The 118690-nt window shown below is 48.5% G+C and overlaps 2 protein-coding genes across 2 annotated transcripts; one reads left to right on the forward strand and one right to left on the reverse strand.

The window, feature by feature from the left end:
* Positions 1-1673: 1673 nt before the first annotated feature.
* On the reverse strand, positions 1674-38369 carry CAPN14 (calpain 14). The gene is made up of 22 exons (XM_066266838.1): positions 38219-38369; positions 31254-31530; positions 29976-30045; positions 29031-29149; positions 28759-28895; positions 27915-28089; positions 27275-27340; positions 24733-24818; positions 21514-21588; positions 20153-20316; positions 18962-19131; positions 18437-18445; positions 16311-16516; positions 15325-15361; positions 14809-14865; positions 13131-13188; positions 9767-9831; positions 8126-8194; positions 7384-7462; positions 6514-6630; positions 6116-6171; positions 1674-3460 (listed from the first exon to the last, which is right to left on the reverse strand). Exons 2-22 carry the CDS (start codon positions 31476-31478, stop codon positions 3434-3436), a joined length of 2067 nt encoding a protein of 688 aa, XP_066122935.1. The 5' UTR covers positions 31479-31530; positions 38219-38369; the 3' UTR covers positions 1674-3433.
* A 19402-nt stretch (positions 38370-57771) lies between these two features.
* EHD3 (EH domain containing 3) lies at positions 57772-86910 on the forward strand. Its single transcript, XM_066266839.1, has 6 exons — positions 57772-58663; positions 69731-69907; positions 72874-72971; positions 81183-81595; positions 82278-82442; positions 84728-86910. The coding sequence occupies exons 1-6, from the start codon at positions 58437-58439 to the stop codon at positions 85253-85255; spliced, it is 1608 nt and encodes a 535-aa protein (XP_066122936.1). The 5' UTR covers positions 57772-58436; the 3' UTR covers positions 85256-86910.
* Positions 86911-118690: the final 31780 nt, after the last annotated feature.

Consider the following 118690-nt stretch of genomic DNA (forward strand, 5'->3'; position numbering starts at 1 on the left):
AACCATCTGGGGCTCTGAGGAGTAAACCTTCTGCTCCAACTGAGGTTCAAGGTGAGCAGAGGGCAGGGTCCCTTGTCTGTTTGACTTCAGTGGGGCTTTAATAACAGGATGGCCAGTTTTTCAGAGGTCCCTGGAACTGGGTCCCTGACACTGAAGACTGAGACAGCCCTGCTGAGGTCACACTTCAAGGAGTGGCTTGATTCGTTCAGAAGGGAAAGGTGGAGGAAGAAGAGAGTAAAAATGGAGGATGGAAACTTGCATGTTCCAGAAGAGCAGTCAATGTGAGGGACTGTGTTCTTTAAACAAAAATAAGGATAAATAAGAGTTGCTAAAAATACTATGCTGCCCAAAGGAAGAAAGAGGAGCTTCATTTATGAGTGCCTACAGCGTGCGGGCATTGTTTCATCTTCACGATGACCCAGTGATATAGACATTTTGGGCTCCATTTTACAAATGAGTAAACTGAGGTTCAATGCCACACTGCTAGAATGTTCCTTCTCAACCTCTCCTCGCTCTCAGTCCCATTGAATTTTGTGCCCCCTCCGTCCTCAGGACCCTAGAAAAGAGGTGGTAACTCGGGCCTGGGGCCTGTGAGCCCAGAGGGCCATTTCCCGGAGCTGGGCTCACAGGCTGCCCTCCTCAGAGCCAGGCAGAGCTGGCCCGTGTTTACGTACCCATAAGTCATAAAACTCATTTCCTCCTTTTTCCATTATAAATATAAACACATCTATTTCACTGGGGAAACATCGGCTTGGAAATCCTGGAGGCTACAATCATTTCTCTAACCCAGCGTGATAACAGCAGGAAAGCAGTGCTGTTTACAGTCGGCTGCTGCCGCCCTGCCCGGCCCCACCTAGGATCTGGAAGGCTCTCTTTGGTGTCTGAATTTTTTATACAGAACATGGAAGAAAGAAAAATTTTAAACAGGGCTGAAGAAAGGGCATTTTAGCCCCTCATGTCCTGTCCTTTTCTTTCACCACTTAGAGTTATTTTTTTTTCCCCTAAGATTTTTGAAAGCCTAGGACAATATTCACCCTGATGTATGCCCTACGTGCTTGGGCTGGACTATGGTGGTCAACCCAACCCTCTGGGCTCCATGACCTCACCTGTCTCGGCACTTGAGGACTGGCTCCTCAGACCTCCTTCACTGGACTTCTGGAGTGCTCACTTCCCACTAGTCTTGCTCATGATCAGCTTTGGCTTTCAACTTCTGGGAATTGCTGATGTCCACCACCCAGACCTTCAGCATGACTTCATCCTGACCCTTTCCCATTCTATCCGGTCCCAGATATTTACTTGCCTGGCTCCCTACTCCCCATGCCCTGAAGTGACAAAATATGGGAAAGGTATATTTGGGTGAGGAGATGGCTTTGCCCCTGATCCCCAGTACTCAGCTGTGGGCAGTGGTGGAGGGAATCATGGGGTGCTGGTCTGCAGGGCACAGGACATCTCTGAGTTGCCATAGCGATACATAAACTTGGGGGTGAGAGCAACACGTGAATGGCATAAAAGGGCAGTTTGGACCGCCAAGAAGTCATATTTAATTTGGATACAGATCCCATCTGCACCAAGCAAAACCATCATACTGTAGTCCAAGTAGCATGAATGAACTAATGGTACCGCCTTCCCAATACCCCCCCCCAAAAAAAATCCAAAAGTCTCTTTATGGACCAAAGTAGTAACTATTTAATTAAAACAACTATTAAACAGAGATATTCATAAATGAAGACATAAAAATCTTTTTTTTTTTTTTTTTTTGTATTTTTCCGAAGCTGGAAACAGGGAGAGACAGTTAGACACCCGCATTCGCCCGACCGAGATCCACCCGGCACGCCCACAGGGGGCGACGCTCTGCCCACCAGGGGGCGATGCTCTGCCCCTCCAGGGCATCGCTCTGTTGCGACCAGAGTCACTCTAGCGCCTGGGGCAGAGGCCAAGGAGCCATCCCCAGCGCCCAGGCCATCTTTGCTCCAATGGAGCCTTGGCTGCGGGAGGGGAAGAGAGAGATAGAGAGGAAGGAGAGGGGGAGGGGTGGAGAAGCAGATGGGCGCTTCTCCTGTGTGCCCTGGCCGGGAATCAAACCCGGGACTTCTGCACACCATGCCGACGCTCTACCACTGAGCCAAACGGCCAGGGCCAACATAAAAATCTTTTAAAGACTATAAATACATGATTATCATTTATAAAAATCAGTAATACTTAATCAGTAATATCTGGCACTTTATGGCAGATCACTTTACCTTTTACCATTTGGAGGAAGTACAGATTTCTCTAAATAAAGTACTATTCTACTTCCGAAGGCTACGCTTCGAAAGTGCTCCCTCCTTCTCTGACAGTAGCCATCGATCAGGCTGTGAAATTTCCTTTGGTTCTGCCAATGGACATACTTTTATCCCATTATTCAGCCTTCTCCTGTAGTCTGCTAAGGACTTGGAAACCAGATAGCCATGTGTGTGAGAACAGTTTGTAAATTAAGAAAATGGAATGCTAATGAACAGCCGGGAAGTGCTAACCTCTGGGTACAGTGCATGGGCTTTGGGAAACGGCCCTTGTCCTGGATTCCCACCGGGGTTCTGGACTGGTAGGCACACCGTGAATGTGAGGTGTGGCTTAGTTCCAAAATCAGATATACTGGCCATCTGCTGACTGACTCTGTGATGGAGCATGGGTTTATTGTTACTCTTTGAAGTAGGGACACAGAGCGTTTTTGGACTGATTTGAAATGAATCTGAGAGTCCATAGATCAAGTAAACAGACTGACACCTGTCCATACAGAAAGACCTTTAAGAACTCCCCTATACCACCAGCACCAATCATCTAGAGTTAATGTCAGAAGACCACCCAGTGACCTAGATGCCAGAGCCAGCCCATCCCACCTGGATCCTGCCAATTCTATTGTGTTATTTTCCATGTTCTTAAAGATCTCAACATATCCCCACCCTGTACTCAAACAGTTGGAACACAGCCTGTGCCTCCACCAGTTTATAGAGGCTGCCGCCATCTAAGGACATAGCATTTCCTCTTCAAAGCCTGAAGCCTAGACCATCACTCCAAATGTGATGACACTTGGCATGCCTTAAGTCTTTTAAATTGGACAGTGAGGAGACCATTGCTGTATGGAGGCTAAGACACCAATTCTGGAGTCACATTGCTTAGGCCATGTCAGGTACCATCTCTGTTTGCAACAAGGTCGTGGCCACAGGGACACAAGAGCTGGACTTTACAAGTCCAAGGCAATCTTTGCTACCTCCCTTCCCTTTCTGTACACTGGCCATCCAAAAAGGTGATCTACAGAAGAGAAGTCTTCCCAACTGGAGACGTGGTCCTGAAGAACAAACAGTAAGTGAGTTGAGCATAGGTTTTTGTTCCAGGTAATGGCTACTGTGGGCCCCCCGGAGAGTCCTCAGGGAGGGAAGACGGCGCTCCAGACTTCTCAGGAGTACAGAGTCATCATCAGCCACTGGACATAGGAGGGAAGCAAGTTATGGTCAGTTCAGCCCAACTTCTGACATTCTGTTAAGGCTGCTCTAATTTTCAGTCACCGAGTCCCAGAGCCTGGCATGGGACTTGGGGCTTCCCCCCGTCCCACACTCCTGCAAAGCCACGGAGTCAGGACATTAATGGATAGGTTAGCCAGAGGGACCCTGCCATCTGGTAGTAAGTATAAATCAACCTGAAATATAATCAACCTTGACTTCTCACGGTGCCTGTGAATGATGATAGCCCAGATACAGGCTGATGCTGCATTCAATTCTCAGAGCCCTTCGTCTCCACAAACTCAATTTGGCACGCTCGTGACAGCTGCATGTGCAGGTGTATGGACCGACTGGGTAACAGGAATCCATTAGAGCATATTCTACATGTTTACATTTATAGCCCCATTTGTCTGACAGCTTTATGTGGGTGTGATGAATGGTCCCTCTAATTCAAATCGAGGGGACATCTGGAGAAACCACTCCCCAGGCTAATTACACCCAAATGATCATGCTGCTGATGGTGATGATTAAGATGACATTGGTGAAGTAAGTTACCAATGCTGTCACAGAAAACTCCAGAGGGAAATTTCAGTAGGTTGGTTGCCATACCCTGCAGAGCTCCTTGGTTGGCCTGAGGACCTCCTCCTCGTGAAACCGGAAATGGTCAGAGCTGGCGAGGAGCCCCTGGCCCAGCCCACTCCTTACTCACACAGGGAGGTGAGGCCTGGAGTTTTAACATGACTTATTAGTGACAAGAGTGCTGTGGGGTCAGCCAGATCTCAGGCCAAGCATCCTCCCATCACCACACCTTGCACTGCCAGCCTACCCAGGCTGTGAGCTGTCCTGTTTCAGCTGCACACCATGTTGTCCTGCTCTCCCAGTTCTTTGACAGAGACAGAGAGAGGGACAGATAAGGACAGACAGACAGGAACGAAGAGAGATGAGAAGCATCAGTTCTTTGTTGTGGCACCTCAGCTGTTCATTGATTGCTTTCTCATACGTGCCTTGACCGGGGAACTACAGTAGAGTGAGTGACCCCTGGCTCAAGCCAGCGACCTTGGGTCCAAGCTGGTGAGCTTTGCTCAAACCAGATGAGCCCGCGCTCTAGCTGGCAACCTCAGAGTTTTGAACCTGGGTCCTCTGCGTCCCAGTTTGATGCTCTATCCACTGCGCCACCGCCTGGTCAGGTCCTGCTCTCCCAGTTCTGAGTCTACACTATGGAAGGACTGCTTGGGATCAGGAGGTGACCCTGGGGATCTTAGGTGGGGATGTGCTCAGAAGAGTCTAACCATTGCCTCTTCTGCTGAATCCCACCTTCACCTTTAAACATGGGAGTGCTTGAGGAGAGACACAAGCTGAGGGTCCCTATGTCTTAGACAGACACTCCATAAAATGGACATTTGAGGTCAAAGAAGAAACCCCAGCTTTTAGTAGGCCCTGCTAAGCAGCCCAAACAGAGGATGTATTTTAGAAAGCAAGAACAGGCTCCAGACTCCATGTCTTTGCAGCGAACACCACCTAGCAGCACATCTGTCACAAAGCAGGTACATGACAATCCCATGCAGGTTGGAAGATTGGGGAAGACAACTGGTGTCAGGCACAGATTGGTCTTCTCCTTAGCATATCACCTCATTCATCAGCAAACATGAGCCAAGCACCTGCTACATGAGATTCAAGATAAGGGCAGAGAGACTGGGTTAGAATCCCTTTCCATGTGGCAAAGGCTAAGCCAGCTCTGGAAATGAGGTTTATTTCTGATCTGTCTGCATTAATCTTGTGAGACTCTGAGCCACTTCGCTCATTCCTGTACTCTAGCCAGGGCTATCCTTACTGTTCCCTCTGGCCTGGGCCTTTCCCGCTCTCCACTCTGCTTACCTGGCTCCCTCTTATTTTTGAGGTTTCAGCATTCATGTTACCTCCTCCAGAAAGGCCTTTGTGGAGCATGCTACCTAGACCAGACCTCCTATGACTGTCGGTGCTCAAGTTCATTGCTGGCCCAGGTCTTCACCCTCTCTGCGTCCAAGCCCTCTGTAAGTGACTCTGAAGCTCTTCCCATGACAGAGAAGGCCAGTTGCCCATATATTGGAAATGGGCTTAGCCATGTGACTTGCTTCGGATAACAGAATGAGTTGCAAGGTGTGTCGTCCTCAGAGTTGGAGACCTTGCATGTTTCAGCTCACTCCTCTTTGCTCCTGCCGGTGTCCTGAGAAGGACAAACCTGGCCAGAGCTTCCTCATTTGAAGGTGCCAGAAAAGTCCCAGACTCCCCCATAATCACTAGTCAGCCAGCTGAGACCTGCTGACTCCCAGCATGTGACTGGGGAGTCAAATAAGTGCTGTTGTCACCTCTGAAGTTGTGTGGGTTCATCACATGGCATTATAGTGGTCAGAGCCATTGGGTACACTGAGTCAGTCTACTGTTCCCTTCCCACGTGACTCGCACAGATTGGGTGCTAGGTAAATATCTAGTGAGTGAATGAATGAATGAATGAATGAGAGAATGAATATATGAAGTGAATTCAGTACCACATTATGAGCTCAGCAGAATGAAGGGCCCAAACCTTTCTTCACAGGAGCCTGGACCTGCAGTACCCCCTCTACCTTAGATGACGTGATGCGTCCCCATAGAGACAGTTTTACCTCTGGCTTCTGGAGGTATATCCCTTTGCCATCTTGGGTTAAGTTTTGAAAGACACCTGTGAAAATGCAGAACAAATAAATGTAGCTAATGTGTTTTGAAAATATTATGAACTAATTCCTTCCATAGGTCCCCTCACCTGGGAACCCAATTGTGGAAGCAGTTCACACTTATGGTAGTGAGCTACCTCAAACCATTGCCTCTGGACAAGGCAGGGTGTGAATTGGTTTGGGCAGGTGCCACCAGGTGTCACAGGCAGATAGCCAGAGCTCCCCGTTGCTCCCTGGCCAGTCCTTTCTGCACTGGTGCCTGCTCTCCCTCCTGTTTGAACTGGGGACACGTGGGCAATCCAGGAGCCTGCAGAGGAAGCCCTTCCCCTCCCTCCTTCCCGCCAGCTCACTCTCCATCTTCTCTGCACGCAGCATCAAGTGGACGAAGCTGACAAAGTCCATCTGGAGTTTGGGGCCGCCGTAGCGGATAAGCATCAGCAGGCAGACGTCATCGTTGAGCACGAGTCCTGCATTGAATGGATTCCTGCCATGGGTGCTGGGGACGGGACCTCATACCCAGCTCCCGTCCCATTTGTGACCCCTTAAATTGTCCTTCCTTTTCTGGGACCTGACTCCTAAAAACATGGGGATCTTCTTTTACGAGCTTCCTTGTGAGTTGCTTAATTATTTAGTCCATTCATTTTATTTTATCTCTATTCCTTGCTCCTGCCCCCTTGGGCAACCAGCATGAGGATCTTTTTATCAAGCGGGTTACTGGCCTTGAAGGCCAGAAGCAGCAGTCTATTAGGGGTCAAGAGCATGTGCTCTGGAGCCTTGTGGTACTGAATTTAAATCCCAGGCAAATTACCTAGCTTCCCTGAGCTTCAATTTCTTCCTCTGTAAAGTGGGATTAGCACAGGGCATGGCTGGAGATTAAATGAGAGTACAGATGTGCCAATCCTCAACAATTGTCAGCAATGATTGTAGTGATAATAATAAATGTTTCTGTTATTTGTGGACCCATGTGTTTGGATCTCTGAACTCAGGGAGGAACTTTGTGCATTAGAATTACTCCAGAATGTCTACGGCCATACCACCCTGAACGCACCCGATCTCGTCTGATCTCGGAAGCTAAGCAGGGTCGGGCCTGGTTAGTACTTGGATGGGAGAATTACTCCAGACTGTCATGCAACACCGCCCCTCCCCCATTCATGCGCTGCAGCACCAGACCACCCTACCCCCCTCGTTCATAAACTACAGTACCAGCCCCTCCCACGCACCTGCGTCTTTCATGGCAGCCCGCAGCTGGGCCCAGTTCAGGCATCCTGACGCATTATTGTCTTGCTTGTGGAAAACCGCCTATGAAGAGCCAAACGTTAAGGAAGCCAGGCATTTCCAAGCACCACCTGAGAGCCCCTCGGTGCCCAGAGTCAATGATGCAGAGGAAGGACCGCTGGAGACTAGAGGTCCCATCGGCAAGTCCTGCTACCCGCAGAGGAGCACGGCAGAGGGTGGATCCGACCACCTCTCCCATTTCCTCTTAAGGCTTCTGAGAAAGGGATCACCAGTCTTTCGGTCGCAGGGGATACAGTCTGGGTTTACATAAATATGCCTAATATAAGTACATTAACCAACTTTAAAAGGGCTTCCAACTTTATGACTCAGGAGACAAGGGGGAGAGTTGTGAGTTATGATTGGAAAAGTAGAAAGAAGCCAATTTATGAAGGACTATCACGCTAAGGAGTATGGACTTCCTCTGAAGGCCATGGGGAGTCTCACGAAGCTTTCGGTAAGGATGTGATTTGATCAGATGGAGCTTTTAAAATTCAGGAGATTAGTGTAATAGGCTCTCTGAGTTTGTGAGGGGGAGAGGAGGTCTCACTGGAGGGAGAGTGGAGAAGATTGGTGAGTAGTTGGGTATATAAAGGGTTAAAAATGAGAGAAGTTAAGTACCTTACATCCTTTGCAGAATTGCAATGTCTGCAGCATCCTGTGAGGAGATTGGTCAGAACTTGTTCTTACCTGATAGAGCATCAGCTGCTTCCACAGGTCCCTGAATTCCTGGATGCTCACGGTACCTGATGCATTAAGCTGGTAGCAGGATTAAGGTCAAAGCCGTCAGGGGAGTGTCATCTATGCCTCTGGAGGCAGCGACTGGAGCTCCAGACAGCAGTGTGCAATTTGTATACAGCCCCATTCAACGTCAGAGGTCCCTAGTGGCCTCTCCTGGGTGGAGAGTCCGGCCCGGGGCTCCCTGGCACTTGCTAGGAAAGGACAGAGTAAGCGGGACCACAGCAGCGCGGGGAGAAGTGCTGATGGTGGCAGCGGTGGGGCAATGACCACAGCTACCATTTAGTGAAGCGGGATCTTTTCATGTGGCACATTTGATGTGATTTAAATAAAAAACAGTAACTTCATTATTGTTAAAAAGCAACTTATGGATGAAGTCAGGTGGCTAAGGATGCTTCTTATATTCAGTCATTTTATGAAAAGTTAAAAGCTTAGGCCCTGGCTGTGTTGTTCAGTGGACAGAACATCGTCCTGGGGCACTGAGGTCTTGGGTTCTGTCCCCAGTCAGGGTATATATAAGAAGCGATCAATGAGTACACAACTAATGGAACAACTAAATGAAACAAGGAGTTGATGCTTCTCCCTCCCTCTCTTTCTCTCTCTCTTTCTTCCTCCTGCTTCTCTCTCTCTTCCTCTTTCTCTTTCAATCAATAGAAAATTTTTTTCTAAAAGCTTAATGATTAGCCTCATAGATCACGTCCCAACACTCTTGCATTAGAGAGACTGGGTCCACAAACCACCATTAGAATGGGTCTAGCTCTGAGTTACTCGCTTCATCTGTGTTACTTCCTTTCCCCCGGTAGGTGAGTTAACTTGCCCGTTATGGATGATGAAATGAGGGCTCAGAGAGTCCGATCACGTCCAAGCTCTTGCAGCTGCTGACAAGTCTGGGCCCTCTCCAATGCCTGTACACCGGACCACCATCCCATGCTGTCCGTGTCCTCTGCAAAGTTTCTGCAAAGGCTGTGTTTTGTATTAATATTTGCAACCCCTCCCCACTGCCACACACACAAACTATCCGTTCTACATGCCTATCTGTTGTATGACAACCAAACTTTGATTACAGTGTCCACTTAGATAGGCAGAAGGTTTGCTAGAAAAATCACAGGGCTGAGAACCAGGAGAGCTGAGTTCATGGCAAACTGTTGAACTTCCCGAGTTCCGGTTTCCTGACCTGCAGATGGGGGCAGCCACTGCCTGCTTACCAGACAGACACTTAGGGCCCTGATGCTCTTGTTCAAGTTTCCTGTCCGTCTGGAGGTTGTTGCTGACCCCCGCTCTGCAGCTGCCTCCCCCGCACTGTCAGGCCGTTGTCATTCATAGCAAATATTGGTCACTTTTCCCAGGACGGCTGGGCCCTAAACACTGTATTTAGCTTATTCCATTTGCATTCTCACACCAGTCCTACCGAGGAGGTTTGAATGCCACCTCCGTGCTGCAGGCGAGGACCTGGAGGCACTGTGAGGCTAAGTGACTTGCCTGAGTTGATCCAACTAGTAAGCACTGTGGTCGGCATTCAAACCCAGACAGCCTGGCTACAGGACAAAGCTCCCGACCAGAGGTGTGTGTCCTTCCACAGACCAGAAAGGATACGTCCAGTAGGGCCAGGATCCCCTGGCAGGCATCAAGACTGAAGAGGGGCTGTGTGCTGCCCAGACCTGCAGAGGGACAGAAAAGGTACATGGGGGCTGTCCCAGGATGGCACAGCATGGCCCTTTTCTGAACGGGACAAGACAGCACTGCCCCAGCCAGCCAGTTTCCAATCACTTATGTGGGAAGGGAAGAGATGAAGAGCCGTGGACAGAGAGGGAAGGCTTGGTGGCGATCTCTGCACCCAACTTGCACAGTAAATCCCTGTGGAGAGCTCCAGTCATTGGAGCTGGCATTGTTTACAGAGTAGGACGGAAGAACATGGCCCTATGTACCCAGCACGGGCCAGGATCAGAGGATTGCAGGCTCTATGAGAGAGATCTGGGAGATCCACTTGTTCAAGCTCCCACCTAAATTAGGAAATGCTTTCCTCAGAGGTCTTGGTGGTGGTCGGTTGGTTATGGGTGCTCACATGGGTGGCTAGCTCCAATCAGGAAAGACTTCCCATGTTAATTCCAGCTGAAGATCTTGTAAAATCCACTCACTAGTCCTGCTGCCTCCAGGAAAGCATAAGTGGTATTTGTTCCTTCTCAACATTTCTCTATTTCCCAGATGAGAGGGTTTCTAAACCTTCATCGCCCTCTTCCAGACCGGTACTTTGCCAGAACCTCTCTGAAATATGGTACCAAGCCTGACACACACTCCTTCAGATGCAACTTGATTAAGTTGTAGAGTGATTAAGGGTATAATGAGTCTATCTCTTGCAAACCTTTCAGTCTGCATTTTCCAAATTATGATCCAAGGAAGATGTTCTGCAGAGAAAGGGTTTTGAGTTCAAACAAATTTGAAATACATTATATCTACAGATGCTCTTCTCCATCGATCAGGCACCTTAGTATGTGATAGGTAATTAGGGGCCAACAGGAAAATTTTACTTAACGCAGAATTTCTCAAGCGCAGTTGACCACAGAACCCAATCCCTTCTATTTCATGGAACACATACTAAAACTTCTTGGTTTCTAATGTTTCTTGGAACACAATTTAAAAAACACAAATCTAAATGTTCCCATGAGATGCAGCCTGGATCAGAATTTGCTTATTTAATAGCAGCAATTTAAAACTATTAGCTCATGTTAAGCTTGGGGTCACCTAACTTAACCAGATACTGTTCAGATCAATTGCCACAAAAAAAAATGAGGTCTCTTCTGTTAGGAACTTGTGCAACCAATTTTTAAAAAATAACAGAGTGATAGTTTGGACTCGTTATCATCCTGACTCATTTCATCTTTTTGGTTTGGGCAGAGCTTGCAGTGAACATTCTAAATTTCAATTCTGCCGTTGGTGGTAACGATTCCTCCCCGTGATGTGCCATCTGCACATCTGGTCAGCCCACCTTCCGTGTCCTCTTCTGAGCTATTGATAAAAGCTGAGGAGAGGAAGGGGGAACCAAGGGCAGAATCCAAAGACTTTCATCCAAACATCTGAACACTCAGCTATAACACAGAATTATCCCTCTGGTTTTATATTTATATACCTTTTGCAAAGTGATCATCTCATATTGTTACTTTCCAACCCATACTTCATCAGTTATCATGGAAGACTTTACCAAATATTTCACCAAAATCCACTGTAGCTCCCTGATCTATCAACCCAGAACCCTTCTTGGAGGAACTAAATGGAAGCAATTTCTCCATATATTCCTTAGAAAACCATATTGCATACTTGTGATCAAGGCATTTAAAAATTGTTTTAATGTGCAATTCTAGGTAATTACCCTGGGATTTGTTTTCCCCAAGTGGGGCAGAGAAAGGATTCTTACAGTCTGTCATTTCTAGAGTCCCTTCTTCTGGCTCTTTTACCCAAGTTAGGCTTTGAGAAACCATCTGGAAATTATTTTAAGCCCTGAATTATACAATACCCTGGACTTGTTTGGGTTTGAAGTCTTGTTTTCATACAAAGAAGAAGACATCACATATGTTAGGTAGAAAATACCCTTTAGTTTTGGGGGGGGCTTATTTTTTTCATTTTGAAGTTTATTTTCCTCCATGGAGAAATAATGTTTTTCTCGCTCACAATATACTTATAAAATATTCTTATATAAACTTTAAGTTTCCTTAGTAATGTATCCCAGGCTTTACTGAAGATATCCACACCACCATTTGTAGCCTTCTAGGGACATGCTCTGTCCTTCCAGATTTTTGTAGGTTGATCAATTTAAATAAGAACTCATCAGAGAGCTCTGTGGTAAGCTAGTCAATATTTTAAGATTTATTTGTCCTGTTGAGGAAATAAGTACAGTTTTTCTTTTCTCTCTCTCTTTTTTTTTTTTTTTTTTTTTTTTTTTTTTTTTTGTATTTTTCCAAAGTGAGAAGCAGGGAGGTAGAGAGACAGACTCCTGCATGTACCCGACCAGGATCCACCTGGCATGCCCACTAGGGGGTGATGCTCTGCCCATCTGGGCTGTTGCTCAGTTGCAACTGGAGCCATTCTAGTGCCTGAGGTGGAGGCCATAAAGCCATCCTTAGCACCCAGGCCAACTTTGCTCCAATGGAGCCCTTGGCTGCGAAAGGGGAAGAAAGAGATAGAGCGGAAGAAGGGGGAAGGGGGAAGAAGCAGATGGGTGCTTCTCCTGTGTGCCCTGGCTGGGAATTGAACCTGAAACATCCACACACCAGGCCGATGCTTTACCACTGAGCCAACCGGCCAGGGCCAGGTACAGTTTTTCCACATGGAATTTATATGCCAAGAAAGAAGCACACAGCTATTCTGAGAAGGAAAAATAGCCGAAATCTTCATTGTCACTGCCGTATGTTTCCACACTCAAACTAAGCAAAAAAAGAACTATTTTCCAAGCTGCACCCGACCGGGATCCACCCGGCACGCCCACCAGGGGGCGATGCTCTGCCCACCAGGGGGCAATGCTCTGCCCCTCTGGGGTGTCACTCTGTTGTGACCAGAGCCACTCTAGCACCTGAGGCAGAGGCCAAGGAGCCATCCCCAGCGCCCGGGCCATCTTTGCTCCAATGGAGCCTCGGCTGCGGGAGGGGAAGAGAGAGACAGAGAGGAAGGAGAGGGGGAGGGGTGGAGAAGCAGATGGGTGCTTCTCCTATGTGCCCTGGCCGAGAATCGAACCCGGGACTTCTGCACACCAGGCCGACGCTCTACCACTGAGCCAACCGGCCAGGGCTGCATACATTCTTTTACTGCTTTGTCAGACCACCTGACCCACCCTGGTGTAAGACCTAGCTGTTCAGGGGACTAGCACACAATAGTTCACACATCCCGCTGGGGGACAGAGAAACAGACCCAGAGCTCAGCACAGTGTGTGCTCCGAGTCCTGCAGGGCAGACGGCTCTGGACTACTCACCTGACCAGGTCAGGTGGTTCAGGATCCGCTGCAGTTGAGCTGCATTTATTTCTGGAGTCTGGAGTGAAAGCAGAGGGACAGGAGGAAATCGTCATTATAGGAGGCTCGTTAGAGGCAGAGGGGCCACAGCTAAGGGAAGCTAGGACATCCTCTCCAGCTTCTGCTCAGCATGGCACAGATGCCATTTCCGGGCAGAATAAGTGACACCATTATGTGTCATTTATGCAATGTGACTAGTCATGTAATTAAATCTGGAACTTCATAAGAACTCTTATAATAGTGTTTAACTGGGTGCCAAGACCAGAGCACCCCAGCGGGGCAGGGCTCTTAGGAAATAGACTAAAAGAGTGTAGAGGCTTTCAAACTGGGTGCTAGAGACAGGCTTTGGATTGAGTAAACAATTTGGTTTAAATTTTACTCCTAATAAAATATCTACAGCCAAGATTCCAGATTTTAATGTTAATTCATCGGAAGCAACTCTTCACATTAACATTTAACTTTAAAATATGTTAATGAAATACAAGGGTCACAAGTTTGAACTTATAGAACAGATACATATTTATAATAGACTATTTTTATCTGTTTCATCTATATTGAGATTCTCTGTGAGATTTCATTAGATAAAAGGATGGCAGCAGAAAATGTTTGGAGACCCCTGGTGTGGAGAAAAACTTTCATAAGCAATGCATGTAAGATTCTGACATATCCTCTCTGGCTACATTAAGCAAAGCACCAGGGGTGATACGAGAGAAGACGGGAGAGCAGGCCAGCTGCAAACTGCATCCAGAGTGTTACTAACACGAGGAACTTGTGCTCTTCGCTCAGACATCAAGGCCCAGATTTCCCGTGTATTTCCTGCCCTATTTCCAAGCAGATTTACTGTCCAGCAGGTTGGGGACAGAGTGGCCTCCAGAGCCCTACACCCACCCTGCTGGCTTCCTGATCGGTGTCAGCCCAAGGAAAGGACTCATGGGGACCAGGTGTGTGGTCTAGGACTCTCTGCTTTCCCGAGGTCCTCCTTCTTTCCAGCCCACCTCTTCTCCAGGAAACCACCCAAGAGGTCTTTCTCGCTGGGCTTCCCGAACTGGCCCTCCTCTGACCCCCAGGGCTTGCTATTACCATGCCCCGCCCCGCTCCCAATGCTGATTTCTGACTCTATTCCATTTTCTTCTACAACTAATCAATATAGTTTCCAAGAACAGATAGGCATTTTACAGGAGCCTTCTGGAAACCACAGTTCCATTCATTTGTCTAAAAACTTGAGGACTCGCCTGACCTGTGGTGGCGCAGTGGATAAAAGCCTCGACCTGGAAATGCTGAGGTCGCTGGTTCAAAACCCTGGGCTTGCCTGGTCAAGGCACACATGGGAGTTGATGCTTCCTGCTCCTCCCTCCCCCTTCTCTCTCTCTCTCTCTCTCTCTCTCTCTCTCTCTCTCTCTCTCTCTCTCCCCTCTCTAAAAATTAATAAAAGTAAAAAAATAAAAATAAAAAAATAAAAAATAAATAAATTTAAAAACTTGAGGACTCAAATAGAAAGTGGCAGTTTGGGGAACAGGTAACCTTAAACCACAGTCTGTGCACAGGGTCAGGCAGATGCAAGCACGTAGTCCGGGGAGCTATGTGCTCCACTTTGTCCCCTGCTCTGCTCACCTCTGGCTACCACTTCTCTTCAACTCACCTTTTCAAAGAGTCTGGTGAAGATTTCATCATGCCCCTCAGTTTGGTCTACTATTTCCTATAGAAACAGACACATAGAGAGACTTAGTTATTCACCTGGACACGTGAACTCTCATACACAAACTCATGTTTCATGGCTCCCAGGCTTCTGGAATCCAGAAGTTTGACCTTGAGCCCTGTCTTAAGCATTCACACAGCCCTCGGTTCCCCTATTCTCGCTGCGTTTGGGGAAGTAGCAAACAGTAAGACAGACAAAAGAAATACCAGGTGGCGAGAAACAGAAGGTAAAGATATAATTCATGCACCCGGGGTTCCAGGCCCTGGATGAGAAGGACCTGACCAGAAGGGCAATTCTCTTGGTGCAGAAGCAGCGGACCTGAGTGACCTCAGGACACAATAGATAATATAGCATGCGTGCCACGGAGCAGGGGCTGCAGGGTCTGAGCGTGAGGGAGGAACCCACCAGCCTGACTTTGGAAACAGTCTCAGCCACGTGGTACGCCACCTGACTGCTTACCTTAGAGAAGACAACTCTGGAATTGCTGCCAATTTCACTGAGGAAAAACGGAAGACAGAATTTTTGGCGGGAGGGATCCTCCTGGGAACTTTTTGGCCTGTCTTCCCTGTCCCCCAGGGGACTCCTCCCAGTTCCTCAGCTGATGGCCCTCCCACTTCTCCCTGAAGTGTAAGTCCAGCCACACAGCACAGCACACTGCTTATACCGCCCCGCGCGGTCAGTGCCATTTCTCCTCTCGTGACTTTGCTTGTGCCAAGCTCTCTGCCTGGCACACCCGTTGTCCCTTTCTCCCCACATCTAACTATTTCTGCTCGTTTTAAGATGCAGCAATATGACAGGGCAGTGATGCTTGAGATTAAGTCAAACCATTGATGGCAAAAACATGCATAGAAAAAAAAAAACTAGATGTTAAGCACTGAAGGATTGTCATGTCAAAACAATCATGGGCCAAAAAGTGTGTATATATTGATTCACTTGCACACACTAGCACCATCCGAGCCTGCTGGCTAATGAAGCCTCCCCTCATCTCAACCACCCCTGTGCACCCCTGAGAATCACCACCCTGGGAGCCACCCCTGCGTCCCCCAGGACTGGGGGAGGTTAGCTGATTCTCCTCCTTGATGCTCTTCTATCACCCTATGCAGAGAAAGGCTGCCACTGAACACAGGATGACAAAAACAGCTGCCCACTGCCATGTCCTTTCTGGACCTTGAGCTTCGAGAGGGCAAGGGCCATGCCTGAGCCTATTCTATCCTTGTCTCTGCAATGTCTGTCAGAGTAGACATCTGTTAGTAGAAGAGAGGGGAAGGAAGAAGGGAAGGATGTTCTCCATACAGAGAGCTGCCCTGCTCTCCTGATCTCTCTCCTGTATGGGCCTCAGAGACCCTATCCGCTGCCTTTTCTGTCTCGTGCTCCTTATGGTCCCCGGCCCGAGCAGCTCTAAGTCCGAGTGGGGCCCAGCCCCCAGGAGAGGCCTGTGCCCTTACTAGCAGACGTGCTTCCTGGAGAAGACCCTGAGGACAAACTCCGACTCCTGGCAGGCCTCCGCCGTGCAGGGCACGATGAGGTACGTCCCGGGCTCCAGCCACAGCTCCCGGCTCACTTCTTTCTCCGGGAGAAACACCTCAGGGAAACTTAGGGGATTATTCTGCAAGAAGAACTCCTGGGGCAGTTTCCTCTGGTCATCATAGAACTGTGGGTGGAAGACAGAAGGGCACCCATTAAGGTGATAACCCAAGGCTTGTAGCCAGACGGGGCCCCTTGGCCAAGAGCCAGGAGTAAGGTGACCTCTTATTTGCCAAATCCAACCTGCCCCAGGGGAAGATGGGATAAAGAAGTGAGGAGTCAAGAAATTAAAACAGAACGTGTCAGGAGTGGGCACCTTTGCTGGAACCCTATGTAGGGCTGCGTAAACACTTATCAGTTGATTTGCCATTATATTTAAAACAACATCATATACAAAATGATGTGAGGAACATCACTGTGCCTGCACTTTTCAAGTTAGGTCCTCTGCACAATGTCACCCAGCTGGTAAGAGTCCTGGCCAGGACTGGAATTCAGGGCAACTGAGCTCCAATGTCCGTGTTCTTTACACTTCCTGAAACTGTATTCATGCATGTGATACAATTTCAAGGTTGATTATGACCTGATTATGGTCACAGACACAGATGGACCACCAACTATTTCCCAACCAATATCGTAACAGCTACATACAGATAAACTGGACATTCCACGTTCTGTTAGTGAAAACAGTCTCGTAAAGGGGAAAGACTCTGGACAAGAGCTCAGAAGACCTGAGTCAGGGCCCTGGTTCTTACATGAGGACGTGTGTTTTACTTTATCTTATATTCATATTCTCTCTCTTTCTCTCTTCATTTCTACCTGCCTTATTTCTCCCCTTTTCTCTGTGTTTCTTTCTTGTTCCCTCTCCCCTTTGCTCTCCCTTAGGGCTGTAGAAGAAGAGGAGGTCCCTGTGAAGGCTTCTTTCTCAGTGAATATACAGCTATTCACAAAGACACTCCCCATCCACACAGAGACGTGTCTTACAGATTCCACTCAGGATTGGGGAAACAAAATGTAGCTCCTGATGATGTCTGCTTGCTTTTCTCAGACAAGGAGAACTACAAAATCATCCTGTTGCCATCTTTGCCCTGGCTGCTAGGAATCTCAAAACTAAATTTTATAACCAGTCATGCTGGCTGTCCTACATTTAGTTTTCCTGGTAGAATGAATAGCTTACTTATTTTTACTCATTTATTTATTACTTTTTTTCTTGCCTTTTAAGTTTCTAACTGGCTTGTGAATTTTTTCTGTTTACAATTTTATTGTAGGTTGACCTAAATTCTGTTTAGAAATAGTCCTGATATAAATAACTTTTTTCTTTTTAAATTGATAGGCAACTTTGGGGTCACTCAGTATTCCCACAGGAGGAAAAAAAAAAAAACAAAAACAGAAACTGACCCCAGACACCCAATTCAAATGGTTCTTTTATAAAAACCCTCTTGCATTGTTTAGTCCAAGCTGAAAAAATTAAGTTTTTCACTGATGTTTTCTTTGGAAATAAAACAACAGCGGCCACCCTGCAGAGGCCAGGATGCCTCCTGCCTTCTTAACTGATCCCTCAGGCGGCCACGGCACCTGAAATACAGAGTTGTCCTCTGCCCAGGTTTCTGCCCCATTTTCCCATCCTTTATCCTGTGTCCCCATGGAGGTGGGCTGCATGGTCTCCTCATGTCTCATGTGTTACAGATCTATTTTATTATGGGTTTCATAACTCCGGCAAGGCTGTGATTTATCAGCCTCCCCACTCTGTGACAGTCTTCGATATTAGCCCTCGGTATTTATGTAGAGATTTAATAAATTCTGAGATTTCCTGGCTCGATACAGGGCTCAGAGACCTCCCTGTAGAGGCAGAAGGCTTTCCTGGGGTCCTTGGATTGAAAAATAACAGCAGAAGCTCTCTCTTTCCACACCCGTAAGCAGTTGACATTATCGTCAGACATTACTGGAGCTCCTTGTAAAAGATTGCTATGATCAAACCGAACCTCACAGTGGCTTGGCCACACATGACATCACACCAAACCGGGGCCAGCTGGTCAAGTGTGGAACTCACCTTGCTCACCTAAAACAGAAACAAACAAAGAAGAGACCTCATTAGTCAATGAACCCTGCTCTTTCACAAGCACAAATTCTAATGGAGGCTGATACACAAGAAGACTCCACCCAGAGACCTCTTTCCCTCCCACAAGGCCTTCTGTTCCAGTCAGTGACATTTTAATTCACCATTGGGAATTCTGGAAATGGGTGAGGAAAGGCAACCATGATATTTCTGGAGAGGAAAAGGAAACCAGTATTGATTGTAAACTATGTGCCAGACACAGTGAGAAGCACTGCCACGTGACCTTTTATTTTGCTCTTTGTATAAATATCACTGTCCCCATTTTACAGATAAAGAAACCGATGCTCAAAGTGGAAGGAGATGACTTGTTCCAGATCACCTATTCCTAAGGGACAGAGCCAGGATTTGCACCCCGTTTGCGGGTAGACAGACATGGATGGTAAAGAGGACAGGAAACAGGAAGAAAGGACAACAGCTGGAGACCCCACGCAAGGCCGTGTGCCCCAGCATCCCACCTACCCTGAAGATGAAGAGGCCAATGGCGAGGTGGCGCTTCCGGTTGCGGTGCCGGTGCCGAGGCTTCTGGAGCAGGGAGACCATCACGCTGCAGGGCATCAGGAATGTCTTGCCCTCCTGGGGCCTCCAGACGGACAGCAGGAACTGCGGGTTCTTCCAAAATGTGTCTCGGGCTGAAAACAAGCAAGGTGAGACAGGTCCTAGGCTCCCCTGGCATGTTGCTCCCCAAGACACTGAGAGGTACACAGACCCAGGGCACTTGCCCCAGGTTTCCCAGCCAGAGGTTCATCTGGACAGAGTTGGGGTCTCTTCAACCCTGGCTCTATCTACCCCCACCAACTCACCTCTACCACCCAGGCTCTTCCACAGACATATGGACAGAGAGCTACTCTCCCCCCATCACACCTTTGCCCAGCATGAGACAGACTTAATGTCCCATAAATCTTTGTGCCTGTATTAACCAACTGAGAAGACTGTGCCCGTGATCCCAAGGGAGTCTGCATCTGAAGGGGACAAAGCCTCAGCTTGACGGCAGCTTCAGCTTTCGAAGAACAGGCTGGTGGGAGGGGACAGCAGAGCTCAGGCCGCCCCGGCCTGCTGAGGTCATGCCCTACAGGTCATTCCTTTCAAAGGGATCATTCACTACCTTTGCTGTAGAGAAAGGGACGCAGTCACCAAATCTCCCATTTTGAGAATGTAGATGTGTAGGACTCCTGTAATTCATGACCTGAGAATTCTTGATCCCTACCAAACTCTAGGTAAGGAGGAACTGATATATATGATACAATTACTGTTTCAGTCCTGCTTGGTAAGGGGTGGTTACTTCAACTTCAATCACCTTGTCCTAAGACCAAAGCAAGATGCCACCCACCCTTCTCCCATGCCTGCGTGCCTGTGGCTGCCCCGTGCTAACTGGGAAAAGGCACCCTCCGAAAAGATGCAGCCCAACAGGCTGGCGGCTTGACTGCAATGTCCACACCTTTGTGCAGATTGGGACCAAAGGTGCCCCATCGTCCTGACGGACACAGCCCAAGGCCAGAGCAGTTAGTGTGGCCAGCAGGATGCCCCCCCCCACCCCAGCCAGATGCCCTCAGAAGGATGTCGGCTGCCCAGCCATCCACGTGTGCCCATAACCCACGCTGTCCTGGACAAGCTGCCACTTCAGAACCCTGGCTGCTGTGCATATATGCTCACCTTGTTGCAACTTTATGGGGCCACCAGCTGTGGTCCCCTTCTCCCATCTCCCCTCCTGCATGGTGTATGACCACTTCTGGCCCACCTCATGAGTCAGTAGGCCTGGGGTCAGTTTGCAGATGACCAGGAGCTTGAAATGTGCTTTGAAGTCCTTAATTGTCATCCTGGAGAGAAAGGGGAAGCAGTACAATGATAAGTGAGAGGATATCTCGTGATCAGGACCAAAGGGAAGGCTGGAACAAAGCAGCAGGCCCGCATCCCCAGCCCTCTCCCGGTCCCAGGCCCCCATCCCCAGCCCTCTCCCGGTCCCAGGCCCCCATCCCCAGCCCTCTCCCGGTCCCAGGCCCGCATCCCCAGCCCTCTCCCGGTCCCAGGCCCCCATCCCCAGCCCACGTGCAGAGCTGAGCAGGCCCTGGACGTGAAAGTGGGGCTGGCTCGACCAGTGTGAGGCTCCATCACAGGTCGGTGGAGCTACGGAGCAACCCCCTTCTGTGGCTGGAGGCAGCCTCGTCCGTCCGGCGGCTGCCTGAGCCAAATGTTCCCGTTTTGCCGGTTGCACTGACAAAGCTGAATTGCGGCATTTATAACCAGTCAGTTAATTTATGTATTCACCAATCTGTTCTCAATCATTACCTGATACAAATCTGTGCTCATGCTTGCTAACTTCACAGTCAAGGCATGCTATATGAGCTGACTGGGGTTCAGTTTACTTATCTGGAGCGTGGAAAGAAGGGGATTTGCAGAGACCTTGAGTTCAGTGACTGCCTCAAGACAGAGGGCCACAGCAGTCTGAAAGGATAGGTAACAGGGAAAAGGAATCATGGGAACAGGGGGAAAGGTAATAGGAAGGGTAAAAAGCAAAGGGAAAGGGGAAGAGATAGGTCTCATGTCAGACACTCAGAAACAGCATCCATACAGGGTGTTTGAGTGACCTTTCATAACAAGAGCCCTGTGGCTTTGGAGTCAGTGGGAGTAGTGCTATTTTGATCCGGAGGACATAGGTGAGATGGCTTATGGTTTGGCAAGACTTTGCAGCCTTTTCTTTCCTCATCTCTTGTTTGGGCCAGGAAAGGCACGGCCTTGGGCTGGAGTGTACCGAGTGACAGGAGAGCACAGTGGAAGCTGGGGAGGAGGGGGCCACCCCCACTGTCTGCTCTGAGCGCTCGCTGAGCTCCATGCTGGTGCTCACTGCTCCTGTCACAGAGACTGTGACTGTTTGTTTGCAGGGGCTGTTTGTCCTGCTAGACTTGCTCTCTTTATAAGAGATGCCGGCATACATGAGGCATCCCATAAATATTTGCTGGAAAGAGGACCAAATAAATGTAAGCCAAGGCAGTTGGCCTGACTCTTGAGTCAAATACCAAAATTCTCCATCATCCTTTTTCTTCAGCAGCACAATCTTCTCTTTGGGGCTCAGTAGCTCCCATGTTCTTGAGCTAAAAACAGAAAAGAAATGTTTCCATGGGGGAATGAAAGGTTGTGGAGGACGTGTGAGAAACTCTTCAGTAAATGCTCTATAGTGTTGTTTGTTCTTATCTGCATGAAGCCTTTGCAGACAACTAAATCTCACACCCCATACTGTAAAAGCAATGTGTAATTGATTCGTCATTCATTATGAGCCAAGTGCTGGGCTCGGCTCTTGATGTGTTCTATTCCATTCAAGGATAACAGCCTTGCAAAGTAGGAATTTTTATTGCCATTTTAGAGATGACAAAACTGAGGTTAAAAGAGATGAAGTCACGCCCTGGCCGGTTGGCTCAGCGGCAGAGCGTCGGCCTGGCGTGCGGGGGACCCAGGTTCGATTCCCGGCCAGGGCACACAGGAGAAGCGCCCATTTGCTTCTCCACCCCCCCTCCTTCCTCTCTGTCTCTCTCTTCCCCTCCCACAGCCAAGGCTCCATTGGAGCAAGGATGGCCCGGGCGCTGGGGATGGCTCCTTGGCCTCTGCCCCAGGCGCTAGAGTGGCTCTGGTCGTGGCAGAGCGATGCCCCAGAGGGGCAGAGCATCGCCCCCTGGTGGGCAGAGCGTCGCCCCTGGTGGGCGTGCCAGGTGGATCCCGGTCGGGCGCATGCGGGAGTCTGTCTGACTGTCTCTTCCCGTTTCCAGCTTCAAGAAGAAAAAGAAAAAATAAAAATAATAAAATAAAAAAAGAGATGAAGTCACTTGCTTGAAGTCACAAAGCTATTCAAAGTCAGAACTAGCATTTGAATCTATATTGGAAGTACTTCTTTTCAACACCCAGCCTTTTGGACTTCTCTTTCTAGCTATGAAGGATAAGACTTTCCTGTATCATTTACACAACGTAAACAACTAGACAAAATGTAACAAAAAACTGTTTTTCATACATTAGAGAGCAGGCAGAACAAAATTGTGACCCCCAAGAGAAGGAGGACAAATGAGGTGAGCCCTAACTTTAGCTAGACTTCTGCCTGAAATGAATTCCCTGGACAGGGATGCAGAACAGTGGAACCCAGAGAAACCCTAGCAGTCTCGCTGAGTGCAGGAGACCAAGCCTGGTATTCAGGGAGGCCAAGACAGCTAGAATCTGCTGGGCAGAGTGCCTGTGAGAAGGGGATACATAAAGAAGGAGCTCCAGGGAACTTCACTGGTGTTCCCTTGAAATCATGCCTGCATAAAGTAAAACCCCACAGGACTGGACTAGACACACAAAAAATTCCAGAGCTGACACATGGCTGGGGATCATGTGAATTCCCACCAGCCAGAGTTGAAAGACCTTGTTGACTACATAGAGTTTTTACTACAGATTCCAGTACGTGAGGTTAAGTTATCCATAAAATAAAGGTTTCTCTAGCTCTGCTAACTTCAAAGTATCAAAAATTATTCCTAAGCAATTTAACTACCTGCCAGAGAAAGTCCAACATTCTTCAAATGAATGCAACAAAACTCAGGACCTTAAGTTTATAATGTCCAGCATCCAATAAAAAATTACTAGGCAGCCTGACCAGGCAGTGGCACAGTGGATAGAGTATCAGACTGGGATGCCGAGGATCCAGGTTCAAGACCCCGAGGTCGCCAGCTTGAGTGCGGGCTCATCTGGTTTGAGCAAAAGCTCACCAGCTTGGACCCAAGGTCACTGGCTCGAGCAAGGGGTTACTCGGTCTGCTGAAGGCCCGTGGTCAAGGCACATATGAGAAAGCAATCAATGAACAACTAAGGTGTCGCAATGCGCAACGAAAAACTAATGATTGATGCTTTTCATCTCTCCGTTCCTGTCTGTCTGTCCCTGTCTGTTCCTCTTCCTGACTCTCTCTCTCTCTGTCTCTGTAAAAAAAAAAAAAAAGGTAGAAAATGTGATCCATGACAAGAAATAAAAACAGGAGAAATAGATCTAGAAAGGTGAGAGATGATAGGATTAGCAAATAAAGACATTAAAACAGTTGTTATTAACACATTCCGTATCTTCAAAGAAGTATGACCATAATGAGGAGAGAAGTAGAGGATATTCTCAAATGAAATCTTTAGAATTAGCAAATGCAATATCTAAGATGAAAATATACACTGGATGGAATTAATAGCAGATTAGACTGTATGGAATAAAAACATATCATTTTATTTAATCTTCATCACACCTCTGGATCAAAGACATGAAAGCATTTCCCAAGGCCATACAACTAACAAAACTAACTTAATTCATTGCCTATCTTTGAGGTAAGTGCTTGTTCTTCCCTGAAACAAACTAAAACCAATATCATGATGCTACATTTTGGTAATACTTTAAAATTGATGTATATCTTTGGATGTCATTTTCCACATTGACCCATTTCCTCTGCAAATTCTCCTCATTCCTATATAACAAATCTAGTGCAGCACTCGAGGAGTGAAATTCAACTTATCATTCCCTTCGTTTATAAAAATGATTAAGTGATAATGAATAGGTGGACATATTTCTGTACTTTAAAGTGTCATACAGAGTCAAGTATTATAAATCTTCATAGCGAGAAGGCAAAGGACTTTGTCACTGGTCTCCCTTTCTGCCTGTGCCCTACGGCCAGGCTATAATCTGTAAAGCCCATGTCCCTGTAAGGTTGTCTTGAGGCAGAAACAACCTAAGATCACTAAATAGAACCTAAGGTAGGGGCCAATTTGGCTCTGCCTACCTCTGACTCACCAAGCCCAAGAGTGCCCTGAGCCGTGCCAGGGCAAGAACACTGGATCAGATCGTGAAGACCTGGGTTGAATCATGCTGAAACCTTAAGTAATTCACTTAGTCTAAGCATCAGTTCCTTAATCACTGAACTGGGGATAAAACTACCTGCTATATAATAGCTTTAGTTGAGATAAAAATGAGATAAAAATTCAAAGGACTTAGCACAATGCTGGCAAGCTCTTAATAAACACTTTACTATATATAATATAATGAATGAGAAATCAATCTCTATATCATTAAACATTTTATAAGTGTGAGAGATTGACCTTCACAATCTGAAAACTTTCCTGACCCAGCCCGAGACCAAAGGAAGAACAACCGTGAATTTGTGTGGGGGTGGCAACCTCCTTTGCAGGCTTTGCCTACCCCTCCCTCACCCCCCACCCCCACCCCAGCCAGTCTCAGCAGTTCACCTGTCACTCCAGTCTCCTTTCCACTCCACCTTCCCCCAGGGGTTCCGCAGCTTGACTAGATATTCAGGAGCATGCTTGCAGGTCACCTGCACAAAGTGAGAAGCAGATTAGGTGGCCGGGCTAAGTGCCAGCTGCAGGAGCAAGAGATATCTGGGTGGGATTCATGCCTGCAGATGAGACTTTGAAACAGAAAATCAAAGACCCTGAGAGTTGGTAGAGGAGAAAACGGTTCTGCTATTACTAGCTGTGAGACCGAGGGCGAGTTGCTTAACCTCTCCATGACTGTCTCCTGATCTGTAAAATGAAACTAATAGTCACATCTGCTATAAAGGACTGAATGGTGGTGCTCCAAAAGATATGTGTACCCAGAACCTGTCAATATGATCTTATTTGTATACACCAGGGGTCTCAAACTCAACTCAGCATGTGGGCCGCAGAGCAAGATCATAGCCGTTCCGCGGGCCGCACTAGGTCTACAAAAGGCAACTGTTACGCAGCACTTTTCTCACTGCAGTTGAAAACAAAAAAAAATCAGTACAACAAGCACAATCGTACATGCAGTTTACTCAGTGTCACAAAACGACCAGAAACTGTAGTTCGCATCACAACTGCTGTTAACTAAGCTAATATCTAGCTAGGATGCTAGAGAAATGAAAAATACAAGTAGGCCCTTCAGCTTACTTAATTTTATCCAAAATATTTTGAACTTCGTGGATTAGTCTGCGGGCCGCACAAAATTGTTCGGCGGGCCGCGAGTTTGAGACCCCTGGTATAAAGGGTCTTTGCAGATGTAATTAAGAATCTTGATATGAAATCATCCTGGATTCAGGTGGGTCCTAAATCCAATGACAGGAGAAAAGGGGAGAAGACCCAGAGCAGAAGGCCGTGTGAAGGTGGGCGCAAACAATGAACTATGCTTCCCAAGCGAAGGAATGCTGGGAGCCACCACTAACTAACAGACAAGGAAGAATTCTCCCCCAGAGCTTTTGGAGGGAGTGGCATCTGGATTTCAGACCCTGGCTTGCAAAGCTGTGAAAGGATACATTTATGTTGTTTTAAGACACCTAGTTTATGGTCATTTGTTACAGCAGCCCTGGGACAGGAATATGCCTACTCACAGGGTTGTTATTGTGAAGATCAAGTGAACTGACATTTGTAAGGCAATTGGGACACTATCTAGCACACAGTAAGTCCTAAATTTTGTCAAATAGTGTTAAATAAGTATAAAACAATATAGAACTATAAACATATAAATATTAGTAAAATATGAATTTTGTAAAATATAAAAATCAATGTAAAGTTCTTGGTACACACAGAGAAATGAATAGAGATTAGGAGGAAGGAGAATTCAGATGTGGGTTGAGTTCAAGAAATGTGACACAGAGTGAAAGGGAATCGGAGGACTTTTGGTAAGTGAGGCTTTCTGGAGACTATCAGAGGTTCTTTAAGATTGAACCTATTGATTCTTTCTCTCCACATTTTGCATATGCTGTTCCCTCAGCCAGGAATGCCCTCTTCTCCTCATACAAATCTACCATCTTTCAGAGACCAACTCAATGCCACCTCCTCTAGAAAGCCTTTTATGACTTCCCTCCCACCCAACCAGGTGATTGTCTTCCCTCCCATCTCTGAAACCCTAGCCATTCACCTCTGCTTTCTTCTCTGTTTCTACTTTTTTCCTATCCATTCTCAGATATTATATGTTTCCATACAAGACTGTAAGCTCTGTGTAGGCAGGATCCCCACCTGTTTCCTCTTTCTCTCAAGGCTTAGCAGAGCTCAAAGGGGAACAGCGACGGAAGGAGAGTGGGAGACTGTTGGAAAGGAGCAAGTGAGAGAGAAGCGAGCATTTGGGAGGGAAGACCCAACTACTGAGGCTATCCCGGGCGGCCCGGAGCTCAGCAAAGCTCACAGACGGTGTGAGGCACAGCAGGGACAGACGGCCAAATGGCTGGGGTTTCCCTGTGCAGAGAGGGGTTGGGATGGTATAGTGATGGCAGCAAAGACTGGACCCACCACTGCACCCCAGAAAACAGGAACAGAGCTACGGGGAGCCCCATCAGCTTTGGCAGGCCCTGGAGGACCCACCAGAGAATTAACCCCTGGGTTTAGATCAGGGGTCCCCAAACTTTTTACACAGGGGGCCAGTTCACTGTCTCTCAGACCGTTGGAGGGCCGGACTATAAAAAAAACTATGAACAAATTCCTATGCACACTGCACATATCTTATTTTAAAGTACAAAAACAAAACGGGAACAAATACAATATTTAAAATAAAGAGCAAGTAAATTTAAATCAACAAACTGACCAATATTTCAATGGGAACTATGCTCCTCTCACTGACCACCAATGAAAGAGGTGCCCCTTCCAGAAGTGCCACGGGGGCCGGATAAACGGCCTCAGGGGGCTGCATGTGGCCCGCAGGCCGTAGTTTGGGGACCCCTGGTTTAGATACCGATAATGACATTCACCAGACTTTAGCAACAAACCCTAGGAGAGAAGGGAAGGCTGAAAGGAAACAGAGAGGCATGGTTCCACCTACCTTCCTGATTCCTATGACAGTGTAGGCATGGCCGTCCACCAGCCCGTTCTCCATCACCCTCTCGTTCTGGAGAGAAAAGAGAGCACCCATCAGTCCTGCTGGGTACAGCTTATCCAGGAGCAGGGGGTTGTGAGGACGGGGTGGGAGAGACCCACACTGCACATTGTGTTACCTTTCAATTTTCATAGCTCTTTAGCACCCACAGTCTCATTCAATCCTTTAAGTCAGGGTGCCACTCTGCAGTGACTGCAACCATTTTACAGGGTACAAACTCAGATTCAGATCCACTAAGTTGTGTAAGGTGACACAAGGGTCGGTAATGGAGGCACAGGTGAACCCAGGGCTCCCTCCTCCAGTTCCATGTTCTTGGTTGCTATTAAATTAGGCAGTAGGGACTAGCTGTGCTAGTTAAGTACCTTGCATGTGGTTGACACTTAACTGTCAGCTCCCTTCTCTGCACACTATCTGCATTCTAGGGTGGCCTCGCCCGCCCTGCGGCGGCTCTGGTTGGACATCAGGACCGTAGGTGCAGGGATGAGTGGAAGTCTTGGGGCTCGCACTGGGGTGCAAACAGCAACTAGAGGACAGAGAGGACAGCAGCAGGGAAGGAGGGTGTCCTGCCGGCACAGCCCAGTCTCACCCCTGTGTGGGTCTGACAGCCGATGAGGGTTCTGCCAAAGGTGGCTTGGGTCAGGATGTCCCAGAGGTTTCCAGGGGCCTCTGCCAGTTTGATGGTCATTGTCACCCCACCAGTGAAGTCCAAAAGGGCCTCAGACACCTGTCCATTCTGCAAATCTTCATAGGAGCCAGAGAGTCTGCCCGGGGAAGGAGTAAACATAAGAGAAAGGAAGGGGTATTTATACTGCAGCCTGGGGTGGTCCACATTAGCCTCCCTTGCTTACTCCCTGGACATGTGTCTGCTACCCCTTCCTTCCGCCCCAGGACAAAGGAGAAAATGGATGCTCAGCATGCTTCTCTCTGTTAACAGCTTCATCCATTAGAGAAGGCAAAATTCCTGAACACTTGTTTAGATGGGGTGCCCGCCACATAAGACTCAGGCTATGTCACTTGCATATTCACTGAGTCATGCCTCAGTATCTCACTTTTTAAACTTTACCTGCCCCCTCTTGCCCTTCTTTAACATTGATGAGAGAGACAGAGATAGGGAGGGGGAAGGGAGGAGAAGGGAAGGGGAGGGAAGGGGAAGGAAGGGAAGGGGAGGGGAGGGGAGGGGAGGGGAAGGAAGGGAAGGGGAGGGGAGGGGAGGGGAGGGGAGGTGAGGGAAGAGGAGGGGAGGGGAGGGGAGGGGAGGGGAGGGGAGGGGAGGGGAGGGGAGGGGAGGGGAGGGAAGAGGAGGGGAGGGGAGGGGAGGGGAGGGGAGGGGAGGGAAGAGGAGGGGAGGGGAGGGGAGGGGAGGGGAGGGGAGAGGAGAGAAGGGGAGGGGAGGGGAGGGGAAGGGAAACAATTTCTCGTGGTTGTCTTACTTTGCATAGGCCTTTTCCAGAAGAGCTCCCCAGAACAAGTTCTTGTAGGTGGAAGAGACAAAGACCAGCTGGCCAGCTTCATTCACGGGCAGTCGGTCATCTATCACCACAGGAACCCACTTCCCAAAGTGCCAGAACTGGAAGGAGAGAGTGCCCACTGGTGAGTGCAGGTTATCCTGGAACATGGTCAGCCCAGGAGGCAAAGACATGACTCTTCCAAGAACCTTCTTTCCTATGTCCCACCTCAGACTGGGCACCAGAAGGACACTCACCCAGAACTGGAAGATGCCAGCATAGTTCTCAGTGAAACTCTGATTCAGGGGAACAACCCGGCTCAGGATGTCCTCTTGTAAAGTCAGAGCTTGCAAAGCAGCCAAGAACCAGCAGTCGCCTAAATCAGACAGCACACAGTGTCTGCATGGATGTACTCCACATGCATGCACATTCTACAGGTGTCTGCATGGATGTATTGAGGGTTTATTGCATGCAGAAAATGCTTGGTCCCAACTGCTATCCATTCTGGGCTTGTGGCCTCGTTGAGGAGAAGGGAATTCTATAATGGGGAGTAAGAGGGTGAGTGAGAAAAGTGTGGTATAAGGGGGTCATTGATTGGAATCCAGACTTGAAAATAAGAATTGAGCCATATTCCAGCACCAGATTTTAGTGTTTCAAATGCTCCATCCTGGGGAACTTGGGCCCAAACACAACCAAATTTCTCTAATTCTTGTCTCTGTAACTGAATTATGTTCTTCTGGGAAAGCTTCAATCCTCTGGACTCTATCCCTATGTGTAAAATGGATATCACTACACATGTGCCTTACCTCGTGGCCAATGGTTGTTTCTATTAGTCTAAAAAGAAAGTTGGGTTGAGAATAGGCCTTCTTGGCCTCTATCCTGGGGGCATCTGGTGATAGGTATACCAAGAAAGATTCATCACAGGAACTAAAGCAGAGTGAGCACATTTTCCCAAGACAAGACTCAGAACTGTAAACTCATAATGAAGATTATTATCATTAGGCAAGTTTTGGCATTCCCATGCATCCTGACAGGACCAGATGTCATCTTCTCCCAGTAAAGGACACAGTATGTCAAAGTAGAGTTTGGGTGGCCATTCTCCCATGGGAATCTCTTGACTCGCCTCTTTCCCGCCCCTGCTGCTTGGGCCAGGCCAGCCTCGCTGCCGCCAGGTGGGCTCTCAAAGGGCTGTGCAGACTCACCTACCAGTCCCTGGCACAGATCCAGCCTGTTGGCAGTGGCAGAATAGAAGATGGGGTTGCTGTGCAGTTCCTGCAGAGACAGACAAAATTGTCCTTCTGACCAAGACAAAACTCCTGGAGCTACAGTGACCATTGGGTCCCATACTCCCAAACTGGACTTATAGGGACATTGATACAGAATATATGAATCTAGATGTAAAATTGGGGCTGTCCCAGAAAATCTGGCAGACAGATCCTGCCCACTGTGCTTCTCATTCTTTCTTAAAGATCGTGTAAGTCGTATCCTAGAGGACTCCGTGCAGATAGTGAGAGATAGCACTTGAAACCAAAAAATGCCTTTTCCTGGAGTAGCTATTAAAAAGGGAAGTACCTCTTATAGGGAGTAGTCTCAGTTTTTCTAGAGTTCTTCCCATTTATTCCCCTCACGATCGCTCCTTCCTGCCCCTAATTCCCAATTGAATGGTATCTTTGGCTTTCTGTGCTGACATGTGGGCGGGGGTCTCCGCTCCAGGGCATGCACTAAATCCCTCAGTCTTTGCACGGGCACGGGGCACAGGGCGCTCAAGGTCAGGTGTGCAACAACAAGCTGTGTCAGCAGTTCCCAAGGTTTTCTGTGAGAAGTACAACCATGACTGTCTTTTTTCGTTTAGGATACACACTTGGGAATCTCACACAGAGTAGGGTCTTCATGAGTCTGACTTTGACAGTGACAGCTGATTAGGGGACAGAAAAGGGGAGAATTTATAGCAGAGGTTGACTTCACTTACTATGTTCTGGAATCTTGCACGTAAGTCAAGTTTGGGGGAGATGAGTTACTTTTGAACACACTGAAAAGTTGTCTTTTAAAGGAACCGTTGATGCATTTATAAAGTGAAGAATACTTTTGTAAAGTGATGAATAGCCTCTTAATTTATGTGTGTCAGGAGCCTGATTTGGGGAGGGTGGAGTGAGCAGTGTTAAAATTTGTCTCCCCGGCAGATGGCACTGGCTGTGACTCAGGAAGCCTCGCCGTCTCAGATGAAGCCACAGAACCTTCTAGGTTTCTGGCTGCAGATGCTCTGTGTATTTCTGGCCTGAGGGGGAGCTACATCTTAGACCCCTCGCTGGATCACCCCGGTTTCTTTCCTGGTAAATAGGGAAGTGGGGACTTACCCAGCTCCCTTCTCATGGGGATCAATGACAGTGAGACCAGGTATCTGAAAGCCCTGAGCCCCAGAAGGAAGGTCTGGGCTGGCACATTGTGCGTGTGCTGTTTCGAACCCCTTCCCAGCTCACTACCTGGGGCCTCCTCCACTGTAGGCTGGCCGGCAGCTTCTGTAGCAGCGGCCCACGGCCCACGGAGCTCAGCGTGGCCGGGAAGCTGCTGTCTTCAAAGAGGCAGCCATCCCTCAGGCACCTTTCCCGCAGGGCCTTATAGTCCTGCTGGGGGAGCTGTGGAGAGCATTCCATCGAGTCCTTCTGCCCTGGCTTCCATAGGCCTCGGAAAGATGGCCACAGAGACATAGCGAGGTATGGATACAAGCCTAAGGGTCTGCCTGGAGGGTCCCTGTTACTCCTGAAATGAAAAGCAGATGTTCAGTTCACTCACTTCCTGTTAATGCTTTATCATTCCCCCTGAGCGAAGGAGGAAGATGGAGAGACTGTGAGAGAGAAATTATCCCAATAGGAAGGAACAAAACGTGTGTGCACTGGAAGCAGCCTGCAAACGTGTCTGTACCAAGACGTACTCCTGTACACTGTAAGGTGATCCGAGGGTCCTCTCCATTCGTCAAGATCTTGCCTGTCCTCCAAAGTATAACTTGAACCCCTCCTCCAGGAAGCCTTCCTTGGGTGCCTATTGAGTTCCCCTAATCCTTACTGTCTATTGACTCATCACTTACCCCACAGAACACCCTACTACCATCTAAGGAGCTCCTCAAATTATTACTAGTGAAGGGCTGTTGTCTTTTATTTCCAATTTGTCACAGAAATTTAATGAAATAAATTAATTGAAAAATAAACTGGAAAAGAGATATACAAAATGCCCTCCTTTTTAAAAAAATAAAATGCAGATTCAACAGAAGTATAATTATTGGTCAATTGCTATAAAACACTCTAAACACTTAGCCTTAGTTTTGTACTTAGCTCATCAGCACTGCTAGTGCCCAGTTTGTGGAGTGGCCCTGTCCTCCAAGCCCACTGTGGGCTCTGCTCTGAGTACATCACATACTAAAGGTCCTCTGTCTAATACCAGGGGGTTTTCCCCACGGGACTAACACTGGTGGAATGTTGTGTGTCTCACACCCTTACTTCTCTCTGATGTTAGTTAGATCATCTGATTCCAACTGTTCTTAGTTGTCACAGGTACAAACACACTTCCTGGGGGGAGACTCAGCACTCCCCTGACCCGGGTTATAGGAATCCAAAGGCTGTTTACCCCAGTCTGTGTTCCCCCCCCCCCCAAGATTTTCTTCCTAATATAGACTATCAGGCAAAGTTTCCTCCTGCCTAATCCTACTTCTTTCCCAACAAGTTTCTTCTACACAATTAACATTTGTTAGCAAAGACGAGGTCTCATAAAAGCAAGGTTTTACTTTTTTGTCCCTGCAAGCCTGAGCAGCAACTGTTCACTGCTTGCGACATGACATGCTCTAGCAGGTTCCCTGGCTTCAGAACTCTGACCCAGGCTCCTGCCCTCCTTCCCAAGTGCTGGGTTGCACCCACATTCTCCTCTGAGCCTGAAAATGTTACATTGCATCTCATGACAAGTGTTGGTGCCTCGTGGGGATCAAAAGACAAAATGCCCATCACAAGATCAAATTTCAGAATGAGGCCACATATAAATATTTTCTTTTTGTAAGTGTTCCTAAGTCACCTGAAGGAGAGTCTAGACCCGCATGCAGACAGCTGACAGTTCTTGCAAGTCTCTAACACGTTACAAGCTGGGAGTGAAATTGTCTCACTCCCAGATTGCCACAGCTCTCTGCAAAGGGCCAGATGGCTCTTGGTCATATTTGGAAATTCATTTTAACTGCTATAAGTGAACTGTGTTAGAGAAGGCCCATAAAATAAGACCATATAAATGAACAGGGGAAGCCACCTGGGGCACAAGGTGTTCGAGTGCGCAGCCTGGAGGCACGCTGCCTGTACCTGAGTGTTCTTTCCTCGGCCCCAGTGGATTTTCAGACCCCGCAGTCATATTCTTCATGTCAGGACTCATTTGCACTCAGCAAAGTGAGGGACAGAACTTTAGTCTTCACTTTTTCCACATTGGCTGTGCTTGCCTTGTCTACAATGCTAGGTGCTAGGGAGAGCGTTGAGATGGTGAGACATGAGAGGTATCCTGGTGATCATGATCCCAAGGAGGCCTCTGAGTGCTAACTGGCTGGGGAACACTGAGCAGCTCCACCAGGTGAGACACCTGAGTCTATTTCGTGCATTGAGTCCCCGCCCTGAGGTTCGGTTAATTCAGATGTTTACTGAGCACCTACTATGTACCCATGCTAGACACACCTGGCCCTTGGTCCATCTAATGAGGGTACAGTAGGGGCTCTGTAAAGGAAACAAAAGATATAAGCACCATGTCCTCGCTCACAGGTGCTATGAACCTATAGCACCCTCCTAGGGATGACTGATTTCCAGAGAACTCTGGCATCTTGCCACAAACACTAAGCTGTCCAAGGTAAAATTGGAATAGAAACCTAGGCTCCCGGCACAATGGCTTGCGCTGTCTGCATGATAAAGTGCACCAGATTGAAAAAGTGATCAATTCCATGTTCTTGACAGTTGAAACAAAAGAACAAGACTAACTGCGGATCCTGCTTGATTTATCTTGGGAAGGGACTGTACTTCGGTGTAATAGATGGCGTACAGTGGCTATGGAGCACAAGACTGAGAACCAGCAAACCCAGGAGGTGGCCAGGTTCGCCACCTCTTACCCGTGTGGCTACAGGCAGACCCCTTACCCTCTCTAAGCTGGTTTCCTTACCTGTAAAATGGAGATGACACATACTGCGACAACTCTCAGGACTCCAAAGAGATAACAATGGGAAGTGACTTGGAAACACTCTAAAGCAGGGGTTGGAAGACTATGGCCCCCTGGGCCAAATCTGGCCCACCACTGGACTTTATAAATAGAATTCTATTGAACCACAGCCACAGATACCTGTTCATGTACTGCCTGTGACTGCTTTTGCAACATATAGCAGCAGAGTCGGGGAGTGGCAACAGAGATCGTCGCCCACAGCCTAAATATTTATTGGCTGGCCCTTTACGGACAAGTTTGCTTAAAGCATTGTCTAACTCAAGTGGATTGTTGTTGCACAGTGCTAGGCACAGGCCTAAGCTCCAAGGAGGAATGCATAGAATAATATGTGGTTAATTGCATCCATCATTCAGAATTCATCTTAACCCAACAGAATTTTATCTTTAATTGATTCACTGTATCTTTTTTTTTTACAGATGCTTAACATTCACAGGTTACTTTAGTGTCTCAAAATATCTTGAAGATGTGGCCTGCCATTTCTCTCTGCTTCTCTCTTCTCTAATTCATTTACTAGACGCGATGACAGCAGACATTGCTGGGCAGCTGTTTGGTGGTTTTGTGGATACTGATTTTGAATAGGAAAACCCACATCTCTAAGTACATACTATGACCTGTTCATAAAAGAGGTAATGATTTTTCCAAATTAATGGTTTAAAAAGATCTTGAAAGTTTTTGCTATTTAAATGTTTGTCTACATTTAGATTTAGTGTGTAACAGAAGACCCAAAGCACTTGTTTTCATTTGTTAGAGCAGGCTTTGCCTCTCAGGAAACAATGAAGAATGTAGTTCAACTATGAGCTACCGAAGGCAAGAATGGTAGATACTTTTTTCCGGATTCTCAGAGCCCAGTATTATATTATAAATAAATAGATGCCTGATAAATGTTTGCTGACTGGCTGCCTGAACAAACAAATAGATGAGTGTTTCTTCCTTTAAGAAAAATACAAAGAATGAAAAAGCCCACCCTCCCCATCCCTCCTGGTGTGAAGCTGAAACAATATAAAGGATGTGAAAACTTTTTGAGTACCATCAACCACATGGCTGCTCTTGTGCTGTTCTGATTGCATCCCTGAGCACTGGGTGAGGTGCAGGCTTGCTTTCAGAGACTCCCTTAACAGCCCCCATCTTGATCTAGACTTGTTTAGAGGATTGCTTCTATGGGTAGAGGTTTTGTGGGATACAGGGCAAAGGGCCTGGAGGAACAAAGTAAAATCAATGTCAGCCTTCAAGGAGGGAGCCTCCGAAGGGAATGTGCGCCTTAGGAGTAGCCGAGGAAGAGAAGAGGCGGGAGGCCCCTGCCTCAACTGGTGATGCTGGGGGATCCTCTGGGCTGATCACCTGCCTCCTGTAGATGTAAAACTTGGCTGGTGGAGCTCCTGCCCACTCTCAACGCCCCATCTTTCATCTGACCCTGCGAGTCACCACGCAGCCACAAATCTTTGTAGAAGTGCAGACACCCTGATACTCCCAGAGTGTGAGTGTGCACCATGAATTGTCACATTGTGGAGACAGCTTTCCCTGGGCTTAGACACTTTCACTTGGTCAGTGTGGAAGACAGTCCTTGATGTCACTCCTTGCAGATAAACCTACTATCCGGCTAACTGGAGCTTGGTGGTCATTCCATTCCCTGCCCCTCTGCGCAGATGAGCCCTCTGAGCAGCCCCACTGGGCTCCCAGCTGGCTCAGCATGCCCAGGGTGAGCCCTGGCATCCTCACTATGGCATAGCCTCTTTTCTTTCTTATCGGCTCCTCAAGCATACCTCAATGGGGTCACTCTAGTCCCCTCAAGCCCACCTCTGGGCTTACCATCCCCACCCAGGAGACACCAGGGCCCTAGTATTAGGTCATTTCCTACCTTTATTTCTCTGGACCTTCCACACTTTTGAAGGACCAACCTTTTCACTGTTCTCTTTTCTGAACATTTCAAAATCCATTTGAATAGAAAAGAGCCTTAAAACAAATGTAGATTTGTTCCTCTTGTTTTTCAGGAGTATTTGCCTCTTAAAGGGTCAGACATTGAGCTGCATTATTAGCTGCATTACTAGTCAGATTGAGGTAGCTTTTCTTCCCCCTGTTCCTGAAGTCACTGTCTGACTGGCCATGTCACATCACTCCCCTCAGAGTCCATGTTCATGGCCTCAAACCCAGACAGTCAGGGTCTCAGTGTTCCGGCCCCTTTCCGTATAAACAACCTGCAGCTCTACCCCAATGTCCCTATTCCTGCACACGTAAGACATGCTGCTTGCCCTCTGGTTTGAACTGCACTCTTCAGGGCTTAGTGTGTTTCCTCTCCTTCCCAGATGCTCCAGCCCACGTGATCTTCTCCTCACAGCCGAGCGATCTCCCGGATACACAGAAGTCTGCACCTCAGGAAAGGTATTCTAAGGACCTCTGAGCTGTGTGACAGTTGGGAGACTGAATGGAGCTGCCATGAAAGAACACTCCTGAATCACTTAGACTAAGCACTTGCCCTTTTGTTCAAGCGTGTAAACCAGGGAGAAGGGTGTTGGATGGCGTTGCATCTTAAGCTATGATTTACACTACTCTAGAATGTCAACTTATGCAGTTAGAAACCCAGGCCGGACTTTAGAAAAAGTTAAATCAAAAACATCTTTTAGGAAAACGACTTGGCAGTAAATACTAAAGCTAAACATATATATATATATATATATATATATATATATATATATATATATATGATACAATTAATTCCATTCCTGGGTATCACCTCATAGAAATACTTAAATATGAACCAAAAGACATGTACAAGAATATTTATAATAGCATTATTAAAAATAGCTCCACACTGAGTACTACTCACAGGCCCATGACCATGGACTAGACATTGGTGCACATTCACACAACAGAATACTATACAGCCTTCAGAATGAACAGATAAGAACTACAGGCTAAATTTGGGTGGAATTCAAAAACATAGTGCTGAGTGATAGTCTAGACACAGAAACTCTATGATTCTCTTTACATAATTTCCAAAGGGCAAAACCAATCGTGTTAGAAATCAGCTCAGTGGTTACCCTTGGAGTGGAGAGATTTATCACAAAACCAATTATACCCCTAATAGTTAAATCAATTCTGTTCTTTTCTATTGATTGTTCTGATGGTCATGAGAGAAATTTAGAAGGGAATTTGAAAAGTGATAGATCCAATTCATTTAAACAAGACTGTATTGAGTCCTTCCCCACGGACCAGGTATTGTCCTAGATGGTACACAAATAACTAGAATTCTGCCCCAAGAAGTCTAATGGCTGGGCCCTCACTCTGGAGAGAGCCCTCTTCTCTTCACTGCAAGGTGCTTGCTCTCTTTCATGCTTAGTTCCATCCAAGAATCCTTTCTAGACTTTTTTAGAATGGACTAGAGAGTCAAAGATACTCTCTCACCCTGTTGAGTCTGGGAGATCTCCCTAGACCCCAAAACCCAGGTCTACCCCACTGGCTCAAACTAGGATCACAGTTCCAGCCCTGAGCTCCTGTATCTGATTATATTTGACATTTCTGGAACAAAAATGTTTAACCTATATCCAGGCTGATTCCCATCTACACAAAACATATCTCCCTCTGTCTCCAAAGGAGAGGACTGATTATAAGCTGAGTGGACTGCTCTCCTCCAGAGTCACCTAGAGCCTCAATTAGTGAGTTCAGATGCAGAGACCAGCAAACTGCTCAAAGCAGGGTGAGTTCTAGATTTCTCATCTTCGTAGAGAAACTCAAACAAGCCTCGCTGCCCATTAACACCCAAAGAACAGCCTTTCTCTTGGAATATTAGAATCCTACATAGCCCCAGGCCACCACCAGACCCCTTCCACAATTGAGGAGGCTCAGAAGACCCCTGTAAGGGTTTGAGCCCTGGGAAATGACAATACTTAACAGTATCAGTAATGCTACCAAATGACCATTTAATAGAAATCAGAGCTTACAGGACCTCTGGCATCACTCAGGCCAAAACACTCCCTTATTTAATGAGAAACCTGAGGCCAAAGGGCTGAAGTTTACTCCTTAAGATCACACTGGTAAGCAACAGCAAAGCTGAGAACAGAATTCACATCTCCAGGCTCCAGGGCTCTTTCCAGAAATACTCTGACCTGCAAACTTCAAACCAGGAACAGCAATGACCCTTCTCTCACCTGCTGAACCCAGACCCCGCAGAGGCCTAGGGGCTTTGAGCTAAATTTAACCCATCTTTGGAGCTAAAGAAATGTACCTGCACTGGAGATCTTGCTTCTTTAAGCAACCGGATGGGTTCTGTTTCCAACGCGGTCAAAGCCGGCTGCCCCAGACCACCCTTATATATATGGCCCTTTCTACGCACAGGGGTTTGGCCGAGAGCCTGAGCTCCCGCCTCTAAAGCTTTGGTCCCTTCCCATTGTGTGTTCTCTGGAAGGGAGGGGAGCCCCAGGCTTTGTGATGGTATCATACAAGTCCGATCATTTTCTTAGAACAGCAAAACAGAGCTTGTTCCAGTAATGTTTTGACAAAAGAGTTAGTCATATTCAGCTTTCTGTTATGACATTCTATGACTCTGTTTGGGACCTGCCTTGAACAAACATTTAAAGGTCAAGTTTGACTGACTTCTTGACCCTCTTCCGTGACAAGCGCCCCACTTCCTGGTCCTGTTGTCCCAGTGCCCTGCCCGTAACCCGAGGTGCGCTCTCTAAGACCTCTTTTCCTCCGATCACAACTCTCATTCTCAGGCCACTGGAAAGCAGTTTGATTGAACTATTTCTCAAGAACATATGATTTCATGACTTGCTCACAAATCATTAACCTGAGCATGGGTATTTGCACTTCTTAAAATAAAAGATTCACCCAAATGAATCCTCGATTATTGAAATTTCAGGCAGTGAAATAATAAGTAAAAAAGTTCAATCAAGGAATAATAGTTAGGTATCAAGTATATTAAATAATAACTGCTCACCATTGTTCATTCACACTCACATGAGTCCTTTGTGTTATTTAATTAAACTCACAATAAAGAACAAGTGAAACTGTTACATGTCCAACAGAACTATAAATGGGAAAAACTACTGAAATACTTATGGGTAAGTGCTAAACACTATGCGTTGATTCCATGTTTTGCAGGTGTAAGATTGAAACAAGAAAATCATGAGAGATTATAGCTCTGGTGAGGGTTACTGCTGGCAGCTCTATAGACAGGGATTTGTAGTCCTCATGGCTATGGCACCAAAGCTTCATAAAATTAATTGACAGGTTCTACTTACTGTTCTCTGATGGTTTTTCCCACTTGATTTTTTTTCAGTTGGCTATATGTTTGCAAAACTAGGATCCAGCAAGGTAAAGAGAAGGGATTTGATTTGTGAGTGGGAGGGAGGATAATACCAAATTCAACAGAATGAAAGGAAAAAAAATTGGTGGTTTCATATATAACTTCCAAGCATTAAAAATTTACCCCCAAACCAAGATAATAAAAAGAGGCTTTATGGGCTTAGCTCATAACAAAGTCATCTCCAAGGTTCCAAAGTAAATTCTAAGACCTAAGTTGTTAATTCCTCCATGTTCAAAATATTTTCAGTGTCATAAGAAAATATTCCTTAAGAAATTCACCATGAAGTTTGGAAATAAAAACAGAGAAGCTATTTTTTCTTCTCCACAGGAGGGTGTTTTCCAAAGTGATCAGAGAGCTAATTAATATTTAAAGGACATTTATTTCTAACCTACAACCCAAGTGAACTCAAACTGACAAGGTATGTTCTATCTGAGAAGGACCTGGGGACGCGCTGAAAGCCACGCAGATTGGGGAGGCAGGGCCGGCATGGGGACATGGTGGCCTGGAGTGGAGGAATGTGAAAGAAACAGAAACGCACTAAGATTCTTCTGGCAGGCAGGCAGCCAGGCAGCATCAGAGAGGGTCTAAAACAGCAATGGTGACCTGGCCTCGGAGCATGTCTGGATTCCTGGAGAAGTGGCAGAGGTAAGGCTGACCTCAGTCTTATGGGAAAGGGGGTCCCAGACAAGGAGCCCTCTAAGTGCTTTCAGGATACAAGACAATTGCTTGATCATAGAAAACCAAACAAGAATAAACTTATTGAAATAGACTTCAAGGGCTCATAAAATACTTACATTGGGTCCTAAATATTTCCCCAGAATTTGTCACTACATCTTGGTTGGAGGAAGTTAAATGGAAGTATTAGAAACAGGGGTCTCTCCATCACTCTCCCTTCTGGTTACTGTCTCCTCTGCTCTACCTTCTCTGGTCTAATATCGGTCCAGGGGAGCAGGTTTGAATAGCCCTTAGAGTCATGATGGGGCAATTCTTGGGACACACTTACACGTGACAGGCACATGACATGTCAATTAGATGAGTAGCACATTTTGGCATTTCTCTAGCAGGTTCATGAAATGTCCATTAATCTGTCACTCTCACTTCTTTTTGTTTTTAACATGTTTTCTCCCACGATTATTGGAAAGAATCTGATCACCTAATCATATATGGAAAATTAACATTAGTTTAATTGTCAAATGCCATTGCTTCAAGTATGAAACATAGACCTTGAACCCCAGGGTGGGGAGGGGGAGATCCTTTTGGCATGATGAGCCTTCCTGGTACACCCACAAATCTCAATTATGAAGTTGTGGGCTATTCCCTAAAATAAAGACTGTCCAAAGAGAGAGAAAAAAAGGTCTATAGTATAGTTTTTTTGTTTGTTTGTTTCATTTTTAGCTCCCAGTCTGGTTCCCTGACAGATAAAAATGCTGTCTAGACTTTTTCTCTCTAAGACTAATAGTATACATCTCTTGTTTTGTGCCTCTATTCTTAATTGTGTTCTTGGCATTGTTAAACTTGTCCAACTCTATATATATGACTACAGCCTTGGTGGGATAAGTCAGTTGGTTAGAGCATTGTCATGAAGTGTAGAAGTTGCTGGTTCCATCCCTGGTCAGGGCACATCCAGGAATAGATTGATGTTCCCGTCTCCTCCTCCTCTCTCTCTATCTCCCTTCCTCTCTCGCTAAAATCAATAAATAAGAATTATATATATATATGACTATAAAATATATCTCTAATCATTCTTCTTCCTGACCCTGACTTGGTTCCTAACATCATTTTCCCCTAAGTGTCTTACAGTTTTACCTCTACTTAGCTATCTGTTTGGCTTGTTGATTTGTTTGTTTATTTGCCTTTTGACTTGTGACCTGGCCTGTGTTTCTTGGCAGAAAGTTTGCCATCATGATGTTTGTGACGGAAAAGTGACTGCTGGGGAAAACAGCATGATTTCCATATTTCCTTCCAAGAGGTGAGGTGGTGGCAAATTTCTGTTAGGAGAGAAGTCCCAATAACAACAACAACAAAAAAAAAAAAAAAAGAAAGAAAGAAAGAGAGAGAGATAGAAAGAAAGAAAGGGAAAGAGAAAGAAAGAAAGAAAGAAAGAAAGAAAGAAAGAAAGAAAGAACCAAAGAAAGAACCAAAGAAAGAACCAAAGAAAGAAGACAAAAAGAAACCAAAGTGGAAGAAAACCCTAAAAAATGAAGGAAAAAAACAGATTTAAAAAAAGGAAAGAGCCCTGGCCGGTTGGCTCAGCGGTAGAGCGTCGGCCTAGCGTGCGGAGGACCCGAGTTCGATTCCCGGCCAGGGCACACAGGAGAAGCGCCCATTTGCTTCTCCACCCCTCCGCCGCGCTTTCCTCTCTGTCTCTCTCTTCCCCTCCCGCAGCCAAGGCTCCATTGGAGCAAAGATGGCCCAGGCGCTGGGGATGGCTCTGTGGCCTCTGCCCCAGGCGCTAGAGTGGCTCTGGTCGCAACATGGCGATGCCCAGGATGGGCAGATTATCGCCCCCTGGTGGGCAGAGCGTCGCCCCTGGTGGGCGTACCGGGTGGATCCCGGTCGGGCGCATGCGGGAGTCTGTCTGACTGTCTCTCCCTGTTTCCAGCTTCAGAAAAAATGAAAAAAAAAAAAAAAAAAAAAAAAAGGAAAGAAGTCCTGGTGGTAAATAAACAATGACTAACCCTGATCTCAGGGGTACAAAAATGAGGAAGACATGGTGCCTCATGCCCCAAAGATCCCCCAAAGGACCTGAATAGCACCTAAGTCAGCTGCATCCCAGCTAGGGTGATGACTCCAGGAGTTGCCGAGATAGTAGCTCCAGTTCTTGAGGGTTGGCTCATGCAAAACCAACTAAAATGATGTCTTTGTTAAGGAGGCCTCAGGGTCATAAAGGAATTCCCCACATTAACAATTATCTATACTCACCTTGCATTCTCCTCCAATAAGGCATTTCTCTATGTGCAGAAAATAACATGCTTTTACAGAGAGGTTGTGTGAGCTTAAGTTTTCAACAGGAACATGACACATTTGTGTTGAAATATGTTTTCCTGCTACAGTTCCATGGAAGGGCTGTGTGTGCCTTTCAAAACATGAAAGATCAAAGATCCCTTTAACTGAAAAGCACAATCTCTGATAAACTGTTGAGTCTAGGCTTTTGGGAATGAGGGATCAGCTCTGAAAACATTAGTCACCGAGAGGGCCATTATACCTGGGCATCCCCAACTCATGGCAGGGTTTACCTTGATCTACCCTTTCTGGAATTGTATAAGTTTGGGTTCTAGCAAGAGTTTACCTTTGGAGCCAGAAACACCTGGGGTTTGAACCCAACTTTACCACATATTAGTTGGAAAGCCTTAAGTCATTAACGTACCTCTGAAGGCCTCATTTTTGACATCTACAAAACAGAAATAATAACTATGGCATAAGATTAGTGGAGCTGGCCTGACCTGTGGGGGCGCAGTGGATAAAGCGTCGACCTGGAAATGCTGAGGTCGCCAGTTTGAAACCCTGGGCTTGCCTGGTCAAGGCACATATGGGAGTTGATGCTTCCAGCTCCTCCCCACCTTCTCTCTCTCTCCCTCTCTGTCTCTCTCTCTCCCTTTCTCTCTCCTCTCTAAAATGAATTAAAAAAAATTAAAAAAAAAAGATTAGTGGAGCAATTTAACTATTCACATTGTAATGAATGCAAAACATTTAGTCCATTGGCTGGTACATAATGAGCACTCAATAAATTTTGTTAAAATAATAATTATGACTATTTCATAATGATTAGATTTCATGCTTGTAAAAACTTTTTCAAACTTTTTTGTAATGATATATACACTAATTTTTAAAAATGAGATTATTTTTCACTTCCCAAATTCATGAATAGTTTTAAACAATAACACACAGTGCTAGAGGGGAAAAAAACAAACTTATAGAACTTTGATATCATTTGTGATAGAGATATAAACTGTGTTTCTCTTTTGGAAAGCAATATCTCGGTAAGTATCAAAAGCATTAATAATATTTCCAATAACTCCATTTATTTTTTTATATTTTTTTACAGAGACAGAGAGAGAGTCAGAGAGAGGGATAGATAAGGTCAGACAGACAGGAACGGAGAGAGATGAGAAGCATCAATCATTAGTTTTTTGTTGCGACACCTTAGTTGTTCATTGATTGCTTTCTCATATGTGCCTTGACAGTGGGGCTACAGCAGACTGAGTAACCCCTTGCTCTAGCCAGAGACCTTGGGTCCAAGCTGGTGATCTTTGCTCAGACCAGATGAGCCTGCGCTCAAGCTGGCGACCTCAAGGTCTCGAACCTCGGTCTTCCGCATCCCAGTCTGACACTCTATCCACTGTGCTACCTCCTGGTCAGGCCCAATAACTCCATTTATAAAATATATATTAAGTAAATAAAACCACAGAGATTTATGTATACACATGATCACTGAAACAGAATAAATAACTCTGAAATAGAGCTTTTATTATTGTTGACAATAATTCTGCAAATGACTTATATGTCTTTTATTTAGCATGGTTAAATTACAGAATTTTTATCTAGTTAAATATTAACATTTAAGCCTGACCAGGTGGTGGCGCAGTGGATAGAGCGTCGGACTGGGATGCGGAAGGACCCAGGTTCGAGACCCCGAGGTCGCCAGCTTGAGCACGGGCTCATCTGGCTTGAGCAAAGAGCTCACCAGCTTAGACCCAAGGTCCCTGGCTCCAGCAGGGGGTTACTCGGTCTGCTGAAGGCCCGCGGTCAAGGCACATGTGAGAAAGCAATCAATGAACAACTAAGAAGTTGCAACGCGCAACGAGAAACTGATGATTGATGCTTCTCATCTCTCTCCGTTCCTGTCTATCTCTGTCTCTGTAAAAAAACAAATTAATTAATTAATTAATTAAAAAATATATTAACATTTAATTATTTGAATAGTTTTCCAGGATATGGGAAACACTCACGGTGTGATGTTGATGGGGGAAGAAAGCAGATGGTAAGTAAATATATATATGTACTGAAATAAGGCTGACGCTAAATTACCACTAAGTTTTCATAATTACTCTCAATTAGAAGAAACAAAAGATTGAGAGAGAGAAAGAGAAGTGGAGGAGGAGGACCAGGAGGAGAGGGAAGTGGAGGGGAACAGGGGACAAAGACAATGAGGACAGGAAGAAAGCGAGAACATCAGAGAAATTTTAAATCCATTTTAGTAAGGGAGGGTGAATAGTCATACCAGATATTAAAATTTATCATAAGGTTACAGTAATTTAAATGGAATGTTACTAAAAATAGACAATTAACTCACTGAAACAGAATAGATAATTCTGAAATAGGTCTTATATTATCCAATCATTTATATTAATTTATCTTTAAGAAGGTAAGTTAAAAGAGAATAGAAATTGATTTAACAATGAACTGTTAAAGAATCCAGAAATTATTTTGAATACATAACCATTCCATAACTTTCTACCAAGAAAAAAAAATGATGATGATGAATTAAAAAGTTACATATAAAAATTTTAAACTGCAGAACAATGGTTTAATTCTCTGAACAAAGGTTTTTTATAAAAGTTTACATCGTTATTATTATGATTGTATTTAATTCTATATTGTTTGGAGCTAAAGTATTTGAATTGAAATGTTAATTGGAATATATATATCAGTTGTATTTGGAACGTCTCCATTTGTTATGTCCTCCCTCATCTTTTGTGGGAAATTGAACTCAACACTTCTATTTTTGAACAATCTGAATTGGAGAGGAGAAAAACATTATTCCAATCAGAACAACCACAATAAACAAACTGACATTAAAAAACAACAAAAGCCCTGGCCGGTTGGCTCAGCGGTAGAGCATCAGCCTGGCATGCAGGAGTCCCGGGTTTGATTCCCGGCCAGGGCACACAGGAGAAGCACCCATCTGCTTCTCCACCCCTCCCCCTCTCCTTCCTCTCTGTCTCTCTCTTCCCTTCCTGCAGCCGAGGCTCCATTGGAGCAAAGATGGCCCAGGCGCTGGGGATGGCTCTGTGGCCTCTGCCTCAGGTGCTAGAATGGCTCTGGACACAACAGAGTGATGCCCCAGAGGGGCAGAACATCAACCCCTGGTGGGCATGCGGGGTGGATCCTGGTCAGGCGCATGCGGGAGTCTGTCTGACTGCCTCCCCGTTTCCAGCTTCGGAAAAATGAAAAAAAAAAAAAAAAAAAAAAAAAAAACCTGCAGAAAAATTTCAAGAAAATAAACTCAAAAATTTCCAAGCAGGGGAACTCTTTTAAATTTAGTGTAATAATAAAAGAAATCACAAGGAATAAAATCAATAGCTTTTGCTATAAAACAATTTTAAACTTCAGTAAGTAAAAAAAAAAAATCTATGGTCAAGATTAAAAAGCGAAATACAAACAAAATAAAAATAAATACAATTTTAAAACAGAAAAAGCAAGATGTGGGTGCTGAGTAGAGCTGTTGAATTTCCACTGTTATCTATTTTTGTATTTTTAAATAAGGCCGCTCATATATTTTCCCTTTATCGGGTTCTTTCTGCTCATATTTTATGATGTTTGTCACCTTATTGTTTGATAATCATTGACCAATGGCACGCAATTCACATTTCCAGTCTCTACTACCAGGAGACACTTTGGCAATGAGTCCGGTTTGGGGGCCTGCACCAGCCCTGGGCTACGTTTAAAAGGGGAGATGAGGGCCCAGCCTCCCTCCTCCAGGAGCTGCCCCAGCTCCCTAGTGGGGAGACAGACAAGAGTAACCACCCAGGAAAGATGCTCAGGACTCAAGGTCCTTTAGCTCTGGATTCCTGTGCTTTGGGCGTTTCACTGCTTTGTCACTGCTCTTACCCAAGGAGACTTGTTTCGTGGGATGATGCAATCAAGAGGGAACTACTGACACATCTGCTCTCAGAACCAAGGACTCGTTTCCGTTTTTGCTTTGCTAAAGAAGCTCATAGCCCGTGTGCCAGTCACCTCCAAGAAGCACTTGGGGTGCTCATCTCCCCCTGACATTATCACTGCACCGCCCATCTGCCCATTCCCCTCTTATCTACCGCCTCAAGGGTTAAATAATTTTTTAGAAATCAAGGGATTTGGGTAAGCTTCTTACATCTTTTGTAAATGAGGCGGGGGTGGGGGAGGGGATGACAGCTCCCTTAGAGGATGCCTGCGTGGGCACAGCTTCCAACCTCTCTGTGCTTGACGTCCCTTTCTGGGAATCATCCCTGGCTTCACTTTCAGGGTTGCTGTGAGGACCAGACGCTATTCAGGGCAAAGCCCCACCCTCTAGAAACATACGCGCTATGAAAGCGAAGGTTATGCCGGGGAGATTTTCTAGTTATAGTTCACAACTTGTAGTTACAAAGGTCTTGCCTTTGGGAAGTGAGGTTCTCAGAGAGAAAGCTGAACCATGGAGGCTTATCAAGTGGACATTTCGATGAAACCAGGCATACCCACTACCTCTTTCGGGGTGGGCTTTCCTCTCGGTGATGTTGGATTTCTTGGGTTAGCTCTGCTCCTGGTACACCTAGTTACAAAACTGTCTTCCTGCCTATGAGAGCTGCTCCTATGATGGACACATGCCCAGTGATTACGTAGATGTGGCAATGATGAGGAAAGCTGTTCCTGGACAGTCGAACAGCTGGACTCAACCTGACCCTCTTCCTTCACCTCCTTTTCTGTTTATAACTTTCTGAGCACAGTGTCCCCAACTCCTTATTTTTATTCCAGATTTCCTTTTCCTTGTGTGCACTCAGTTTTCATTCATTCAAGGGAAGGAGTGAACTACTGTTTACTGAGGGCTATGTACCTAAATTTATAATTATATCTATAGACAGATATACAAAACTATATTAGGACCTAAACTGTTTCATTTTATTCCCACAACAGCTTGGTCGGATGTCATTCTTAAGACTGGGATGAGGATGTCATCACTAAAGAGGTTAAAAATAACCTAATTCTCAACAATAGAAATTAGTTGAATTGATGCACTTTTCCCTTCAACAGAGGTCAACTAAATGGATAAACTGTGCTTTACTCGTATGGTCGGGACCAGGCTGAGGGGGGCCTGGGTCCTAGGGCTGTGGCCCCTGAGCCCCCACCTGAATGTCCTCTGACTTCTCTAACTCCTAGCTGGGCTCCAGCTTTTACTCTAGGTTGCCACTGCAGTTTTAATCTCTGTCTCCCTCTACTTCTAACCAGACCCAGGTGGTCTTGATGAGAAAGGGGAAGAGAAGAGAGAGACCCTGATTTTATATGATCACCCCCAAGGGCCTATAGTGAATGCCACACATTCTATCAGCAATTATAACCCTTTGAGTCAACGCCATCTTCAGTTAAGATACAAATAAACCAAAAGGAGTTACTCACTGACTCCTAGCCTATCAAATAGGTCCAGAGCACAGGGCAGTGCCCACGTAGTGAATAACTAACAACAGTGATTATAACATTGAGAGCTAACAATGTATATTGAGCACTCTCACTGGGCCACGCACTGCACTAAGCACTCCACAGGCCTTGTCTCCTTTAATCCTGGAAAAGTATTATTGCTCTCTTTATTTCAGAGACCAATCAGGGAGCTGAGGCTTAGAGAGCAATGATCACACGGCTGGGATCAGGACTCTATCTCCTGCAGGTTGTCTTGCTGGGAACCGCCATGAGTCATCAGTAGGACAGAATAGCTGGGTTTGGGAGAGCCACCTGGCAGGAGAGAGGCACCACGGAGCCAGAGGGCGCTGAAAACAAATGCTGCTAACAAAATATTGAGTAGGAAGAAAATTGAGTTCCAAGAAACTAATGTAGCAGGACATGCTTTTTATAAAGCACCAAAGCACTAAACCTTAACAATATGTTGTTTAGCTTTCCATATATCTATGATAATATTAATTCTACAAGCAAGTGAATAAAAGACACTAAATTTTCATTAGTGGTTCTCTGGAGATAGGAGTCAGGACAAGGGAGGAATGGGTAGGTAGATATAAATTATTGTTAATTTTTCTAGTCCTTGGATTAGATGACAGGTTCACCAGGGGTCATTATATTATTTAAAAATGTGAAAATTCCCATTGCTCCATTTCCTCACTACCACTTGGCATCAGCCAACTTTTTTATTTTTGGTCATTTTGGTGGGTGTGAAGTGTTGACATTACTCTAATTATTAATGAGGTTCAACATCTTTTTTTCTCCCTTCCTTCCTTCCTTCCTTCCTTCCTTCCTTCCTTCCTTCCTTCCTTCCTTCCTTCCTTCCTTCCTTCCTTTCCTTCTTCCCTTCCTTCCTTTTTCTTTTTTGATAGGGAGGAAGGGAGAGAGAGAGAAGTATCAACTCGTTCCACTTAGTTGTACCAATGATTGCTTCTCATAAGTGCCCTGACCAAGGCACAAACTGGTGACACCGGGGTCAAACCAGCAACCTCAGGATAGACCTGGTGACCCTGGACTCCAGCTTGTGGATCCTGGGATCAGACCATCGACCTCAGCACTCTGGGCTGATGCTTTATCCACTGCGCCACCAGCCAGGGCCATCTTTTCTTTCCTTGACAGGATATTTCTGTAGCCTCTTTTGTAAAAGGAGTTTTTGTGACTTTTGCCAATTGTCTTGTATTTGAATGTTTGTCTTTTTTCTTATAGATGTACATGTATTGATTATAGTAATAATTGAGTGGGGTTTTTTTGTTAATTTTATGTGTTTTAAATATCTTTTTACTCTCTTTTGTATTTTTAGTTGAATGACCGAGCTTAAGTTTACTATTGCCAAATATATTCATATTTTCATTTGTGGTTTACACTTCAGTGTCTTGTTGAAGGAATTCTTTCTGACGTTGTACTAATATATGTTTGATCTCTTACAACTTTTTTTTGTTGTTTGTTTGTTTATTCATTTTTAGAGAGGAGAGAGAGACAGAGAGGGAGAGAGAGGAGAGAGAGAGAAGGGGGGAGGAGCTGGAAGCATCAACTCCCATATGTGCCTTGACCAGGCAAGCCCAGGGTTTCGAACCGGCAACCTCAGCATTTCCAGGTCGACGATTTATCCACTGCGCCACCACCCGTCAGGCCTCTTACAACTTCTTTATATATCATGTTTCCATATTTGCTGGCTATTTTACTGTGTCATTCTGTTGGTCTATCTCCGTACCAAAAGCACACACCTTAACCACTGCAACTTGATAATGACATCCACTAGGGCAAGTTTACCTCACTTAGTTGTTGCTCTCGTTGATACTGTCTTCTCTTTTTCCTTCTTCTCTCCTCTCCTCCTTCTTCTCCTGTTTCTCCCTTTCCTCTTATTTCTTCTGGAATATCCTACCTATTCTGGGACTATTTTTCTATATACCTTTCAGAATCACCTTGTTACTTTCCATGAAAATTCTGTTCATATTTTAACTTAAATTATATCAATTACTTAATCTAGCAATTAGGTTGTAAAGAAGTCACATCTTTGTGAAACGGCGTCTTTCCACAATTGAAGGCGGCATGTCTTTCCCACTTATTTAGAATGCCTTTGATGTTTCCATTACATTTTTATCATTTTTCACATAAAGGTCTTGCACATCTTTTGTTAGATTTATCCCTAGATTTACTTGTTTTTGTAAATACTGTGTTTTTAAAAATTATCTGGTTCTGGACGAGATGGCAGGGTAGGTAAATGCTGTACTCATATCCTCCCACAACCACATCAAACTTAGAACTAAACTACAAAACCACCATCATCCAGAACTGCCTGAAATGTGGCTGAACAGAAGTCCCATAACTAAGGTTATAAAGAACAAGCCACATAGAGTCTGGTAGGAGAGGCAGAAATGCGGGAACAGGCTGGTCCCACCCCCAGCCCAAGGTTCCAGTTCCAGGAAGAGAAATCTTATAACTTCTGGCTGTACAAACCAGTGGGGATTGTGGCTGAGTGAGAGGCAGGGTTGCTGGAGGCTGTTCTCTTAAAGGGCCAGTGCATGGACTCCCTCCCTCTGAGCTTTAGTGCTGGGGTAAGCATATCAAAAGACACATCAGGGACATACAGGAGAAACTGAATTATCTGGCTTTGAGGCGAGGGTTGGAGGGGCAGCTTTCTCTCAGACAGAAGCACTTGCAAAGGCCATTCTTCCTGCAGTCAGGAGCCATATCTGAGTCTCCATCAACCTGGCTAACACTGTTCACCCAGCCCTGAAGGTTCCCTGAGACTCTCCCAACCCAACTTGCAGACCCACTCAAGCTATTACCAGTGACTTTTCCATACAAACAGGATGTCTTGGCTCTTGCTTCAGACTTTCTCAAAATCTTTCAAAGGTTCACAAACCCCAAATAAGCAGTTTCTAGGCTTGGCATGCTCTGTACCTCTTGCTAAGTGGCCTCTGGTCCAGCATTAGTGGCAGCTGACCTCAGTTCACAGCTTTTCCTCTTCTGGGCACCTCCAAGCTCAGCACAAGTAGCAGCCATCTGAAGATCTCTCTGTAGCTCATGCTGGGTGGCCTGCATCTCCCCAGAGGCCCTAGAGCCACCCCACCTGGTGGTCAGTTTCAGACCATGCTGGAGCACCACCCAACTGCCTCCATGAGTGATGCACTCAAGGAGGGACTCATCGGGCACCAAAGCCCTGCTGAAGGAAGTCTTGCTCTGTGGGGTCGGTGCCCGCACAGGAGCTCCTCTGATGTAAGCTCAGCTGGTCCTCACAGCCTATGGACTGGAGGTGTTGGGCAGATAAAATATATTATGCTCACATTGTTAAAGATGGCGCTGCCCACGTGGAAGCCCATCGCCCAGGTGATATTAATGTGTGTTGGGGGTGGGCTGTGGGCAGGCAGGATCCTTGTAGCCTGGGGCTTGGTTTTAGGACTAAACCTTTCCCATCCTTTTTTGATGTGGGGTGGTGCAATCCCATCATGTCTCAGATAAGTGACTTTGTATTAGAGACTTCCCTATTTTGTATATTGGATTAAAGGTTTTGAATATACACTATAAAATGGGGACAGACCCAGAGCTTGATCGCTCTCAGTTCCTGAGGTTAACATTAGAGAGGAGAGCAGTAAGGCCATGTGGAGGAGAGGAGAGGCAGCCAAGATGGTGGAGTGCTAAAAGAGAAGCCAGAGTTTATGCAGAGAGAAGGAGATGGGGAACAAAGGAGAGTGAGGCTACTGAGCTAGAAACCTTTGATTCTAGGAAACTCGGATAAGTCAGTAGATTTGTGGGCACTGAATAAGCGGGTTTTGGAGCCCAGTGTGTGTTTTTACTTGCTCTCTGGGTGTAAGCTAGGATTAAAGATAATGGCCCACCAGTTTGTGGCTCTGTTGTTTCATTACCGTCTGTCCTAATACAATGTGAACCTGCATGGGCCAGACAGCTGTGATGGTGGCCGTGGCAACTGGCTTTACAGGGGGTAAATTCCCCCATTGACATACTGTTGGGCAGATAAAATATATTATGCTCACTTTGTTAAAGATGATGCTGCCCACGTGAGGCTATCGCCCAGGTGATATTAATGTGTGTTGGGGGTCGTTGTAGCCTGGAGCTTGGTTTTGGGATTAAGCCTTTCCCACCCTTTTTGATGTGGGGCGGTACAATCCAATCATGCCTCAGAGAAGTGACTTTGTATTAGAGACTTCCCTATTTTGTATATCGGATTAAAGGTTGTGAAGCTACAGTATAAAATAGGGGCAGAATGGGAACTTGCTCTCTTGGTTCCTGAGATTAGCATTAGAGAGCAGAGAGCAGAGAAAGGCCAAGTGGAGGAGGCGAGGGGAAGCAGCCAAGATGGCGGAGTATTGATTGTGCAGTTTGTGCAGTTTGACACTGGAGAAGGAAGGAGATGGGGAACAGAGGTGAATAAGTCTGGTGAGCTAGAAACCTTTGATTCTAGGAAACTCAGATAAGTCAGTGGCTTTGTGAGCACTGAATGTGAGTGGGTTTTGGAGCCCAGTGTATGTTTTTACTTGCCCGCCGGGTGCAAGCTAGGATTAAAGGCTATGGCCCACCAGTTTGTGGCTCCGTTGTTTCTTTACCGACTGTCCGAATCCAATGTGAACCTGCATGTGAATGGCCACGATGGCGGTTCCTGGCCTTACACATACCAACAGAAAACGAGGCTCAACTACAACAAGAGGGTGCACACAGCCTATCTGGAGTGCCCAACTTGGGTGACCAGAAAGGCTAAGCCACTGTGCCCAACAGGACGCCTGCTACCTAAGGCCACTCTACCAAGACTGGGAGACACTGCAGCTCAATCTAATATACAGAAACAAACACAAGGGGCCAGCTAAAATGAGGAAACAAAGAAACATGCCCCAAATGAAAGAACAGAACAATATTCAAAAAAGAAATAAAAAAACTAAATAAAATGGAGACAAGCAATCTGCCAGATGCAGTCAAAACACCAGTTATAAGGATGCTCAACAAACGTAGGGAAGGAGTAGATAAACTGTGAGAACTTCAACAAAGAAATAAAAAACACAAAAATGGAGATATAAAACATAAAGAACCAATCAGAAATGAAGAATTCAGTAATTGAAATGAATACTAGCCTGACCAGGCGGTGGCGAAGTGGATAGAGCGTCGGACTGGGATACCAAGGACCCAGATTCGAGACCCCGAGGCCGACAGCTTGAGCGCAGGCTCATCTGGTTTGAGCAAAAGCTCACCAGTTTGGACCCAAGATCACTGGCTTGAGCAAGGGGTTACTTGGTCTGCTGAAGGCCCGTGGTCAGGGCACATATGAGAAGCAATCAATGAACAACTAAGGTGTCGCAATGCGCAACAAAAAACTAATGATTGATGCTTCTCATCTCTCCGTTCCTGTCTGTCTGTCCCTCTCTATCCCTCTCTCTGACTCTCTCTCTGTCTCTTTAAAAAAAAAAAAAAGAAAGAAATGAATACTACATTACAGGGAATCAATAGTAAAGTAGATAAAACAGAGAATCAAATCAGTAATTTGGAAGATAAGAAAGCAGAAAACATCCAATCACAACAGCAAAAAGAAAAAAGAAATTTTAAAAAATGAGGACAGTCGAAGGAGCCTCTGGGACAACTTCAACCATACCGACATTAGAATTATGGGTACACTAGAAGAAGAGAGAGAGCAAAAAATTGAAAACCTTTTTGAAAAAAATAATGATGGAAAACTTCCTTAACCTGGTAAGGAAAACAGACTTACAAGCCCAAGAAGCATAGGGTCCCAAACAAGATGAACCCAAAGGAGGCCCATACCAAGACACATCATGATTAAAATGCCAAAGTTTAAAGACAGAGAATCTTAAAAGCAGTTGGTTACTTAAAAGAAAGCTTCCATAAGACTGTTGATTTCTCAACAGAAACTTTGCAGGCCAGAAGGGATTGGCACAAAATACTCAAGATAATTAAAAGCAGGGACCTGCAACCAAGATTACTCTTCCCAGCAAAGCTATCATTTAGAATGAAAGGACAGATAAAGAGCTTCCCAGATAAGAAAATGTTAAAGGAGGTCATCACCACCAAACCAATACTACAAGAAATGTTAAAAGATCTCTTTAAAGAGGAAGAAGGAAAAAAGGATAAAAATATGAATAATGAAATGGCAATAAATCAACAAATGTCAATAATTACTTTAAATGCAAATGGATTAAAATGCTCCAATCAAAAGACATTGTAAAGCCAGGAGGCATGGCCAGGGTCACTATCACAGCAGCCTTCTGGCCTATGCAGGTTCGCATTGGATTCGGACAGTCGGCAAAGAAACAGTGGAGCCAAAAACTGGTGGGCCATAGTCTTTAATTCTAGCTTTGCACCCAGCGGGCAAGTAAAAATACACACTGGGCTCCAAAACCCAGTCACATTCAGTGCTCACAAAGCTACTGACTTATCCGAGTGTTGGTCAAATAAGTTTGTAAACATGATATATATGTTTGCTCGCTTGTGACTTATATTGGGTGTGGGGGACAGGCTATAAGCAGGCCAGGTTGTTGTAGCCTGAGGTTTGGTTTTGGGACTAAGCTTTTCCCCACACCCTTGACTGATTGTATGATCTGGGTGGTGCACTCTCATGAGAAATCCAATTATGCCTTGGATAAGTGACTTTGTATCGGAGACTTCCTTGTTTGTATATTGGATTAAGGGATTTTGGTTTTCTACACTATAAAGTGGGACAGACCAGGAGCTTGGACACACAGTTCCTGCTATCACAATTGCAGGGGCTCCCCTGATCCCTTGCCCTTCATGGGAAGAGCTGGTTTTCTGCTTTTCCCTTGTCTTCTTTTGTGGTTTGCCTGTCTTGGTGAGACACCAATAAAAGGATGGCCCCCCATCCTCTGACTCCGCCATTTCTTTATCGTCTGCCCGAATCCAATGGGAACCTGCATGTGAATGGCCACGATGGCGGCTCCTGGCCTTACACCGAGTTTCCTAGAATCAAAGGTTTCTAGCTCACCAGACTTATTATTCACCTCTGTTCCCCATCTCCTTTCCTTATCCCAGATACAAACTCTACACAAACTGGCATCTCACTCAGCACTCCACCATCTTGGCTGCTTCTCCTGGCCTACTCCACGTGGCCTCCTTCTGCTGCTGGCTCTACTCTCTCCTCTAATCATCCCAGGAACCAAGAGAGCCAAGTCCCGTTCTGCCCCCATTTTATAGTGTAGCTTCACAACCTTTAATCCAATATATAAAATAGGGTAGTCTCTAATACAAAGTCACTTCTGAGGCATGATTGGATTGTACCACCCTACAACAAAAAGGGTAGGAAAGGCTCAATCCCAAAACCAAGCCCCAGGCTACAAGGATTCCGCCTGCCTTTAGCCCACCCCAACACACATTAATATCACCTGGGCGACAGCCTCCTCGTGTTATCTTTAACAAAGTGAGCATAATACATTTTATCTGCCCAACAGACGTATGAAAGCTGAATGGATAACAAAACAAGACCCATACACGTGCTGTTGAAGAGATTCACTTTAGATTGAAAGACACACAGAGACTGAAAGTAAAGGGATGGAAAAAGATGTTTCATGAAAATGGAAATAAAAGAAAAAGAAAAAAGCTGGGGTGACTTTTGTTGATTTCATGTATTACAACATCTTTCGCTCTCTTTTGTACTTCTACACACAGCACAGGTGGGGTCTTAAGCCCTATTCCATTGAGAAGGCAGGGTCTGTTGTGATTGTTCCATTCTCATACATGTGAGTTATTCAATATTTTAAATGTTGCCTCTTATGTTCATTTACTAATGGTAACATAAACACCAAGGGTAAATTATTAATACAAGTGGTTACTAACCCGGGGGTGCAAAGAGCTCAGAAGTTGATGATCAGCTCTGGGGTTCAAGGAGGAAGTAGGAGATCTGAGCTGTAACTAAGGAGATTCCAGCCAGCACCTACCTCTCATAATTACTGTCCAAATCCCCACAGGTTCACCAAGTCTATCCCTCCATTTGAGGTCCCACAGGCACCTCAGCTACACATATTTCAGATTGAACACACCATTTCTTCTTCTTCTTCTTCTCCTTCTTCTTCTTCTTCTTCTTCTTCTTCTTCTTCTTCTTCTTCTTCTTCTTCTTCTTCTTCTTCTTCTTCTCTTCTTCTTCTTCTTCTTCTTCTTCTTCTTCTTCTTCTCCTCCTCCTCCTCCTCCTCCTCCTCCTCCTCCTCCTCCTCCTCCTCTTCCTCCTCCTCCTCCTCCTCCTCCTCCTTCTTCTTCTTTCTACTTCTTCTTTTTCCAAATGAGAGGAGGGGAGGTAGAGAGACAGACTCCCACCTGCGCCCTGACAGGGATCCATCCGGCAACTTTTGTCTGGGGCCAATGCTCTGTCCATCTGGGGCCAGACTCGCAATTGAGCTATTTTTAGCATCTGAGGCAGAGACTCCATGGAGCCATCCTCAGTGCCTGGGGCCAGTGTGCTCAAACCAAGCAAGCCATGGCTGCGGGAGAAAGGGGGAGGGGTGGAGAAGCAAATGGTCTCTTCTCCTGTGTGCCCTGACCAGGAATTGAACCTGGGACATCCTCATGCTGGGCAGACACTTTACCACTGAATGAACTGACCAGGGCCCTGAATACTAATCTTTAAATGCTAAATCTGCTCTCCTCCTGATTCCTCTAAATAGTGGAATAGTGTCTCCAACCATCTTCTCTCCTACAGTAGAAAATTCAGAATCATCCTAGGTTTTGCTTTATCTTCATTTCCTCTCTGTTATTGCTTACCAAAATCTGTCATTACTATGCCATAAAAAGATCTCTTGAATACAACCTTTTCCCCAATCCCAATAACCACTACCTCTGAAATTTTTGAAGTTTCCTAGTCTGTCTCTTGGCCTCCAGCCCCTTTTGGATCTCCAGGTCCCCCCCCCCCCCCCCCCCCCCCCCCCCCCCCCCCCCCCCGCACTGCTACCAGCATTAGCAGTCTGCCTGGTCCATTAGCCTACCCTCTTTCCTCATCTGTGGAAGGGAGTGTATAGGAGCCATCTGCCTTGCCAGACAGGAGGGCGTTATCACTGACACTAATATAAATGGAACTATATAATATAAAACAGACTGACTTTGAGTTGGTTTTATTACTGCATTGAAGTTCCCTACAGACAATGCACTCCTTTTGCTTACACCTGGCCAAGTCTTCCTACCACCATTCTCCTTCGTAGGTTACTGGAGATAATATGATCTGTCTCATGGAACTGCCATGAGGTCAAATGGAACAATGCTCACTGAGAACTTAGCCCAGGCCCCTGAACATGGTGAGCACTTAGTTAACGTTAACAATGATTAGTGACACCATTATCTTTGGTTCTTTGTTCCCTATATGACTCCTGTTTTGGTAAACAAAACCTTTCTGGCCTCAGACACTCCCTTCCACCTTTCTGAATGCTGCACTCAAGTGAAATTGTTTACTCTGCCTTCACCAAACCAAGTTCTCCCATGTTTCTATGCCTTTTACTCTGCCTAGATGTCTCCCTCTTCTCTGTAAATTCATCATTTAAGATCTAACCATAGTCATGCTTTCCTGTTAAGCCTTCCTCTCTAGACAAAAGGAATACCTCTTGCCTCTTGTGAGCCCATGGCTCTCTGCTTATATCTCCTCTGTGAGGTCGCAGGGACTGGAGCTCCTGGAAGCTAGAGTCTGTATTAATCAACTTTGTATCCACAGTCACCAAAGTTGGTGAGCCCATAATACCACTCAAATTTGCAGGGATTTTGCTTTTTTTCGGGAATGAATAAAAATGGTTTTGACTTCATCATAGACCAAGCAAAAAGTTTGGGTAGTTACAGTTTCGGTCACTGCGGAATCTGGTATCGGATTCTTCTTTCAAGAATAATATTTTCAAATATTGTACTAGAGGACCTGTCCTCCTGAGGGATTGAACTCAGTAACTAAGGGAAAGGACTTTTAAAAGCAGGGAGAGTGATGAGCAGGTCAACTCTGTCTTCACAGCTGTCCTTGAGAGGGCGCTGTTCCCAAATCAATCCTCCAGAGGCTGGGGCTGAAATACCACCACTTTCCCACAAGATTCAGTATCCCTTGCTTCCCTCGCAGCGGCTGCGGGTCCCCCAGCGGAGCATCTGCCCACAAACATGGCTGCGCCCTACTCAGCTTCTCCTCGCCGGGACAGGTCTACCGGGCTGGCCTTGCCAGTACTCAGGGACTTCCTCCAAGAGTCCGCTTCCTGCACCGCTGGCATTTAAACCGGCGCCTGGGGCTGCGGGCTGCGGGCTGCGGCTGCGGACGCTGAGTTGCCTGAGGGCTGGGCAGTGCCGCTGATCCCCTGAGCCACCCGGCTGGGCAGGAGTGGAGCCAAAGCATCCCCTGACTGAACCCGGGTTAGAGCAGAAGGGGTCTTGGGGGGAGACCACGGACCCCGGAATTTGGCAGTTTAATTACAGGTTTGACTTTAATTTGCAAGATCGCAACCCTACTGTTCAGCCCTGATATTTTTCCTCTCTCCGGCCTTGGTTGCTTGAATCAGAGGCCGGGCTTGGTCCCAGGAGCTTGGGAAGAGCTTGCTCTCCGTCCCGCAACGTCGCTCCAGGGACCTCCGAGACGCGCGCCCGGGTCATGGTGCAGCTGAAACCCAAGCTCGAGTGAGGCGGCAGCGCGGTTCCGAGCCCAGCGGGCCCGCCCTGCGGGGCATCTTTACCGAGGAGCCAAGGGCGCCGGGACGCGGGGCTCTGCGCCCTCCTGCTGGGGCTTCGCGCAGGGGGCGAACAGTGGCCGTGATGTTCAGCTGGCTGGGTTCCGACGACCGCCGGAAGAAGGATCCCGAGGTCTTCCAGACGGTGACCGAGGGTCTCAAGAAACTCTACAAGAGCAAGCTGCTGCCCCTGGAAGAGCATTACCGTTTCCACGAGTTTCATTCGCCCGCCCTGGAGGATGCCGATTTCGACAACAAGCCCATGGTCTTGCTGGTGGGCCAGTACTCCACTGGGAAGACCACCTTCATCAGGTGAGCCAGTCTAGGGCCCCCGCAGCTCCACCCTGCCACCCAGCGCTTATGCCTGCCGTTCCCTCCTGGTTCCTCCTCCAGACTGGGTACCGTCTTCACTTGAAGGCTCTGAAGAAATCTGTGTGTATGTGTATCCAAAGCTTACCCCACAATTTTACTGTGGTCCCTGGCCCCATTCTACCTAGTGCCTCCCCACTGAACTTAGAGCCTTGGCTCTGTTAGGCAATTGGAAGTGTTAAAATTCAGAGCCATCCTATTCTTTCCATTTTATTGATGGTGAAACCAAGGCCCAGGTGGCACAAGTAAGAAATCCCCTGGTCTCAAGAGTACCTTATGCTTGTAGGGATGGCTTACACCCTCACTTTTTAGGGACACACCCTTTACGGCCAGTTCCACTTCCCTTGCCTATGAATGGCTTCAGCCACTCACATCAGGGCTTTACAGTTGCAGCCAGGTGGGCTGGGTAGGTACCCTGTGGCCTCCTGCCTGGTAGTGCCACTTGCCCTTCTTTTATCATTTTCCTACTCTGAGCAAAGCTCCTACATATATCTTTTGGAGACTGGACAGAAGAAGCAGTATCCAGAAAGAATGTTTTTTATCTTTTCTCTTGATTGATTTTAATGGCTCAATAATAATATTAAAGTCTTTTAGAGGTGGAAGGGACATTGATGATTGTCTCATCCAGCCCCTTGACTTGGCAGGTCAGATAAATGGGGCATAGAGAGGGCAAATGCATTGTCCAGAGTCATCTAACTGGGTGGGAGGCCATCCTGGGATGCTGGTCCTAGATGCATGGGAGGAGATGCTTGGCCAAATGCCTATAACTCAGAGGGTGAGTCATCCATTGCCTTGAATTACAGAATTCTTGAACTGGAGGGATCCTTAAGAAGTCAACTTGTCTACTCTACATTCAGAGAGGTCCGCATATTGTCTGTCAGAGTGATAAGAATCCTTCTTATCTTTAGAAGACAGGCTTCTCACCAGTCCTCAGTCAAAACAACAAGGCCAGGCCATTTCCTTGGCCTCGTTTACAGCCATTGTCAAGCTGTTGAGGGTGCTTATAGTCTTCTGTGTTGAGAGTCAGGCTCCTACAGTATAGCGATGTGTTGCATGGTCCCCATAAGTCAACGGTGTTCCTTTCTTGCAGGTTTTAAAGCAGGGTTGCTCTTGTCTCCATTTATTGACTGAACACCTGCAACTCTCAGCATTATTCATTGTTTGGCAAGAAAAGCAGAAAAATTAGCAGTCTGGTTACTGACCGTTAATTGGATTTAGATACAAATTTTCTCTTAATGCTAAACTTATAACACAGCCTTCTGGAAGCAGGGCATGCCCCATGCTAACATGTGTCTGAACAGAACATCTGATCAAGTCTGCCCTTGCATGGATAGCCTTGGGCTCAACAGCTGTGAGAGGCTGAGTGATTTCTAAAGAAGTTTGATACCCATATTAGGGAGGGTGAAAGGTCGATGGGCTAGTTGGGTTTTGGATCTCTTATATTGTTAGAACTACAAGGGCCCTTAGCTATGAATCTAATCCATTGCTTCTTAAGTTCCTCTTTTGAAAATCTGATGAAAGCTAATGACCTATCTTTAGAAAAATGCACATACATCCCAAATTTACTTATAATCTTGTGGGCCTGAGAGCAGCCTTGGACATTAAGGTGAGAACTCTGATTAATCCATTTCCTTTATTTTATTAAATACCCATTCTTGCCAAAGAAACCCTAGAGGTACCTGGGTTCTTTGTAATTTGTGTCCTCTCTCTGGCCTGCATTGTGCCCCATGGGAAGTCCAGGCCATTTACAGATGGCTCCTGCCCCTTGCACAGCCTTCCCTGACCCTCTGGATCCACCTTGGTTTGAGCTTCTCCTTCCTGTAACACTTACAGCTGTGCCTTACGTCCCTGGGGTCTCGCCTAGGCATCAGTCACTGGAGGTTCTCAGTGTAGGTTTGTAGAATAGGAGGGAAGGTGGGGAAAGGCAAGTGTCCCTGAGGGGCAGGATCTTTGAGCAGCAGACAGCCTAAGTGCCTCTTGTCTCAGACTATCTCCTGGCTTTGCCTGAGTCACGCTGGCTGTTAACTGGGTCTAAGAAAGTGGTAGGGTCGAGTTGCCATAGATATTCGTTATCTGAGGGAAACAGGAAGGCCTGGAGAGGCAGATCCCTCTTTCTTATCCTCCAAGTACAAGAGTTCTGTCAGTTACTTATGTCAGTAACTGAATTTAGCTCATGCATCCAGCGCTGTCTAGACCCCTTGAGGTAGCATGCGCCAGCAGGGTAGGAGGGTTTATAGCACAGGGAAGCCTTCCCAAGCCAAATTACATATTTTCCTTCCTTCTCATTAAATCCACTGAACAGTTATTTTCTTTAAATTGGAAAATGCAGAGAAGAATGAATTTGAGGGAGAAAATAAATCACCCATAATCCCACAACTCAAGGGAAACCATTTTAAATATCATTCACATATATATAAATATATGTATTTCCAGTGTTTTTAGCTATGTTATCACACAGTTAAGATCATAGCATAAAGTAATTTTGTATGTGGATGTATTTCACTTACAGTGCAAGCACTTCTCATGTCAATTAAAAAAATCTTTGTAAGCATTATTTTTAAGAGCCTCATGATATTTCATCTATGTATATGCAATTATTCCTTTGACCAGTGTACTTCTTTTGAATATTTTAGGTTTGCTTCTAATTTTTTTTTTTTTTTGGCTACCATAGAACTACTCTGAATATCTCTGTGCATATTTTTCCACAGACCAACTGTTTTCTCAGAGATTCCCAGAAGTGAAATCACTAGGCCAAAGGTTATGCAGAGTTGTTTCTGTTTATTTTTATTATTATTATTTTTTTACTTTTCGGTTTTGGTATTCAGAGTCATATTTCTGAGTTGCTTTTCAAGAGGGTAAGTTGAGAGAACGCCCCTTTCCAAGGCCCCACTTGGGGTAGTGAGGTGCGCCAGGCCTAGATCTCAGGGCGCCTGGGCCTCTCCGCCCTCCCCCATCCCTGCTTCTTGCCTTGAGCGCCATCATTCTGCCCTCCGTCCCTGGCCTGAACCTGTGAGGGACCTTTCTGTCAGGGACAAAGACTTGCTCTTCAGTCCCCAGCCCTTGGCCGAGGTCCCTGGAGTGCCCGCCCACTTTCAGTTATATGCACTTGCTGCGGGGTCTATTTCTTTTCTCAGGAAGAACATGCAGAAAAGGACATTCTTCTAATAACTAATTAATGTGCTGTGATCTCTGCCTGAAATAACTTCCCTGGCTTAAGGCCCGGCAACCCAGAGCAATAAAATAAACAATAATTTGGCCTGGTGGCTGCTCCCTCCAACCCAGGCCGCCCCTTCAGAGTACAGTAGCTCTGTGTCCCTCTGGCCCTGGCAGCCTTTCCTCCGGGCCCTGCTGTTCCCCTCCCTCCACTCTTCCCCTCGCTGGCAGGCAGTCTCCAGTCCCTCCGCCCATGCACCATTTGGCCCCCTGGTCATAAAGGTGAACAGCTGGCTACTCCAGGGCCCCAGGAAGGCCCGGTGCTCTCATGAGCCAGAAGGGAGATCAAATAGAGGACTGGGGGGGGGGGGGGCAAGGGGCAGGAGTCAGGCTTGGGGCTGCCAGAGCCAAGCTGCCTGCATCTGCACAGAGAGGTCTGCGCTGATCTCAAGGGTCACATGGCCCTTCTGTAGCCTCCCTTGGACTCTGAACTATGACCACATAGTGGAGGCTGCTGCTCAGCTGACCTATTCAATCTCCCTCACTTCTTCAGGGGGATGTTTGAATCTTCCCCAGAGGTGACTCAGCATTTACCTGTGGCTGCTCTGTCTCTCATCACCTCCCCGACATTCCCACTGCCCAGGCCTCATCCCGTATATGACAGCATCATCATCCCACCCCAGGAAGCAGAGGCAAATTAAGGTCAGTTGAGGCCCCAGGCGCAAAAGAAAATATTGGGCCTTACATTAGAAAAAAGTATAAAGTTGGGGTTTTATGGGGCCCTTCAGAAGTCGGGGCCCAGGGCGTGCACCCGGTGCACCCGCTGTTAAAGCTGCCTCTGCCAGGAAGGGTGATCTTCTGCAAAGCTGAAGGGCTAGAGAAATGGGCACCATTCCAGGTAGATCCACTGACCTCTGCGAGGTCTGTCCTGCCAGGCATAGTCCCTGCAACACCTCTGGCCTTGTCCATCCTGGGCTCAGTGCACATCCTTTTCCCGTTAGGGCTCTGATCCTGACCTGCTGGTTCCTAAGTGAGGCTGGGTCAGCCTGCCTCAGGTCCAGTGTATGATCTCCCTTTAAAGCAGGTGTGGAGGCCATCAGGAGGAGCATGACCGGGAGGAGAAGGACCTCAGAAGAAAGGGCTCCATCCCATTACAATTGAGAGTAGGACCAGACCATGAAAGAACACGGCCTGCCCAGCAGAATCCAGGCTCTAGCAGATATCAACCAAGAGTCCTCGTCTAACTCGTCTAGACCTCACCTTCCTTGTTTCTAGCCTGCGAATTGGAACAATTGCCTCCCAGGGTTCCTCTCATGATAAGGAAGGGAGAGAACCAATGGAGTTCCAATTCTGTTCCAGGCTCTCCGCTTGGGGCTTTCTTGTTCCCTCTCCTCTTTCTAGCAGATTCTCTAACCAGAGGCTTAGAGGCTGGCCCTCAGGTAGAGGACGAGGAGGTGTGTGCAGGGAGGGCTGTGCCTGTGAGTGGCTGGGCAGGGAAGGGGAGCAGGAGACTGAACAATGTGGCCACTGGTCTCTGTGCTGGGGTCACCTCACCCCTTGGCAGGGGCTGCTGTGCCCCAGGGACAGTGGTGGCTTCTCTGAGGAGCACAGAGCTGACTCAGACCGCAACTCTGCCATCAGGGTCTCTCCCCACTACTCCCTCACTTTGTGTGTCGAGATGGGGGATGTTTTACAGTCTCCCTAAAACCCCGTGAGTCTGACAGTACTATTTGGACTCTGTTTTTTTATTTGTTTTTTTGTTTGTTTTGTTTTGTGACAGAGACAGAGAGAAGGACAGATAGGGACAGACAAACAGGAAGGGAGAGAGAGGAGAATCAATTCTTCTTTGTGGCACCTTAGTTGTTCATTGATTGCTTTCTCATGTGTGCCTTGACCAGGGGGCTGTAGCAGAGAGAGTGACCCCTTACTCAAGCCAGCGACCTTAGGGTCATGTCTATGATCCCATGCTCAAGCCAGGGGCCCTGTGCTCAAGCTGGTGAGCCTGCATTCAAGCTGGATGAGCCCACGCTCAAGCCGGCGACCTCGGGGTTTCGAACCTGGGTCTTCTGCGTCCCAGTCCAATGCTCTATCTGCTGCACCACTGCATAGTGAAGTCTGTTTTAAAGCTAAAGTACCCCAGGCTTAGACAGAGAAAAGATTCTGATATATAACAAGAATACCTATGATACAGGCAGAAAGTGGTATTTGCCTTTAGGGGCTACTAAAAGTATGCAGATTAGGAGCTGGGAGATGGACAGGGAAGAACACAGTCAGGTTTGCGATGACAGAATGCAGCAGGTGAGGCTTCAGGGAGGAGGCGTGGGGACTGGATTTGAAGGCGGTAGAAATGCGCCGAGTACTTACTGGCAACAATGAGGTGTTTGTTCTCTTGAATTATTGTCTTTGCCAATATGAACAAATGTCTGGTGTAGCCTTGGTTTTCCCCAAATCCCTATGGATTTCATATCAAAACCTTCAAGCGGTCCCTTTGAGCTAGTTAGAAACCAAGTATTATCCCCATTCTATACGCTAGGGAAACTGAGCCAGTGGGCAGTTGGGTGACATGTCCAGGGTCACGTCTGTGATGTCAGAGCCACTCATGAAGCTGAGCTGAGGCGGAGCCCAGCATGGCAGCACTGTTTGTGAACCCGGCCCTCTGTCCTCCTGCCCTGGGCACTGTCCCAGTGGCAGCCAGAGGTCTATCTGGCCCCACTGTTGTGGAGATGAGTACTTTGGAAGCAGACAGAGTTAAGGTTCTTGACTCTACACCTTACCCTGGCTGCTTAGGTCACCAGTAAAGCAGACCACATGCTTTGATTGCCAGGCAAGCTGGACACACACACACACACACACACACACACACAAATGAGAAAAAATGTCATGAAATAATTTACTGAAGAAAAATATGCAGAAAAGTGGTCCTCATGGGAAATATCAAAATTGTGTTGGATTTCCTTACACCTATTTTATGGTTTTAGTACTTATTTCTTTTTCATTGGAGGCAGTAGGGCAGGAGTGGAGTGGGGGTAGGGAGGGAGAATCATGCACCTAAGTTTTATCAGCTCTTAAAGTTGCTAAATATTTTCATCTGGCCGTGAACTTGGGCATCCTATATCTCAGTTGACTCTGCTGCAAAGCTGAAGTAATGCTGCTGTCCTGCAGTGCTTGTAGGACTGGCTCAGTGGAAGAGCTTGGGTCCAGGTCTCAGAGCAGGGCCCGCCCCTCAGCTCAGCGGTCCCCCCTTTCCCTTCCACGTCCTCATCTCAGCTGTTCCCACCCAGGCTTGAATTAACTTCTGTTTGTTCCTGCTGCTGTGGGAATGGTTTCGCCTGGCAACAGAGGCGATTTGTATCACTGCCCATAGAGAGGCAGTGGTGAGGTCCCTCAATAGGTTGTCTTTTCGGGACACAGTGGCGGCTTTGTTAGGGGGGCCCTCGGTGCTGCAAGCCGTACCCGAATGTCCCTGAGAATTTACCCAGCTCTGGTTCTCTGCTCAGCTGCACAGTGTCCCTGAATGTGCTGGTGGCTTTGCTAGAATGTGTGTTTCTCCAGACCCATGTGTGATCAGCAGGTTTGGGATCGTGTGGGTTTAGCCACAGGGCAGGACAGCAGGCCCAGCCTCCGGGCGCTTGCGCAGACAGACTGCGGGCTGTGGCTCCAGAGCATCCCAGGGATGTGGCCCTGTTATGCTGGGAAGCATCACCCTTTGATCATCTGCTAGCACAGCACGGTCTTGCAGGGATGAAATCCGAGACGCCTGGGTCAGGAGGATACTTCATCACTGGGCCATTTGGCCCTGTTCCGGCTGGGTGTTCTGGAAGCTGCCTCAGAATGACTTCTTTCCACTTCTCTCTCTGTCAGCTTTCTCTCAAGCCTTGGGTTCCACCTCCCCCCTCCTGCCTCTGAGTTCACACTTGCCACACCCCCTGCAGGGCCTGCTCAGGGCCTTCACCCACGTGTTCAAGGGGGGCAGGTGCTCCTGGCACGCAGACGGAACTGATGGGGTTTCCCAGGCATGGTGTTGATTCTCACGAACCCTCTTCCCAGGGGAATCTGCCTTTACTATTTTTAAGTCCCAAGAATGTCCTTTGAGAGCCAGTGAGCCTGAGGCCTGCTCTGGTCACCTGATAGCAACAGCTTTTACATGTCATACCCCGCTCACTGAGACCTCGCTGTGGACCCCAAGGCAGACGTGCATGGAGATGGGTACATGGCTGGGTCCATGAGCCCTGGACAGCCTCCTGCCAAACCATATTCCTTTGTGGCCTTCTTGTCCCCCTCAGTCTAGTCCCATGTGGGGCTCAACCCTTTCGTATTTCCTGGGCAAGGGAGACGTAAGGCAGAAAAGGAGACCTTACATGTAGTGGTTAGGAGAGCAAATTCTCAAATCCAGTGCCAGGTTCAAACGCTAGCCCAGCTATTTACTGACTACATAACCTGAGGCAAGGTGTCTAACCAGTCCCCTCCTCTTTTTTTTTTTTTTTTTTTTTTCATTTTTCTGAAGCTGGAAATGGAGAGGCAGTCAGACAGACTCCCGCATGCGCCCGACCAGGACCCACCCGCATGCCCACCGGGGGCCGATGCTCTGCCCCTCTGGGGCGTCACTCTGTTAATCCAGAGCCATTCTAGTGCCTGAGGCAGAGGCCATGGAGCCATCCTCAGCTCCCGGGCCATCTTTGCTCCAGTGGAGCCTCGGCTGCGGGAGGGGAAGAGAGAGAGAAAGAGGAAGGAGAGAGGGAGGGGTAGAGAAGCAGATGGGCACTTCTCCTGTGTGCCCTGGCTGGGAATTGAACCCGGGACTCCTGCACACCAGGCCGACTCTCTACCGCTGAGCCAATCGGCCAGGGCCCAGTCCCCTCCTCTTTAAAACGGGATGTTAACCTAGGTGCCAGGTACTGGTTTAAAGGCTTGAGAGCTGTTACTAGTTTAACCCTCAGGACACCCTGAGGTAGGTTTTCCCTTTAGGCCTATTTGATAGTAAGGGTCATAGCACTCGCCTCAGAGTAGATGTGACGAAATATAATAATCCACAGAAAATCTAGAACAGTGCCTGGCACATCACATGTGCTTGATGAATTGGAACTGTTATCTTCCATGTTACAGAGGAAGGTACCGAGGTTCACAGAGGCCCAATACCTTCTGAAGGGCATATACCTCAAGGTTAAAGAAACTGGATCTGCTGGCCCCAGGCACCGAGATTCCCCGTCTCTCCCGTGAGGCCCTGACGGGGGAAAGCATATTGAGGAAGCAGGAAGTGCTGTCCACGTGTGCAGCTGTTACAGTCTGTCCTCATCTACAGCCCGATGGCCAGATTCAAAATTGTCCTCTGAGGCCCTGGCTGGGTGGGTCAATGGATAAAGCATCATCCTGGAGGACCAAGGTCTCAGGTCCATCCCTGGTCAGGGCACAAATGAGAAGCAATCAATGAGTACACAACTAAAATGGACCAACTAAATGAAACGAGTTGATGATTGCCTTTCTCTCTCTCTCTCTGTCTGTCTGTCTCTCTCTCCCTCCCCCCTCCCCTTCTTCTCTCTCAAATCAATAGAAAAACTTAAATAAAAATTGTCCTCTGATGAAGGAAATCCTGCCTTCACACCCAGATTGTTGGGCTGGGATCCTGGAGGGAGAGGAAGGGCTCCCCCAGGCAACCTAAAACCCTCCGGTGTGTGTGTGTGGGGGGGGGGCTCTTGGGCAGCAGCTTCTCTACTGACTGTGTGGGGAGGAGCCCTTAGCAACCTGACTTAAACTGCCTGAGCTGCAAGGAAACTAACAGCTCAGAATGCTTCTGGAAGCATAAGCAGAATGTCCATGAGCCAGAAGAAACTCCAGCAAGTCTCCCTGGCCACTACCCTGTGGACAGCAGGACCGCCTCTCCAGGCTACCTTGGGGAGGCATAGGCTGGTCAGAGAACTTGGGCCCTGGAGACATGGTCTCTGGTCTCAGCTCTGTCTGTCTTGACCTTCTTCTTTTTTTTTTTTTTGTATTTTTCTGAAGCTGGAAATGGGGAGAGACAGTCAGACAGACTCCCGCATGCACCCGACCGGGATCCACCCGGCACGCCCACCAGGGGCGATGCTCTGCCCACCAGGGGGCGATGCTCTGCCCCTCCAGGGGGGTCGCTCTGCTGTGACCAGAGCCACTCTAGCGCCTGGGGCAGAGGCCAAGGAGCCATCCCCAGCGCCCGGGCCATCTTTGCTCCAATGGAGCCTTGGCTGCGGGAGGGGAAGAGAGAGACAGAGAGGAAGGAGGGGGGTAGGGGTGGAGAAGCAAATGGGCGCTTCTCCTTATGTGCCCTGGCCGGGAATCAAACCCGGGTCCCCCACACGCCAGGCCGATGCTCTACCACTGAGCCAACCGGCCAGGGCCTGTCTTGACCTTCTTTGGTCCTTGACAGCTCTCTCTGGTAGGGATTTCTTCAGTGTAGGAGACAGTTGAAGAGTGAAGGATTGGGTTTTAGATTGCTATAGGTCTGGGTTTCAGCTCCACTATTAGCTGTTTAACTTGGAGAAAGTCACATACGCCTTCCAAGCCTCAGTTTCTTCGGTACCTAACTATAGGGCTGCTGTGAGCCCCAAAGGAGATGATGTTCCCAAAATGGTTGGTGTAACGCCTGGCATGTGGAACTGCTATTGAGTGTCAGTGCTGTTATTAGTAAAATGAAAGGGTTGTCAACCCTTATCAACCCCTGCAGCACATTAGGATCAACTGGGGGGCTCCTAAAAAGGACCAGGTGCCAGGGCCCCACCTCTGAGTGAATGGGCCAGAACCTCTGGGGGTGGGACCCAGGCACCATTAGCTAGAGCTCTTGAGTAACTCAGCTGTGCAGTTGGGGCTGGGGACCACTAGTCTAAGACATCTCCAGGTTCCCTTCCCAGCTCACAGCTTCTGATTTATCTCTGTTCTGCTGCGGGCTCCTTGACTTTTCCCTGTGAGCATGAATGTGGGCCCTGGGCCTTAGGAGGTTGTCAGCACACAGTAAGGGGGTTTGTTGGTCAATGCGTTCCTTAACTCCTTGTCTATCGTGGTCTTGGAAGATGCCCCTGGGACTCTCCTCTGTCAGTCCCAACCCAAGTCAGTTCTTGGCTCCTCCCCTGAATCCAGCCTCCGGCTATTTGGGCTCAAAGGTGTTCTGAGCTTCTTTTAAAGGATTCTGTGGTCCCTACCAGCTGTTCTCTTCATTCTTTGGCTCACCATGGGCTTTTGCTCTTGACTTCTAAAAAGGGCTATTCGGGGGGTGGGGGGGGTGGGGGATGGCCTTGGGCTCTCACTGCTCAGGTCAGGAGAAGAGCAAAGAAAGGGACATGCTACCTATAAAGTAGACCAAAAGTCTAGGGGGGTGTGGAGATCCACTTTTCAGTGTACCCATCACACCGGTTGTATTTTTGTCTCAAGTATGATCTATTTTTACATTAAAAGATTAACCAGATAAATAAATAATGAGCTATGGAAAGCTAGCAAAGTCCATGGTTGGTCTGATTCTGACCCGCCCTCGTGCAGGTCCTTCGGCAGGTTACCGTCAGCTGTGACGTCTGCAGTACTCTCATGTAGCAGTCAGTTTCAACCTGCGCTCCAGCTCGGAGCCCAAACCTTGCTCTAGTTTCTCCTACTGAATCAGGGAGGGGAAAAGATAAGAACCCAGAAGAACAGATTTGGTATTTTAAGTTCAGCTGCAATCCCACCACATCTGCAATGTCTTCGGAATCCGGTCTGGAAGTCCTGTTTCCCTGCCGTGTCATCTCATGGCTCTGGACTCACCCTTCTGCTCTGACGCGCATCAGCGCCTGCCTGTGGTAGACACACAGGGTTGATCTGCCAGCAGGATCCCTGCCTTATGACTGTGTCCTCTTCTGCCAGGTACCTGCTGGAACAGGATTTCCCAGGCATGAGGATCGGGCCCGAGCCGACCACCGACTCCTTCATTGCAGTGATGCAGGGCGACGTGGAGGGGATCATCCCAGGGAACGCTCTGGTGGTGGACCCTAAGAAACCCTTCCGGAAACTCAATGCCTTTGGCAATGCCTTCCTGAACAGGTGAGTGCAGAGGGAACACATGCATCCCGACTGCTCTCTTTTCTTTTTCTTAGAGTATGAGAACGGGAGGGACAGGGCAGGGTCTTGAGAGGCTTGGTGTAGAGTCTCTCTTAATTGTCCCTTTCTTGCTGGGAATGTAACTGAGTCACCATAGATTAGGGATGCGGGAGCTGCAAACCCTAGGCTGACTCCTCCTGATCAAGGAGCAGGGGTGGTACAGCAATTTGAATCACATCCTCCCTATCTGCACCTCCCGCCAATGAAAGCGGAAGGTGCTCCCAGTCTTTCCCTGGACTATGGATATTGGGAGGAGGCAGAGGAAGGTTTTCCTCTGTTCTTGGATATTCTTTTTGTCTTAAGATGGAAGCCCTGAATTTGAGCACTGACTTTCCTACCAAACTTACTGTGTGGCCTTGGACAGTCACCTGCCCGCCTCTGAGGCCACTAAGAGCCTGTAGACACTGGGGTCATTGTGATGATTTGAGTGAAGAAAGCGCTAGGGGATGCTATGTCAGTTGATCCAGGCTTTCTCCTCTTGAAAACCCTAGAGTGGGTCCTATTCACTTTCACTGCCAAGTTTCCTGGCTTTGCCTCCTCGTGTTTTCCTGTCCCTTAGCCTGTGGAATGTGGCGTCACCCTATCACAGCTGCTGGTTGTGAAGGTCATCGTGATCCCTTAGCAATCATAAGCAGCAGGCTCTTTCCACCCTTACCTCACTCCACCTCTCTTTGGTATTTGTCTCTCTCAAACCTGTCCCCTCTCCTCCTGCCTCCCTGGCCAGGCCCTCTCCAGTCTCCTCTGTGTCCCCTTTCTCTCTGGTGTCTATGAGCTGGTGTCACCCTTAGTCAGGCCCATCACCAGCCCTGTCCTGCTTACTCCATGTGCTTAGCCGCGGTGTTGCCTCAGCCACAACCCTGGCCCCAAAGGCCAGCCCTATGCACACGACCATCTGGCCGCCAAATGACAGAAACCCAGCCCAAGCTAGCTTCAGCAGAATGTGGGATGTATTTTAGAATAGTGGCATGTGCCATAGAACCTAAGGAGCAGAATGTGGCTGGGCCTCAGGCAAAATGGAAACCATGGACTTTGATAGAGCAGGCGCTGGGTCACTTACTGTTCTGCCCCCAATATCTGGACAGACAGGAAGGGAGAAAGATGAGAAGCATCAATTCTTCATTGTGGTACCTTGGTTGTTCATTGATTGCTTTCTCATAAGTGCCTTGACCGTGGGGCTACAGCAGACCAAGTAACCCCTTGCTCAAGCCAGTGACCTCGGGTCCAAGCTGGTGAGCTTTGCTCAAACCAGATGAGCCCGCGCTCAAGCTGAGAACCTCAGGGTCTCGAACCTGGGTCCTCCTCATCCCAGTTCAACGCTCTATCCACTGTGCCACCGCCTGGTCAGGCTAAAATCTAAGTTTCTTAATGTGACTTTCAATGCCCTTGTGATCTGGCCCCGTCTCCAGCCACAACTCTGGCCACTCTAGCTTCCTGTTTTCGGCTCTATGGTGTACATCTCCCCTTCTGAGCTGCATTTGCACCTACTTGTATCAGTTACCCAGGGATGCCATAACAAATCAGCACTCAGTGACTTAAAACAACAGGAATGTCGTCTCATAGTTCTGGAGACCAGAGTCTGAAATTAAGGTGTTGGCAGGCCATGCTCCCTTAGAAGATTCTAGAGGAGCACCCCTGCTCCTTCCCCTTCGGTTGCCCCAGGTGCTCCTTGCTGGTGGAAGCGTAATCCCAACCTCTGCTTCCTCCTCTGCCTGGCGTCTTGCCTTTGTGCATATGTGTCTTCATACTGTGCTCTGCTATCCTATCTTCTCTCTAAAAAGTGTTGTTTTATAAAGTTGTACACCTTAAATTACATAATATTATTAACTAGTGTTACCCTAATAAATTTGATTTAAAAAAAGACACTGGTCATATTGGATTAGGGGCTCACCCTGCTCTAGTATGATCTCAACTAATTACAGCTACGAAGATCCTATTTCCAAATAAGGTCACACTCTGAGCTATTGGGGGTTAGGACTTCAACAGATCTATTTGGGGGACAAAACTGAACCCCATAATACTGCTCTTTCACTGTTACCCTTTGTCTCAGTCTAGAATGCTGTCTTCTCTCCAACACACACACACACACACACACACACACACACACACACGAGCGTACTGGCTTTCTGCCTGCCTAATGCTGGTATCTTTTGAAGTCTGAGTTCAAGGTCTGCTTCCTCTGTGAAACCTTCCCTTTTCCATTTGTCCTACATCTCTGCCATTTCACATAATACACCCGGAAGGGTAAGACAGCTTCTTAGCTTCCACCAAAAATGACATATAGGAGAAAAAGGCTTGACATAAGAAGGATCTAAGTTAGGCTTACCAATTTGTACCTCAGATGTACCACTGGAAATGTTTCCTTCAATAAGGCTTGACTGCTAGTCTAATAGTAAAGTTTGATATTTGGATAGCCCCTTGAAGCCCAAATAAATGCTTCTGGGTGGTTTGACCCTTTAATCAGGGCCCCCAGTACCTCCTCCTCCAGGAAGCTGTGTCTGGAAGCCATCTCTCCACTATGGGTCTCCCTACCCCTTCGTCTGACCTCCCTCGGGGTTCTGGTCCACGGATGTGGTGGCTGGCCATGCGCGTGCCTTCTCTCCTCACCAGACTGGATCCCTTGGTAGCAGGGCCCCAGTTCTGAACATCTTGGTGTCCCCGACAGCAGGGGTTCACAGGGTTGGACCAGTGCTGCCCAGGATCACCCAAGGAGCTTCCTCAACATACAGGTCCGGGGCCCACTGTTGGGGCTAAGTCTGACCAGGAGCCTGGGTGTCTGCACTGGAAGGCAGCCGGGCAGGCTCCTGAACCTCTGCCCCAGGCCAGGGAGGGTGGCCGTGTGGCTGAAACACGGGTGTGTGGGAGCCAGCGAGTGCACACAGGCTCACCGCGGTTTCCTCTCGTCCACGCAGGTTCGTGTGTGCCCAGCTGCCCAACCCCGTGCTGGAGAGCATCAGCGTCATCGACACGCCAGGGATCCTCTCCGGGGAGAAGCAAAGGATCAGCCGAGGTAAGTGACTTACCTGCTAGGGTGGCTAGCTCTATGCTATATTCTTTCTGGTGTGTTCTCTTGCTTCTATACCAGGAGAGAGGCCTCCGGGCCTTACGGTGCCTTGATGAGCTGGTCTTCCTCGTGTGCTCTATGGGATCGTCCTAGGCAGGGGCCTGTGGACAAGTGTGGGTCCACTGTAGCTCAGGAGCCAGCTGGCCTCAGTCTCCTCCTCTGTAAAATGGAGACATCAGTATCTGCCTTACTTTCTTCATCGAGGTTACTTGTTCTCCAAGAGACACCTGACGTGGGCCAGACCCTGGGTGCTTCTGAAGTCCCTGCTGTCTCTGCCCCCAGGGGCCTGCAGTTCTGCAGGGGAGGCAGGTGCATGCAGAGAACTTCCACTAGACAACATGAGGGTGACAGCGTGCTCCAGGGCCTGGGAACAGGCAGCTGGTCTGTGACAGCACTTTGGACACTGTACACCCTAGACCAGTATGGGGTAATTGCTCATTAAGGGAGGTCTCTGGCAGAGGGGTTAGGAGATGGAACTCTGGAGCCAGACTGCCAGGGTTCAAGGCCTGCCTCTGCCACTTCCTGGCAGTGTGAACTTGGGCTCTGATTAGTTTGTCTATAAAGTAGGGAGAAATTATTCTATTGACCGAATAGGTTGTTTGAGGATTTAGAAAAATACAGACAAAAAGCCTTCTGCCTGGCACATAGCAGTGCCCAGTAAACAGGAGGTGTTATAGGTCATCACCATTATCATCATCATCATCATCATCATCATTAGTTTTTATAGCTAGTCTGATGCTGTTAAAGCTAAAAACAACTGCTCCTGGCTCCTCACCCCCGGCCTGTCCTGCCACGGCCTGCGTTGAGCCCCGTAGCCCCCACTCTTTCTGTGCCCTGTGCTGTATCTCTGGTGAGAGAAGCGGAGAAGCCACACCCACCCGGTGCTGGAGTTGTGAGCTGGGCTAGAGCCAAATCAGCACTCGGAAGTCAGCATCCGGGAAGGAAAGGCTTTGGACAGGCAAGAGTTCCCTGGGCAGCAGCTGGAACTCTCGCCTGAACCGGCCGTAGGCGACTGTCTGCTTCCCTCCCGCACTGCCTCAGCCCCTGTGCTCTGCGGCCCAGCCAGGACAGGCACGCGCATGTTCTGCTGGGTGTCCGCGCCCCCACAGCGGGAGGCTCAGGAACCCCCTCCACCAGGGGCATGGCCTGCAGAGGCCGGCACCCCCTCTCCCCCAGGCCCCGCAAGGAGGGCCCACAGCCTCAGAGGTGACAGGCCAGCGCTCCAGTGGCCCTGTACGGATGGGCGCTGCTGGCAGGGGCCCGGTGCAGGCCGCTGCTGCCAGACAGAGCTGCTGTCCAGCCCTCCTGCCAGCTGCCTGGCTTCCTCCCCAAAGAAAGCAGCTCGAGGCTCCAGGCTCTGCAGCTTGAGGGGCCACCGTGGCTGTGTGAGGGGTGCAACCAACCCCGGCTGGGGGTAAAACAGAAAGACTGTGGGAGAGGCCCCTGGGTCAGCAGTCTGCGCAAGGGCCTCATGGCCCCCTGTCTATCCTGAAGGGAGGACAGAACTTGTTCTCCAGCGACCTCATGCTGGAGAAGGTGGGGGGCAGAGGCTCCAGCAGGAAACCCTGCCCCTCCTGACATTTTACTGAGGGGGTCACACTGGGGAAGGAGACGGGAGAGAAAGCAGTAAGTAAGTCAGGAGGAAACTATTAACCATTCATATAATGGGCAGCCGTCGTCTATGTAAGTGAGATGTCATAGAGGCCCCCTGTGAAAGCGGTCTGGGAGCTGGGGTCCCGAGCTCCCGAACTCTGGGCTGTGTGGTCGCACAGTAGCGTCAGGAGTGGGTAGAGCTGTCTGAAGCCATAGAACCTATGACCTAGGGAAGAGGGGTGTCTCCCAACCCTTCTGGTCCTGTGACCTCTGTAAGCATCCTGGCGCCCTGTTCAGGGCCCTGTGGAGGGCCTGCGTGGGTGGCTCTAAGTCTGGTTTCTATTAGTCTCCCTCAACACTCCCTCCCTCCTAACCAGTCCCCACCCTCACCCCACCCCCATCCTGAGTGTCGGCCTAAATGGGATTTCCTGTTTCACACGGGCAGCCTGTGTGTCCTCCAGAAAGGCTCAGGAGAGCCAGACTCCTCAGTCTGAACTCCTAGCAGGTAGGGGGTACGTGCTGCGGCAAGGCCAGTGCGGCCTGACAGGGGCCTGGAGCTTTCCGAGGATGCTGGAGTAGACGTTCAGAGATGGGGTTTGAGAACCTGTGACTCAACAGGTCACGTTTTCTCCTTGAATGTTAGTGCTCCCACGTGTAACAAGAGCCGATGAGACCCATCATACAACCTTGTGAGGCCCCTGGATGGGACTGGAAACACAGATACTCACCCGGGGTCTGGGTCTCAGTGAGCTCCCTTCTTTCCCTTTTATCTGCCCTCCAGGGCTGCCCACTGTACAGTTCTATGCGAATGTATAGCATCTGTGCAAATGGCCTCCCTTGCAGCTGTGCAGTGCCCCGCCTGCGTGTCTGCATGGAGCAGCCCTGCTTCCGGACTCCCGCCTTCCTCGGCTCCTGCCTTCGTCCATTCTGTCTCCTCCTCGGCCTCCTCTTCTGCCTTCACCTTTAGACCTCAGCGGCTGCCCTTTGCAGAGTGGATGCTCGGTGGGCTTGCCTGCTCTTCCTCTCCTTTCCTGTCTAATAAGCCCACCCCTGGGAGGAGTGATGGCCTCCTGAGTGGCTAGCCAGGCCCATTTGTTCTCTGCCGTCCTGACTGCAGACTGCAAATGCAGCTCCCCAAAGCAGCCTGTGATAAAAACAGGTGCTGGGAGCTGGCCGCCAGCACTGCTTTGTCAGCCTGGGGCAGTGCTCACCTCAGCTCTCACAGAGACCAGGAAAATGGGGGGGGGGGGGAATCACACACTCTCAGGTATCACGGGGACCCAAATGAGGAGAGTTCCGATATGCAGAGCCCCTCCACCTCCTTCCCCTAAAGCCGTAGCACCTGGAGGCACCAGTTTATACCTACTTGCAAAAACACCACCTGACCTGTGGTGGCGAAGTGGATAAAGCGTCAACCTGGAAATGCTGAGGTCGCTGGTTCGAAACCCTGGGCTTGCCTGGTCAAGGCACATATGGGAGTTGATACTTCCAGCTCCTCCCCCCTTCTCTGCCTCTTCTCTCTCTGTCTCTCCCTCTCCTCTCTAAAACGAATAAATAAATAAATTAATTAAAAAAAAAAAAACTAAGAAACACCCACACGTCCACACACATGCACACTCCCACACATCCACACACATATACACCCCCACACACCCATACCTCCCTCCACAGCCCCCCCCCACACACACACACACAAGTGTGTATGTAGAACCAAATGCACTTTATCTGGCTTCTGGCCTGGTGCCCACAGCTCCTAGTAAATTAAGCCAGCCCAGCGCAGGACAGAACCCTGACCCTGCTGAAGGGTGGGTAGAGCCTGAATCCAGCCCACATTCTGCTCTGCCCAAGCCTCGTGCCTGGCAGAGGGCTGTGTCTCCCCAGGAAAAAAGAACCATTACGAAATGTGCATGGAGCCGGCTCTGGGCCATTCGGCCGTATGCTACATTCTGGAAAAGAGCTGCTCCCACAGGCTCCCCAGGATTCAGGCTTCACGGGAAGGAGCACTCAGACCCCAGGCTAGAGCTGGACAAAGTGTGGTCCTTGCTCAGGGTGTGGCCCCTCTGCCCAGGTCTGGGGGTGAGCGTCTCACGGGGAGGGGGGAAGCAGGGGACATCCCAGAACCTGAGCCTGGGAGGTCACTGCCAGCAATTGTCTCTGAATGCAGAGGCATTGGGGTGGGCAGCAGATGGGCAGGGAGGCAGTTCCTGAAAGCGGCAGGATGTGCCTGGGCCAGCACTCATTACTGGGAAGGAGCAAGGAAGGGCTCCGGAAGCCTGAGTGTCCTACTTGGGAACCACATTTCCCGGCTGCTCCTTGGCTAGAAATCCCCACAGGCCCTGCCCTAGAAAAGCAACCCCTTGGACATGGAGCACATGTCCATCCCTGTAAATCCCTTCCTGTACAGGTGAGCTCAGCCCTTCTATAGAAGGTAAAAGCCAGGTCCCAACACTGGAGTGGGAACTCTGGTTCCTGATTCCCAGTGAAGTGGCTTTTCTGCAGTCTCCTGGCCTGCCCAGGAAGGAGGTGGGAAATTCACCTACGAGTTTCCCCTGGGGGACCTTGGAGGGTCTGGGCTGATCCTCTCACAGCCTCACATCCCTGGCCCGTCCCTGGCCCCCTCACTGGAGCAGGGCCTGCACTTGGGTCCTCCTGGGCCCAGATTCTACTGTACATACCGGTATATGTGCCTGTGTGGGCCTCACACACTGGGCAGAGCAGTAGAGTCCCGATGCCCTTCAAAAGGGTGTGCTGACAGCCTGTGGCCATCTTCTGGAAGGCAAGTAGTGTTTCATTTGTTTCCCATTGTCACCTAAATTCTTCCTACATTTTGACAATTGATGCCTTTTTATTTCTTTTTTGCTAAAATGTCTTTAAATCTTGAAGGAGATTTTTGGGAGCGGGACAGGAGCTTTATGTACCACCACAAGGAAGTGCCGATTTGAGGGCTCAGCTCTCTGAGCTCTGAGTCTGGCATATGGCTATGAGCAAGAAGGGAATGTGGACAAGAATCCAAGGTCTGGGTTCTAGTCCCAAGTTTGCTGTGTGAGCTTGGGCAAGCCCCATAACCTCTCTGTTTCCTCTCCCTTCCCTGTAAGATGTGCATGCCCTGTTTATCTCTTGGCATAGGCAGAGTTATGAGCTTCACACGAGATTTTGTGGCTGAAAATACAAAGAATGCTGCCTTGTCCCTTGCATTCCACTTTGGACGGTGAAGGAAGCCAGTGGGTCATTAAGGAGTTGCTGTGCTTATTATGTTTGTCTCATTGATTTCCTCCTGCTTGGCATCACTTAGAAATACTTTCTTTCCAGTCTGCTGGAGACTGGGCGGTGGAGAGAGCCCCGGGTCCCTGCAGGCTCCCAGTCTCTGGGCCAGATGCCTGCAGTCCAGATCTCTCAAAGCCAGCAGCCTTGCTGTATGCAATTCCGGGAAGGCCAGCGTCACTGTCAGTCTCTTGGGGCTTGAATCTCCCCTACCCATTGCTATATCTTATCTCCTGAGCCCTTGGGCTGTTGCAGGTGCTCAAGAGCTCCTGTTGTGGGAGACCAGGGAGGGACCAGGGAGGGAAAGGGGGTGGGTCAGTGGGTGCTTTGTTCACCCCAGACACTAGGGCAGAGCCTCCGGACTGAGCACAGACCCTCTGCAGTCTGATTCTCTTGCCATGGCTTTTCCACTGACCCCTCATTAGTCAGTTGTTATTCTCCCCATTTTACAGCTGAGAAAATTAAGGTTCAGACTTACCCAAGGCCACACAGTAAATAAAGGAGAGACTTAGTCCCATCCCTTCTTCTTTAGTGGGCCCAGTATGTGCCTTTCAGCTGCTCCCATTCCTGGATGTACATAAGCAGAATCCAGAAAACAATTAAATGCCCATCCTGAAGGCAGCTAGGTTCTGAATAGCTAAGAGCAGGAGCCTGAGCTTCCGAGGAGGCTCAGGAGCCTCTGCTTGATTCTCGGGGTTCTCACCACCACCCCTGGGAGGAAGCGCCTGGCTTTGCTAACTCTGTAATTTGATAGCAGCTTGCTGAAACATGCAGAATTTGCAAATTTGGAGCATGAATAGGAAGCCTGTGTGCTTATAAAAGTCCTAGAAAAGGTTCCCTGCAGCCACCTGCTGTCCTCAGGCAGGAGCAAAGTTCACTAAGGCACCTGAGCTATTTAAGATGGTGGCCCCAGCCTTCTTTCTTCCTGTCCTGCAGGGACTTTCTTGTGTCTAATCTCCACCCATGCAGCTGTATGTACCCTCCACCCTCACTCCTCCAATCTTAGAAGCAGAGAATCGTGAACCAAGAAAGGAAGCTCAAAGACCTTCCAGTCCAACCCCCTGACTGGACAGGCAAAGACCAAGGACCAAAGAGGGGCGGCTGCTTCCCCAAGGACACACAGGAAGTTAATCGCTGAAACTAGAGATGGTCCTTCCCAGGCCAGTGCTCCTCAGGTGACCCCTTCAGAGCACATCCATCTCGTGGAAACCGGAAACCAGAGCTTGGAAGGAGCTCTTTGTAAAGGGGGCGGGGCAAGAGGAACAGCCACGGTCACATGCAGTTTCACCTGCGTCCTCTTTGATTGGATCCTCACAGCAACCCTATGGCAGGGCCCAGTGGGTTACAATTCAGAGTCCAGAAAACTGAGGCCCGGAGATGACTTGTTTACTGTCCCTGGGATGTAAAAAGCAGACCAGGACTCACATTCGTTTTGTTTGGCAAATACTCATTGAGCAGCTATTGTATGCTGGGTACCATGCCAGGGGCAGGGGAAGTGCGGAAGGACGGGCAGACCCCTGCCCGGCTCCCAGTGCACTAGGGGACGACTCATCCCGACAATTTCTGCGGGAGAGGGGCTCGCGTCTGCCTGAGTCCGTGAGAGAACAGAAGGGTATCTGACCCAGCCGTGGGGACAGTAATGGACAGGGGGCCATCCTGTCCTGAAGCACTGAGCTGGCGCTGTTACTCTCTCCTGCATTGGGGCTGGTCAGGTCACAGATTTGCCCCTACCACCCTCCAAGCCCTCAAAGCCCACACCATCTCTCGCATGGCTGGTGCCGTCGGGGATGAAGAGAGATTGGAGGGGCAGGAGCTCTTTTCCTGCAGCTTCTCTGGACCCTTTGCTTTCCCGAGCCTGTGGAGGGGTGGCTAGAATGGTGGACTTGGGGATGTTCTGAGTTCTGGTCCTGGCTCCGATCCTACCGCTGCATAGCCCTGGGCACGTCTCTCACCCTCCTTGTCACTCAAATGCCAGTGCCTGGCTGCCCAGCGGCATTAAGGGGCTGATGTGATGGGTGCTGAGGGCTGACATTTGCTGTATGGGGAGGGAGCTGTAGCAAGATCCTCCCAGCTGCCCTTCCCATCGCCTGCACCCCTGTCCTTGTCAGGCCAGGTTTGGGAATAGGCCTCAGCAGAATGCCAGAGCCCTGAGCCCTGCTTTCCTCCCCAGCTACTAGGAGAGCCAGTGAGCTGGTTCCAGACACCAGAGCAGCAAAGCCATGACCTGTTTTCTGGGGTGGGATTTGGGGCAAGGGGATCAGGTTGTCCTGATTTTCTGAGCCCTCTGACTCCCTTCCTGCCCACAGTTCTGAGGGACTGCCTTTGGGAGGTGAGAGCAGCCAGCCTACCAGGCTGTGCCAGAGGGAAGATTAAAAATAGTGAGGAGCTATCCCTGGGGTGCGGTGAGGTGGGGAGGGAGCAGGAGAGCAGGTGCAGGCTGCAGGCCCACCTGGAATGGGAATGCACAGGGCTACCTGGGCACTATGGGAGCTGCTGGCTGGGCCTGTGTGCTGGGGAGGGGTGGGGAGGGCAGGGCAGGGCAGGGCACGGAGACAAGGATGTGGCCAGGTGCAGAATGGCTGCCCTCGTGGCAGTTGCAGGGAGCTTAGGGCCCCATCGGCCAGGTCCAGTCCTGGCCCCACCCCTTGCCAGCTGTTTGACTCACACATCTCTGAACCTCAGTTTTTTCCTTTGGAAAGTGGGAATGATATTCCTCACTCTGCCTACCTCAGAGGCTGTGGCAAGGGTAAAATGATGTGACACAAACATCTAGCCAGCTAGACCAAGCATTGAATCTGGGGTTAGAGAGATATGTACCATGCGCCACTGCTGCCTCCTACAAGCAGAGTGGTCCTGGCTGAGTCACTGTGTAACTGTCTCTAGGTGGCACTAACAATGTCCCTACTCATCACTGGGCAGAGCCTGGGCCCCAAAGCACTTTCCTGGGCCCCAACCCCTAATGGAGAGGACCCCTTTCCTTGAATGAAAAGACTAAATAGGATAATGATATTAATAATAATTAGTATTTATTGAGCAGCTACTATATGCTGGGTTTCAAGTGTATTTAGTCCTTATAATTCTATTAATTAGGTACTATTAGTATGCACTTTGGTGATGAAAGCACACCAACTCAGTGACAGAGTAACTTGCTCAAGGCCAAATAGTGAAAATGGTAGAAGAGCAGGATTTGAACCCAGATCTGACTCCCAATACAGTGTTATTTCTACTGCACCTGGCGCATCTCCCCAAACCCCTAACCTGTGCCCCAAAGGCCTCTCCCCCTGACTGTCCCTCTGCCCGCAGGGTATGACTTTGCCGCTGTCCTCGAGTGGTTTGCCGAGCGGGTTGACCGCATCATCCTGCTCTTTGATGCCCACAAGCTGGACATCTCTGATGAGTTCTCAGAAGTCATCAAGGCCCTCAAGAACCACGAGGACAAGATGCGGGTGGTGCTGAACAAGGCCGACCAAATCGAGACTCAGCAGTTGATGCGGGTATATGGGGCTCTCATGTGGTCCCTGGGGAAGATCGTGAACACCCCGGAGGTGATCCGGGTCTACATCGGCTCCTTCTGGTCCCACCCCCTTCTCATCCCCGACAACCGGAAGCTCTTTGAGGCCGAGGAGCAGGACCTGTTCAGGGACATCCAGAGTCTGCCCCGAAACGCTGCCTTGCGTAAGCTCAACGACCTCATCAAGAGAGCCAGGCTGGCCAAGGTGAGGCTGCCCCTCGGCCTAGGGGGATGGGCAACATGGGTGGCACCAAGTGTCTGGGTGGGTATGCGGGTCAGCTGCAAGAGCTGACTGCAGCCTTGAGCTTTGCTTGCCCATGTGAGTGTATCCTGTAGCTATCGCATCATGAGCGTCAGCCGTGCCAACACTAGCAACCAAGGGGCAGGATAGTGTGGTAGTTATGATCACAGGCGCTGGGGACAGATGTCTAGACTGGAGCTCAACTCCATTGTTCACAAACTGTGTGATCCCAATCCCAGCAAGGCCCTCAGTTTCTCTGTGCCTGTTTCCACACATGTATAATGAAAGGGTTGGAGGATTATAGTTGAAAAAACAATGCAAAAGCCTTTATCGCTGCGCCTGTGTTCTCAGAGGTGCTCAATAAATGTTAGCTATTGTTATTGTCTTTCTTATCATCATCTCCAGTGTTACTATCCCTGTTACTGCCTTGACCATAAACTCCCCACAATCTCGCCTTTTCTGTGAGCTCTACAAAAACAGCTCAGCACTACAAGCAGTGTGAGAGCAAGAAGGTGGAGATAGAAGTTATTTCGGAAGTCAGAGCAGGAGGAGGCAGGGTTTATGGGAAGAGATGGCTGAGAGCCCCTGAGGGGGAAGGAACGAATCGCGGACTTGGTCTGAAGTGTGCCCTCTGCCCAATTCTCAGGTCCACGCCTACATCATCAGCTCTCTGAAGAAGGAGATGCCCTCGGTGTTCGGGAAGGACAACAAGAAGAAGGAGCTGGTGAACAACCTGGCCGAGATTTATGGCCGCATCGAGCGGGAGCACCAGATCTCACCTGGGGACTTTCCCAACCTGAAGAGGATGCAGGTAACCAGGGTCTGGGACTCCAAGACAAGGGACAGTGTCACATGAGCTGGCTGAGCAGCCTGAGCATGGAAGAGGCCACCCAGGGTCCTGCGATGTTCAAGGTTCTAATACTTCTAGTTTATGACCTTCCTTAGTCACAGCCACTGTGTTGTGTGAAATGGGGAAGGTCACCTAACAAAAGTTCTGCGGGCCCTCAAGTACTGAACGTTTATCTGAGTTCCTACTTAGGAATGACTGGGGACATGGCCATGGGGAAGTCCATGCAGGAGCTTGCCATCTTTGGAGCTCACTGTGGGCCCCTCTGTTGAACGAGGGACCGTCATACATGGTTACTCAGGTCATTACCCAAAGCAGCCCTCTGTAGGAGGCATTTTAATCCTCCTTTTATAGATTAGAAAACTGAGGTTTACGAAGGTAATTAATCTTTACAATTAATTGCCTGCAGTTTTCTGAGTGTAGTTTTCACAGAGGCTGTAGTTGAAAAGCCGGGGACTGTCCCAGTAGTCCAAGCAAGAAACAACCTCACCAGACTAACTAAATCCTCTCTGATCCTTTGCCTCTCCATCTGTAAAATGAGGCTCCGGAAGTACCCACCTTATATGGATGTTGTGAACATCCGTGCAATAATATTTACAATGTACTGAGTACACAGCCTAATACAGAATATGCCCTGGACATGAAGTAGCAAGCTGGGTAAGATGTCACCACTTGGGGAAGCTGGGTGATGGGCAGAAGGGACCTACCTACCCATATGATTTTTGCAATTTCTTGTGATCCTGTAATTACTTCAAAACATGGTGTTTTTAAAAATTGGGGAATTAGAGAAAAATTAGAGCAGCGATGTAGCAGTGATGTTGCTTTTGCTCTTGTTGCTGACTTTGATCTTCAGCTCAAAAACCAGTGTCTTGGTTCAAAGACTGGAGTTTCTCTATAGTCCCAGACAGGCATTTTTCGTTTCCTATTCAACTAAAAAGGCATTCAAAATATACACTTGTTCATGTATTCATTCGTTCCTGTCACCATCTACCATGAGCCAGTCCCTAATTTCAGAATTACTTGAACATAATTTGTGTTTCTCAATCAGCTGTGGCCTGGAGCGTGTCAACTTTTAGCTTCTCTTTCTGTAAAGATTTTAATGATCTGTAAGCAAACATTTGGGAAGGTGTTTGAAAGGGACTGTACAATCCATTTTATAATGTGAGGAATTCTTTCACAACATAAATGATTTTATCCTCTCTGGTTAGATGTGCTGAATCAGTTGTGTAAATGGCTGGCCTTTGGGGGGCTATGTTAAGGGGGGCACACCCACTGTACCTCTGGAAGATATCGGGACCCAGCTGTGGACAGACAGGAGGGGCCTTGGGACGTTATGCCCTGAGGGCAGGCGAAAGGGCTGGTTTGCTCCTGCCCCCCACCCCCACCCTGGCCCCCACCACCCCCGGTTCAGCCTGTCCTTGAAAGGAGGTTAGAAACGCCCAAGCTAACACTTGCTCTTGAAATGTAGCTGTGGGCGTTTTTGGAATTTTCTGTGGTGAACTCCATGTGCTTGTCCCTGAGACTGTCCCCAGTGTACTGGCCTCTGCTCCGGCTCCTGAGTTGCTGTGGCCAGAGCCAGGTCAGGAGCAGAAAACTCACCTTGTCACTAATGAGTCTCGAAGCAGCTGGTGTTCTAGACTCCTTTCAAAATCACAAAGACGGGTGAAGTGGAGCCATTTCTCTCACCCGGCGGTAGGGGCTGGGCATCGTGGGAAGGCAGGAGGGGAGCTTCCACAAAATCTCATGGCCACCACTGCATCAGAAACGCGGAGAGAGGCGCCCAGAACTGAAAACTCTCTCCAGGTGTTTCCAATGAGCAGCCTTAATAAGAACAAATGGTTTCGGCTTGACCTTTTTCTTCTATTATGATTTGGTTTTCGTTGCCTTTTCCTGTTTTTCCTTCCTTAGATGGGACAAAATGTGATTTCCCTCCCTCAGAAGGACACTGGAGGAGCGAATAAGATAGTGTAGCAAAGGCACTTTCAGTGTTTGTTAAGTGTAGCCCTTATTAAAGTAGAGAGACCCATACACTTCACCTCTCTCTCCCAGCCCCTGAAACTATTCTACTCACAATGTGCCTTTTTTCCTCCTCCCCTCATATGTCTTTTATTATTTTGATATGGCTCTGTTTAGCCTCCAGGCCAAAGGGCTGTGCACATCCCAGCATTAGTAGAAGGCAGCCTCCCCAACAAGGGAAGGAACTCCTCCCCGTCTTCCGTCCTCACCTTCTTTTGCTCCCCTCTTCCCAGGACCAGCTGCAGGCCCAGGACTTCAGCAAATTCCAGCCCCTGAAGAGCAAGCTGCTAGAGGTGGTGGATGACATGCTGGCCCACGACATCGCCCAGCTCATGGTGCTGGTGCGCCAGGAGGAGATCCAGCGGCCCGTTCAGATGGTGAAGGGTGGTGCGTTCGAGGGCACCCTGCACGGCCCCTTCGGCCATGGCTACGGGGAGGGGGCCGGGGAGGGCATTGACGATGCTGAGTGGGTCGTGGCCAGGGACAAGCCCATGTACGACGAGATCTTCTATACCCTGTCACCGGTGGACGGCAAGATCACGGGTGCCAATGCCAAGAAGGAGATGGTGCGCTCCAAGCTGCCCAACACGGTGCTGGGCAAGATCTGGAAGCTGGCCGACATCGACAAGGACGGCATGTTGGATGACGAGGAGTTTGCCCTGGCCAACCACCTCATCAAGGTCAAGCTGGAGGGGCATGAGCTGCCCAACGAGCTGCCCGCCCACCTCCTACCCCCATCAAAGAGGAAAGTCGCCGAGTGATGGGAGCACAGGGAGGTTCAGAGCAGGCAGGTGTTACAGGAGATGGGAGAGGTGACCTCACACACACGCACACACACACACACACACACACAGATACACATGCGTGCACAAATCTTGAGAACTGTGTGACAGGTGAGAGGGATCAGTGATCCCCAGGTTTCAGGCTGACCTTATTTGGACACAGTTCTCAGCATTGATAGAAGCCCAGGAGCACACCCAGGGTTCCAGCTTTCAAGCCTCGGTCTCCGTCCCTCCCTCCTTCCCGTCCCCCCTTGCCCAGAGGCCCGCCTTCTCCTGCGGAGGCCATTAGTTCATGCGCCCACAGATGGCTCACCCACCTCCAGATTCCCCAGACTCAGGACAGATGGAAAAACTTTTCGCTTAATAGGCAATTCACTTTGTTTTCTGAGCTTTCTCCCAATCTGTGACTTCCTCATAGGAAATCTGCTCCAAGACCAGGAGGGGTCCAGGGAGGGGCTGCTGCAAGGAGGAGGGGGCGGAGAGGAGAGGCATCCTCTGGGAGTCGGGTTCCAGGCTTGAAGAGACATGGCCCTGATCTCTGTTCTTCCCCAGACTTAGGCTCTGTCTGCTTTGACAAACCTGGCTTTGAACCCCCACCAACACTGCATTTCACAGAATCCCAGTGAGGGAGGGAGAGTGGAAAATTGGCAGGGAAAAAGGCAAGGTAATTGTCTTGTCATCCTCTCCTCAGAGCCAGCCAAGGTGGTCTCACCCCACAGGCTTTGTGAGATTCGTGTTTTCTCCACCTTGCTGCTGCTATGTGGGTGCTCAGACTCGATTCGCACTTATCCAGCCCCGCCTGCGTGCCAGGACCTGGGGTAGGCACTTTATAGACATCATCCCATGTGGTCCTCACCACGCGCCAAGGGAGTATGCATTAGGCCCCCCATGTTTCAGATGAGGAGTCTGAAACTCCGAGTTTAGGTGAACTTCTCAAAGTCAGAGGTCACACATGATGCAGAGAGGGTTCGAGCTGGGGCCTCACGCTTTTCCTCTGCCGTGAAGTTGCGCACAGTATCCCAGCATTGCTAGCCCACGGCCAGCCATGGAGAGCAAGCCAGACTTGCAGGGCCCTCTGCCTCCCAGAGCCAGCTGGCGAGGGAGAAGGGCCCGCCAGCATTTGGTGGGCCATCGGTCTGGCCATCTGTCACATCACAGATGCAAACGGTGCCTTCTGGCTATGCGCTCCATGTTTCTACAATACAGCGCCAGCGGGAGAGGGGGCCGGCCTGCTGGCTGCCCACGCCTGTCCCCGCCTGTCCCCGCTCCGCCGCCCACCCAGTGCTGAGTCATCCCAGCGTCAGGGCCGCCACTGACTCAGAAGGCCACCTGGAGAGGGCTGAGGTGCCGTTCCTGGCAGGACCTCCAGCAACTCCAGTGTCCTTGACAAATCCCCACCATTTTCAGTGTGCCGCTCCCTCCTTCATGGCCTCTCCCTGACTTGCTTCATGGCCACAGAACCAGTCACTTTGTATGCTATGCTCCTACTGTGATGGAAACAGAAACAAGTATAACTTATTTTATATCTATGTTCAGACTATATAGAGAATATTCTATGTATCTATGATGTGCTCACTACTGTAGTGCGTTTGTCATTAGTGTTCATGTTAATACAGCACATTTATCCTTTGGTACCTAGTTGGCCACAGAGCATTATTCCCTGGGAGGCCATGGGAGCTGGGCTGCGTTCTTTCCCAAGATTCCTGGTAGCGTCTTTGGACAGAGGGCTTGGCTGCCCGAGGCTGCTTCCACACCCAGCCTCCCGCTGGCCAGACCACTACCCAGTGATTACATAGGCCGCCCTGTGGAACCTCCACTCCCTGCCACTCTGAAGCAGAGACGGGCCCCGGACCTCTGGGCTTCCTTCTGCAGCCACACATTTCTCTTTCTCATGAAATGAAGGGCAAAGGGAGGACCAGGCAAAGAGGTCTAGCCTCCTAATCAAGTGCCAAGCCCAGCAGAGACCACTTGTCCACTCTGTGCCTTTAAGCTGAAGGAAAATGGGAAGGAGACAGCATAGGTGGGGGTGGAGTTTCTTTTGATTTTAGAAAGAAGGGGCCGTCTTAGTGCCCTCGTCCCACCGTCACTTGGACACATGCCCCACCTTCCTGCCCTGCCTCCCCCCTGCGTCTCTTTCCTCCCTTCAGGACTCCAACCTGGAGAGACCTCTGAGGCCCGGGAATTCTGTGTTGGCACTTTTCCATCTCCCAAGAAAGAGGAAATGGTACTTGAGGCTCCTCTCAACAGCTGAGGGTCACTTTCTCTGGGACTGTCCCTCTGGTTCTTGCTGCCTCAGCCTACTGACCGCTTGCTGGCTCCAGGGGTGTGGGAAGATCCAGTGCCTCAGCCTGGAAAACATTTAACACAGAAAGTGGAGGCACGCCCCTAGGAGCCCCACTGGGCGGTGGCTCCATCCCCCCATACCACTCTGTGGGGTCACAGAAGTCATCAGATAGGAAGAACAACACTTCATCACTGCCCCAGGAAAGCCCGCCCCTGCCACTGAGGGCTAAGTCATGACCAAAGTCTAGCTGCGTACAGGGACACTGCTGGTCATAGCAGGGCCTGGGCCTCGGTTTGCAGAGTGGTGAGAGTTTGCCCCACATCATCCCCACTTCTGTGTGTCCCCTCTGTTCCGAGAGCTCACAGTTATGTGTCGGCTAGTCAGACCAAGCAGAGCACTCTGGGGGGAGCAGGCGTGTTTCTCTTCCCTATGAGGTGTTAACTGGTCTACACCTATTCAGTCCTTTATTCATCCACTTACCCATCTGTCCATCCACCCATTCTTTCACCCAGAAGACCCTGAGAACCTCCTGCAGAAAAGACCCCCTAGGGCAAAGATAGTCACTCACTGAACCATCTGGGGAGGAGGGGCAATTCTAAACCAACGCGATCGGGTACTTGCTCTCAAAGAGTTCACAGCCTCATTGGGGAAGGGAAGCATTTGTGCAGTCTGATAACACAAGGAAGGACCAGGACAGGTGTGGGGGGTACAGGTTACGGGGGCGGGGGCGCATAAGAGTCAGAAGTGGCTTCATTGGAGGAGGTGGTCAGAGAAAGCCCGGGGTGAGGGCGGGACACGAGAGAAGACCCTAAGAAACCCGGGGTCTGCCCCTGGTGCCCGCTGCCTTTCCCCTCAACCCCAAGGAAGCTAGGATTTCATACAAAAGTAAACACAGCGCTCCCAGCCCACCACATCACGACAGACTGAGAGCCGCTGGTGGATCTGAGGAGAAGCACGCTGAGAATTTTGCCTCTGGAGATGGGGCTGGCTTTTCACCGCTCACTTTCAAGTAAAAATTTTATCGGTATCTTTGAAGTTGAATTTTTCAGTGTGCCTGGAGGAAAAGAAAAATGGTGATGAGGGGATGTCGGTTATTGCAGCTGGCGCAGGAGGGGAGCGGGAGGATGTGAGGGACAGCTCTCCCCTCGACCTCCCACCGTGGGTAAGCAGTGCTGCTCCTCAGTGCTGCCAGCACAGGGGAGGACTGGACTTTCTAGCCCTTGAAGTGAAGTGAGCTGTGTGACTGTTTGGCTAGTGGAATGTGAGGGAAGCAACATGCCCCTTCTTTGCAGAAAGGAGTCTGCAATTTGCTACTTTTTGCATATGGGAGCAAATTTGAAGACGGAGCCTGGGCCAGCCCACATCCCGAGGTCACATGAAATCCCTGACCAGCCTGCACTGGACAGTGCCATGAACAAGACAGAAACCCTAATCATTTTAATGTCAAGCCACTGACAGCCATGGGTTATTTATCACCCAGCATAACCTAGACTATCAGGACCCAAGACCTAGTAAATTCTTCCAATAGTAGTAGCAAAGGAGAGAAAGCCTAGGAGACTGAGCCCCTGCCTTCTTAAAAACCAAGGCCGCCTGAAGCTGAAGTTGCTGGTGATTTGCACAAAGTCCTTTCGAGTCTGAGCCACCCTCTGTAATGCCCCAGCCCCAGCCCCTCATCATCACTCTTTAAACTGAGTAACTGCACTAATGGGATCAAACACCGATAGGACTTGCAATAATGTAGAGACTGGGAATTGACTGGGCGTTTGTCTGCCTAGGCCTGAAACAGAGGGTATAAACTAAAATCCCCAAACTCCCTTGCAGCCAGGTTCAGGGTGTGAGTTCAGGTCCTGCCAATCAGATGCACACGTGGGAGAGTTTGCTGAAGCAGAACCTGCCAGAGGTGGACGCAGCAGCTACGCTCAGTCAGGACAAGAGCTTCCTGACTTGGCAGGTTTCTTTCTATGTTCAAGAAGCTAGAAGTCTTGTTTGTGAGGTCAGCGGAAGCCGTGGCCTGCACCAGGAGCAGCGCTGTAAATGACCATATGCCGCCTCGTGTTTGCCTACCTTGCCCAGGTGCCCGAGCACTGCTGAGAGGTGCGGAGGGCGCCCAGCTGCAGGGGACAGGGTTCATGGAAGGGGTGTGCGCGTGTTCGAGGATAGGCTCATGTGGCTCTCGCTGCGAAAGTGAGGAGGAGAGGGTGTGGTAGGGCTTTCCAGAGAGAATGATGGCGGGAGACTTTCAAAGTAAGAATCCCTCTCTGAAAATCCAGAGAGTATAAATGGGTGCACTTAGAACACTTGAGACTAAAATAAGGACATGTTAAAAACAGCAGCTCTGGCTTCTCCCTTAGAATTTCATGAGGGGGCAGTTCCTGCCACACCCCAGGGAAAGTCACTGAAGTGTAATGGTGGCAACCATGGTTGGAGGGCAGGTCAGCTGTCACACTGTTCCCCCACACCGTTGCACAGAGGAGAGACTGTTCCCCCACACCGTTCCCCAGGGGAGAGACTGTTCCCCCACACCGTTCCCCAGGGGAGAGACTGTTCCCCCACACCGTTGCACAGGGGAGAGACTGTTCCCCCACACCGTTCCCCAGGGGAGAGACTGTTCCCCCACACCGTTCCCCAGGGGAGAGACTGTTCCCCCACACCGTTCCCCAGGGGAGAGACTATTCCCCCACACCGTTCCCCAGGGGAGAGACTGTCCCCCCACACCGTTCCCCAGGGGAGAGACTGTTCCCCCACACCATTCCCCAGGGGAGAGACTGTTCCCCCACACCGTTGCACAGGGGAGAGACTGTTCCCCCACACCGTTCCCCAGGGGAGAGACTGTTCCCCCACACCGTTCCCCAGGGGAGAGACTGTTCCCCCACACCATTCCCCAGGGGAGAGACTGTTCCCCCACACCGTTGCACAGGGGAGAGACTGTTCCCCCACACCATTCCCCAGGGGAGAGACTGTTCCCCCACACCGTTGCACAGGGGAGAGACTGTTCCCCCACACCGTTCCCCAGGGGAGAGACTGTTCCCCCACACCGTTCCCCAGGGGAGAGACTGTTCCCCCACACCGTTCCACACGGGAGAGACTGGCAGGAGCCAGGAAGGGGGAACCAGCACCAGCCATGTGGCCGCTCTATGCTTGTTTCCTTTCTCTTAAGTAAAGATCATTTCAATCTTTTGGAAATATTACAAGGACACAAAGAGATGATGGATGGGAAACTTCACTAATAACAAACAGTCTACATAGGTGAGCTCTGTTGGCATGTGCCAGAAAAGTCATGGTTCAGGAGAGAGGGAAGAATATTACCCTCAGGAAGGAGAAAAAGCCAGAAAGCCCAGAGGGAGGCGGGAACGAAAGTGGAGACACGGAGGGTCAGGAAGAGCAATGCTTATACTGCTTGGGTATCTGAGAGGTGCTGGGAGGCCCAGAGATGCCTGTGTGTGCCTGCGGGCCCTGGCCTGCCGTGGGCCCTGCCACCTGTGTACGTGCACAGCCCTGAGTCCCTGCCTGGCCTCCAGAATCATGGTCTGTGGGCTGTGGACACTCACGGTGCACTGCCGTCGGGGTGGGCTTGGGGCAGGGTGGCGTGGTAAACTGATTGCCCAACTCCAACGCAGCCTACCTACAAATTTCATAGATAATAGCAGATCCCCCAATATATTGAACGCACAACCCAAATGGCAAATGTTTATTTTCATTCACAGTTTCAGAATGACACTACTGTGTAAGGTGAAGTCTCCTTCTCTGACAGCCAGTGTCCTTTCATAGCATATCTGAATCCTTGTTTTAAGACGAGGAGCTAAGGCAATAGCAAATACCAGAGCAGTGTAGAGAGGAAATAACACTCAATACATCTCAGTGTCATCTGGGATTGGAACTTGGATTTAGTTCACCTCTGAGAGAATCTCGGACTTGTTGGTGTAAAGATGATGGGTCGAAATCTGACTTCAGTCCAGGTTTACTTTTTCACCAACTACTTCCTCTCCCTTCCCACCCTCCTCCTGTCTTCTTTCCACCCCATCCCAGGATGTTGAGGGTCATGCCTGCCCCAACTGAGCAATGTGCATAAACACACATGCATGTACACACACACACACACACACACACTCCAATCCCGTCATCCATGTCTGCTCCATCCCATGGAGTTGGTCTTGCTATGAGACCACTGGCTGATCTGAGGAATCAAGAGTCTGCATGTGTGACCAAGGGGTCAGATGCTGTGCCAGGACCCTGGTCACAGGTATGAGTCTAGCAGGAGCGCAGTGGGAGAGGTTTAAGATGAGAGATTCAGGGTCAGGTGGCGTCGGGACACATCAACATGCAGGCACCCGCTCAGACACAGGCTTTCCCTCTGGGTCTTGTCTGCTTCCCGAATGCCTCCACAGCTCTCTTGGCAGTACAAGGCAATTCGCCGCATTCCAGAAAATTCTACTCCTCAGGAACATTCCATGGAATGAAAAGATAGCGCTCACTGCAGGGAAGTCAGCTGCTGCGTCTCACCCCGAGCAGAGCAACGGCCCAGGCCCCAGAGCAGATGCAGCCTGTCCTCTTTGTACCCTGGCACGCCAGCAGCCGCGGGAAGTGAGGCCTGAGATAACGGTAGCCCTGAACCCCTCAGTGACATTTCCTGGAACTTCTTGAGATGAAGAGAAAACAAGCAAGCCAACCCCGAGCCGCAGCACTTGGCCAGATGTCACTCCTCAGCCCCAGGGGTTGACTGCATGCCTAGCTTGGACTCCAGGTCTAGTGGTCTGTGTAAAACAAGCCCCACTTTGTGCCCACAGATTTCTATCGGCTACCTTGACTGGTAATGTCAAAAATCCTCAAGCCATGATTTTCCAAGACCAGGTTCAAATGCTCCCCCACCCCCACCCCCACCCTCCCACCTCCGAGCACATGACACCGCCATTTCTACCATCATCCCCTCCATCTGCAAATCCCCAGAGTTTCAGAGCTCCATCTGCCTGTTGCTGTTTTCATTCGCAATGCTTGTTTAATTTTACCATCTAGATAATAAACTCCTTTAAAGGCATAGACTGTGCTTAGCACAGTGCAGTGGACGCCCTGCTGTATGTATTCTTGGACCTAGATTGTCCTTGAATGCTTGTTTCCCCAGTTACAGGTAGTGCTGCCAGCTGTCCCCAGAAATTGCCTGCAGCCACTAAGATCTCCTCCCCTAATGCCACACCCGCTCCCCAGGGCAGCTCTGTGAGTGTTCAGTGAAGGCATATAAGGCTTGGCCCCATTGCCTGCACCTGGAATAGTCCTGAAGGACTGACCCAGCCTCAGAACTCCTCATGGGGTGGACCAAATCCTTGTGACTGCATTGCAATCCAACTACTCCCTTTGCCTCCTTCCCTTCCATTTCCAAGTGTTCAACCCAAGAGCACTCTCTAGTAAACTTCCTGCATGCTAAACTCCATCTCAGAGTCTGCTTCCCAAGGAACCCAACCTGTACTAGAGGGTCTGGTAGAGAGGAGCTGCTCACTCAGTGCTGGTTGGCTTAATCAAACAGCCAGTGGCTCAGCGATAAATCCAATCATAGGATGGCTGCCCAGGGACTAGTTAGTTGACCTGGGAAATAGGAGCAGTGGCCCTGCCAGAAAATAAGTAAAATAAGTGGCCCTGCCAGAAATAAGACCCTACTTGGCAGGCCACTTTGAATTACTGGGAGGAGCTGGAGCCATGGAACACATGGGAAAAGCCAAAAATGGTTCCATAGCTCCATCACAGGCAGCTCCAGCCAGAGGGCTCTTTATTAGTGAATAATGAGAAGCACCAGAGGACTCTTACCCTGTGCAAAATGAGACCGTTACAAATCACTCTCTATCTGTAACTTCTTCTCTTCCTCCCCATTCTGGGACTTGCCACCACTCTGAGAGAGACAGAGATCAATAGATGAGGGGGTGGCCCTGGTCATGTAGCTCAGTTGGTTAGAGCATTGCCCTGATACACCAAGGTTGCAGATTTGATCACCAGTCAGAGCACATACAAGAATCAACCAATAACTGCATAACAAGTAGAACAACAAATTGATGTCTCTCTCACTTTCTCTCTCTCTCTCTCTCTCTCTCTAAAATCAATACATTTTTATAAAATAGATGAAGGAGAAAGCATCTTTTCCTGGGTTGCAGCTCCAGCCACAGCTTTTCAAAAAGTAAATACTAGAGGAAGGACACCTCCGGAGGAATGAAACTGATGGCGAAGGTGCTATCCTTAAGCAGCACTCTGGAGCCCCTGCAGGTAGAGACTGAGACTTTGCTACATTTGATAGAGAGCCCTGGTGGTCAGGATGAGACTTTTTAACATTGCAGGCTTGTAGGATAGAAAAGATGAGTGAATGACACAGAAATGGGGCACCAAAAGAAGAGCTGACGGGGATCCGGATACTCGCTGCTGCTGTCCACATCCACGTGGCCCCGGAAAGGGAGCAGCTGCCCGGAACACCGAGGAGCAGAGGCTGAGCCCCATGTGGCCTCCGTGACCAGGCAGCAATGACTTTGCTAGCCCAGAATTGAGGAACTGTGGCCCATTCATCTTAGACTCAACTGCCGCCAGTTTCTCAGAAAACAGTTTTCCATTTTAACACCACAGTCATATTGTATATTACAGGTGGTTCATTATATAAATATAAATAATGATATGTTAGACATAGCTAATAGTTTAACAAACCATGCAGATCTAATTCCTTATCTTCAATTGTTTTATCATCTTTGAGAAGTCTGGAGAAAAACAGTCCTCTTCAGATACTATTCAACAAATGGAAGCTTGGACACAGTGAATCCTTGTTGGCCAGAGTGGGCAGAATGGGTCAGCAGCCAGCCTGATGGAAATGCTTTCAAAAGACTTGCTCCTGATTGTGTTTGGACTCAGTTATAGAATCACAGGTCTTGGAGATGAATGGGACTTGGACACCATCATATCCATCCAGCTTGACACCCACCAATGGAGTTCTGTTTCTTTATGACTGTCTCTGGCCACCCATATATCTGGGCCAGTTGTTCCTGGATGCAGTATTTTCCAGCAGTCATTCTCTAGTTATTGCAATACTTTGCTTTATGAACATGGAACTTCATCAGAAAAGAAAGTAGGATCAATATATATTTGTCAGAACCCACAGGACATACAATACCAAGAATGTAAACAATGGGCTTTGGGTGATCATGACATGTCACTCTAGGTTCATCGAGTGTAACAGATGTCCCACTCTGGGATGGCTGTGGATAGTGGGGGAGTCTGTGCATGTGTGGGGACAAGGGACATATGGGAACTCTCTGTACTTTCCACCCAGTTTGGCTATGAACCTAAAACCACTCTAAAAATAAAGTTTATGAATTTTATATAAATAAACAAACAAACCCAAGCCCTCTCTGGGCATGTAGAGCTCAGTAACTGCACGTGTCAGTAAACGAGGGGCTCCCTGCCTGAGCTCTGGGGTCCACAGGGCCCTCGACCCCTTTCCATCTCACTCAGACAGATTAAACCACTGACTGCTGTGTCATGTGAGGAGGTGTTTGATCTTTGAGTTGGGGGAATTAGGGTCAAGAAAAGAAAGAAGGTTTTCAAAGATGACCTTTTAATTGATTATCGGCAACGTCCTCATCGTCACAACTGTAACTTGTGTGGAGAGCGCTTGGTTTCCCTTGCCCCCATCTCCCTCTTTCCAGCACCCCCTGGCCAGGGAGTGAGAGCCAGCCTTCCGCTGTGGCCACGCTTCCAGATCATCTTGTCCCACCGTTTCCCTCTGCTGTTGGTCTCAGTTGATTCATTCGTGGAAAAAAATAACTCACGATGACTTATTGTTGAAAGCAAAGGAGATAAGTCATGAAAAGGAAAAATATTTTTTTTTTTGAAGCTCAGGAAATACAACTCTCTAGATAACTTTTTTTAAAAAACTGAACTCTTTTAATTTTCTTTCAATGCAAAAATAAAATTTTCCTTAGAAACCAAATGTATCATTCAAGTGTCCCAAACCACAGGCATTGTTTTTTAAAATAAAGCAGGCAGATTTGAGATGGGGGGTGATAATCAATTTCAGTCCACCCTCTTTCTCTGTGAGCCTTAATTAAACAAGGATGAAAAGTAAGATAATCCTCCCAGTGCCCTTCCCCTGACTCGTCCCACTGCCCACAGAGGTCTCACACAGAGTTTTTCCAGCTATTGTCATTTCTGGCCCTAACCCAACATTTTTGCGAAAGTATGTGTTAGGAACACTGCAGTGTCTATGGGGCTTCAGCACCTGTGTGTGCATGCACATGTGTGTATTTGTTATTAGTGTGTGTGTGTGTGTGTGCTCATGTCTGTGTCAATAATTGTTTTTGTCCTGTTTCCCTGGTAGGACGACAGTACCTGAGAACCACTTTACTCCCCTTAGCAGAAACTTCTATTAAGCAACTCCGGCTCTGGAAAGGCAACATTGAAACGTGGCTCCAGCTGAGCAATTTGAAGATTCAGGACAATGTTTACATGTCATTAAACAGTCAGCTCTCAAGGCCACCAAGGCCATTACTAGCACCTCTACAGCATGACACTTGGGCAGAATATTGAAGCCTTCTTCGAGCCCCAACTGTTAAATACAGAGAATTAAGCCTGCCATCACAGGTGCTCATGGGAATGAAAGAGGACAGTGTAATGGACCTCACACAGAAGTGGTGCTCAATCAGTGACAACTGCCTCCCTCTCTCTCGCCCCTCTGTGGGGCTCGGGCAAAGGCTTGGCTCTACACCCTTCCTTCCTGGTGTCTCCTGTTGACTTGCCCCCAGCAGCAGCCAGGAAATGAGCTGACTATGATTTTCACCACTTCCCCCTCCTTTCAGCCCTGGTCATAACTCCACTGTGACCTCTTCCTTTCCTGAACTGGAGTGCACTCACAAAGTCAGCACCTGACAGCATAACACTGAGCTGCTTATTAAGGGTTTCGTGTGTCATTATTTTGTCTGCTAACCGGACTGTAAGCCAACATAGGGCAGGCTTGAGTTTCCCATTCCTGTTTTATCCTCTCAAACTGACTAAACTCAGTGACCTGTTGGTCGATGGTGGTGGACAAATTTGGCACAGTGAATGGAGTCCCTGGAGGGCCAGAGTCAGAGCAGCCTTCACCCAGCCTTGCGTGAACGTGGGAGTCACACACCCACTCAGTGGAGCCTGAGGTTCAGTCTGGCCATTAGAGGAGAGCTCTCTAACCCTCTCATACCCAAAGCATCTGCCCCCCTGTCCTCTGAAACTGAGGCAGGCAAATGGTGATAAAGACAAATCTTGGAGGGAAGCGTGTGCTTGCTGTTAACAGTTCATCTTCAAGCTCCTTTCCCCATCAGGGGCGCCCCTGTGCCCACTACACACCTCATCTAACCTCAACTCCAATAACTATCACTTTCAGACCAGCTGTCCAGTTCACAAACCTGAGCATGAAAGTCTTCTTGATAGCAAGTTGCTCTTGCTATCGCTGGGACGGTACTACCCTGTGCAGGGGAGGTAGAGTCATCCAGCAGGACATGCTATTCTAAGGAGTGAGCAGGCCCAAGATGGAAGCCCAAATCTACCATGTATTAGCTGTTGGGTGATTAAATACTAGTATCTTCTACTTGCAAAATAAAGGTAAAAAGGCTTCGATCACCAGCACTTTTGTAAATAATGAAGTTATTTATCATTGCTAACTTTTTTTTTTTTATGTGAGGGGTTTTTTGTTTTGTTTTGTTTTTGTTTTGTATTTTTCTGAAGCTGGAAATGGGGAGAGACAGTCAGACAGACTCCCGCATGCGCCCGACCGGGATCCACCTGGCACGCCCACCAGGGGGCGATGCTCTGCCCCTCCGGGGCGTCGCTCTGTCGCGACCAGAGCCACTCTAGTGCCTGGGGCAGAGGCCAAGGAGCCATCCCCAGCGCCCGGGCCATCTTTGCTCCAATGGAGCCTTGGCTGCGGGAGGGGAAGAGAGAGACAGAGAGGAAGGTGGGGGTGGAGAAGCAAATGGGCGCTTCTCCTATGTGCCCTGGCCGGGAATCAAACCCGGGTCCCCCGCACGCCAGGCCGACGCTCTACCGCTGAGCCAACCGGCCAGGGCCTCATTGCTAACTTTTGTTAAGTACATACTATATACTGTGCTAGGCTCCTTATATGCATTTTAGTTGGACCCCAGAAAAGTCCTGTAAGGTAAGCACTATTATTATGACCCCTACTTGGCAGATGACAAAGTATGACTTAGATAAGACTAGAGAGATAAAGTCACTGCCCAAGATTGGCATCCATGAGGCTAGGATTAGTAACAGGAAGTCTTCTTAAGGGTTGTTGTTCTTATGCATATCTTGTCTTCTCATCTCTAATTAGAGACTTTTCAAGGATAGAGATACACCTTCCCCTTATTTTAAAGCAACCTCAGAGCCTTTAAAAACACTGAAAAGTGCTTCATAAAGGAATGAAGAATATTTTTAAAGCAGAGGGTACAAACTCTTTAGGAAAATTATAAGAATTAAAATATTTTTAAATCTGCCCTGGCCCGTTGGCTCAGTGGTAGAGTGTCAGTCCAGTGTGTGGAGGTCCCAGGTTCAATTCTCAGCCAGGGCACACAGGAGAAGCTCCCATCTGCTTCTCCACCCTTCCTCTTCTCCCTTTTCTCTGTTTCTTTCTTCCCCTCCCACAGCCAAGGTTCCATTGGAGCAAAGTTGGCCTGGGTGCTGAGGATGGCTCCATGGCTTCCACCTCAGGTGCTAGAATGGCTCCGGTTGCTATGGAGCAATGCCCCAGACAGGCAGAGCATTGCTCCCTAGTAGGTTTGTCAGGTGAATCCTAGTCGGGTGCATGCGGGAGTCTGTCTCTCTGCATCCCCACTTCTCATTTTAGAAAAATACAAAAAATAAATAAATAAAACATTTTTTAAAATCTGAGATTATGAACCTATAGCCCCACTAGAGACCAGAAGAATAGACAAATTATTCTTCAAAGTCTTTTCTAGACTTGTAACACTAGATTCTAAAAAGAGCTGAAATATTTGAGCTGTTGAATTTGTTCACATCTTTAATTTCTTATGACCTACCTGTCAACTAGTCACTGACTATGTTGCTCCACTCTGCCCTTTGTGCCAATGGAAAGATGAATGAACCCGTGATGAGTGAAAAGACTTTTATCAGCTGGGAGAATTTTTTCCACATTAAGAATGATTCCAGGACTTGACTAGCAGGTTCTCACCTGTCCCCACCCAGGTCCTGACTGCACTGTGAGAGCTTTTTGAGCAGGGACTTGTTGATTACCTGCTTGGGAAGAAAGAGGGTACAAAGTTAGGTAAGGAGAGAGCTTTCTCACTCCAATGTTAGTTCAAGAACTCTTCTCCCAACTCAAGAATGGGGATATTTCCAAAAACTCTGAGAAGTGAATTCTTGCCTGTGGTGTATCCAGATTTATCTCTATGTATTTAGGTGAAAATATTCTATTTCCAGGTTGAACCATTCAGCCTAATGTAAATTTGTTTCATGTAACAGCTGGACTCCAAAAGTGCATGCAAACCAAGGGTGGCCAACTCGATTGAAAACCTGCTAAAGTGGAAAACCTCTCTAGATGAAGCACAGATACTCTGGTTCTCTGTGTCTTTCTTAAGTCCCTTTTGGACTGGATTATCTGCCTGACTCTTTAGCCATTTGTGCAGATGAGTGAGGGCACAGGACCAAGACCTGAACCTTGAAGAGCGTCCCCACATGGACAGAGAGAACAGAGGGAGCACTCACTCCCTAGACCTGAGACAGAGAAGCAGCAACTCAGAGCGAGAAGGAGAAAATGTGATTCCAGAACCCAGTGGCTATCAAGTAGGGCTGGTGAAGTTTGACAGGGGAAGCTCAGGAATCCACTGGAAGGTGAGGGGACTTAGTGAGATGGTAGACGACATGAGGAAGAGGTTTAGAAATCCGCAGATGAAAAAGGATGGAGTAAGAGCTGAAGGGAAGCAGAATTGTCATGGGCATGGAACCAGGAAGAGTCATGGGCATGTTCACGGGTTAGGAAGGACTTGGTGGAGAGAAAGATCTTTTTTTTTTTTTTACAGAGACAGAGAGAGGGATAGATAGGGACAAACAGACAAAAACGGAGAGAAATGAGAAGCATCAATCATCAGTTTTTCGTTGCAACACCTTAGTTGTTCATTGATTGCTTTTTCATATGTGCCTTGACCATGGGCCTTCAGCAGACCTTGCTCAAGCCAGCGACCTTGGGTCCAAGCTGGTGAGCTTTGCTCAAACCAGATGAGCCCACGCTCAAACTGGCGACCTCGGGGTCTCAAACCTGGGTCCTCCACATCCCAGTCCAACGTTCTATCCACTGCGCCACCACCTGGTCAGGCAGAGAAAGATCTTTACAGTGACTTACCATCATGATGTGCCCATAACAGAGATTTCCTGGCATGCGGAACTTCCGGTGCTAAAACTGATAAAATCCCAGGGAATCCAGGAGTTGGTCATCCTGTAGCCTGGGGATGGAGTGTGATAATAACAAACCATAGAAGAGGTAGTGAGACTAACCTGAAAAGGAGGATGGATGCTTTCTAGACACTAATTTTTTTTTTTTTTTCTGAAGCTGGAAATGGGGAGGCAGTCAGACAGACTCCCGCATGCACCCGACCGGGATAGACACTAATTTTTATTCCACTGAGAAGTATCTTGGTGCACAAAGAACACTGCAGGTTACAAATTATAGAAACACTCTCAGTTGCTCAGTTGGCTTGGCATAGGGCTAAAGCCTTGGTGTCTCCCTCATTTCATGCTCACTCCAGCTTATCTAGAGCCTTCTGGTCACTGACCTTCCAGCTCTCTGCTCTCCAACTCAAGGTCAAGCTTTCACTCTGTTAGTGTCCTCAGCCCCTGACAAATAGAGCTCCTGAAAGCCAAAGCCCTAGACCAGGCCCTGCTTTGCATCAACACTTTCTCCCAAACGCTGCATGGGGAGGAAGTGCTCGGCCCTGCAGCATGTGCGTGGATGTCGCTCGCGTGTCCCCAACCTTCTCCTGCTCCCATCTGGCCATATGCCCACAAAGCCCGCATCCTCAAAGCCCTCCGACACTTCATCTTTACCCAGCCTCACCCATCCTGGGTCCACTTCTTTTAATAGTGGATTTTGACACACAATTCCTTTCTGGTACATCTCAGAGTTTAGGATATTCTCCAAAGCTGGCCAACCTCTTCCTTTTAAACCAGTAAGGAGTTGGAAGCAAAGAAGGTGTCTTGAGAAGATAGAAACAGAAAATCAGGGAATCGCTGTTGGCTCTGCTCCTGTTAGTCACGTGACTCTGGGTCCTTTAAACTCCATAAGCTTCCATTCCCTCATCTGTAAAATGGGTAAATGATGCCTACCACCCAGTGTCTGACTAATTAAATTAGAAGGGATAAAGAAAAACAGTTTGTAAATTCTTAGACACACTATAAACAAGCTAGCAGCACCACGAAGTAAGGAGTTAAAAAGACAAACTAGAAAGCCAGCAATGAGTGTTTGTTGGATGAACAAATAAGTGAATGAGTGAAGTGAAGATGGAATTGCTAAGGTCAGTAAGACCTGTGGAGAACCTAAAAACCGGTCACTGGCAACCTGGGCATAAAAACAAGGGTGAGCATTTCCAAGCTTATGGAGGTAGAAGTTGGAAGTAAGTTGGAGGCAGGAATGTGAGCTGGCAAGACCCCAGGGGCAAATCACCAGCTACAAAGAAGGCCTCAGTGAAGAAAACTGATCTTGCTGGGAGAAACCTCCTAACTACAAGGCCAAGCACAGGGAGAGCTGCATGCTGAACTGTGCTGGAATCACATGCTCAGAGGCTGCTGGAGCCAGAACAAGCTCAGACGCGAATGTAAGTGAGCAGGTGTAAGACAATAGGAGTGCTGGCTGCTGGCGCGCTGGAAAACACATGTCCTTTTACATGGAGGCATTTAAAACTCAGTTAAAAACAAAACCTTTGCCAGGCAAACAAACAGATGAAGATACCGGCTCAGAGGGTAGAAGAGCCTGCCAGTCAGTTTCTGACGGCCTTGTTACTGGAATGTAGATCTCCCGACAGAAAGCAATACTTTGTCAAGACTTTAGGGCGGAGAGGCGGGTCTGGTCAAACACGGATCTTCTGCTTTGGGTCCTCAGCTCGAGATGAGCTTCGCAGCACTCCGAGCACTGGCCGTGACCCAACGCAGATTCAGAGATAAAAGAACAATGAGGAATGTGTGAGGAGCCCACATAAGGACCTAAGGCCCAGTCGGTAATGAGACACAGAGACAGACTACCTGTATTAATTTGCTAGGGTGGCCATGAAAACGAACCCAGACTGGGTGGCCTAAACAACTGAAATTCCTATCCTCACAGTCCTGGAGGTTAGAAGTCCAAGATCAAGGGGTCAGCAGGGTTAGTTTCTCCTGGGGCATCTCCCTTTGGCTTTGGCTTCTACATATATCTTCACCTGGTCTTCTCTCTGTGTGTGTCCGTGTCCTGATTGCCGCTTCTTATGAGGACACCAGTCATGTTGATTAAGGCTCACCCTAATGACCTCAGTGAACCTTCATTAGCTCTTTAAAACCTTATCTCTAAACACAGTCATATTCTGAGGTTCTAGGGGTTAGCGCTCCAACATATCAATCTTGGGGGCTGGGACACAATTCAGCCCGTAACACTAGCACTTGGTAAAAATCAACACTCCTTTAACATTTTGATGAGATTTATCCTCTCTGGTACTGTGTGTACTAGAAATAGTTTTTTTAAAAACTTATGGGACGAGAACAAGGGGGCGTAGTCATGTGAGGTTGCAGCAAACCTCAGATAATCAGCCTCCCCATCTCCCCAAACACCTTAATTCTTACACAGAAGAACCCTTTTTATGGATCGAACCTACTACATTTGGGGCACTCTGATTAGTGCTGGGGACACAGTGGTGAGCAGAGGTGACCTGACTTAGGCTCTCTCGGGTTACTTGGTCTATTGAAAACATTATTTCCTCTGGTCCCACCCTTTGTTACTTTTGAGCTTGCTTGACCCCAGTGCACCTCGGTTTGCACATCTGTGGGACAGAGAAAATAACGCCCGTCATTAGAGAAGATAACATGACACAGGGTCTGTCAGACTATGTGGAACTCACACATCCTCAATACCCAGAAATCTCCCCTAAGACTTAGTACCTCAGATTCCACATAAAATGATACATAGTTAAAAAAAAAAAAAAAAAAAAAGGTAACTTCAAATTTGACATGGAACATCTTTATGTTGCCTAAATATGCTACTTCCCATTCCAGGGCAAGACAAAAACAGGACCATAACTTATTAGTGGAGACAATGAATATGTTATCAATAGAAATGCACATTCCGAGATACTGCAGGTCCTGCTTCCCAGGGTCCAGCTTATCCCCCCCTTCTAACGCGGTGGGTTGAGGAAGGACTGGCGCCATCTTGGACCATAAATCATTTCCAAACAGGTCCTGGAGGGCACAAACCCCCAGAGCAGTACCTTCCACACGCAGCTAAAGAATTTCCTGCCAAAACGGATAAGAATTTCCTGTTTTGCTTTTCATTATTACTTTAAATAATCATATTCAGAGTCCTGGAGGATCCTAAGCAGCAGGGGCCGAGAGGGTGTGTCAACATCTTTTCTAGATTAACTCAGCACAATTGCAGCAACTTTAAAAATGGCAAGTTCCTATCTGGACAAAATGTACCAAAGGACCAGTTAGGAAGGGGAAAGAAATACAGCTGACACATGGGATCCCCCCTTCGCGTGGCGCTGGACTTAACTCGCGCTTTTGACCATGACTCCAGACAAGGCTGGAGTGTTCGCCCTGCCCCTGGGCCTGATGCTTAGAGTCCAGGAGGGAGCCCCACAAGGCCTCATGGTACCAGGTGCCCTTAGAAGCATGAACCTCCGGGGCAGCATCAGCAGTTCCCACACAAATCGCCCCTGCCCCTTAGGGGCATCTGACCTGCTCAAAGAACCCAGGCCGAGCAACTCAACGACCCCCTGTGGGGTTCTGGGGATGCTGACTTGAAATCTCACATCCAGGAGGACTGCTTCACCTAACTGCACACTGCACCCCCATTCTCCCCTCTCCACACGCTCCCTCGTCCAGAGACGGGAACATAGACGCCCCCCTTATCTCCAGAACTGAGCACACCTCACACCTCCCCACTCCAGGACAACTCCCCATCCCGACTCCTTCCTTCTGTAGAGGCCACCCCTTCCTTCCAGTCGTCTGAACTCAAAACTTCCTGCTTCTCTTTACTTCTCCCTCTTCCTTTTACATCACCAACCATCAACAAATGCAAGCCGTTTGAGTAGCGTGCCAAGACCTGTGTGGGTCCTTTCCCAGGAAGTCTCGCTTGCATTTGTCCTGATTCTTCCGCTGTCCCCACCCCAGAATAAAACCCTAGGCCCTGAAGGCTTTGTCACCTTCAGCCCCAAGGAGAGCTGTGGCCTCCACCTCGTCTCCCCCACTCCCACGCTATTCTCATTGTCCCTTCTCCAGAGCTGCGTCCGCACACTGCTTAGTAAGTTCACAGACCTGCTCGGAAATTTCAGAGCCGGGCAAGCACGGCACACACTCCCTCTCCTGGCACTCAAAGCCCTGCATGATCTGCTCTCAGATTTCTCTTATTATTCCTCCCCCTCATGCACCCACACTTCAGCCAAATCTGGCGGTTCCCCACTGTTAGCATTTCTTGTCCTTTGCCACACCCCTGCGTCTGCTCCTGCCGCCCCTCCTGGATCCGGTATTTTCTAACCTCTGCCTCTCCAAGTGCAGCCTTCTCCCTGAGGTCTTCCCATCAGTCCACTCGGGGCAGGTGCTCCCAACCTCGCCGCCCACTGCCCACACAGCTCTGCACTGTTTTGTCCCCATGTGCACACCATGTGGGTGGTAAGTCTGTTGTCAAGGGTTGGGGTCTTCTCTCCTTCTGGTCATATGGTGAATGACCTGTAACTTGCTAGGGTCAGCAAAATGTAAATGAAAGTGACCTGTGTCATTTTGTGCCAGAAGCTTTAAAAGCCAGTGTTCACTTTGCCACATCTTCCCTGTGACACACATGTTGAGGTGGAGCCTCCATCAGCCAGAGTCCCTGCTGACCGGCTATGATCATGTAGCGTGAGTGGGAAATAAGTTTCTGCTTCTTTGGCCACTGAGATGTGGGGATTGTTTGTCATCACAGCCAAGTCTGGCTTATCCTGGCTACTCGAACATGAGACCTAAGACACCACTGAGTTCTATCGCCTGCTTTACAGATGAGGAAACAAAGGCTTAGGGAAGTGAAATGACTTGCCCAAGGTCATATCATTAGTAGTGATCAAGTAGAGCCAAGGTCCCCTAATGTCCAGTCCAATACCTCTTCCATGATACCCTCCTGCAGGATCTGTGAGACAAAGACCTAACAACAGGGGTCTGAGATAGTGGCTCCTGCCCTTCACTTCTTAGCTAAGTAATCCTGGATAATCACTCCTGCTCACAGGCCTCAGTTTCCCCTCTTCTAGAATGAGATTGTGGGACAAAAATCCCTTCAAGGCTGTCTTCTATGTACTCCTGTGTGTGCACTGTCTTCCCCCCAGTGCTCATTATGGTGCTGTGCAGAGTGAGGACTCACGATGTACTGATGACCACCTAGCAGTCTCACAGGCACAGCCCAGCTTCCCTGTGCACTGATGACCACCTAGCAGTCTCACAGGCATAGCCCAGCTTCCCTGTGCACTGATGACCACCCAGCAGTCTCACAGGCAGAGCCCAGCTTCCCTGTGCAATGATGACCACCTAGCAGTCTCACAGGCAGAGCCCAGCTTCCCTGTGCAATGATGACCACCTAGCAGTCTCACAGGCAGAGCCCAGCTTCCCTGTGCAATGATGACCACCTAGCAGTCTCACAGGCATAGCCCAGCTTCCCTGTGCACTGATGACCACCTAGCAGTCTCACAGGCAGAGCCCAGCTTCCCTGTGCACTGATGACCACCTAGCAGTCTCACAGGCACAGCCCAGCTTCCCTGTGCACTGATGACCACCTAGCAGTCTCACAGGCACAGCCCAGCTTCCCTGTGCACTGATGACCACCTAGCAGTCTCACAGGCAGAGCCCAGCTTCCCTGTGCAATGATGACCACCTAGCAGTCTCACAGGCACAGCCCAGCTTCCCTGTGCACTGATGACCACCTAGCAGTCTCACAGGCACAGCCCAGCTTCTCTGTGCACTGATGACCACCTAGCAGTCTCACAGGCATAGCCCAGCTTCCCTGTGCACTGATGACCACCTAGCAGTCTCACAGGCAGAGCCCAGCTTCCCTGTGCACTGATGACCACCTAGCAGTCTCACAGGCAGAGCCCAGCTTCCCTGTGCACTGATGACCACCTAGCAGTCTCACAGGCAGAGCCCAGCTTCCCTGTGCACTGATGACCACCTAGCAGTCTCACAGGCAGAGCCCAGCTTCCCTGTGCACTGATGACCACCTAGCAGTCTTACAGGCAGAGCCCAGCTTCCCTGTGCACTGATGACCACCTAGCAGTCTCACAGGCAGAGCCCAGCTTCCCTGTGCACTGATGACCACCTAGCAGTCTCACAGGCACAGCCCAGCTTCCCTGTGCACTGATGACCACCTAGCAGTCTCACAGGCACAGCCCAGCTTCCCTGTGCACTGATGACCACCTAGCAGTCTCACAGGCAGAGCCCAGCTTCCCTGTGCACTGATGACCACCTAGCAGTCTCACAGGCACAGCCCAGCTTCTCTGTGCACTGATGACCACCTAGCAGTCTCACAGGCACAGCCCAGCTTCCCTGTGGGAGTAATCCACACAGCTTCTCCAAGTGGGCAAAAGCCAGATGCAGTGCACTGACCCACTCTGGAATCACCCTTCACATCTTCCAGCTTCTCATATAGAGAAACTGTCTAACAGATATGAGTCTAGGTTCAACTTTCATCTACCTGGCTCTGCCTTTAACTGTTACTCATTGAATTAACATCCAGAACCCTTACCTGACTCTACTAAAGTACCTGGTTTTGGCAACAGAGCATACCCCTACAATGAGAGGTGTGAGCTTCTTTTCTGGTGTGTGTTTCTTTCTTTTGTTCTTTTCTTATCACACCCTAATTCTTGAGTATTCTAAAAGCTGTCAGCCTTCTAACCAGGTCATTGGTTTTTGTCCATGACACGCTCTAATTCCTTTTTTTTTTTTTTTTTGTCTTTTTATTTCCTTTCCTTAGGCTACCATTGCATGAAAACAACTAATTCTTTGGAACTTAAAATATTTATAAGGATTCAATTTTTCTTTTTAATTTTCCCATTGATTTGAGAGAGAGAAAAGAAGGGGGTGGTAAAGAGAGAAAAAGAGAGAGAGAGAGAAAAAAAGAGAAGCATCAACTCGTTCACTTAGTTGTTCCATTTAGTCGTGTACTCATTCTCTGATTTATTGATGTCACCCCAGTAAAATTAATAATAATAATAAAAATTAAAAAAAAATAATTGTGTACTCATTGATTGCTTCTCCTACATATCCTGACTGGGGGTTGAACCCACAACCTCTGGCTCTCCAGATCAATGCTTTAACCACTGAGCCATGCAACCAGGGTGATACTTATAAAGGTTTCAAAATGTGCCAGACCATCTCTTACTCCTGGACACACTGTCAAAAATTGAGGCTGCCTCTCAATCATTAGCCATATGCTTGGCATTCGTAAGGGGCTGATGAACCTCAAAGAAAGAAGAATCTCAGAGTCTGGGTGACCTCTTCCTCATACTGGTGACAGAGAGGGCGGGCTGTGACCTGGTGTGGCTCCTTTCAGAGCAACCATCTGGCCACATACTAGGTCACTGGCAGTTGCAAATTTTCCCTGTCCCCTTTGGGCTAGCCCTGTGAGGGACATTCAAGAAAACGAGGAGCAGCCAGAGGTAAGGGTCTGTGCAGCCTCCAAACAAGAAAGAGCCTTCCAGGGTTCCCTTTCGCCTAACCCTGAACATGTGAACTGACTGGACCAAAAGTGGAGAGGGACCCAGAATGTCTAATCCTACCTGTCCACGAGAAACATAACACGAACCACATATATTTTTTAATGTTCTAATAACCATATTAGTAAAAAGAAATAGGTAGGTAAATTTAAATATACTGACTTATTTTATTTAACTCAATATACCCCAAATATTATTCTTTCAGCATGTAATCAATATAATGATTATGAATGAGAAAGTTTACATTCTGCTTTTTGATCCATCTTTGAATTCCAGAGTGTATTTTACCTTTACAGCATATCCCAGTCTGGACTGGTCACGTTTTAAGGGCTCAGTAGCCACTGGTGATGAGTGGTCTCTGCCCCAAAAATCCAGGGCTAGCGAAGCCTCATATTACTGTAGATGAGGAGGCGAGGCCCTGGGAGGAGAAGCAAATTGCACCAAGCCCCTGCGGGGTTAAAGACCAGGTATGTTGCAACACTCTTTTAGTAGTACCACTTAAAAAAAAAAATCAGAAAAAAACAAAAATACCACTCAGCAAGCAAATAAGGTATTGGTTCCTACCAGCAATTCGCAACCAGCATGCCACAAGAATTTTTAAAACAAGCAATACCTGACTATTTAGTCATGGGCACTGACCTCTTTTCCCTTAGATTGTCAAATTTAAATAATGACAATGGCTGTCTGACCAGGCAGTGGTACAGTGTATAGAGCATCAGCTTGGGGCATTAAGGACCCAGGTTCGAAACCCTGAGGTCACCGGCTTGAGCATGGGCTCACCAGCTTGAATGCAGGGTCACTGGCTTGAGCATGGAATCATAGACATGACTCCATGATTGCTGGCTTGAGCCCAATGTTGCTGTCTTGAGCAAGGAATCACTGGCTCAGCTGGACACCTACCACCCTACCTTCATTGAAGCACATATGAGAAGCAATCAATGAACAAGTCAAGTGCCGCAGCTATGAGTTGATGCTTCGTGTCTCTCTACCTTCCTATCTTCTGCCCCCGCCCCCCGCCTGCCCTGATGCATGAGCGCACACATTCTAAAAGAAAAAAAAATGACAACAGCCAACAAAACAATGGCCATCTGGTGTGAATGAATCAATATTATACTTTTTTTTGGGGGGGGGGGTCAAACCAGCAAATAATATGATGTCTTTTTGGTGTGCTGCAGAATTTTAGTAATTAGTTTATGTGTCCCATGAGATGAAAAAGATGGAAAATCACTGGTTGATAAGAATCCCGGACAAAAGGATAAGGGTGCACTAGCAGGGTTATGAGGAGTCAGGTGACTCTCAGGTTCAAACAAGCTAGGCATTGCAGGAAAGAAAGTCGGACTGCCCTGAGTGAAGTAGTTGTTCGTGCTACAGTTAAAGCCGAGCAAAGGCAGCTGCCCTGCTAAACAGGCAGATGTCCTTCCCACAGGAAGGCTGCCGCTCACCCACTGGCAGCACCCATGCTAGTGGCCACTGCATCCATTAGCTTGGTTTTTGACCTGCAGCTGGACGTAGAACAGAACAGTGGAGGTAGGGAGGAAAGAGCGTGAGTTCTGGAATCAGGTGGATGCAGATTCCATTCCCCAACAGCCTCTCTGAGCCTCTGCTCCTTCCTCTCTGTAAAATGGGGCCAATGCCGCTGCCGCTTCCCACCCACGGCTGCTGGAAAGACCCAGGCCTTGCTAGTAAGTCCTTGGCGCACAGGCAGGTGTCAGTAAACTTGGAGGCTTCTCTTCTGTGCTGTTGTTCCCAAGGTTGGTTTCTCACAGCAAGTCAATGCCATTCCCCTACCTGCTTTGGGGAAAAGGGTCCTCTGGCTTAAGGGTCACCCTGGGCCAGGCCACTTATTTAACTTGAGAGCATTGCTTACTGGGGCTCTCTCCACGTTTTAACGAGCGGCGCAGCTTCCTGGGTCCATCCACGACTGGCGTGGAACATCGTCCTCCTATAGTCAGATGTGATCCTCAGGGCAGTGCTGCTGCCTGGGGTTAGAAAGAAAACCAAGTGGGGATGTCACAGCGCTCGGTCACACCATGCCATCGGGGCCAGTCTCCGAGGGAGCAGAGCCTGGCGCAGCAGCTCTGGAGGAGAGTGCCTCCGTGGGGATAAATTTAGTGCCCGGCTGGGATATGGAAGTGCCTCTCTGGTATTTTTAATCTAACATCAAGTAAAAATAGAATTTCCTGTTGATCTGATAAGAAATTCCTGTTTTTCCAGGGAGCATGGCAGCCTATATTGGGGGCACGGACAGAGGGGCTTACCAACCACTTCCGAGATGGATGATTAAATAAAGGAGGGGCCCAGAGGCCCTCAGTTCACATTTATTTATTTTTAAAGTGTAAAGACAGCTCATACCCAGAAGAATCACAGTGTATAATTAACAATTTCCTCCATACATGGAGGACCTTGGCCGGCTTTGGGGAAGCTCCCGCCGGTTCCCTGGAGCCTGAGTATTTTTAGTTGCCGGTTGGGTCCGGACTTCTCAGGCTGGGCTCTTGCACCTCACACGTGGAACACGGCATATAAGGGCTGCTCCCTGCAGGGGGTGTGCGGGTGACAGGCACCAACCTTTAGCCCAAATCCCTAGTCACCCCAACCTGTGCTCAGCGGTGCCTGCTGTGCTAACTTCTGCATAAACGGCTCAAGGACTTTGTCTCTAGTGGACATTTGAGACTTCGAGACCTCCCAGCCTCCACTACCTCCACCTTCTGATACAAGCACCCTCATTTCCATCTGGGGAATCACCTCTGCACACCCCTCAGTGTGCAGGCCTGATAGAACTGTTAATCAAAGATTCTTGCCCTCCCCTAGGGGGCTCATCAATCAGACCCTCTCCTGGGATTCGGAATCCTGCCCCTGGATGCCCAGACTTTGTCTGGCCCCCTGCCTTTTTGAGCCTGATTATTCATCTCTCCAATTCTATATACTAGCCCGGAGCTTTCTGAACATCTCCATTTTCTAATATTTGCAAATAACGCAATGTGACGAACACAAACCTGCACCAATGCTGAGTCAGAAATGTCACCTTGTGTGTCTCCTAACTGAAATAATAGCCACATCACTAACCTGTGATTCATGATTACTTGAGAAGTGTCCCTACATAAGACAGCTCATTGTCAGTTTTTAACAGCTCCGTGAGAAAAGCAAGCAGCAGTCATTGCACCTTTTAAGGAGTGAGGAGGTGGTAGTTCCGAGAGCTATGCAGCTACCACCCAGCCTGGAAGCAGCAGAGCCATTCCAGCAATGTGGGTCTGTCTTCTAACTTCACCCTAGGATGGTCTCCACCAGACCACACCGTCTCTGCCAAGCCTCCTGAGCAGAACTGGAGCTGTTTCTCCAGGATGGCTGTTATTCAATATTAGCCTCTCTGCCATGTCCTGGCTCACCAGTAATTGAAATTGGGAAACTAACATCTGAAATGTATTTCATGAAGTCACTCTGACCTGCCATAGCACCCAAGCAGAGGGCACAGAAACACATCTTCAAAGTCACCTTTAAAATGTCATCAGGACTAGATGTGCATGTTTCTACCGACTACTTGCAATAGCCCAATGTCCGTTAACAGATGAATGGATAACAAATTTTGGTTATATCCATACAATGGAATATTTTTCAGCCACTAGAATGAATGAAGTACTGATGCCACATGAAGTACAATGTGAATGACTCTCAAAAACATGCTGAGTGAAAGAAGGCAGACAGAAAAGGTCACATGTTGTATAATTCTATTTATGGTCAATGTCCAGAAGAGATAAATCCATAGAGTCACAAGACAGATTGGTGGTCACTAGTGGCTGGAGGCAGGGAGGAATGGAGAGAAACTGCTTAATGGGTACAGGGTTTTAACTGGAGTGATGAAAATTTTTTGGTAACTAGATTACTGTGGTGATTGCACAACATTATGAATCCAGTACTAAATGTCACTGGATCATTCACTTTAACAAGGTTAATCTGATGTTTAGTTAAATTTTACTTCAATAAATTATATAAAAACTTAAGTTGACAATAATAATAAAACTAACTTAAAGGGAAATAAAAATGTCATTGGGATCCATCCTCCCCTTTATTTTATTTCTATCAGTCTCCCTGACTCATTTTCCCTTCCTTACATAAGTAGTCAGACTCGTCTGTCACCACCAGGCGCCCTTCACACCATTTTTAACCACAATGCTTGCACTCTCAACAATGATCAATGACTCCCCAGTGATGACAGATGAAGGCTTATTTGAGTGTTCAAAATCTTCCAGTCTCTACATCTAAACTCTCAAGCATCTCCTCCACTTTTCCTGGGATTTTCCTGACCCCATCATTCCTGACCTCATGGGAGAGATAATCTTCATGAATCCTTATCTATAAAAGTGGGTGATGATGGTGATGATAATGATGATGATGATGATGGTGGTGATAATGGTGGTGGGTGGTGCTGGTGATGTAATTAAACCACTGCTGCCACTAATAATACCATTCATTTGTTCAAAACTTTGTATGTCCCAGCTGTCCTAAGTGTTTTATTAATTTTTTTTTATTTATTTATTTTTATAGAGACAGAGAGAGAGTCAGAGAGAGAGATAGATAGGGACAGACAGACAAAAACGGACAGAGATGAGAAGCATCAATCATTAGTTTTTTGTTGCGACACCTTAGTTCATTGATTGCTTTCTCAAATGTGCCTTGACCGTGGGCCTTCAGCAGATCAAGTAACCCCTTGCTAGAGCCAGTGACCTTGAGTCCAAGCTGGTGAGCTTTTTGCTCAAGCCAGATGAGCCTGTGCTCAAGCTGGTGAGCTCAGGGTCTTGAACCTGGAACCTCCGCATCCCAGTCCGACGCTCTATCCACTGTGCCACCGCCTGGTCAGGCTCCTAGGTGTTTTATATTGAGGAGGCTTCACACAAGAACTGAGACTTTTCCTGGCTCCTACTCCTGTGTGGTATTAACTCTGCTCTGGTGACTACTTCACCCCCTTTCCTTCTGCATCAGACACGGAGCAGCCTTCTCTGCATTTCTTCCGCGATAACCTCTACTCTCTTTTGTTTTACATTTCCCCTTCCCCTCTCTCCTAGTTGATATGTAGAATTTATGTGGTTTTGGTATTTGTGTGACCTACTGAGGCTGTACAATGGCACTGGAGCCAAGATATCAGGACAATTGCCATCTATCAGGAGCCTTCCCAAGAGGTGGGGCTGCATGTTTATAGGCCAAGAGGTCTTAAGAAGAAGATAAAGTAAGATCTCCTGAGAACAAAGATCTCTGACTTGAGGGCAAAGATCCCCTAGGCAGGCTGGCCACTGCTGAACGGAGGATGTGGCTTAATCAGAGAAGTGCTAACTAAGTGTTTGTTGAGTGAATAAATGAAAAGGAAGAGCACCTTTTGGATGTTGCAATGTCTGGTTCAGCTTCCCCTGAAGGGGTGTCACTGCCTCGTTCCACCTGGCCAGCACCCAGGCCTGCAGCGACACATCAAAGGGAATGGAGACAGAGGAGTCGCTCTGACTAGTGGGCTGACATTACCGTCAGCCGTGGCCTGTCAACCCCCTACTTAAAGCTCATGTCTCCTCTTGTTCCACAGACAGACCTGCCATTAGGTGCTTCCCATTCCCCAACCCAGCTGCTCTGAAAAGCAGTAATTAAATAAGCAGACCTCGATGTCTGCTTCTGTTCTTTTCACACCTGTCTGCCAACAGCAGGATCACTGGGGGAAAGATCTCGGCTGTGCCCAGACTGGGGAGCACCCTACAGAAGTATCCAGAAGGCCTGAGGTGGCAAGGAGGGAGGTGGCTGTCAGTGGAGTGCAGGCCAGCATCTAAGACATTTCTTTGGGGGCCGCCCTGAGGTCTGGGAGCTGTAGGTGGGGCTGGAAGGAAAGAAGTTCACATTCAGAGTCAGCAATAGGCTGCTGCTACCGGCAAGGACTAAGTGATCACTTCATGAGTAACTACTGGGCTTCCATGCGGCAGGGGCTATGCTGGCACCTCTGTCTCCATTCCTTCCTTAGCTGGCCAGAGTGGAGCATTTCCCCAGGTTGAGGACAGCGCAGCACGCCCACGAGAAACATTCTGAAAATACCTGCAGACCGGGCAAGGGCAGAGGTAGGTGACAGTCAAGACCAGAAGCCAGGGCTGCAGCAGGCTCAGCTCCGGAGCTGCGTCCCCCTCGTCCTCACACAGCTCAGTGATCCGCCCTGCACAGTGTCCTGTGTTTGGGACAACAGGCTCAGCTCCTGAGCTGCGTCCCCCTCGTCCTCACACAGCTCAGTGACCCGCCCTGCACAGTGTCCTGTGTTTGGGACAACAGGCTCAGCTCCGGAGCTGCGTCCCCCTCGTCCTCACACAGCTCAGTGACCCGCCCTGCACGGTGTCCTGTGTTTGGGACAACAGGCTCAGAGGAGTGGAGAGGAGATGCCTCCAGCCTCCCAGGGGCTCCTCAGAATGCAGGTCACCATGTCACTCTCCTTTCCCAGGACCCCCTGTGGTCTTCCGTAAACACACATAGCTTGGAATTCCTGACAATCCCAGCTGATTATACAGGAAAAAGAAAGAAAGAACCAGAGAGCCCCCATTGAGCCCTGTCCCATTCCAGGTCTCATAAATACTCGGATGTTTAAAAATACCTACAACCCTGAAAGGGCCATCTTACTCACCAGAGCCCGAGGATGGGGCCCCAGGCCCCGAGGCAGCAGGAGCAGCCCCTAGCAGAGAAAGCGGGAGGGTGCCTCTGCTCTGGGGGCCTTGCTAAAGAAAGTGGAAGTGGAAGCGTCCTGGAGCCCGGAAGGCCTAAAAATGTCCGCAGGAGGCCTGTTGATTCCTACATGGAAAAACCTGTGTGTTTTCCTTTCAGCTGGAAACACCAATGCAATGAAAAGCAGAATACTCTGCTGCTCCCTCCAAGTGGGAAAGCTTTCTTCCCCAGTGGCCCCTGGACGATGCTACCTGCGGGGCCTGTCCTTGCCTTGCAGCACCCCAGGGAAGGTCTGGGTGTGTGTAGGCTGGACGGGCCCTCAGGAGGGACTGAGGTGCAAAGGAAAGTTTCCACCCTGGGGAGGCTGCGAGTCTGCCCCCATGCTACTGCCAGGGTGTGTGTGTGTGTGTGTGTGTGTGTGTGTGTGTGTGTGTGTGTGGTGTGTCAAAGTCTACACTCCATTGCTGGTATGTGTGTGTATGTGAGTGTGGTGTGAGTGTTTATGTGTGGTATATGATCGTGTCTGTGTGTGTATTAGTCAAAGTCTATACTCCACTGCTGGTGTGTGTGTGTGCATGTGAAAGAGAGAGAGAAAGAGAGAGAGAAAATAAATGAGACTATGGAGGTGGGGGACACAGACACACAGGAAGGCAGCTATGGAAGCAGGCCATAAACAGGTATAAGCCCTGAGCAGGGAGGACATGCTGCACCTTCCCTGAGCACTGGATGACGTCAGAGTCCTACTTTGGGACAGTCCATTCTGCTCACAGAGAAGCTTTCCCCAAATGTCGATGCCAGCCTCAGGTGCCCTGGTGGCAGTATTGCTGCTCCTGGCTCTGGGAACGAATGCTGCTGAGTTGTGTGCGCGCTCATCCAGGCTGCCTTTTGAGGGGCCACGGCCCCAGTGGGGAGAATACGTGGGCCTGGGAAGCAAGGGGCAGAGGACATGCTTCCCATCACTCTCAGAGGCCTTCTTGGGGAATTCTTCCTTCCCATCTCTGAAGCTCTGGGCTCTGCAGGTTCGGGTTCTAGTTCTCTAAAGAGGAACTTCTACCAGAGATCACGGAAAGAGTTCCACTGAAGCATGGCTGTAGGTGCCACCTGGGCCCTGGGCCTCCAGGAGCCCAGAAACCAAGAAGTGGACTCACCGTCTGGCAGAGGTAACTGACCCTGACAGCAGGAGAGGGGGCTGCTCTTGTTCCATTGGGGCAGGAGGAGTAATGGTACCAAGTAATTTGCTTGGCTGTCTCTAGGCATTTTGCCAATCTTGACAGTGAATGGAAAGTGAATCCATCATGGGCTTAGAAGAGCATTGAAGAGCCTCAAAGATCTCAGGGGTGAGGATCTGCCTGGGGAGCCACTGAGCCCAGTAGACGTGTTGGCTTAGAATGGCCAGTGGAGGAGAGAGGCCTGAGAACTGATGTGGCCCTGAGACCAGCGGCAGCATTGAGGGCTGAGGTTTGTCTCATTTCTGCTTATAAATTTTCCCCAGGAAAAGAGGCCAGCAGAATTCTGGAGGAGCTGCTTCCAGAACTTGTAAAGAGAGTGGGTCTGCGTGGCACATAGCATGGACCATTGTCGGCGCTATGATGAGCAGCCAGCCGCCCCTGCAAGGCTAAAGAACTTCCTCGCTCAGCTAACGACCCGGGTCAGAAGGGCATGGAAGAAGAGTCCCCTCACCCAAAGTCACATCCTCTCCCCAGGACTACCTGCATCCAATGACTGCTCAACCTTGCAACTCAAGATAACACTAAAGGTTCACCCCGGCTTCCGGGCTCCCCACGGGTCTGGCCACTGCACCACACCCCAACTTTTCCCTCATTCGATCCTGCTTGCTCATTCCCTTCCTCCCACACATGTTAATCCCAAGAGCACTCCCTCACACCCCACTCCCTGCATGCGGAGCTCTCCTGAGCCTGGCATACTGGCATACAGCAAGCACCCCAGGTGCGTTTGGCCAAATAAATACACTCTTTGAAGTTTGTTCCCTATGCATGTATTACTTACTAAAAAAAAATAAATAATAGTATTAGGGCATATTAAACTAATCTCCTCCGCACCGCCCATCTCCCACACACAAGCCTATGGAGAAGCCCCGGAGCCATCGCCAGAAGCACTCAGGAGTGCTGAAAGTGCCACCGAAGGCAGAGGGCATCCTGGGAAGGGCGTGGGTTCCTGTGAGTTTGAGCTGTGCTTCGGCCCCTTCAGCTGGGTGAGCTCAGACAGCTCAGCCCACACCTCTGCACGGCCCACCCTCATCGGTAAAACAGCTGTGACCTGAACTGCCCACCTCCTCCCCGAGTTGTGGAGCTCAAATGAGACCTTCACATATTATATTTGGAAGTGCATTTTAAACTGTAAAGGGCTATGTGAAAATAAGACAATATCCCTTAGTGCAGGGGTCCCCAAACTTTTTACACAGGGGGCCAGTTCACTGTCCCTCAGACCGTTGGAGGGCCGGACTATAAAAAAACTATGAACAAATCCCTATGCACACTGCACATATCTTATTTTAAAGTAAAAAGACAAAACAGGAACAAATACAATATTTATAATAAAGAGCAAGTAAATTTAAATCAACAAACTGACCAATATTTCAATGGGAACTATGGTCCTCTCACTGACCACCAATGAAAGAGGTACCCTTCCGGAAGTGCAGCGGGGGCGGATAAATGGCCTCAGGGGGCCGCATGTGGCCCGCGGGCCGTAGTTTGGGGACCCCTGCCTTAGTGGGTGGTGAGTGAATTGTGTTCATTAACTGTGTTTGTGACTAATTCTGCCCATTCATCCCCCCCCGCCCAGTGTTTGATAAATAAGGTATCAGGGAGACCACCTAAAGACATCCACGGTCTTTCTCATCTGGTTCATTCTGAAACTCAAATAAGATGAGTATGAGAGTGCTTTGACATCATACCCGTGTACATAGGTATGACACGGCGTGTGTGTGCCTGGGGCTAGGAGTACTGGCCTGGACCCAACAGAGAAGACCTGGGTTCCATCCTTTCTCCACCACTTCCTAACTTAGTGGCCGTGGTCAAATCACTTAACTGTTCCTCTGTTAAATGGGAATGGGAACCCATGCTTTGCTTTCCTTACAGAGTTGTTTTGTTTTGTTTTGTGAGGGCCAATGAGAATATGTATTTGGTAGCATTTGGGGTGGGTAAATAGAGGCCAAGAGACTTACAAAGTCCTGACCTCTTGTAAGTGGAGAAGTTGGATTGAACTCAGGGCCTTGACTCCCAAGCTCAGCCTCATTCTAGACTGTCACGTAGCATCTAGTAATAAAAATAACAACAGTATGCTGATTATAAGCAGTGATCACCATGGTCTTTAAAATATCTCAGGCCACTTGGCACTTCTGTGCTCATTAGAGATGTCCCCTCAGACTGAGGAGACACAGCTTGGTGAGGATAGCAACGTCTTTATTTTAGGCCCCATTCACCCCCCACCCCTTCTGCCAGGCACTCTTGGGCAGTCTACCAGCTGCCCAACTCCACATTGGCAGCCCCCCCGTGGTTATCACCTTAAGTTCTTACTTGTTTTTCTGCAGCAGGGTGGCTGTGTGCTCAATATTTCACGAATTCCAAGGCTGGCCCCTCGTAGAACAGTGAGATCAGTGAGCCAGAGCACAGAGCTGGGCCAACAAAGGAGAGGGCCAACCTGACAGACAGACAGAGAGACAGACAGACAGGCAGGCAGCACCCTCCATCTCCTCCTTTCCTAGGAGACTAGGGGAGAAAGTGCAGCCTAACAGCAAAGGGAAGAAAGAGGATCAGAAGGAAAGGGGAGACAACCATGTGATCAAGATTTTGGTCAGGCAGGTTCTCAGCTCATTGGAGAGAAGAAACCATTATCAAACTTGCCTTTAGAGAAGGGACACAGAGAGAAAGGAATTTTGAATGTCCCCAGTGTTTCCAGAGGGTCTTCCCATTGCTGTTGCAAGCTTTCTCTCCACAACTGGGAGGTCAGGCCTCCCATGTAGCAACCGGACGCCCACGGCCCTCATGGCAAGAGGAGCTGAGCCTTCTTGGGTGAGAGCTGAGGAGCTGGGCTTGCATCTCAGTTTCCCAGCACACCAGCCCAGTTTCTTCCCTGGCCCCTTCTCTTCCCATTTATCACACATTTGTTTCTTCTGGGCATGGGCCAATGGCAAAGCTAGTTTTTGTGCATCTTGCCTTCCGGAGACATGACCCAAGTTCTGGGGTACACAGGGCTCCATCCACTGCTAGCAGCTGTTGGAATAATTCAACATCTAGCAAAAGCCATGTGGTAGCGGGTGGGTGAAGGCAGTCAGCCCAGACAATACTCTATGTGCGTTACCAGGTCAGAGGAGTTTCTGGATCGGCAAGGTCAATGGGTTATCTGATAAGAGCACAGTTTCAAGCCAACTGACCTAGATTTAAGTTCTGACTCAGTTACTCACCCAACCAGTTCATGAGTTGAATGAATTAGCTAACCTCTCTGAGCCTATTTCCTTATTAGAAAAGTAGAATTAAGGCCCACATCATGTTGTCACTGTGAATTTAAGCTGAATTGAAAACAAAA

Source organism: Saccopteryx bilineata, chromosome 3 (assembly GCF_036850765.1).
Source record: "Saccopteryx bilineata isolate mSacBil1 chromosome 3, mSacBil1_pri_phased_curated, whole genome shotgun sequence".
In the NCBI taxonomy this organism is placed as follows: Eukaryota; Metazoa; Chordata; class Mammalia; order Chiroptera; family Emballonuridae; genus Saccopteryx; species Saccopteryx bilineata.

What these genes read in the sequence shown, in the direction of transcription:
- EHD3 (XM_066266839.1), top strand. Translation starts at nt 58,437, where the DNA reads ATGTTCAGCTGGCTGGGTTCCGACGACCGCCGGAAGAAGGATCCCGAG. An exon ending in GGGAAGACCACCTTCATCAG is followed by an intron (nt 58,664 to 69,730) that starts GTGAGCCAGTCT and finishes CTCTTCTGCCAG; the next exon opens with GTACCTGCTGGAACAGGATT. An exon ending in GAAGCAAAGGATCAGCCGAG is followed by an intron (nt 72,972 to 81,182) that starts GTAAGTGACTTA and finishes CTCTGCCCGCAG; the next exon opens with GGTATGACTTTGCCGCTGTC.
- CAPN14 (XM_066266838.1), bottom strand. Translation starts at nt 31,478, where the DNA reads ATGTCTCTGTGGCCATCTTTCCGAGGCCTATGGAAGCCAGGGCAGAAG. An exon ending in AAAGGAGACTGGAGTGACAG is followed by an intron (nt 21,589 to 24,732) that starts GTGAACTGCTGA and finishes TTCTGTTTTTAG; the next exon opens with CTCAAGAACATGGGAGCTAC. An exon ending in GGATCCTGGCCCTACTGGAC is followed by an intron (nt 8,195 to 9,766) that starts GTATCCTTTCTG and finishes TCCTGCTACCAG; the next exon opens with CTTAATGCATCAGGTACCGT.